The sequence below is a fragment of the Callithrix jacchus genome, chromosome 6 (assembly GCF_049354715.1).
Source record: "Callithrix jacchus isolate 240 chromosome 6, calJac240_pri, whole genome shotgun sequence".
Classification (NCBI taxonomy): domain Eukaryota; kingdom Metazoa; phylum Chordata; class Mammalia; order Primates; family Cebidae; genus Callithrix; species Callithrix jacchus.
In genome coordinates, this window is record NC_133507.1 from 94,496,329 (window position 1) to 94,636,704 (window position 140,376).

Consider the following 140,376-nt stretch of genomic DNA (forward strand, 5'->3'; position numbering starts at 1 on the left):
ACTTCTTCCCCCGGCTTTGGTGTATGTAGGATAGATGGGAAAAGAAGAGGGAGACATTTATTCACGGCTGCAGTGTTTCAGGTGCAGTTCGAGGCATGATGGGCCATGCCTGCAAATGACCACGCTGTAGAAACAGGGATTTAGCTGTTATGTGTAGGACAAACAGGAGGAAGAAAAGCTGTGATCAAGAGCACTAATTAGAAGTTTGGAAGAGTCTAGATCAAAAATTATAGGAAGGAAACTAAGGAAATAATAGTAAACTAGCTTCAGTTACCTAGCAAACTCAGACCAGCAAACACAGAATGCTGAGGGAAAAGAGAAAGAATGTCCGGGCCATAAGGGATCCCTGGGAGGAGGGGCCCCAAGCCTCAACCACAGACCAGAGTGGCAGTTGGGTAATAAGGCCTTCCTTCATGACAAGCAGATGAAAAAAGGAAAGAAGTGATGTAAGAGGCACTTGGGAAAGAATCTTAGCCACTGATTTGTGTGGGGGATGGGACAGAAGAGTAAAAAGTGGCGAAGGTTTCAAACATGCAGAAGTTTATTATAATTGATTGCTCATGTGGGTTACAAGAGTCAACTCAGCAGCCCAAAGTGCCTAACTCATCTCTGAGTAGCTTACCAACAGAAAAACTGAACTAATGAATAAATATTAGATTACTTTATGCAAAACAGTGCTAGGCATATAGTAATAGCTAATTGAGTATTTATTGATTGCTTAAATAAATTGAGGAACAAAGATATGTGTCAATCCTAAACCTTCTTTCAAATTAATGTGTTTTCAGCTTCTGCCCTGGGTCCAAGACACAAAGGTACAGTAGAAAGAAGCAGAAGACTTGGGTTTGTATCCTGGTTCTGGCTCTAACTTGGATGCAACACCTTAAGGTCATTTCATTCCTCTGTTCTTGGGTATTCTTGCCTGTAGAATGCTGAGGCTGGACTAAATAATCTTAACTATGAAAATTCAAATTTTGCAAACATATATCCACCCAAAGTACTTGAAGAAATGTGAAGCATTTTGCACTGAACAGAGCTTGGCAATTTCCTCCAAAGACAATAGAAATGCAGCTGATTAAATGGTGAAGGAGATGATCATAGGCTCTTTTCCTATATGAATAGTGGCAGTTTTCACACTTTTGGAGGGACTTTCCCATCAGTTTTGATTCCCATGATTTCACACTCATGGAAATTTCCTCAGAGAAGCAGTTTCTTTGGCAACTTCATGCTCATGATCATCATAGCATCAATAGGAGTGACGCAGACATGTCAGCAGGAGGATAGGCCTCTTCTGAGCAGTGGGAAAGGCACTGTCTCCTTTTGTTACCAAAAAATAAATACAGAAGACACAAAAGATGTTTACCACACTTGTCACATATGGTGGAATAAGTGGAAGATGAAACTAAAATCATCTCTGTAAAACAAAAGGCTTTGTGTTTCAGAGGCATTTTATGTTGCATAACATGGAATTAGCCTCAGCTCTTTGAGCATTATATATGTATCAATGTTCATATATGAGAATTATATATATACGTATATGTACATTATATACGTATCCATATGTATATAATTCTCATATATGAGCATTAATACATATATATGTAATGCTCAAACAGCTAGAGTTAATATATTCTGAAATGAAAGTTTATTGAATTCTTCCTTATACTTCACCTCCCAGAAAAAATAGGATGTCACTTGAAAAAAGACTGAAAGGAAACATTGTGTGGGGAGAACTTATCTATAAACAGTGAGGTGTCCTCAATAGTAAACAGTTCCACCAAGTGGTACCCGTGGTCACATTCACTATGCTTTGGCTTAGTATTTGTGGTATTAAAATCTAGACTTAGCTTTGATTTACTATTGTCTGTTTATTTAGTTCCATGTTCTTTTGAATGTGAACCATGGAGCAGCAGCAACAGCATCATCTAGGATTTTGGTAGAAACGCAGAATCTCTAGCCCCACCCAGACCTACTGCAGCAGAATCTGCCTCGTAAAAAGATCCCCAAGTGATTTTTACATTACTGCCAGAAAAGGACTGCTCTAGTCTACAACACCCCTCTATCAGAGATAATGTTCAAAAGTGGTTTGATTATTTTGAAATGGCAGTTTTCCTTTCTGGGGAAAAAATTATAGAAATCATTCGCTACATCTGTCAAAAGTGGCACTAGTACTCTCTAGTGACAGAGAACAATGAAATATAGCATGCTATCATCAGTATAAGAAAATGCCAACAGACACCTGTGATCAGTGAGGCCTGCATTTGTGGTAATGTTGGGACTCCTCCATCCATATTCTCTTGACCCAGTCTTCCTATGACCAAATGTTCACTTTTGCAAGATGGCTGAGGTTAAGAGTACAATCTGGCCACAGAAAGGAGAAAAGCTTGCTGACCCATGCTGACCTCCAACCTTGACCTCATTAGCTAACCAAATGAGCTAACCAGCCTTGGATATCAGAGAGCATTATGTGTTGATTAAGCCAAAGCATAAGAAGAACCAGCAAAAGATCAGTTATACAGACGTTTCCAACTTGATCACCCATACTTATTAAAACAATATGAGGAGCACATATGTGAATTCTTTTCTATCTTCTTGCATTTTTTCCCCATGGTACTGCAGGACTTGAAGACAACAAATGGTTATTTTTTTTTCCACAACTCTCTCCTCTTTCCCTTCAAAGTGGTTAAATTGTAATTACAAATTTATTCTTGTCTTTATTCTTTTATGATAGTTTCCACCACTGAGCTCCCTAAAGGCAGAGACCTTCTGGTTTGTCATCTATACCCAGCACTTAGCAAGATCCCCAGTGCCCAGTAGGAGTTGAAACATTTGCTGAATAATGGACTAAATGAATAAATGAGTGAATAGTGGGTCAGTGCTCTAAAAACAAATCTACCTTAAGTATCCTGTAACATTCAAGAAGCATTCAATATTCTATTATGCTAAGGGTTGGATATACAAATTTGCCCTTCCTTTTTCCACATTCTTGTGGAAAAGGTAGATTTATAATAATATTAACAGCTAATATTGTAGTCACTGTTCCAGGCACAATACACATATTAACCTTGATCCCAACAGCAGCTCTAGGAGACATTATCTCCATTCTGCAGTCTGAGCCACAGAAAAGTTAAGTAACTTGCCCAAGGCCACACATCTAGTACCTGTATGTGAACCCAGGCTGGCTGGCTCCAGAAGCCATACTCTTAATAAGGCACTTTGGGAACTTGCCTTCCAATAAGCCAGCAGGGACTGGATATCATGAGAAGCGACCAAAGAGGTAGACCCAGGATTTAAGGAAGCAGAGAATGGACAACTGGTTCCAAACCCAGCCTCTGCTCTTCAAACAAATAACGAAAAGCGAGCACTTGCTGCCAAGAAAGAATTCCCTGGCAAGGTCTGTGTGGTGGCTCCAGAGTGCGGCACAGTATTCCTTTGGGTTGGAGTCAGCCTGCCAGAGGGTCTATTTCATCTTTCCTCAGCTTGCTCTTTTAGGCCTTGGTAGCAAAAGAGATCCCAATCTAATAAAAACACATATTAACCTACACTGTGAGTTTGGGGCAGGAACCAAGCTCTGGCTTCAACAGTTCAGTGGATTCACGGGAAGTTGGAACAGGATATCAATGACATCCAGATTCAGAACTTAGGGCACAAGAGAATAATCACATACCCAGGCACAATGCATATAACTGTTTTCCCTCTTGGCCATCTCTCTACCTTTATTCTTCCTTTCTTCCCCCGCCAGGGAGGAACCCGTCTCCTTCAGTCTTAACATACATTAGGGTCTTTCAAGTGGAATCACTTCCTTTAATTCCTGATAGGTTATGAGCGTGACCTCTAGTTCCGCTTCATGTGTTTCAAGCTGAGATACCATCAGAACTCACATTTCCCTTCCATGGCTTCACAAATTACTCTGGTGTGCAGATGACATAAAAATATACTCTCAGTTCCTCGAAGTAGTTTAACAGAACTTGAAATTTGGGGGAAATTCTACACTGTGGCGCAATTTTTAAATAACTTGCTTAAACCAGTTAAGTTGAAAAAGGAAGATGTCATTTAATTCAAGTCTTCTCAAAGACAGCTATCTTTGAGTAGCTCTTTAGTCGTGGAATGCATAACGCTGGGACTTTTTTCTAAGGAATAAGTTATAAGAAGCAAAAAAAGAAAGAAAGAAATCTGCCACTAAATTAAAAGTTACTTGAAGCCAGGCACAATGGCTCATGTTTGTAATCTCAGCACTTTGGGAGGCCAAAGCAGGAGGATCACTTGAGCCCAGGAGTTTGAGACCAGCCTGGGCAATGTAGTGAGACCCCATCTCTACCAAAACAAAATTTTTTAAAAAAATTTTTTTAGTTACTTGAGATAGTCTTGGTCCATTTTATCTCTTTTTACCTTCTGCCTCCTTTTTTGTTTAACCTTATCTTTCAGTGTGTTTTCTTCTGTTTCTTTTCCTATTCCTTTTGTACTTAAAAGTTACCTGCATTTTTTTACTCAGAAGAAAATCTCTCTTACAGCGATTCCACTTACCCTTTGGGGTTTGGTTGTACTTCTTCCTTCCTCCTTCTTTTTCACTGGCCCCTCCCAAATTCTTTGCCTCTCAGCTTCTCTCTATTTGCTTGCTTTTCCCACTACCGAATTTATATTATTTCTCTCTCTCTTACATGCCTGCATGGCACAAAATGAACAGTACAAGGTGATGGCATTTTTCTATGTGCCATTAAATTTATTTTATTTTTTCCTGACTGTGGATATGTTATCACAGAACTTGGTCATTCCTTGTAAACATTACCAATGACTTGCAACTCAATACTAACAATTTCTATGCCCCCTATTGTTTTAGAAATATACCAACTGTAGCCATATCAAGTGCAACTTATGACCAGAGTGAAGGCTAGATAGTGGTGAGTGTTCTCTCCTTCCTAGTCAGTGCCCTTAGTGGCCTGGGTAAGGGGCACACTGAATGGGAATGGGGTAGGTGCAGTGGTAGTAAATATTTTTATTAGAAACCATTCTGTTGGGCCAGGCGCAGTGGCTCACGCCTGTAATCCCAGCACTTTGGGAGGCCAAGGTGGGTGGATCACTTAAGGCCAGGAGTTCGAGACCAGCCTGGCCAACATGGTGAAACCCCATCTCTGATTAGAAAAAAAAAAAATCAAAAATTAATCAGGCCTCATGGCTCATGCCTATAATCTGGCTGCTTAGGAGGCTGAGGCAGGAGAATCGCTTGAACCCAGGAGGCGGAGAAGGTTGCAGTGAGCTGAGATCATGACACTGTACTCCAGCCTGGGCAACCGAGCAAGACTCCATCTCAAAAAAAGTAAGAAACCATTCTGTTATTCTCATTTGCCCTGCGTGGCCTAACAGAATAACGTGACAGCTTTAAATTTGACATGAATAACCACTTACCTATGATTTTTCAGCCATGTCTACTTTCTGAGTAACTGAAATACTCTTCTGTTCCTGATTTCAGACATGCAGTACTTTCAATGTGCCATTGCCTAAGACAAGCACAAAAAAGAATTTGAAAACTCAATACAATATAATCAGGTAGAAATGTAAATGCAATCATGTAATGTTTTATTAATAGTACTTTATGCAGCACAGAATGGTTCAAATACTTTTAATATTTGGGTTACCACTTACTAAATTTAAATTTTAACTAATGCTTGCTGATAAGAATAATCTTAAGCTAACTGAAGTTTTTATTCCTTCCTATCTAACAGCATTTACCATGGTTTAACTCTTCAGCCCACCGGAGGAATAACAAGAATAGTGAGCAATTTTATTTTATTTTATTTCATTGTGTAATATCAATTTTATTTACATCCAAAGAAAATATGGATGAAAAATTACTGTTGAGTAGTTAGACTAAGGTGGTATGTAGCATTGCTTAACACATCAAGTTTTCTGCTAATAGCATTTCTAAATCTATTACTAGATTTAGAATTACTATTACTATTATTGAAGTATAATTAATAATTTGCTCTGCATGTATAACAATAGAAATCAAGTTGGAAGCTTATTTCTTCCATAGGTCTTCTGCACTGTCACTGTTGCAAACAAGGTCTCTTTCAACAAAATGCCCACATCCAACAAATGATGTTGAAATGTTAAGTGATTTGTAATTTCTAATAATAGCTTTTGTTTTGTTGAGTCTCTTTTTTCTGCCCATTAGCATCCTTCAAAGCTTTAATGATCCATGTAATTAAATTACAACCCAGAATGAGAACTTTCTGGAAACATATAATACTAGAAATATAGATTTTGATTAAAATCAAAGCAATGTAATTTAAAGACATATGTCTAAATGTCATTAAAATTGGGGGAGCCTGGGTCTAAAACAAGTACTTCCGATAAAGAAGTGAGTTGAAGATGTGTGAGAGGGCAGAGAACCACACCCCTGAGGCCAAGGTCAAGAGTAATTCACTTTCTAACTAAGACAGATGAGAATCATTGCACAGGAGCCCATGGAGATGAGGGCCATGCATCAAGCCCTGATGCCTATGGATCCCAAATGCTGCAAATGGCCACTGAAAACTCATCAATTCCATTTCAAAGGAGCAATCTTAATGAACAAAGCAGAGCTCATGCAATCACATAGTTCAGGCTTGGGGGAGTTTCTGCCCAAGTGGTGTCAGATTCCTCCCAGAAACACAGCTACAAGAAAAAAGAAAAAAATAAAATAAAGCTGAGTTTCATCATCATAGGAGAGTACTTTGCTATTTTGTCACCTTAAAAGAAGTAACAGCACAACCACACAGCTGATACCTTTGGATGAGGTCCCACTACCTTCAGAGTAAAGAGAACATTTGAGAGAAAAGTGTGGCAAGTTTCTCAATCCAGATCCTCTGCTTTCTCTTTTTTTAAAAGATGAAAAAAAATGTTAAGTAAGGTATGAAATGAATGTGAATGCATGTATGTGTGTACATGCATGCACTCAACCTTGCTGCTAAATATCTCGTGAGATTTCTTATTGCTAGACAAAGCAAATTAGCCATGCTTTTCTAGGTGGTCAGAGGACAAAGGAAAGAGCTCATACTCCCCCCATCCTAACCCTTGTACAATCGAGGAGAAAATGTCTTCTGTCTATTGTAGTGCACTTCAGAGGATGATTAGCTTGGTCAGGCCCATTCTAGCATAGCATTTTAGTATAGCACATCTGTTTGAATTTCTAGACTGATGCCTCAATGTCTACTCCCCAGACACTTAATTTAACACATCTACCAGACAGAGATCAAAATCTCTTGATGTTACATGTTAGCCACAGATCAAAACAGTTGGCCACATAACAACTCTAGCTCCATCTAGCAGTTCCCACAATAGCTCAGCTCTGACCCATTACCTGCAATGCTGAGAACTCATGTCATCCTAGAATTGTAAAGAAGAAGCCAAAATTTATATTAGACAGAAAGTGCCTTTTAGGGTTATCTTTCTACTCCTTAGAGACTCACTGTATCTTTCTTGCACCCTTTTAACTGCACTTTTGAAATTACAATAGTTCATAGCTCTATGACACTTTCAAAACAGTAGGGAGGAGATTTTCTTAAACACCTTAACTGAATGTGCAGAATCCAGACAGAGGGATAAGTAACAATTGACAAATACTGACTTGGATTTGTTTGGTTTATGTTACCTTTGATTATCTGCACTTAAGTCATGCAAGGTTATTTATCTATGACTCAAAGCCCAGTGATGCTTTTTTTTTTCCAGACAGAGTCTCATTTTGTTCCCCAGGCTGGCATGCAGTGGTTCACTCTCAGCTCACTACAACCTCCACCTCCTGGGCTCAATTGATTCTCATCACTCAGCCTCCCAAGTAGCTGGGATTACAGGTATGTGCCACCACACCCAGCTACTTTTTGTATTTTTAGTAGAGACAGGTTTTTTTTTTTTTAATCAAGGTCTTGCTCTGTCACCCAGGCTGGACTCCAGAGGCATGAACATGGCTCACTGCAGCCTCTACCTCTGGGCTGAAGCAATCCTCCTGCCTCCACCTCCTGAGTAGCTGGGACTGCAGGTATGTGCCACCATGCCAAGCTAATTTTTGTTTTTTGTAGAGATGAGTCTTGCCTTATCGCCTAGACTGGTCTCAAACTCCTGGGCTCTCGTAATCCTCTCACCTTGGCCTCCCAAAGTGCTGAGATTACAGGTGTGAGCCACCAGGCCCAACCTGGTAGTGTTTGTTTGCTTGCTTGCTTTTTAATGACAGTGCTGCTACCAGAAGATCTTCCAAGATGATTGATATTTTGGGCTAGCCAAGAATTCCTGAAAGCCAGGGCACTGAAATTTCAGAATTGTCTGTTACCTAACCCTTTATCATCCAAACCTTGTTAGTGCCTTTTCCGCACCTCCTGGCTGATCCTCCCTCTCCTCAACAGGGAGAGTCAAAAAGAAGAGCTAGGAAACAGCAGAGTGGGAGGTAGAGGGAAGCCCAGTGGAATGTGCCTGAAGGAGCCTGGAAAGAAAGAAAAATCTTTCTGTCAAACAGAATGCCAGTGAAGAGCTTGCTCTGTGTGTTTGGAATACCAACCAAACAGGGTCCTAAAGAGAAGGGTTCTTAAAATAACTTTATTGTCTTTATGTAGCCACCATGTGATACTACTTAGAGTAGGGAAAAGCCAAGTGAAAGGCAAATATTCCGTCTATTCCACATGCTCCAATTAAATATTCCCACTGTAACTTGTTTGTCCTAAATTTTATGCACAGGAATTTGGGACAATATAGTTCCTTCCTTGAAAAACAAGCATTTTCCCTTCTGGCCACCACACCATAACACAATTGTAACCCTGGTGTGCCTGATGGGCACTGTTGAGCCTGCAGCCTCTCCTTCCTTGCTGCTCTGAGAGCTTCCTCCCACACTGTGTGTGCTCCAAGAGTTTGCTTGGCCTGAGCCTGTTTATAGCACAAGAGGAGGAAGAAACAAAGCAATTGTGAAGCTTGTTAAGAGGCAGTTCATATGATATTAAAGGTGACCTTGTCATTTCCAGTTCTATTTATTCCACTTCCTTCCAAACCGGGGCAAATCCTTCCTTTCAGGGCAAGAGCACCGCTCTGTGGATACAGTCTGTGGGAACGGAGAAAAGTTCAAGCCCTCAGAAGTTATTCATTACCCATGTCTGGAAATATAGTACTTCCCATTCACTCACATGTTGGGTCTGTAAATCACTGCTACTTGGCAGGAGAGGAACCTTGGTGAAAAGTAGTTTTTGTTGTTGTTTACTGCAAAAAATATTCACATCAGTGAGGTTTAATTTTATCACTCTAGGGAACTTTCAAAAAAAAAAGTAATGATCTCCTCTTCCCTGCATATAAGAATTCCAGGAGGCTAAGGCAGGAGAATTGCCTGAACCCAGGAGGCGGAGGTTGCAGTGAGCCAAGATCGCGCCATTGCACTCCAGCCTGGGTAACAAGAGCGAAACTCCATCTCAAAAAAAAAAAGAATTTATACAGACATACATACACAGAAGAATCCATAGTATGTAGATTCTACATGTGTGTATGTATGTGTATGTGTGTATACATATATAAATTTCTTTTTTGAACTTAGCCATAGCACAATCTACAAATATTAATCACTCTAGTACCTAACCCTGTCAGAGAGGGGACCACAGTTCACAGTTCGGTGTCAGCTGGCTGGCCGTGATGGTGTTTTAGGTTGTTTGTTGCATTCTTCAGGAAGTAAAGACATTTCCTGAAGGGCCGAGAAAGCCAGCAGGTGTATTGCAAAGTGTAATAGGACATGTAGCCATGAGTTGTACTCAGTGGAAACAGAAAATGCCTTAGCAACACTTAGGCTTGACTATTCTGAACAGTAGTTCAGCTGTTCAGCTTAACTTCCTCATCGACAGTGTCAAGGCATTTGCACCATCAACATAAAGTTTTTGCTGTATATTAAATATGGGAGGGCAGAAATCAATGTACATCATTAAAACACTTTCAAATTCCTTTTTCTCTGCTGAGAACACTTTGTTTTTATTTTTGTTTTGCCCCTCAATTATATGGGGAGTCCTTTTCTCTTCATTTTGTGGACAAATGTGCCGTCATTGAGGCAGTGAAAGAAATGATAAATTACCATAAGCGCTTGCCTCATTGCGAAGTCTTCATCAGTTCTCCCTTGGTAAAAATTCCAATGTATCTGTCTTCCGCTAAGTATTGGGGTAACAGGGGTTGAGAGAGGGGAAAACTGCAGTTTGGTTTACCATCCTGGTGTCCCCTCTCAGTCTTGGTCTTCCCTAGTCTCCTCTCCATGGCTCATATGAGAGGTTTCCACCTGTGGCCTCATGCCATACAAAAACCAAAGAGCATCTTTAGCACTTGTCAAGTTCATTCCATGTCTGCAGAGAATATGAGCATTTGGCTCCAAGTGCACTTTTGCATTCACTCACTCACTTACTCTTCAGTCAATAATCATTTCTCAGCATGCTTTATAACTCTGGGGTATAAATCTGGACAAGATTGGCCTCTGCCCTCAAGTCATTCAAAATAGGAAATATATATATATATATACACATATATGTGTGTATATATATATACACACACACACACACATATACATATATTTCAATAATTCTAACACAGGACAGAGAATGAGAAGAATAGAACATGAACAAATTGCTATGAGCATACAGAGAGGGAAGTAAATCCTTCTGGCTGGGTGAGGAAGGGGAACATCATAATCATCATAACATGTAAGGTGGCTTACAAAACTGGGTCTTGAAAAGGTGAGACCTCAGAGATTAAGGAAAGCCATTGAGACAGTGGGAAAGCAGAGCAAAAGCAGAGAGGCAAGAAAGTGGACAGGGTCAGTTCAGGACACAAATACCAAGTGATCCTATTTGGCAGGAGCACAGAATTTCTGAACAGGAGGAAGTAGAGGGGAGGGGATTGACCTTGGGTAGAATTATTAATACTAACTTACCTAAAACACTTGAAGATTTTTTTTTTCTAAGCCGCTAGGCATGATTTCTAGGCATAGGGGACCACTACTATTCCCTTCCTAGCATAATATATTTTTTTTTTGAGATAGAGTTTTGCTCTTGTTGCCCAGACTGGGGTGCAATGGTGCAATCTCAGCTCACTGCAACTTCCGCCTCCCGGGTTCAAGTGATTCTCTGACCTCACCCTCCCAAGTAGCTGGGATTACAGGCATGTGCCACCACACCCAGCTAATATTGTATTTTTAGTAGAAACAGGGTTTCTACCTGTTGGCCAGGCTGGTCTCGTACTCCTGACCTCAAGTGATCTGCCCACCTCAGCCTCCCAAAGTGCTGGGATTACGGGCACGAGCTACCACACCCGACACATAATACCTTTCAAATTTATTCACCTATTTTTTGGCCTCCCTTCCTTCCTTCCTTCCTTCCTTCCTTCCTTCCTTCCTTCCTTCCTTCCTTCCTTCCTTCCTTCCTTTCTTTCTTTTTCTTTTTTTAGACGCAGTTTCACTCTTCTTGTCCAGGCTGCAGTGCAATGACACAGTTTCAGCTCACTGCAACCTCTGCCTCCCAGGTCCAAGCGATTCTCCTGCCTCAGCCTCTGAAGTAGCTGGGATTACAGGCACCTGCCACCAAGCCCAGCTAATTTTTGCATTTTTAGTAGAGACGGGGTTTCACCGTGTTGGCCGGGCTGGTCTTGAACTCCTGACTTCAGGTGATCCACCCGCCTTGGCCTCCCAAAGTGCTGGAATTACAGGCATGAGCCACTGTGTCTGACTGGGCATTTATTTCTTTACTCATTCTTCCCAATAATAAGCAAAGCTCTGAGGAATAATTTTGTACACAAGTTTTTGCATGGATCCGTACTGTTCCTCTGAAATACATTCTTAGAAGGAGGCTTGATGAGCTAAGGATGTGGATTGTTCCCCAGCCATGGTGAACCAGGGAATATTCCACAGATAGGAGAAAGCCTGTCACTCCTAACCTCCCCAACGCTTGGTGGCCATTTTAAGTCTTTACCAATTTGATAGACCAAAAACAATGATTGAATTTTTATTCTAATTTTCATTTCTTTGATTACTAACCAGGCTAAACACCTTAATCAAATATTCATGGCTATAGAGCCAACATATAAAATCCTTTAGGTTGGATTTTATTAGTATGAAATGAACTACAAAGAATGCTTCAGATTCACTTTAATTTTGCTTCCTGAAATGAGATTGTAAAACTATTGATCCTGAAACTGCATCTATGGGAAAATAGGAGAGGGTGGCCTTATTTTCCCATTGATTGCACCTGCCTTCAGCTTTGGTCTTCATTTGACTGGGAACAGCTGGCCTTTGAAAGCCGGCCATGCTGTAACACATTGTACCAGAACCCCAGTTCTGTGCCTTATCTTAGGCTCTTTGAACCTTGACCTGGTCTTCCAACTCTTTGACGCCTCATTAAAATTTATTCCTCTCTAAAGGCATGTATCATATCATATTTTGTTTGGAATAGGCACTTCTCTTTCCCTTCCACAAAGTGATAAGTTTTTTGAGAGCAACATTGACATATTGCTCTCAGTATGGGGATCATGTGATACCCATATTCATGTTAGCAATAGCTAACATGATGCCTCCAGCATTTTTTGAATGTAAATAAATATAACAGTATTTATCTCCTTCTCTTAAAAACAGTGATCTTTTGTTGTTATCAGGATTTCTTATTCTAGGAAAAACTCCCCTCAACATGAAAACAAAATCTCAAAAAAAAAAAAAGATACAACCAAATTAAATAACACAATGAATTAAATAATACCCTAATACCTAAGTAACATCCAAAGAGGGTATTTCCTCCTCTCTAGAAACTCTCCCCTTCATGGGCCAGCTGTCATTGAATCATTAAATTATATTGTATTCTAGTGGATGCAAATAACAACACCTTTTTAAGCTAAATATGGTTTGGTTTTTGGAACCAGTTGTTTTTTCCCTTTGATTCAAAAATAATTTCAGATTTTTATACTTATTTAAGGACTGTTTATTTAAAACCCCAGATTGAAGTATATTCTAAACATAATACATGTTGTGTTTCTCCACTGGAAAGGTTCACCTCTGTTGAGCACAGGGACTTCTGAAACAGAAACTTAATAGCATACTTAGCCAAGGAATAGTCACCAGCTGACTAGTTATTGATTTAATGTTCCGTCATTTCCATGGTTCAATCACACCTACCATGGTGAATCAGTTGGAACATCCTCAATGAACCAATAAATGAGCAATTTCCCCCATCAAAGGAATATGTTTCATGTGTGGCAGAGGCATACCTAACTTATCTCAAACAATGTGAGAATCAAGTGCAGCATTGATTTACCCTGAATCATCCAGACCTCTGTTTTCAGTAATGGTTTAGTCCTCTAATTGGCACAAAACCCACAACACCAGCTTTTTGTTTAAATATTTGGAGAGGTGATGTAACTCTGCTTGAGGTCAGGGACCATTTCTTAAATACTTTATCATTGACCAAGACATATATTAGGTGGTCAATATGTATTTGTCAAATGAGAATCACATGTAACATAGAATAGGGCCAGAATTTGCTATATGCCTGTGGTTCTCAGCCCTCGGTATCCACTAGAATCACCTGGGGATCTTTCTGAACCATACCCAGGCCTCATCTTCAAAGCTATAGACTTAATTGGGTCTAAGGCAGGGTCTGAGCATTCCACCCAAATCTTATGTTTTAAAAGCTTCACAGGTAATTCTAATGAATAGCTAGGCCTGAGAAGCATGGCTGTATGGTGACACAATAAGGCAGGCAGGCAGCATGGTAAATGACACAATAAGGCAGGCAGGCAGCATGGTAAATGGCCCAGTAAGTGCCACTCTTCTCAAAATGTGGTCCCTGGACCAGCAGCAGAAGCAGCAGCATCTTGCCACTTGTTAGAAGTGAAAATTATTAGTCCCCTTTCCAGACCTAGAGAATCAGGAATAGGCCAGGCATGGTGGCTCACACCTGTAATCCCAGCACTTTGGGAGGCCGAGACGGACAGACCACTTGAGGTCAGGTGCTCAAGACCAATCTGGCCAACATGGAGAAACCCCATCTCTACTAAAATACAAAAATTGGGGCCGGGCGTGGTGGCTCAAGCCTGTAATCCCAACACTTTGGGAGGCGAAGGTGGGCAGATAACAAGCTCAGGAATTAGAGACCAGCCTGGCCAACATAGTGAAACGTCATCTCTACTAAAAGTACAAAAATTAGCTGGACGTGTTGGCACATGCCTGTAATCCCAATTACTAGGGAGGCTGAGGAAGGGGAATAAATTGAACCAGGGAGTCAGAGGTTGCGGTGAGCTGAGATTGTGCCACTGCACTCCAGCCTGGTGACATAGTGAGACTTCATCTCAAAAAAAAAAAAATTAGCCAGATGTGGTGGCACACCTGTAATCCCAGCAAGTAGCTGGGAGGCTGACACAGAAGCATTTGAACCCAGGAAGCGGAGGATGCAGTAAGCTAAGATCGCACCACTGTACTGCAGCCTAGGCAACAGAGCAAGGCTCCATCTTAAAAATAAATAAATAAATAAAGAGAGAGAATTAGAAACTGTTGGTGACGTCCATAAATTTGTGTTTTAACAAGCCCTCCAGATGCCTCCGATGCCTCCTAAAGTTTGGAAACCACTGCAATAGACAAATCTATGTCGAACTGAAAATGGCAAGGCTGGCAACATCTTAGAGAAATTGATTTCAAGTTATATTTAATTCAAAACATAAAGTAGATTATGCTTCATGAAACAGCACTCTGAATCATAGTTTTTCTTTTTTCTTTTAAAGAGACAGGGTCTCGTTCTGTCACTCAGGCTGCAGTGCAGTGGTGCAATTATAGCTCACTGCAGCTTCAAACTTCTGGGCTCAAGCTATCCACCCACCTCAGTCTCCCAAGTAGCTGAGTAGCTGGAACTACAGGCATGTGCCACCATGCCCAGCTACTTAAAATATATATATTTTTAGACACAGGGTCTTGCTTTGTTTCCCAGGCTGGTCTTGAACTCCTGGCTTCAAGTGCTGGGATTACAGGCATGAGTCACTGCCTCTACCCATAGTTTTCCTTGATATTATCCTTTTAGCACCTGAAAACAAAAAACAAATTTCAGTATATATAAGATACTCCACTAAGACCAAACAGTGGAGATGGCCACGTCGGCCTTCCCTATACAGAGATACTTGTCTTAGACGGGGAACCAACTGCGTGTCATCAGCTCCTGCCTTCATTGCCGGTGGCCCTTAATACTTGGGCAAGAGACCTGTTACTCAACCTTACTTTCCACTCATTGTAAAATCAAAGACAGCAGGAACCTCAAACCACAGACCCAACTTTCTAGCCAGGTTTGCAGCTTCTTAAGAAGCCAAGGACAAAAGTAGGTGTGCTTTTGCTCCCAGCTGTGGGCTTGTGAATGTAGAATGGGAACATCCTCATCCCGTCTTCCACAGTGGCTTCTTCCTCAAGTGCCCGACGCTAGATCTGACTCAGCCATGGAGGGTGAGGAGCAGAGGGACAGTGGCCGTTGGTGGTGGCAAGGGGGAAGTGACAAAGGGAAACGCGGGGGTTGGTGGCAACAGCAGAAGTGGTGACTGGCAGCACATGATGTGGTGAAGGGGTGATGCCGTGACTGTCACACCCCACCATGACAGGAGGCTTTTTTGCCACACCTTTATCCGATCCATTCAAGGGACAGGCAGAGTAGGGTTGCTGGTTTAAAAGTGATTAAAGGGCCAGGTGCAGTGGCTCATGCCTGTAATCCCAGCACTTTGGGATGCTGAGGCAGGTGGATTGCTTGTACTCAGGAGTTCAAGACCAGCCTAGGCAACATGGAGAAACCCCGTCTCTACAAAAAATTAAAAAATTAGCCAGCCATAATGGAGCACATCTGTGGTCCCTGCTACTCAGGAGGCTGAGGCAGGGAGGATCACTTGAACCCAGGACATGGAAGTTGCAGTGAGTGGAGATTGTGCCACTGCACTCCAGCCTGGGTGACAGAGCAAGACCCTGTCTCAAAAAAAAAAAAAGGGGATAGAAGGCCTAACAGAAAGTAAGGTTGGTGATGCAGACCTGTGAACAAATCTCTCCAAGTCTGGCTGCTGTGCTACCTGTGTCAAAATCACCAGAGATAATTGTTAAGGCTGCATGCACCTTCTGGACCCCATTCCAAAACTTCTGAATGAGCATTTCTTTTATTATTACTATTTTTTTATTTTAGTTTAAGTTCTGGGATACATGTGCTGAATGTGCAAGTTTGTTACATAGTATTCATGTGCCATAGTGGTTTGCTGCACCCATCAACCCTAAGCCCCACATGCATTAGGTATTTATCCTAATGCTCTCCCTCCCTTGCCTCCCACCCCCTGAACAGGCCCGAGTGTGCGATGTTCCCCTCCCTGTATCCATGTGTTCTCATTGTTCAATTCCCACTTATGAGTGAGAACATGCAGTGTTTGGTTTTCTGTTTCTGTGTTAGTTTGCTGAGAATAATGGCTTCTAGCTTCATCCATGTCCCTGCAAAGGACATGAACTATGGAATGAGTATTTCTGAGGGTGGACAATCCAGAAATCTGTACACTAAACAAGCTCTTCATGGGATTCTGATACAGGTGGTTTCTTAAGATCTCACTTTCAGTAAACTACCTGAACATAATTTTGTTGCTTTGAAATTAGAAGGTGCTTGTCCTTCAATTTTGACTCTATGCAAAGAACTGCAGAAGATACATAGTAAGTCTTAAGATATAGTCCCTTACAAATTAACCGTAAGTATTATTAGGAGGAGGAGCAGTAGTAATAATAAATAAATAAATAGACATTAAACTGCAACAAGGTAGAATGAAGGAGGAAAAGTAGCAATGAAAGTTTATGGGCATTCAAATGAGAAAGATTAAAACTCAGTGTTTAGGGAAGGGATTGAGAAGGAGGTGACAGTTCAGGCTTTTTAAATAACCTCTTTCCTTAAAACAATACTTGTATAAGAGTGGGTAATCATCTGCAATGAATGAAGAGAGGATTTCAACAGGTGGAGCAGAAAGGGGAAAGTACAGGATTCCAGGAGGAGGGAACAACATTGGCATGGATGTGTATTGACTAGTATTTCTGTCATCTCTGGAATTTGCTCTTAGTAAGAACCCTCAAGTACCTTAAAGTTAGGACCTTAGGAAATTGGGTTCTCTTTCAGGCTAGCCAAGGCCAATTTACATTTTGGGGGTCCATTGATTTCTTTTTTTTTTTTTTTTTGAGATGGAGTATTGCTCTTACTGCCCAGGCTTGATGGAGTGCAATGGTGCAATCTCGGTTCACCGCAAACTCCGCCTCCTGGGTTCAAGCAATTCTCCTGCCTCAGCCCCTGAGTATCTGAGATTATAGGCATGCACCACCAGGCCCAGCTAAATTTTTTTTGTATTTTTAGTAGAGATGGGGTTTCTCCATGTTGGTCAGGCTGGTCCCGAATTCCCAACCTCAGGTGATCCACCCATCATCACAGCCTCCCAAAGTGCTGGGATTACATGTGTGAGCAGCCAGCACACCCAGCCAAATGATTTCTTGTAATTTTTTCTGGTTCCAAAATGTCTATAAAATTGAGGAATTAAATGATGATAAAACACTATGCTGCTTTAGGGGAAGGAGTACAGGTGTCTGCAATTCACTTCGAAAGGTGTCCAGGAAATAAGATGCTAGAAGGATGGATAGAGGGATAGTTAGAAAATAAATGAGTTTAATTAAATGTTAACAGTAGAATCCAGGAAATGGGTATACAGCTGTGCCTTGTAAAAATCCTTTCAACTTTGCTGTGTGTTTAGATTTTTTTCACAATAAAATGGGGGTGGGATGTTCTGCTTCTACAGGTCATGTGACTCTGAGCAAATCTCTGCTTAGCTCCTCTAGGCTTCACTTTGCCTTTACTTTTAAGGGCAAAAGCTGCAATTACTTTTGCACCAACCTAATGGTTAATCTGCAAGGTCCTGTCCAGTTCCCAAATTCTCTCTTATTCCCTCTTCTCAGATAGGGAACCACAGGGGTTACTACCACAGAGAAGCAGTCTTCTGACCTACCATGACTTAGCTCTGCTAATAAAGGTAATCTTCCTTATGGCATGGCAGGGATGACCTAACTTGGACTCAGACAGTGTCAGACTGCTGTCTGTGGTTCTAGAGCAGGTGCCAGACGAGTCAGACCTTGAAATTTGTTTTGAAACTGACCACCTGTTACTGTAATTGTGTGGCTGTTTTCCTGGCTTATGGGATTTTACTTCAGCTGTTGTTCTCAGGAGAGAGTTTATTTCCTCTAGGAATCACTCAGTTCACTTGCCCTAAACTTAGCATTTGAGTGTAGGGATCTTCCAGAGACTGAGTCAACTATGCCAATCTAAGTCTTCTACCAAAAATCCTGAAGTTACCTACAGACTTGAGTAACAAATTTTAAGGCAAAAAGTGAGAATCCTCTTTCAAGTCTTTTGTTACAGATAAATCATCTTCTGAATTTTGCAGGAAGAAGGAGCTAAAGGATTAAATTTATGGTTGCTCCTGACTCATTTTTGTTCCTGGCTGTCAGACAGCATTGTGCTGACTCAGCACTTTCCTGGCATTCACTACCCCACTGAAAACTCTCGTGCCCATAAAACTTTACTGTAAGTTAAAACTTAACCATGAAGAAGTCTATTTTTCCCTAATAGTTTGAAGGGAATGCCACAATTATGGAACTAGAATAGACCTTAGTGATTCACTAGTCCAATCCTTCATATTTGAATTGAAGCAAGTAAAGTTCTGTGACATTATTATAAAAAGACTTGATCAGGGTCATAAATCTAGTTCAGGGATGAGATAGAATCTCCTTATGCTGCAGAATGTGCTCGTATAAAGGGAGAAATAATAAAAGCAGCTTAGAAAGCTCTGTTTATGAATATCAAGTTATTTTCTTAAAAAAAGAAACCACAATGGTGTTCTAGTTGCCTATTGCTGCCTAACAAACCACCACAAAACGGAGTGGCTTCAAACAATTTATTATTCTCTGCTATGGTTCTGCAAGAGAGAATAATACTAGGGGCCTCCAGGCAATTCTCACTTGGGGCGAGCTGTGTGGTTGCCATCAGATGGTAGCAGGGGCTGAGCATCTAGGATAGCTTCTTCACCCATATGTCTGGTGCCTGAACTGGAATGGCTGGAATGGGACGGGGGGTTGCGGGCACTGGCCAGATGTCTCTCCATGTAGACATCTTGGGCTTCATACAGGAAAGAACACTTGAGCAGAATCATGAAAAACAAGTGGGAGTTTGCCATACACAGGAGATGAGAAAAGGAAAATCAATAAAACAGACACAGCATGTGCAAAGGCATGGAAGCAGAAAACATCATCAAGAAGGGAAAGAAGCTTTAGGCTGGGAGTGAAGGTGCTGCCTCCTCCCTCAAAAAGAGCCCAAAATGGAGGTGATCCTAATGGGAAATAGAAAGCCGTTGAGGCTGGGCATGGCAGCTCAACACCTGTAATCCCAGCACTTTGAGAGGCCTAGGCAGGCAGATACCTGAGGTCAGGAGTTTGAGACCAACCTGGCCAACATGGTGAAATGCTGTCTCTACTAAACTACAAAAATTCTCTAGGCATGGTGGTGCACACCTGTAGTCCCAACTACTAGGGAGGCTGAGACAGGAGGATCACTTGAACCCAGGAGGCAGAGGTTGCAGTGAGTCGAGATCATGCCACTGCACTCCAGCCAAGGCAACAAAGTAAGACCCTGTCTCGAAAAAAAAGGAAAGAAAGAAAGGAAAGAAAGGAAGGAAGAAAGTTGTTGAATATTTCAAGGGAAAGCTGAAGGAAAATAATGTTCCTGAGTGCCATCTTTGGGTGAAGTTCCCCTTCATTATTTGAAACCTCACAGTTTTGTTAGAAATTGAAGCTTCTGCTGGATAGCAAGTGCATTTCCTGAAGCTCTCTTCTTTTGATTTTTTTTCACTACTGGGAAAGAAGGGTCCTTTCTGCCTTGTGAAGATAATAGAAACTTTCATAGACTTAACATTGATGCAGATGTGTCATGTGTCACAGAAATTAAAAGGGTAAACTCTTTTTAAAGAAAGTGAAAGCAGTTTTATAGCACTGAAGCATAGAGCTGAAAGGAAGGAAGAGGAGAAACGAGGTCAACTAGAAGCACCAATGAAGGAACCACTTTGGAAGCCATCATGGCAGCCCAAGCAAGAATAGATGAGGGCTTGAGCTATAGTTGAGCAGAGATAAAGGAAGAGGAGGTGATTTGAGAGCAATCTAAGGAGTAAAATGAAAGGACTGGTTAGCTATACAGACAGAGGATGGAAGGAATCCAGAGACTGGCCTAGATTCCTGGCTAAGATGACACAGCAGTTGATATATATAGTCATTAGCTGATGATAGAGTGTAGCCAGGAGGAAGAATGGATGGGGTGGGAAAGAAAGTAATGAATTTGGACATACTGAGATAAAGATGCCTGCAGGATATCTAGAAGAGAACTGTTCCATATGCAGTCCAATGTATAGGCCTGGAGCTGGGGGAGCTGGGGCAGGAGAAGAGATTTGTGAGTTACTTGACCACTTGGAGAAGTATTTTTTTAAGTTATTGTTTTTAGGCCAGGCACAGTGGCTCACATCTGTAATCCCTTTGGTAAGTAGACCCCTTTGGCCAGAAGTTCGAGACCAGCCTGGGCAACATGGCAAGACTTGGTTTCTACAAAAAAAAAAATGTTTTTAAAAAATTAGCCAGGGCCAGGCATGGTGGCTCACACCTGTAATCCTAGCACTTTGGGAGGCTGAGTGGATCACCTGAGGTCAGGAGTTCCAGACCAGCCTGGGCAACATGGTAAAACCCCATCTCTACTACAAATACAAAAAGTAGCCTCAGCTACTCAGGAGGCTGAGGCAGGAGAATGGCTTGAACCCAAGAGGCGGAGATTGTAGTGAGCCAAGATCTCGCCATTGCACTCCAGCCTGGGCGACAAGAGTGAAACTCCATCTCTAAAAAAACAAAAGAAAAAAAAATAGCCTGGTGTGATGGTGCACTCCTGTAGTTCTAGCTACTAGGGAGCCTGAGGTGGGAAGATCGCCCCCCAAGGGTAAGGATGCAGTGAGCCAAGATAGTGCCACTGCACTCCAGCCTGGGCAACAGAGTGAGACCCTGTCTCAAAAAAATTTTTAATAATAAATAAAAATCCTGTATCACAAACTAACCAGGAAATCCTGCCACACCTTAGTTGATGTCCATTTAATCGATTCTATACATGACTAAATTATATACAAAGAAATGTCATGTCATGGAGTTTGATTCTCCCTGGTTTACAACATAGCAAGTAGGATTAGGGTCTAATAAAGGTGGAAGAATTACTGCGAATTTGGTTGGTTTAACTATTTTAGCTAAATGGTACTAAAGATCAGTATCATTCTTTATCAGTACTTACTCTTCTCAAGACTCTCTAAGAGCACACCTTAGGCATGAGGAGCTATCAGTTCTGACATCTATTTCACTGTTTCCTGTTGCAACTGGTGATCAAACTTTTAAAAGCTTTAGAATGTCCTAGGGAGCTTTTTTTTTTTAATCTAGATCCCAGAGCCCCAGCCCCAATGATTCTAATTCAGTAGATCTGGGGTATAGCCCAGGTATCTACAGATTTAACAAGCATTCCAAATGATTCTGATAAAACAAGTATGACCAAGACAAACAGAATCATTTCTTAGGGCTCAATTTCTTCATCCGTAAATGGGAAGTCATGCCACCTGCCATGCCTATTCTCAGGGCTGTGATGAAGTCCAGAACAACAGTGATATATGTAAATGGGTTTTGAACACTGTGGGTTCTCCACACTGGTAAGATGTCAGAATGTGTGGGGCAGTGCATCAGAATTACCTGGAAATCTCCTTAAAACATAGATTGCTGAACCCTATTGCCAAGATCTCTGATTCGGTAGATCTGTGATGAGGCTCAATAATTTGCCTCTCTATCAAGTTCCTAAGAGATATCAGTGCTACTGCTGAGGTAACCAGGCTTTGATATTCTCATCTGGGCACCCAAAAGCACTGGTCTTAAGATAGGGTTTCACCATGATGGCCAGGCTGGTCTTGAACTCCTGACCTCAGGTGATCCACCCACCTCGGCCTCCCAAACTGCTAGGATTACAGGTGTGAGCCACCACGCCTGGCTGCACTGGTCTTAAGTCAATCAACTGAAAGCTGTCAGGTTGGTTCAGAGGGTGCCAGATTTTACCTTAGAATTGTCTGGGCCTAGGTTCTCAATGTTCATGATTCCCAAAACTGTATTCATTTATCCAATAAACATTAATTCAGCACGTCTGATGTGCCAGGAACTGCTCTGAACACTGAACACACAATCCTGAATAAAACAGACTCAAAAATGAATGCATAAAATAACTTCAGATAACAGTAAGTGCCATAAAACTATAAAACAGGGTAATGGGATATAGAATAGCTGGGTTGAGGGGGTGGTTCTTCATATAGAGGGGTCAGGGAGGCATCCTCAAAAGAAGTAACTTTTTTTTTCGATACAATGTCTCACTCTGTCACCCACACTAGAGTACAGTGGTAAAACCTCAACTCACTGTAACCAGCCTCCTAGGCTCAAGCCTCCTCAATAGCTGGGACCACCGGTGTGCGCCACCACACCTGGCTAATTTTTGTATTTTTTGTAGAGATAGGATTTTGTCATGTTGCCCAGGCTGGTCTCAAACTCTTGGGCTGAAGTGATCTGCCCACCTCAGCCTCCCAGAGTGCTGGGATTATAAGCGTGAGCCACCATGCCTGGCCAGAAGTAACAGTTAAGCTGAAATAAAAGAGTCAGCCATACTAGATGGGGCAAGAGCCCTCCAGACAGAGGGAACAGCAAGTACAAAGGCTTGAAGGCCAGAACGAGAAAGACTAGTGGGGCTGGAACTAGTGAATGAGAGGCAGAGTGACATGGATGAGACTAGAGAAATAAACAGGGCCAGAAATGTGGGATCTTGCAAGCTTTGCGGAGTGTAGGTTATGAGTCAGGTCTATAGAGCAGATCTGTACAGATCAGCCCTTCACAAACTAATATGCATGCAAATCGCCAAGGTTCTTGTTAAAATGCTAATTCTGATTCAATAGTCATAGGATGGTGCCTGAGATTCTGCATTTCTCACAAGCAAGATGCTGCTGTTCCTGCTGCTGGAATCCACATCACACGTTCAGTATCAAGAGCCATGGAAAAAGATGCTAGGAAACAAATAGACTCTGTCTTCCTTCAATCAGGGAAAAGTTAAGGGGAATGGGAAGATAGAGACTGAGGAAAAAATTATCATGTTGGGGAACTGTGGACACTAAAAATTATTTTTCAGGAGGATCTATAATGTTCTTTTCAGCATGCAGCTTAAAGGATTAAAAGATTGTCACCAAAATGAGGAACCTAAATAAAATAATTCTCTTGGTAGTTTACTTAGAAGTGACTGCAGAGGTTTCCAAAGTGAGTCTGTCTGCTCACAGTTTAGCGCTAAACTGCACCAGAACTGCTTGCAAAATAAATGACTATTTCCACAACCTCTTTAAGCTTCCATGGCTCTCTATGGCTACAGCCTGCCACTGCCTTCCTCAAACATTCTCTATTCCTGTTAACCAATGTTGCTGTCCCTTCATCCTCCCTCTCCCAAGTAAGGGCCCAGGACTTGGATGGGGTAAGTGGGAAACATAGGCCTGAGGATAGCAGGGGGGAAAAGGCATTTCAGAGCCTGCCTGTTGCCTTTGCAGTGCTGCCTGGAGTGCAGCCATAAAAATATAGCCAGAGTCTGCTTTCCTTCCTCCATATTCTCCTGGGGATTGGGGTGGGAACTGAGAAGTCTTACCTTATAAGCCTTATGGCTTTTTCTTTTAAGGAATGATCTTCCTAGAATGCAGCCAGAAGCCCAGAACAGTAAAAAAAAAAAATCTTAAAATCGGATGCCTCTTTGTATAAACTTCTATACCACACGATAGATCCCTTGTTTGTTATCATAAGCATGTTTCCCCAAAATTTCCTGTTTTTTAGATGATTTGTGAATTGAAAATTCTGTCTGTGGAAGGAAAGCCACATTATTGAAGCCCCAAACAATAGAATGACTATGGCTTTAATCCTTTGAATAAGGCTTTGTTTGCCATTGACTGAAAACTTCCGAAAGGAAGAAAAGCTAGGAACATTCAGGAAGGATTTGTATTTTATTTTACAACGGTTTTGTGAAAGGGGAAAATCATCTGGAAGCCTTAGACTCCCTTTCCTGGTTGATGGGCATCCGAACACAGTCATGCTGGGAGCTGGCTGCAGATGGTGGTTCCTGCCCACAAAACACTTCCCCACCCCACTGCCAACTTTGTTTCGTTATTGTTGTACTGACACCAACAGACGTCATCCTGAGCCGGAGTTTCACATATTCCTGGGTCATGACTAGGAACAGGTGCGCTCAGTCTATCTCAGTTTATTTGCATGGATCAAAAATGTTCCCCTAATATATTCCACAAGGCTTATATTGCATACTCCTTAATTTATGAATTTCTTATTAATAAAGGGATGTTGTAATAATTGAAAAATAGTCATCAATCATTGAACTCTTAAATTAATTACTTTCAATTACACTCCCCCTTGATTGTGTTTTCATTTACTTTACATATCAATAATTATTTTCTTTTAAAATAAAGTGAAATCAATGAGCTGAATCCTCCTTACAATATGGGGAAGAGATATGTGGATAAAAGAAGCTGCTTTAGGCCGTGCACAATGGCTCACACCTGTAATCCCAGCACTTTGGGAGGCCAAGGCGGGCAGATTACCTGAAGTCAGGAGTTCAAGGCCAGCCTGACCAACATGGAAAAACCCCGTATCTACTAAAAATATAAAATTAGCCAGGTGTGGTGGTACATGCCTGTAATCCTACCTATTTGGGAGGCTGAGGCAGGAGAATCACTTGAACCCAGGAGGCAGAGGTGTGGTGAGCTGAGATGGCACCATTGCACTCCAGCCTGGGCAACAAGAGCGAATCTCCAACTCAAACAATAAAAAGAAGAAGCTGCTTTAAATCCCCAAATGTGCTGATATGGCCATTCCTGCTTTGCACAGATTCTGTGCTAGAGGCATAGATTATGGAGCTCAGTTCATGGGCTGTTAGGCCCCACTGCAGAAGTCAAAAGGGCCTCTTGGACACCTGCCCCTTCTGAGTGATATCATCCTCATTTATAAATCCCCACTGAATGAAGAATACCACATACACCCTCTTATGCTCAACAGCCCTTAGGGTTTTGTCTCAGGCATGTCTCTGGGGACATAATTAAGCGATTCATCATCCTGAGAATTATGTTTCAGGTAGCAAATCCTAATTGTAGGTCTACTCCTTAAGTGACTTACCAGAGACAGAAGGTGCAGCTGAGGTTAGGCCTGGGTCTTTGTTAGCTGTAATTAGAGAGGAGCAATACCTCTTCATCCACGTGGTCCTATCTTCACTGCATTACCTTTACTGGTGGGAAAAGCCAGCCTCACCACTCTGTTAGGGATACACTGGAGAAAAGAGGCCAGTCCTTGGCTGAGAAAGACAGAATCCATATTTCCAGGGTTTTCCAAAGCAGCATCCACTTTGCTTTAAGTCAGGGAAAGTCTTCAAATTACTTTCAGTAGAAGAAGATTTAAAAGAATGTTTCTGTTTAGGATTCTTCCATCTTTTGTCCAACCACAGAATCCTTTGAGAGTCTGTTGATAATTATGAATCATTTCCCCTCACAAATGCACATATGTGTAGACACAAACAATGTTGCATACAATTTCAAAAAGTTCATGGACCCCTGGAAACCCATGAGCCTCAGATTAAGAGCATTTGATCAAGATTTAGACATTTTTTAAATTTACAGAAGTTGTAAATGTATGGAAGTTGAAAGCAGAAGAGCTATTAAATGCTCCAAAGCATTTAAAGGACAAAAGTAAAATAAGAAAGTAAAAAGAGAAGCAATTAAAAGATAGCATTTTTCTAAAGTAGATCACAGTGGTTGTCGTTTTTCCTCAACAAACATTGTACAGCAGAGCATGAAACACCGGTTTTACCCTTTGCAGCTTATATGCTAAGACTCCATGGTATGTTAATGGTACCATAGACCCACAGTATATTCTACATTTGTAATTAATAGCTATCCTGATGGTTGCTTGGTATATATATGAGGCCAAGGGTTTTGAGTATAGGATTACTTATTGCCCACATCCAGCACACAAGGTAAATATTACTAACCCATTCTACAGCCAAAGACATTGAGGATCTGAGAAGAAAATAGGTTTCCCAAAGCCACACAGTAATGAAGCAGCAGAGATGGAACTCTGACCCAGGGCTATCTGTCTCCAAAGGTCTTGTTCTTAATATAACATAAGAATGCAGGCCTACCGAATTTTATAATTAGCTTTTAATTTTTCCTTTAGAGTTCTTGGGTCTGTTATCAAGCAAATAGGAAGCAGGAGAACTTCAAGGGCTGCCTGAAGCAAAATCACATGCTTTGCAGTGACAGCCCCAGGATGTCCGCCCAGGAGGGATCTGAAGGCAGTGGTACTGGGGAGCTTGCCTGAAGGCTGCGATTGCAATTGCATAGCAGGCATGCAGACTTTCCTCCCCTTCAAGTCAGATGGCACAGTTTTGGCAGCCATGGCCCTTGCTATTAGAAGAAGCTGCCTTCTCTGTCAGTGGGTGGTTGGTGAGAGAATTGGGGCTGAGCTCCCGCCTAGCTCTCAGGGCTCAGATGCGTAATAGCTCCGCCCACCTCTGCCCTGCCTGGGGCCCTCCATCGGTTCTGCTTCTCTGCCCCCTCTGCACCCTCAGCCTGTCACTCTGCTGCCCTCTGCGGTGGCCACACAGGGATGAGAAACCTGGGAAAACCGGGCAAACACTCTATCCTACCCTGAACTGTGGATGTAGGAATAGTCAATTTAGACTTTTCTAACATTAGACTTTTAAATGTAACTGCTAACATGGGACACAGCCTGGAACCTAGAATAAATGAGGGAGGCAATCAAAGCCTTAAAGGACTTTGTTAACTAAAGTAGGGTCAGGCATGGTGGCTCACCTGTATAATCCCAGCCCTTTGGGAGGCCAAGGCAGGAGGATCTTCTGAGTCCAGGAGTTTGAGGTTATAGAGAGCCATGATCATACCACTGCACTCCAGCTTGTGTGACAAAGCAAGATCTTGACTCAAAAAGGTTTTTTTAAAAAAATTAAAATAAGCTTGAGACATTATTTATGGGAGACAGGACATCACAGTAGCTAAGCATCTGGCTCCACAGTCTGATACTTGGGTTCTGATTCAACCCACTCACTATTTTACAAGTTACTTTACCTCTCTGTGCCTTAATTTTTTCATCTGTAAAATGGGACTAATAATAGTTCCTAGCTCAAAAAAGTTGTTCTAAAAATTGTTGAGACTGAAAAACCCTAAACAGAAACATTCTTTTAAATCTTCTTCTACTGAAAGTAATTTTAAGGCCTTCCCTGACTTAAGACAAAGAGAATGCTGCTTTGGAAAGCACTGGAAATGGATCCCTTCTTGGCCAAAAAGTTGTTCTAAAAATTAAATATATTAATAAATATATTACACTTAAAAGCATTCAAAAAGTGTTAATTAGTATTGTGATCATTATTTGCCCACTTTCATAGTCACTGATGAGTGAACTACTTTGTCCATAGAGCTAAAACGATTGTGAAAACCTAGAAAGTAAGTGGTATTTCCCTGCAGAGGCTTGAGGGTGATGAGGTGAGCAGGTGAACATGGTGCAAGGCCTCAAAACCAAGCTCAGCAAAGGAGCCTCAGTGTTTCAGTCAGGTATCGCTGCATTACAAACCACCTCCCAATGTACTGGCTTAAAACTACAGCGGTTTATTATTCCTCATGAGTCTGTGGGTCGGGCAGGCAGTTCTAGTTTATAGAGTGTTGCCTCGGGCTCTAATGGCTGGAACACCCAAAATGGCCTCATTCACATTCCAACTGGGAGCTCAGCTGGGGTTGTTGGCCAAAGTCATCAGTTTTCCTCCATCAGGTCTTATCATATGGCTCTGGAGCTTCTTCACAGCTTGGAAGATGGTTCCAAGAAAGAACACTCTAAGACACAAAGGCAGAAGCTGAAGACTTCTTAAGGTCCAGCCTTGGAGATTACATTCTGTTGGTCAAAATAGGTCACAAGCCAGTCTAGATTCAAAGGGAGTGAATCTAGACTACTTCTTGATGGAGGAGTGGCACAGTCACATTGCAAAAGAACATATAGAATGAGAGATATTGTTGCAACCATCTTTGAAAACACAATTCACCACAGCTACAGGAAGAGTGAGGAACCAGATTTTCCTAACAAGGTTTGGATGGAGTGACCCAAACAGAAAGACCAATCTGAGTTTGGATCACAAAGTTACCTACTAAAATGAAGAAGTAAATGGAAATAAATGTTTTTAATTTAGCACAACTTGTTTATATGTGACTTAAATAAGATTATTCTTCAGATAAAAATAGTTCCTTCAGGTCTAAAATCACATTGAGGCCCGGCGCAGTGGTTCACGCCTGTAATCCCAGCAGTTTGGGATGCTGAGGTGGGTGGATTACCTGAGGTCAGGAGTTCAGGACCAGCCTGGCCAACATGGTGAAAGCCCATCTCTACTAAAAACACAAAATCAGCCAGGTGTGGTGGCACACACCCGTAGTCCCAGCTGAGACAGGGACTACTCGGGAGGCTGAGACAGGAGAATCACTTGAACCCATGAGGCAGAGGCTGTAGTGAGCCGAGATCGTGCCACTGTACTCTCTCTCCCAACAACAAGTTTGGGACTGGGCAAGACAGAGTGAAACTCTTTTTCAAAATAAATAAATAAATAAAATCAGAACCATAAATGAAAAAGAAAAAAAATTAGGTTGGAGAAAATAAGTTGCCTATCAGTAAGGTGCCTTTCTAAAAGTAAAAACTTTTCCTTAAAAGGTAGATGATAAAACCACATACTCCCTGATAGTGATAATGCTGAGCTTATAGTGAAAACTGAAGGGTACTGTGTTAAAGTGAGCAAAGCAGAAAACCATAAAAAGGAGGCTGAGTGATGAATAGGGAGTCAGACAAGAGCCCCAGGAGAGTCTTGAAATTGCTATTACTGAGAGTTTGATTTTTCCCCACCTCCTTGCACATGTAGAATTCTTTTTACAGTGTGATATACTTTATATTTGTATTTTACATTATAATTTATTGTGGTTGGGGATTAACATCCTTTATAAAATTTCTGGATATGGCTGCAGTCATACATGGATTTACAAAATAAGACTGGAGATAATCTCACCAAATGAATTACGATTTACCTTGAATGTTCCAGTTCTCCACAATTACAAAAGCTCTGGTCTTTAAGATTCTTTAGAGATGGATATGTTAAAAAAGGAAAAAGCTGAAAGATTTTGCTAGATTTTTGAATGGTGGAGAGAAGAGAAAGCAATAAGAAATGGCACCAAGATTTCGGGCCTCAGTGATAAATGAATGGTTGTGTTTCCTAGAGTGATTGAGAAGGTGAGTAGAAGGAAAGAGAATTGCATATTGCAGGGCAGAATTACAAAAACAAGTTTGGGACTGAAAGACTATATTAAGGGAAAGTAGCAGCCATCCAGCATTTTCATAACATCCTGATGTCCCTGGCTTACTTCTATTTGGGAGAGGGGCCCCACTTGCTCTCATTTTATGAGACTATAACTTTTTATTATTCATTTTACTGTTTGTCATTTATTGAGTTGTTTCTACCCAGTGTGTTTACAACTCACATAAAATACTGAAGACAATCAAATATACAGAAACAAGGCTGGGCTCAGTGAAAAATGTCATTAGTATCTAGCGGCAGCTGCATACTGTAAAACCATTGGAATTGTCTCAGATAAAAGGCAAATGAAAAACAAGGGAAATGACTATCTAGATGCCTTGATGGAAAACTGTTTTTAATAGAAGGTGGTTTTAAATAGGCTGTCAGGGAAAGAGGATAAGTTGTCCAAGTGAGAAAACTAGACAATCCATCAAGAACAGAATGCAAAGAGGAGGAAAAGGTAAAGTTCTCATGGGAACAGGATATAAAGTTGATGACAAAAGGCCTTCACAGGGGATGAAGCGCAACATGACAATGTGTGCCATGTATTATTTGCATAAACTCCAAAGAACTTGGCACAATTTACATTTCCCACATCACAAACATAAACCAGGAAGTAAGAAAAAAGAGTGTCAAGCAGCCAAAATAGGTGGAGTATTCAACTTCACTCAAGGAAGTTAAGGGGTTTCTCAGGTCCTCACTTTACAATAATTCCAATAAGCTTGGCTATCCATTTCTCCAAACTCAACCATTTTAAGTGAGATGCAGATTCACCATATACATGTTATGTATCTCAACAGTAGCTCACACTTGTTGAGCATTAACTACGCATCAGGTGCTGTTCTAAATTCTATCTAGATGGACCTATTTATCACCATAGCAACCTAAGAGGTAGGGACTAAAATTATCCCCATTTTACAGATAAGGAAGCTGAAACACAGAAAAGTTTTTAAAACTACCCACAAATCACATAGCTAGTAAGTGGTAGAGTCAGGATGTGAGCCCAGGCTAGGCAGGTTCCTACATCCTTAACAACTAGGCCAGCCCTGCCCATAACAATCACCTATCGGGCTTTTAAAACATAGTTTGCTGAGAGTTGCCTGAGAGTTTCTGATTCAGTAGGTCTGGGATGGGGCCAGAGACTTTATAGTTCTAACAAGTTCCCAGGTGTATTCATTTGCTCGGTCTGCCGTAACAAAGTACCATATACTGGGTGGTTTAAATAACAGAATTTATTTTCTCACAGTTCCGGAGGCCAAAAGTCTGAGATTGAGATATTGGCAGGGTTAATTTTTTTCCGAGGCCTCTCTTCTTGGCTTTTAAATGGCCCTTTTCTCCCTGTGCCTTCACACAGCCTTCCCTCTTGTCTGTATGTGTCTGTGTCCTATTTCCCTCTTCTATGGACACCCATCATATTGGATTAGGGCTTACCCCGATTACCTTGTTCTAATTTAATTACCTCTTTTAAGACCGTATCTCCAAACACGTCACCTTTTGAGGTAATGGGGGGCTCCAACATATGAGCTGGGGAGGTACAGGTGGGACTATGGCTTTAGTCCATAACACCAGGTGATGCTGATGTTGACATGCTGGTCCAGGGACCACAATTTGAGAACCATTGAAATCAGCAGCAGTAGGTACCATGGACTGTTTTCTCTTTCAATTATAATGTCTTTTTTTTTTTTTTTTTTTTTTTTTGAGACAGAGTTTCGCTCTTGTGACCCAGGCTGGAGTGCAATGGCGCAATGTCGGCTCACCACAATCTCCGCCTCCTGGGTTCAGGCAATTCTCCTGCCTCAGCCTCCCGAGTAGCTGGGATTACAGGCACGCGCCACCATGCCCAGCTAATTTTTTGTATCTTTAGTAGAGACGGGGTCTCACCATGTTGACCAGGATGGTCTCGATCTCTTGACCTCATGATCCACCCGCCTCGGCCTCCCAAAGTGCTGGGATTACAGGCGTGAGCCACCGCGCCCGGCCAATTATAATGTCTTTTAAACCTCATATGAGAAAAACACCATTACTCTTATTTTCTTGAGACAACTGGGGATCCAAGATGTCAAATGACTCTCTTCAAATCACACAGCGAATGTAGTGGACATGGCTGGCTATCTACTCAGCATCCATTCTTATCCTTCCTGCTCCCAAACAGAATCTGGTCTTATTTAGGCGTCCACCCCTCTCCCAGGTATACATGTCATGTGCTCCAGTGGAGGCAACACTCCCAACCCACCACCAAAATGCTGGGGTAGGCCTGATTGCCTATTGATCCCATTTCCCTTACCAATAACCGGTTTGAACACAGGCATGAGATCCAATTCTGGCCAATCAGGTGTGAAGGAAAGCTAGCTGCAGAAATTTTGAGGAACGGTTTCTACGTTTAAGAGAGAGGCACCAAAAGGTACAAGGTCTGTCTCCCTCCCTGATATTGTCATAACCGGCTGGATGCCTGAACTTGCTGCAGCTGTCTTGCTACCAACCTGAGGATGAAGCCTTCAGAGCTGAGAGAAGGAAAGAACTGCTTGGTCCGTGAGGATAATGCTGATCAACCAAACCTGGACTCTCCCTTTTCCCCAACTTCCTACTTGTTGAGCACTGCATTACTGTTTGAAACAGTCTGAGTCAGGGTTTCTCTTATTCGCAGCCAAAGGCATTCCACCTGATTCACCTGGTAAATAGGGGTGTTAAGATTTTGATTACATGCAGGCATGAGAAAAGTAATAGCTAAATTCAACATGACAGCGAGGCTGGAGCCAGACTGAATTTGCAATACAAGAACTCAAAAAGCCTTGCAGTTTACAACAGGACAATACTATATGATTCCAGTTACCTGAGATATCTAAAGTAGTCAAAATCATGAAAATAGAAAGTGGAATGTTGGTTGCCTGGGACTTAGGGGAAGGGAAATGCCAAGCTGTTGCTCCATGGTGCAGGATTTCAGTTTTGCAAGATGAACAATTTCTAGAGATTTATTACACAACAATGTGAATATAGTTAACATTACTGAACTGTAGACTTTAAAAAGGTTAGAAGGATGATTTTTGGGTGTTTTTGGTCACAATTTTTAAAAAAGCTTGGCAAACTAGAGTCATTCAGGATAGAGAAAGAATCTTATACACTTCAGAGGCCTTAAAGATGTCACCGTAGGTAGAGAACACTGGCCTTCTTGCTCCTCCCATCTTAAAGCCTTTACACTAGTTGTCCTCTTGCCTGGAATGCTCTTCCCCCAAATATGTATACAGGCCTATCTCTCAGTGCCTTCAAATCTTCAAATGTCATTTTTTTCAATGAAGCCTACCCTGACCACCGTATTTAAAACTGCAACCTCACCTCCCAGAACTAATGAGCTTCCAGATGAAATGGCCCATGGACTGTCAGCATAATGATGAATTTAAACCCACAGACTGATAAATATTATGAAATTCCTGAACGTTAGAACAAAGAATAACCCATGTAGCCTACTTAGCAGATGTCCTGTGAGCTTCTTTCTTTTCCAAGGGGAAAAGAACCACATACAAAGGACAATGGTGGTGGGGCACAGTGACTCATACCTGTAATCCCAGCATTTTGGGAAGCCTAGGCAGGTGGATCACTTGAGGCCCGGAGCTCGAGATCAGCCTGGGCAACATGGGGAAAACCCATCTCTACTAAAAAACAAAAAAAAATTAGCTAGTCTCATAACCCAGTCTCAAAAAAAAAAATAAAAAAATTTAAAAATCACAATGGTACTTCAACCCTCTTAACAGAACACCTAGAATGAAATGGGTCCGTAGGTCTAGGGGCCTACCAAAAAGTCATTTTCCTGCTCCTAAATGTATAGTTTGGGATGGACATCATATTGAAAGTTGGCAGAGGGCCGGGCGCAGTGGCTCAAGCCTGTAATCCCAGCACTTTGGGAGGCCGAGGCGGGTGGATCACGAGGTCAAGAGATCGAGACCATCTTGGTCAACATGGTGAAACCCCGTCTCTACTAATAATACAAAACATTAGCTGGGCGTGGTGGCGCGTGCCTGTAATCCCAGCTACTCGGGAGGCTGAGGCAGGAGAATCGCCTGAACCCAGGAGGCGGAGGTTGCGGTGAGCCGAGATCGCGCCATTGCACTCCAGCCTGGGTAGCAAGAGCGAAACTCCGTCTCAAAAAAGAAAAAAAAAAAAGAAAGTTGGCAGAGTCCCACACTGATTGCTGTCAAGACAGGAACACACAGGACAAGCAAGGAAAGGTCAAGGCCTGACTGATTCCATCGATAAAGCTGTAATAAGCTGCTTTTAGATTTAGACAGTTTGTTACTTACATAGACAGTGAAAACAAGAATAAGCCCCCAGCCTGGGCAACATGGTGAAACTCCATCTCTACAAAAAATATAAAAATTAGCTGGCCATAGTGGTGCACACCTGTAGTCTCAGCTATGAAGTGGGAGGATCCCTTGAGCCCAGGAGGTCGGCGATGCAGTGAGCCTTGATTGTACTGCTGCACTCCAACCTGGGCAACAGAGTGGGATCCTGTCTCAAAAAAAAATAAAAATAAAAATAAAGGGCCAGGCGAGGTGGCTCACAACTGTAATCCCAGTGCTTTGAGCCTGGGCAACATGGTGAAACCATGTCTCTACTACAAATATGAAAATTATCCTGGCATGGTGGCGGGTGCCTGTGACCCCAGCCACTCAGGAGGCTGAGGCAGGAGAATCACTTGAACTCGGGAGGTAGAGGAGGTTGCCAAGGTCATGCCAATTTACTCCAGCCTGGGAGACAAAAAGAGACTCCATCTTAAAAAAAAAATTAAATTTAAAAAAAGAGAGAGAATACAGAGAAAAGAACAAGCCAAAGGTGCCAGCTCCCTGTGATTCTTGTCCCATATACCAATAAGGACATCACTGAAACAAAAGGCACCAAATGACTACAACATGAGTAGTGGGACACTCTGTTGCTGAAGAGCCACTTCTAGACTCCAGCTAAGCAGTAAGATGAGAAGACATTATATACATTTTTGTATTCTGCATTTCCCTTGAGAGAAGGTGGTAAGAAGTCACATACCTCATCAGAACCTGGGAGGTAGTAAGAAACCATCCCGTGATAGCCTCTTACGGAGACAGGGAAGTGAATGGGAGACAGCCTTCCATCCTCTCATGTTCCAGTAGGATCACAAGGTGTTTTTCCAAGATTCAAGTTAGCTACAGTTCAAGCCCTCCCCTACATGGCTTATGTAGATCCTGCAAAACAGACAGGGTGCCATGACAGAGCTGTTCCCCTGTTCCTTGGTCTGTGGAATAAGGCTACCATACTGAATAAAGCTAAAAGAAAATATCTAAAAATCACTTTCCCAGCTCCCAACTAGGATAGTAAATCATAAACAACATGTCCCCCAAGAGGAACAGTGATCAGAGCAACCCTTAAAGACCTGATGGTTGGTAGTCTCCATCACATTCCCATTGACACCAGTATGGATCCTGCAAAAAAACAGACATATTCAGGAAATTGACAGTAGACTACTGCAAGATCAACCAATTCATAGCCTCAGTTGCATCTGTAGCACCTTTACTACAGCAGATTCTTAAGACCTCAGGCACATGACATGTGGCCATTGATCTGTCAAATGCTTCTTTTCTATCACCATCAGGAAAGAGAGCCAGAAACAAGAATATATATTTACAGTCTTACTCCAGGACTAAATAAGAATATTCTTATCAAGGCCACAGGGCAAAAGTAAGAAAGAAGTACATGGACAGCCTCATGAACAGATGGAGAGGTAAGATCGCTACCCTAGCAAAGGGGTAACAGATGGATTTGTATTCAGATTTCTGATAATCAGTCCATACATTAGGACTACATCTGATTGAAGCAATGAAAGCTTTAAAACAAAATTCCAGGATGAAGCAACTTCACAGACCCCCTTCTGTGTTTGAATCCCATGAGTATAATGGAATGCCTTTTTTAATGGAATGTGATATTGATCAGGAATATTCCGTGTTGCTCCCCAAGGAATGAGTAAATTTTCCTGCCTCCATCAACTCAGGAATGGCCATGTGACTTGTTTTGGCCAATGAACTAGGGGCAGAATGTGCAATGTGTCACATCCAGGCAACCACTTTAAGAGCTCATTTCTCTTCCTTACTCTAATCATGGACGCATGTATCAAGATGGCACATCTATCAGCCTACGTCCCTGTTTAACATTAAGAATAGGAATTAGGACTTATCTTTTTATTGCCAGCACCCGATATAATGTCTGGCACAAAGTTGATGTTTGTAAAAAAAACTTTGATCAATTAAATAGGGAATAAAATTTCATGCCACCTGCAATTAGTAAGATACAGTAAGATCACGACTGTCTTCTCACTACTGCATGAGGGAGCCTCCAGAGACCTTTCACTTGCGCTGGGATCTACGTGTACTCCTTAACACTTTGTACCAGACTAAGACGCTACAAGTCAGCTGAAACGACGGAGTGCGAAGTCTGGCACTTCTGAAACATTATTTAACCAAATCTCCGAATTATTTTCAATTTCAATTCAAAACTGATGACAGTTAAAAAAAAAAAAAATTTTTTTTTAAAGCCTAACTTGGGGATATTCATCCAATGGCCAAACACTATGCACTGTCCCCTAACATTGCAAAGATCCAGGCAATCAGTGAATTGTGAGGGTTTGTTGTTGCCGTTGCAACTGTATTTAGGTCTCACTTATCCAGGGACTGGTACCCCATGCTGCCTCGGCAAGCCAACTGCACTCCTGGGTCCCATACACGCAGAGCAACAGATTGCGACGAGGCCTCCTCCGACCCCGCCCGGGGGAGAGAGAAGGCGGGAAAGTCCAAAAGAGGAGAAACCGAGGCCCGCGCTTGGGTGCGTGTTTTAGCGACGGGTCTGCGGTTACAGCAGAGCCGAGTTGAAAGGGCTGTTAGGAGAACGGAGCAGAAGTCGCAAGGACAAAGCGGAAGAAAGCTGGCATTCGCCCTGGCCTACAGCCAGCCAACTGGCAACCCCAGACCCCGCCCCCAGAGCCAATCCCGCGAAACTACCACGAATTCCCGGGAATTCCCTCCAACTCTGGGAAAACTCCCGGAGGGGCGGGGCAAGAGTGGGAGGAGACCCCGCGCGCAGCCGCCGGCGCCCCGGGATCTCGAGATAGCCTCGGCTCTCGCGAGCTTTCCGGAGCCGCCCCTACACGCGGAGTCCGAGCGCGTGTGCTGAGACCCGAGGGTCGGGAGGGCGGAGACTGGGAGGGCGGGAGAAGCCCCTTTGGCCTGCCCTACGGAAGCCTGCGAGGGAGGGTGGTGTCCACTGCCCAGTTCCGTGTCCCGATGCCCAGCGCCACCGCCAGCCGCAAGAGTCAGGAGAAGCCGCGGGAGATCATGGACGCGGCCGAAGTGGGTTTCCTCCTTTCCCGGGCCTAGGATGACAGACACCTGGGCCCGGCCGCGCTGAGGGAGGGAGGAGAGGGAGCGGGGCCCTCAGGGTCCCTGTTGGCACGTTCTCCTCAGGCCACGGGCCTGGGGTTCGGGCGCCTAGAGCCCTCGCCCCAGCAGCTGAGCCAAACCCCTCCGGACCGCGTTTCCCGCGGGGTCATCAGGGAGTTCGGCCTGCTAGAAGCGTGTCCCGGGGTGGAGAGGACGGGAAGCACCAGCCGCCCCGGAAGTAGGAACGCGACATCACACTTGAGCCTGAGTTAGGCACGTCCTGCACGTAATGCACAATCCCCGGGAAAATTTTAATAAGCTCTGGTAATCGATATGTACTCAGCCCTCCTGTTCTAATGCTTTGGCAAGTAATGATAGTACTTAGCAAAACCATCTGCCAATATGTTTATTGACCATTTCCCATGTGACAGTTTTAAGAAACACATGTCATTTTTATTTACTTTCTCCCTCTCAGTGACCTAGGAAGGTAGGTAACAGGAGTTGCCGAGAATGCGTTCGAGGTGAAGTGATCCCAGATCACATGGATAATTCATAACACCCAGTGATCTTTCGGTGCTTCTCAGAAATCAAAGTTTGAAACCATCCTACAAGTTATGTGTGCTGTAGTAGTGTTAAACCTTAATTTCTGCCTTGCTCCTAATTTTTCTAAGAGGAATTCTGAATTTGTGGTAAGCAACATGAGAAGTAGGTCATCTCAGAATACTTAATGAGAGTCACCGAAATATTAATAGTACTGATTAGAATGGATGGCAACTTTTTGTCTTCACACAATTTAATTTGCTGCTACCCTCAGGCTTCATTGTGTGACTGTATATCTCTACTCTGGTTTGGAGGAGGTGGTTGTCTTTTTCTTTAAATTGTTCAGTAAGCAACTTAAACATGTCTGGTTTATTTTGGTGTAAACACACAATCCAGCATCCTCCAGATCTAAGGATTCCAACAGGTAGCTGTCAAGTGACAGAAACTTAATTGTTTCATACAGATCTTAAGTTACCTTGTAAAAATCCAGGGCAGTTATTTTTGTGTATTCTTAATCTGATTAACTACATAAACTATCAGTGTACCCTTACAAATAGTATAGGTCTAGATATAAGGTAAACATTGTGGCAGAGTTAAGTCATTTTATAGGTGGAATAATCTTAAGAGACTATTTTAGAGGTAAAGATTGAAATAAACGCCACTTATCTATTTAATAAGTATGTTTTGTTACCAGACTGGATCCTAGGTCTCCTGTTTCCTGTTCCTAACTCTTATCAGTAACAAGAAATTTGATATTATTATACTGTCAATGTCAGACTCCTGTAACCTGGTATCCTGAAGCTAGTTTTTAGAAACAGGAAGCTGGTGAATTTTTTGATGATGTTTTACAGGAGGAAAGTTGTAGTTAGCTTATACCCAGCATCTCCAGTTTCTAAAAACTGTGGACATCTGGTGCTCAGAAAGCTTACCCAAAACTTTAGTTCTCTTTGAACATTTCTTCCTGTAATAGGAAGTTAATAAAACTGTGGTACTTCATCCTCCTCCCTTCACAGAGGGAATTTATGTCCCTGCTTTGAAGTAGTTTCATCTTTTTGAAGAAGGTAGTTAAGATGTGTTGTACATACGTGTAAATTTTATCTGAGAGTCCTATTAAGTATGGTAAATCCATCTAGCAGTGGTGATCTCCAAAACAAACCAGAAACTGAGTACTTTTCTGTTTTCTACTGAGTACATATGTAAATGAATGACAGATTTCCGCATTATAAAACTTCTGACTTTCTGAATTAATAAAATGATCCTGAAAGTTAAATTCATTTTTGTATTCTATTATTTGTATTTATGTGTTTACTGTGCTCTTAGTATTTACATAAAAAGTCACAATGCAAAAATTTTTTTTGTAGGATTATGCTAAAGAGAGATATGGAATATCTTCAATGATACAATCACAAGAAAAACCAGGTTAGTAGCTGTGTGACGATAAATAAACCTTTGTTGCTTTCTAATTCCAGGAAAGCTCTTCATGAAGTTTTAAGTAAGGTTAGCATAACTCTGAAGGCATAATTCTGAAATGCTTGAATGACATAAATAATCCAAGTAGATGTTATAAACCTATGTAAACATTGTCAGTTTAGGGTTCCAACTCTAGAAAAGAAAAAAAAAGTTAGAAGTATTTTAGGTTAAATGGTATGTTTTAAGCGGTAGATTATGTTTTTTAAATATTCCTAAATGATTAGGTAAGATTTAATTGCTGTCTAGGAGATAGAGAGTGGTTAATAATAATTGCCTTCATCACATGTAGCCTTTTTGCATGCTTTAATAAAGCTATCTCTTTTACTTCCCCCAACCCCCACAACTTTACTTCTTTGTTTTTAGCTATTATTTATTGCTATTCTACTTGACTCTTCCCAATCATTTATATTCTCACTTATTCTCTACAGTATCCTTAAAAACTGAGGAACAAAATTGAAAGATAAGAAACTTGACTTACACAGAATCTGCCAGACTGGGGTTTAGAACGGAAGGCCATCTGCTCCTAGAGTCTATGGGTCTTTCTATCTTCTCTGCTCTTTTGGCAGTACTATGATTTGAGTTTTAAAGCCTCCACCCCTGCTCCTTAGCCTGAGTGTCTGAGAATGAAAGTATTATTCTTAGACCCCAGTCTGTCTTTTCTCATAACCACTCTTTTTTGTTTGTGTGTTTTGGTATCTTTATATTTCTTTCTTTTCTTTTTTTTTTTTAAAGAGATGGAGGCTCACTCTGTCTCCCAGGCTGGAGTGCAGTGGTGCCATCTCGGCTCACTGCAACCTCTGCCTGCTGGGTTCAAGCAATTCTCCTGCCTCAGCCTCCTGAGCAGCTGGGACTACAGGCGCACACTGCCACACTTGGCTGATTTTTTGTGTTTTAGTAGAGATGGGGTTTTGCCGTGTTTCCCAGGCTGGTCTCTAACTCCTGAGCTCAGGCAATCCACCAACTTTGGTCTCCCAAAGTGCCAGGATTACAGGTGTGAGCCACCACTTCCAGCTTTATATTACTTTAAAATTGACCTGACTCATGTTGTTTCTCTGAGACCTGTAGATTTTTTATTTGTAAATGTTTGCTTTTCTTTTACTTCTATTTTATATATGTAATTTCAACAGATTTATCTTACTCAACTATTTGACAGTCTTTTTCCTGTTTGTAGACACTTCAAATTATGTCTCTCACTCTTTGCTGCAGTAATTGCAGACCTTTACATTCTCACCCATTGGAAGCACTGCTTCCAGTTTAGAGGGCTACCTATGAATACTATGCTTGGGAAATAAAACACGTCTAGGTTAATTTTATTGTTATGTTTGATTAACCACATGATTACAAAATCACTTTTCCCAACCTTGTTGGAAAAGTATACAATAAAAGACCAAAATTGAGAGGCTGAGGTGGGAGGATCAATTGAGCCCAGGAGTTCGAAACTAGTCTGGGAAACATAGCGAGACCCCGTCTCTACAGAAAATAAAAAAATTAGCTAGGCATGGTACCACACACCTTTTGTCCCAGCTACTCAGGCGGCTGATGTGGGAGGATCACTTGAGCCTGAGAGGTCAAGGCTGCAGTGAGCCACGATCACACCACTGGACTTCAGCCTGGGCAGCAGAGTAAGACCCTGTCTGCTACCAAGGCTGAAGAAAAGACCAGAAAAAAAAGACCAAAATTGTTTGCTAAAAATAAATTATTTCCAAAACATAAAGATAAAATAAAATGATTGAGTATAGGTTGAGTATCCCTTATCCAAAATGCTTGAGATCACAAAAGTGTTTTGAACTTTATTTATTAATTTTTGGGGGGAGATTTTGGAATATTTGCATTTTGTTTACCACTTGAGCATCCCTAATCTGAAAATCCAAAATCCTCCAATGAACATTTCCTTTGAACATCATATCAGCACTCAAAACGTTTTGGATTTGGGAGCATTTCGGGTTAGGAATGCTCAACCTGCATAAAATAGACTATGAATAGTAGAGTGTAGGGGATGATATTTCCCTGCCAGGGCAAGCAGGAGAAGACACTTGAGACTTTGTTTTCAGGTTAGGTGTCTTTCTCAACTGTGCTTCCTTGAGTTGTAACTGGAGTTTCAGTCTTTAACATAGGCCCAAAGCAGCAATTGACATAATTGCTGTTCCTCTTTGGCTGGCAAATCCACAAACTATTGTCTTCTTCACTTACAATTTTCCCCATTCAGAAAGAAAGATAACCTATGTATGTAATATGGTTATAGTAATTTAACAATAAAATTCTACCTTTGGTTTTACTTCTGCAAAAATCCCAATACTTTGCTCAAGGTGGTTTCCTTTCTCATCTGCTTCCATTTCTCCACATTAATCCTTCTAATGCCTGTGACTCTTAAAAGTGCAGTTTTCAAACTGAAATCCTACTACCACTGCTCATTGCCTCTTAGCCAATCATACTGGTGAGAGAATGGCATGGGCTTCAAGTATGTTCGGGTGTATTAAAGGTTGAGAACCCTATGCTAATTAATCGTGATGCCAGAAGAAAGAAGAGCCATTACCCTTTTTCTTTTCCAAAGTACTACTAAAATTATCCTAATTATCACGTCTGTTATTTTTATGTTTTTCTGTTTTGTTTGGTTTTGAGTTTTGATTGCTTGGTTAGCCATTGCTTTTCAGTCTTGGCATTTTTGAAATATGCGTTTTAAAATCTTCTTCTGATTTGTCTGTCTTTCCTGTTTCACACTTTCTTTTGCCTGAGTTTACACAGCAGACTTGGAAGTTGGCTTAACTCATAAAGTCCGTTGGTAGTGTTTTACAGAAATCCTCTTATGATGCCAGTGGCTTTAAAATTCCTCTTTCATTCTCTTTCCTTTTGGCTATGAGAACCATGGTATTTATTCTCCTATAAATCAGATTCTCTCTGTAGCTGCATCTTTTCTTCAATAGGTAAACTATAAATACATTCAGACAAATTAGGTAAGACATATAGTATTTATAATTTGACTTTATTATATGTCTCAAGGTATTCTTATATTGAAATGTCATGTCTATTACTATATTTAATTTAATACTTAAATTTTTTTCTCTAATCTAATGATTGAATTTAGAAGAGTAGCAAAAACGATTGTTGAATGTTGCATCATATATGCATCTTTACATAGTGGTTGTTTTGTAGCTGTTTTTCTGTTTAGGGAACTCTAGATGAATGTAATATTTTGTTTAGTATTAGGAGCATAATAGTTGGGGCTCGCTTACAGTCAAAAGGCTTCATAGGAAAATGTATGAGATGACATCAAGCATGATGGGATCTTGGGGCTCAAGAAGCATCTACAGGCCTTTCTCTCTCCACCTTTAGGCTCTGTGTCCTTTAAGATATTGGATGCCTTCTCGAATCCTGCAAAAATGTAGCAGGAAAGATGAAAGCTGCAGCCCTGGGCCTGTACCACCATCTCAGCGCAGCAATCCCAGGAAAGAGAGCTTCATTCCCAGCATCTGTGTATTTAGTCCCAGAGAGATTTTGATTAGCTCAGTTAGAGTCACTGTGTCCTGAGAAATAAGATATTGTGACTCTCCAGACTTGGCAGAGACTAGTTGACTTATCTACCACAGCAGGCAAGCAAAAGTTCCATTTCCTAGGCAGGATAGGCTGTGTTTGGCCTTATAAGTCATTGAAGTATTCAGATTTGCATTTTGAAACTGACTTCAAAGGAGATTGAATTAGAAGGGGACACAGGGATTGCAGTTAGGAACTATTGCTGTAGTTTAGGTAGGAGATAATTGCTTGGTTTGGTGTGGCGGTAGTAAAGATGGTAGAGAATTGAACAGATTTTAGAAATATGTTTAGAAAGCACAATTCACAAAACTTGAGGCAAATTGCATATGGAACGTGATGGAGAGGACAGTGTTGTCAAAGATCGAGAATTATTCAAGATGGTTCCAAGTACTTATGCTGGCTATCAGAAATAATTGTGATTTTTTTTGTAAATTCTGAATTTAAAAATTCTTTTACTATATAAAAATTGTTTACTGTTATTGCAGAGCAAGTTTTGGTTCGAATTAGAGACTTGACAGTACAAAAAGCTGATGAAGTTGTTTGGGTGCGTGCAAGAGTTCATACAAGCAGAGCTAAAGGTAGGATTGATTTAATTATTGAAGCTCTTGTGGTAGAGTCTCTGAATTTTTTGTCTTACATATTCCTCGCAGACCAAAGTAAATCTTTAAAAGCAGAACAAAAACATGTAACTGTTTTCATTTTTAAAAGTCACTGTAAAGTATTAACCCATGGTTAATCAATTTTAGGTTCCTTACAAATAATTTGACCCTAAAGACTCTGATGAAATCTAAGACTTCAAGCTGCTTTTCTAGCATTGCGCTAAAGTTTAATTATTTTAAGCTGAAAAAGGAGTAGCTAAAGAAAAAAAAAATGAAAAAACCAAGAGTAAAGTTTTAATTATTTAAGTGAAGAGTGTTTTTGAGAAACTTACCATTTGTTAATATTTTTATATTTGTAATTATCTAGATGAGGAGAGAAGTGGACAAAAAATAAGACTGGGCAATTCAGTAACCACTGACAACATGCAGCTATTTACTTTTAAATTCAGTAACTCCATCACACTAGCTGTATTTCGAGAGCTTAATGACCACATGTGGCTAGCAGCTCCTATTTTGGACACATAGCACAAATATAGAATATACTCACTGTAGGAAGTTCTTTTGGACAATGCTAAAAATTTAGCCTTAATAATAGAGAAGAAACATTAGGATCATTTAGACAGACCTCCATTTCTTATAGAAAATTGACCTATTATAGTGTTCAGAATTGTCTAAAAATATCAATTGACACATTAGTTTATAACTTTTTTACATTTGCTCATCCCTGCAAGTTTGTGAAGTAGGCAGAAGAAGCATTCTTTTTTTTTTTTTTTTCCAGACAGAGTTTTGCTTTTGTTGTCCAGGCTGGAGTACAGTGGCACAATTTCAGCTCACTACAACCTCCGCCTCCCAGGTTCAAGCAATTCTCCTGTCTCAGCCTCCTGAGTAGCTAGGATTACAGATACCTGCCACTCCATCTAATTTTGGGTACTTTTTTTTAGTAGAGAGAGGTTTTACTGTGTTGACCAGGCTGGTCTCATACTCCTGACCTCAAGTGATCCGCCCACCTCAGCCTCCCAAAGTACTGGGATTACAGGTGTAAGCCACGGCGCCCAGCTGAGAACAAGCATTCCTATTTCCCTTTGTAAATGAGGAAACAGGTCAGAATGAAGCTACTTACCCGAAGTCTCATAATAATTGGTGGATACAAACAGAAGCTAGAAGCTTTGAAAGATAACTCTGTCTCTTTAGCAGAGTTCTTTGCTTCTATAGTATTTAATATGCCCATGATACAGCATTTCTTAATTGTGTTTTATAATATTTTTTATTGTAGAATTAATACATGCCCATTATTTTTAAAGTTCCAGCACTTTAAACATATATTTCACTCTCAGGGCCACCATTGTTAAGAGTTGGTCTATTTTTTCAGTATGCTCCCCCTAAATAGATGAATACTGATGGACTTTGAGAAGAGTACTGGTGGAATTTTAAATTTTTGAATAATATGATTTGCCTTCTTGAAATGTTGGGCCATTTATTCTGCCAATAGTCAGTCACATTGTATTATAATCCTTCATTTACTCATCTTTCTCCCGTTATACTGGGAGCCTTTGTTCCATCCAAATTGGGTACTTTGTTTCCTAAACATAGTAATTTAGCAAATTAAAAGATAGAATGCATGCTACAAGTAAGCCTGAACCAAGAATATTTCCCTTGTTATTTTACTTTTATTTTATTACTACCATATCTCTTCTCATCATTTAAAACACATGAGTGACATTCCCAGTGGTTATGAATAAGGCCTTTGAGTAAGACAGATCTGTGTTTGAATCCTGGATTTCTGCTTACAATCTATTACTCTAGGCAAATTGCATAACCTTTCCAATCCTCGGTGTCTTCTCTTAAAATAAGTGTATATTGCCGGGCGCTGTTGCTCAAGCCTGTAATCCCAGCACTTTGGGAGGCCGAGGCGGGTGGATCACGAGGTCAAGAGATCAAGACCATCCTGATCAACATGGTGAAATCCCATCTCTACTAAAAATGCAAAAAATTAGCTGGGCATCATGGCGCATGCCTGTAATCCCAGCTACTCAGGAGGCTGAGGCAGGAGAATTGCCTGAACCCAGGAGGCAGAGGTTGCGGTGAGCCGAGATCACGCTATTGTACTCCAGCCTGGGTAACAAGAGGGAAACTCCATCTCAAATAATAATAATAATAATAATAAGTGTATATTAATACCTAGCTTATAAGATGTTATATAGTAATATTTATAAAGTATTTAGCTCTATGCTTGATTCAGTGTAAGCCTTTGATAATTGAGTCATGTTAATGAACATGACAGTTACTTGCCTTCCATTGTAGTGTTTTATGTGTCTTATTTTTCTGTTGTCAGCTCTGAAGATAATACTGCTTATTTTCTTACTTTGTTTGGTACACAACACATAATAACCCTACTGAATAACAGATGAATAAAATAGGTGTTTTATACATGTATAACAGAGCATTGTCTTCTGGGTCTTAATACTTGTTGTCCAGTAACTCACTCTAATTGGCAGCACGTAAGTATGAAGCGTCACATAAGTGAAAAAGTATGCAGGTTAAGTATCCCTTATCCAGAATGCTTGGGACTAGAAGTGTTTTGGATTTGGGATTATTATTATTGTTTTGGATTTTGGAATATTTGCATTACTGGCTGAGCATCCCAATTCTGAAATCCAAAATGCTCCAATGAGCATTTCTTTTTTTTATTTGAGGGTCATGTTGGCACTCAAAAAGTTGGGAATTTCGAAACATTGCAGATTTTTGGATTTGAGAATGTTCTTCCTATACCATCTGCTAGTGGTTTTTTTCCATTTGTGACAAATTTTTATAGTTTCTTAATTGATAGTGCCTCTTGCATCAAAACCTGAAACAAATTGCAAGGTGTAAGGACTTTATTGACGATACTTGTTAATGGTGGGTAGATAGGGAGAGTTTATGAGTGTCAGTGTTACGAACAGACTGAAAGGTTTAAAACCTTCTTAAGAGCTTTTAATTTAGGAATCTTATAGCACCTTTTATTTGTATATTAACTATCTGTTGTTCTGTCTCAAAAAAATAAATATGGGTAGTGGAAATTTTGGAGGGATTAAATGGAAATAACCTTTTTCCTTTTAATTGAAAACTAATGCACAGGCAATATTTTAAAACTCAAACAGCACACAAACTAAAGAATAAAGCAGAAAATGTAATTCACTTGTTGTTCCACTCCCAAGGAAATAAAAAGACACTGTAGAAGTTTAAAGTGATAGAATTGCTTTAAACAAAAATTGACACTTACTTTTACAAAAATGAGTTCATACTCTATGCCAGTGTTTTATGTAGTGCTACATGATAATTTACAATATTTTTTATTTCAAAATAGAAAAATTTGTTCTGGATTATAGAAATAATCATATTTCATGAAATGCTCAAGCATTATAGAATTAAATCATAGATAAAATGGAAAACTAACTGTAATCCTTCTTTACAAATTTGTGGGGTTTTTGGTTCGTTTGAAACAGAATCTCACTGTGTCACTGAGGCTGGAGTGCAGTCAGGCAATCTTAGCTTATTGCAACCTCCGCCTCCTGGGTTGAAGTGCTTTTCGTGCCTCGGCCTCCCAAGTAACTGGGATTACAGGCACCTGCGACCACATCCAGTTAATTTTTGTATTTTTAGTAGAGATGGAGACTTTTTTGAGTCAGAATCTTGCTCTGTCACCCAGGCTCGAGTACAGCCTCAGATTTGTTTTTACGGGAAAGTTGGGGGATACGTGTGAGTATATATGTGTGTTTGAACTAAAATTTTTATAATACTCTGTATTATTTTATAACCTACACTTTTTCTTTTGGAAATCTTTTCATGTCTGTGCGTATAGTCCTGCTGCATCATTTTTTAAAAATGGTTTCATAGTATTTCATAGTATGACTGTATTTATTTATTCATATATATATTTTCCATTTGTGTAAAGTTCAGGTGTATCCATTGTTGCTTTAATTTGTGTTTCACTCATTGGTTAGATTAAACTTCTTTTTCTGGTATGTTAAATATTTTGAACTTCTTTTGTGTATTGTTTGTTCTTGCTCTGTTTGTATTTTTATTGTACAAAACAAATATTTTTCTCCAAGTCTGTTTGCATTTCAGTTTTTTTAGGGGAAGAGAGGCATTACAAATAATGATTATTATGTCCTTTTCTTTCAAATGTTTGTATCTCATTTCTTCTTGTTTGTTTTTGCACTGCTAGTAGATTCTCTAGTACTTCAGGGAGTCACACAATGAAGAATTTTTGAAAGAGCAGAAATTCAAGTATAAATGAGTTATTTTGACTTAAGGGTACTACATAAAATGTCATTATAAAATAAATGGCAAAGTTTAAAAAGTAGATTAGAAGTAGTTCTTTTTCTCATCCAAGTTTTCTGTTTGTCAGGAGGATGTGTTGAATTTTATCAGACCTTTTCCTAGCATTTCTTCCCTTCGAAATATTATTGTGTTATGTAATATGTATGTAGAGCGGTTCATTACACTATTCACTCTGCTTTTGTGTTAGTTGGAAATTTTCTGTATAATAAAAAAAAATTTAATGTAGATATACTCATTATTTGTGGATTGCATATTTGCAAATTCACCTACTGGCTAAAATGTATTTATAACCCCAACATGAACGCTTACGGCCCTTTTGTGGTCATTCTCCGTCAAGCCAGACCTATACATTTGCAGAGTGGCAGAATATTTACATCATCCAGTACAGACATTCCCAATTAAAGTCAAACGCAGTAATGTTCTACCTTCTTGTTTCAGCTCTTACACTGTAAACAAGTGTCCTTTTCACATTCTATTTAATGCCACATTTCTGCCTTTTAAAAAGAGACTAAAACATTTTTTGTGGTTATGTAAGTTTATATATTTCTGGGGTACATGAGATATTTTGAAACAGGCATGCAGTGTGTAATAATCACATCATGAAAAATTGGGTATTCATCCCCTCAAGCATTTATTCTTTGTGTTATATACAATCCAGTTATATTCTTTTAGTCATTTTTATTTTTTAAGTTTCATTTATTTTTCGAGACAAGGTCTGGCTCTGTGACCCAGGCTGGAGTGCAGCTGTGCTATCTCAACTCACTGCAGCTCTGCCTCCTGGGCTCAAGCCATCCTCCCACAGCCTCCTGAGTAGCTGGTACTACAGGCATATCACCACACCCAGCTAATTTTTTTTTTTTTTTTTTTTTTTTGTAAAGACAGGGTTTGGCCATGTTGCCCAGGCAGGTCTCAAACTCATGAGCTCAAGTGATGCGGCCGCCTCAGCCTCCCAAAGTGTTAGGATTACAGGCGTGAGCCACGACACCCAGCCATTATTTTAATTATTTTTAAATGTACAATTATTATTAGCTCTAGTCCCCCTGTTCTGCTATTTTTGGTACCTATTAAGATCTCCAGGACCCCCGACCTTCAATCCCTGTTATACTTCCCAGCCTCTGGTAACTATCTTTCTGTTCTCTATCTCCATGAGTTCAATTGTTTTGATTTTTAGATCCCACAAATAAGTGAAGAAATGCAGTTTTTGTCTTTCTGTGCCTGGCTTATTTCACTTAATATGACCTCCAGTTCCATCCACGTTGCTGCAGATGACAGGATCTCATTCTTTTTTATGGCTGAACAGTACTCCATTGTGTACATTTTCTTTATCCATTCATCTGTTGATGGATAATTAGGTTGCTTCCAAATCTTGGCTGTTGTGAACAGGCTGCAGTAAACATGAGAGTGCAAGATACCTCTCAGTATATCAATTTGATATACTGGTTTCCTTTCTTTTGGTATATACCCATCAATGGGATTGCTGGATTATATGGTAGCTCTTTTTAGTTTTCTGAGGAACCTCCAAACTGTTCTACACAGTGATTGCACTAATTTACATTCCCACCAACAGTGTACAAGGGTTCTCTTTCCTCCACATCCTCACCAGCATTTATTTGTTTGACTTTTTGACATAAGCCTTACTGGAGTGAGATGATGTCTCATTGCAGTTTTGATCTGCGTTCCTCTGAAGATCAGTGATGATGAGCACTTTTTCTTATGCCTGTTTGCCATTTGTTTGTCTTCTTTTGAGAAATGTCTATTTAAATCTTTTGCCCATTTAAAAATTGTATTACTAGATTTTTTTTCCTGTAGAGTTGTTTGAACTCCTTGTATATTCCCGTTAGAAATACCTTGTCAGATGGATAGTTTGTAAATACTTTCTCCCATTATGTGGGTTGTCTCTTCACTTTGTTGTTTGTGCAGAAGCTTTTTAACTTGATGTGATCTCATTTGTCCATTTTTATTTTGATTGCCTGTGCTTGTGGAGCATTACTCAAGAAATTTTTGCCCACATCAGCATCGTAGAGAGTTTCCCCAATGTTTTCTTGTAGTAGTGTCATAGTTTGAAGCCTTAGATTTAAGTCTTCAATTTATTGTGATTTGATTTTTATATATGGTGAGAGATAAGAGATGGGATCAAGTTTCAGTCTTTTGTATATGGATATCCAGTTTTCCCAACACCATTTATTGAAGAGACTGTCTTTTCCCCAATGTGTATTCTTGGCACCTTTGTCAAAAACGGGTTTACTGTAGATGTATGGATCTGTTTCTGGATTCTCTATTCTATTCCATTGGTCTATGTGTCTATTTTTATTCCAGTACCATGTTGTTTTGGTTACTATAGCTCTGTAGTGTAATTTGAAGTTAAGTAGTGTGATTGCTCCAGTTTTGTTCTTTTTGCTATTCTCGGTCTTCTGTGATTCCATATAAATTTTAGGATTTTTTTTTCTATTTCTGTGGAGAATGTCATTGACATTTTGATAGGGATTGCATTAAATATGTAGATTACTTTGAGCAGTATGGACATTTTAACAATATTACTTTTTCCAATCCATGAACACGGAATATCTTTCCATTTTTTGTGTGTCTTCTTCTGTTTCTTTCAATAATGTTCTATAGTTTTCAGAGATCTTTCACTTCTTTGGTTAATTCCTAGGTATTTAATTTTATTTGTGTGATTATTGTAAATGGGATTACTTTTTCGATTTCTTTTTCACTCTGTTCACTGTTGGCATGTAGAAATGCTACTGATATTTATATGTTGATTTTGTATCTTGCAACTTTACTGGTTACTGAATTTATCAGTTTTGATAGATTTTGCTGGAGTTTTTCCAAATATGAGATCATATCATCCACAGAAAAGGATAATTTGACTTCTTCCTTTCCAATTTGGATGCCCTTTATTTCTTTCTCTTATCTGATTGCTCTAGCTAAAATTTCTAGGCCTATGTTGAATAACGGTGAAAGTGGGCATACTTGTCATGTTCCAGATCTGAGAGGAAAGGATTTCAGTTTTTCCCCATTCAGTACAATACTAGGTGTGTCTGTCATATATGGCTTTTATTATGTTAAGGTATGTTCCTTCTATATCCCGTTTTTGGGAGTTTGAACTTTATCAATTGCTTTTTCAGCATCAATTGGAAATGATCATATAGTTTTTGTCTTTCATTCTGTTGATATGATGTATTAGATTGATTGACTTGTATATATTGAACGTCCTTGCATTCCTAAGATGATCCCACTTGGTCATAATAAATTATATTTTTAATGTATTGTTGAATTTGGTTCGCTAGTATTTTGTTGAGGATTTTTGCATCAGTATTCATCAGAGATACGGGTCTGTAGTTTTCTTTTTCAATGTGTCTTTGGTTTGGTGCCAGGGTAATTACTGGCCTCTTAGAATGAGTTTGGAAGTATTTTTTTTTCCTCTGTTTTTTGGGACAGTTTGAGTAGAGTTGGTGTGAGTCCTTTGAATATTTAGTAGAATTCAACAGTAAAGCCATCAGGTCCTGGGCTTTTCTTTATTGGGAGACATTTTATTACAGCTTTAATCTTGTTACTTGTTACTGGTCAGCTCAGGTTTTGGATTTCTTTATGGTTCAATCTTGATAGGTTGTATGTGTCCAGAAATGTGTCCATTTCTTCTAGATTTTCCAACTTACTGGCATATAGTTGCTCATAGTAGCCACTAATCTTTTGAATTTCTGTGATACCGGTTGTAATGTCTCCTTTTTCATCTCTGATTTTATTTATTCAGGTCTTTTTTCCTTAGTCTGGCTAAAAGCTTGTCAATTTCATTTCTCTTTTTTAAAAACCAACTTTTTGTTTCATTGATCTTTTATGTTCTTTCCTTCATTTCAAAGTCATTTATTTCTGCCCTGATCTTTGTTATGCTACTAATTTTGGGTTTGGTTTATACTTGCTTTCCTAGTTCTTTAAAATACATCATTAGGTTTTTGATGTTTTGCTTTCTTTTTTTAGGTAGATACTTACCGCTATAAATTTTCCTCTTAGTACTGCTTTCACTATATCACATATGCTTTGGCATGTTGTTTCTATTATTCTGTTTCAAGAAACTTTTTTATTCCTTTAATTTTTTCATTGACCCCACTGATCATCTCAGAGCATATTCTTTAATTTCCATGTATTTATATAGTTTCTAGAATTTCTCATTATTGATTTGTAGTGTTATTCTGTTGTGGTCCAAGAAGACGCTTAATGAGCTCTTTTTTTTTTTTTTTTTTTTTTTTTAGGTATGGTCTCACTGTGTTGCCCAGGCTAGAGTACCGTGGTTATTCACAGGTACAATTGTAGTGCACTGCAGCCTCCAACTCTTGGCCTCATATAGTCCTCATGCCTCAGCCCCCCCAAGTAGCTGGAACTATAGTCATGCACCACTGAACCCAGCTTGCATTTTTGCCTTTTAGAATGGTCCCCAAGTATGGTTCTGAGTGTCCGTAAGCACAAGAAGACTGTGCTGTCTGTCCCTTAAGGAGAAACTACTTGTGTTTAGATATGCTTTGTTTAGGCATGAGTTACAGTGTCCTTGGCCATGAGTTAAGTGTTAAGGACTCAACAATATATATTAAGGTATCTTTAAACAGAAACGCACACAAAAGAAGGTTATCTACTAATCAGTTGGCAAAAATATTGTGACCATAAGCATGAAGGAACCTAACCCTAAATTTCCCTCAGGAGCAATGATTCAGTATGCTTTATTTCAGTATTGTGGCAACTTTGTAGAACGTAACTGCTATAAATAACAATCAATTTTTTGTAATTGTAGTGATTTACAATAATGTATTTTATAACATTGAAGCATTTTTAGATTCTTTGAATAAATTCAATTTGGCAAGGGTTTTTTTTTTTAGTATAGTGCTAGTTTAACTTATTTATTTTTGCGGAGTTTTGCATCTATAATCTGGTTTTCATCCTTTTTAACTGGAAAATTTTATTCTGTTTTTAAGTTACAATATTTATGTAAGTTAATCAAGTAATATGTTAATACTTTCACATGAATCGTTAAAAGAATATAGAAATGGTACTCCCTTTTTTCTTTTATACTACCTATCCTCTGCCCCAATCTTTTCATTCTTTTTCTTTATTATTCATTCTTAATTTGTTCGGTGTCTTTGCAGATCTTTGTAACACATGTATGCACATACACAGAGTTTGTTTTATTTGGGTGTGTGTATGTTTAGTATGTCTTGTTATACTTTACATATTATTTTTCAACTTTTTACAATAATTAATAGTGTTTCTTGAAAACCCTTCCATGATACTTGATTTATAGATCTACATGAGGTAGTATTTCTCCAAGATGGGTATCTAGAAATGAAATTGCTGGGTTAAGGACATGCATATGCATTTATGCATTTTTAAAATTTCTAATACCAGATTATCCTCCCAAGAGGTTGTACTCAGTTATATTCCCACAAGTATGTCACATTACCACTTTCTCCACATCCTTGCTGCCACGGTTTCATTATTTGTCCCCTGCAAAACTCATATTGAAACTTAATCCCAGTCAGGCATGGTGGCTCACACCTGTAATCCCAGCACCTTGAGAGGCTGAGATAGGCAGATCACTTGAACCCAGGAGTTCAAGACCAGCCTGGCCAATATGGTGAACTCCGTCTCTACTAAAAATACAAAAAATAGCTGGGCCTTGTGGTGCTCATCTGTAGTCCTAGCTGCCCGGGAGGCTGAGACATGGGTTACTTGAATCCGGGAGGCAAAGTTTGCTGTGAACCAAGATCACATCACTGCACTCTAGCTTGGGCGACAGAGTGAGGCTCTGTCTCCAAAAAAAAAAAAAAAAAAAAATGCTTAATCCCCAGAGTGACATTGTCGAAAGATGAGGCCTTTAAGAGGTGATTGGGTCTTGAGGGCTCCCCGTGAATGGGTTATCACAGAAGTGGCATGAGTGGTTTTGTAAGAGAAGGAGAGACTAAACTAGCACACTCAGCTTCTCAGGAAGAAGGCACTTAGAAGTTGTGTCCCCTCACCTTTGGTCTTCCCACCCTCCAGAACTTTAAAAATAAGTTTTGTTTCCTTATAAATTACCAATTTCAGTTATTCTGTTATAAGCAACAGAAAATGTACGGAGACACTTGTCAATAGTGATTGTCAGTGTTTTTTATTTCTGCCAATGTATATTCTCTTCATTTATTTTTTTGAGACAGAGTCTCGCTCTGTCGCCCAGGCTGAGTACAGTGGTGTAACTCACTTAGGATCATTTGTGTGCTTTAACCGCAGTAGTAGTAGCATATTAAAGCTGGGCTTGAAGGAACAATCCATAGCTGCAATTTCTAGTAGAGCAAAACTCTGAAACTATGAATAAGGAAATGGAAGTGTCAAAATCCTGCTGTCAAAAGTATGACAATTAGAATCCCGTAATGCAAAAATAAGAGTCTCTTTGTATTAAAAACAAAAACAAAAGCCTGTATATTTTTTCCTTAAGGGCAGTGTTTCAGACATTGTTTTAAATGAAAATCAGATTTTTTATAGTAGGTTTATATGTAGCATCCCTAAAGTGAAGTGTTTTAAATAGGAGCAGGGAGAAATTTCTTACCTTAATGATATGCTTAAATTAGTTTCTTTCAAGCTTGGAAGCATATGAGCTTAAGTCTGCATATTGAAAGAGTAATTGGAATGTCTGTCGTTCCTTTCAAATTTTACACATACCATGTGGAAGGCACTGGCACAAAATTCTTTCAACACTAGTCTTCCTAAAACTTACTGATACTTCCAAAATAACTTCAACTTATATCTGTGCAAGAATATTTCAGGGGAAATAATAAATGGAAAATGCTTTAGAATGTTTAGGTCTTTGTTGTTTTAATCACTAGTTGATTAATACAAATAATGAAGGAAAATGTTAATGTTGGGTATTAGAAAGTTAAGGTACATTGTCTAAATAATTAATCTAGGGGGCTTAGCAAGCTTCAAGTCAGCAGGAAGAGATGAAAATGTAGGGTTGCCTTACACCTTTGATAACCTGGTTCTCCCATGAAGGCCCACTTCACTCACCATAATGGAGCTGAGAATAAACTTTCTGTCCTAACTACCTACATGTTTGTTCTTCAGCTCAGAAGTAAAGATTACACAATAAAAAATTTCTAACTTTACATTTTTCTAAAACAGTACATCCATATAAATTTAAGAAATAAACTGCTGCTTCTAAAAACTTAATCAAAATGCAACACAAAGTTTTAAGTGTTAAGAGCTTAAATTGAAAATACCAAGAGGTAGACCAGGCCTGTAATCCCAACACTTTGGAGGCTGAGGTGGGTGAATCACTTGAAGTCAGGAGCTTGAAACCAACCTGGCCAACAAGGCAAAACCCCATCTCTACTAAAAATACAAAAATTAGTTAGGTATGGTGGTACGTGCTTGTAATCCCAGCTACTCAGGAGACTGAGGCAGGAGAATCACTTGAAGCCAGGAGTGAAAGTTGCAGTGAGCTGAGGTTTTGCCATTACTCTCCAGCCTGGGCAATAGAGCGAGACTCTGTCTCAAGAAAACAGAATAAAAACAAATAAAATATCAAAAGATAGTTCATTCAGCTGTTTTGAACACTGACTTTGTTTTCTATAAACTGTCTTTTGTGTTGGAAAGTTCCAAGAAGAAAGATGAATAATATTTAGTAGTTGATTAATCTACCCTCTGAAGTTCACATACTAACTTTTGAAGGAGAACTTTTTATTAAACCGAGGAATTATATATTTGCTTCTTAAAAAGTAACATATGGGTATGGTAAAAATAAAGATTGCAGTACTAGAAAAAGATATGATAACAGAGGTCTCACAATTCTGTCTCCTCCATCTCACCACAATCTCTTCCCTCCAAAATAGCCACTGTTGTTTCTTGTGTATCCTTGTGGGAAAAAAATACACATTTACAGACATGACCATATTTTTGTTTTTAAACTTTGTGCAAAAAGGATCATGTACACACGGCTCCTATTTATCTCTCAGCGGGTGGAAGGTAGTGCCTTGTAAAATGTTGGACTAAGCTAATCATGCAGCACATTGTGTCACCAACCAGAGCCAAAGAAAGAACAATTTTGTTTCCTAATACATGACAAGAACTTGGTCTCAAAAGTACTTTATTGAGAAGTAGTCTGAGTAGACAGTTCACTTTGCGTGGAAGCCAGTACTGATTTTTTGTTTGAGTCCTTTAAAAATTCATTTAAGTCGACCATCAAGGTTCTTGTATTTGAAAGTGCTTTGAACATAGAAAGCTTGGGGACCATAGCATTAGTCACAAGTAGTTCTGTTTCAATGTCCTTAACATATATTTCTTATTTCCTTAACAAATAAGAAATGTATTTATTGAGTTAAAGATACATTTTTAAGCTTTTTAATGCTTATTGCCAAATTGTTCTTCAGACACATTGTGCAAGTTTTTCCTGCCTTCAGCAAGTTAAAAAGGAACAGTTTTATGGTTTTAATTCTTTCAAGCATTGAGTACTATTATATTTTATATTTTGTATTTTTTTAATCTTTGCTCATTTGAGAGGTAAATAATCTGTCGTTGTTTGCTTCAATTTGCATTAATTTCATTACAGTAACATTTTTTTCCTTATGCTGTATTTACTTGCTATAGTTTTCTTTTTCCTTCAGATTATCTGTTTTGGACTATTGCCTATTACTGGGATCTCAATGTTCTTTTTTCATAAATCTTTAAGATCCTTATGTATTAAAAATCTTAACTTATATAGATTATATGCCATTCAGCACGTATTTTTTCTCAGTGTTATTGTTCCTTTGATTTATTTTTGTATATAGATGTTCTTTCATTCTTAAACTTAGAAAGTTCTTCCCTCCATGGTATAATTTAATATTCAGTTCCATTTTTTACTCGGTTTTTGTATTTGTTGGTTTTTTTTTTAATTTTATAATCTCCTGAATTGTTCAGAATTAGAATCTCCTTTATCTAATAGGGTCTGGTTTAGGTTTTTCTTATGTTCCATTGATCTGGTTATTTTTGTACTGGCACACTTTTACATACTGTATAGGTTTTTATAAAATAATATGCTCGTAGACTGGTCTCACTACTTTATTCCCTTCCTCCCCCATCTGTTGCCTTTTTTTAATAAGAAAAAGTTAATTTTTAGAATTATATCTAATAAGCACAGTAAACATCTAAAGGGTAGAGTGAACATTCTTCACTTTTTTTTTTTTTTTTTTTTTTTTTTTTGAGATGGTGTCTTCCTCTGTTACCCAGTCGAGTGCAGTGGCACAATCTCGTCTCACTGCAACCTCTGCCTTCTGGGTTCAAGTGATTCTCCTGCCTCAGCCTCCCAAGTAGTTAGGATTACAAGTGCCCACTAATACACCTGGCTAATTTTTGTATTTTTAGTAGAGATAGGGTTTCACCATGTTGGCCAGTCCAGTCTCGAACTCCTGACGTCAGATGATCTGCCCACCTCGATCTCCCAAAGTGCTGGGGATTACAGGTGTGAGCCACCATGCCTGGCCTTCACTTTACTTATAACCATTTATTTCATTTCTTTTCTCTAGCAGGCATGCAAATCTTAAGAGGTACATTTATACTCCTTTGTTTAGCCACCTAGAACTTCCCAGGTTCTCCTTATTGCTTGTGTTTATTTTTGAATTTGGCCAAAATTTCCTTTCAGCCCTTACCTTTCTTCTGTACCTATCTCTGAGTGTATAGTTCTCTTTAAAAATTTTATTCTGATTAGAAAAGTAGTGCTCATTGGCTGAGTTGGGGTGGCTCACACCTGTAATCTTAGCACTTTGGGAGGCCAGGGCAGGCAGATCATAAAGTCAGGAGATTGAGACCATCCTGCCCAACAGGTGAAACATGGTCTCTACTAAAAATACAAAAATTAGCTGGGTGTGGTGGCACATGTCTGTAATCCCAGCTACTCTGGAGGCTGAGGCAGGAGAATCACTTGAACCAGGTAGTCTGAGATTGCAGTTAGCCAAGATCACGCCACTGCACTCCAGTCTGGCAACAGAGTGAAACTCCATCTCAAAAAAAGAAAAATAGTGCATATTTATTGTAGAAAGTTCAGAAAATATCGAAAAATACAGGGACAGAATAATTTCCTGTAATTTCGCCATTCATTGATGGGTTTTTTTCCTCTATATGATCAATCTTAATATATTTAACTATACGAACAAAATTGGGATTACATGTTATATATGGTTTTATCACTTTTTTCTTATGTAAAGGCTATCATGATTTTCTAACAAATATTTACGTTTGTGTTCCCAGCACCCTGCATAGTTTTTGTATATAGTCATTCAACTGTGAAATAGGAATGATAATCAATCGTGCCAAAGAGTAGTCAGTGGTAGTGGTGTAACCAATAATAGTCATTAGCAGGCCAGGCGTAATGGCTCACACCTGTAATCCCAGCACTTCGGGAGGCTGTGGATCACCTGAGTTCAGGAGTTCAAGACCAACCAGGCCAACATGGTGAAACCCCCATCTGTACTAAAAATACAAAAATTAGCCAGGCCTGGTGGCACGCACCTATAATCCTAGCTATACAAGAAGCTGAGGCAGGAGAATAGCTTGAACCCGGGAGGCAGAGGTTGCAGTAAGTCGAGATCGCACCATTGCACCCCAGTATGGGCGACAAGAGTGAAACTCCGTCTCAAAAAAGTAAGTTGTTGATAGTTAACATGAGTTCGGCTGTGTCTCAACTTTAAACATACTATAAAATCCTCATGTTTATGGAAGAAAACCCCATGACTATTACTGTCTCCATTTTACAGATGAAGAACTGAGATATAAAGTGGTTTAGTAATTTTCCCACAGGCCCCTTCTTAGGAAGTGGTAGGATATGATACCAGGCCTTCTGATTTCAAAGCTTTTACTCTTTTCTCCCAGACACTTAACACTAATTGTTACTCCCTAGTGCTGACCCATAGACTTTTCCTGTGCTCACCCTTTGTATGTCCTTTTGAGTTCTCCATTCTTTCCCCAGGGTCTTGTGTAGCACTGAAATTCATCACTGGACAGCTTTGTAAGGCAGCTAGATTGGTGCCGCTTCTGTCTGCACTATTAGAGTAGCTAATATACTCTGACTACATTATGGCTTAGCCTAGCACTGTTGTGTGCACATTACCGTCCATTTCACAGTAATATTCTTTTCTAAGTGGGGTAATGTGTGGCTCTGGTTTCAATAGTAGTTCCTAGGGAAATGTTATTTTTTTTCATCTGCAAGTTTCTCTGTGGTAATAACCTTTGTCCATCCAGTATTTTTAAATTGCTTTGAATTTGTTTAGTTAATACAACTTTATTTTTTAGGATTTTACTTTATGACTGGATCATCCTCCAAAGGAAAAAGGAAAATTAGAGTGTTTTTTAGTGGTTAAAAACCTGCCACTCATATATGACTCCAAAGTCAATAGATTATGTCTGTGTTGACACTTTGTTTGCAGCCTTTTTAAAGTTGTGATTGCTATCTGATTTGCATTTCAAAATACTCTGTGTTGAAAGCAGTAAGTGTAAGTCTGCTTGCATTTTTGCTTTCCTTTTTCTTTTTTTAAATTAAGGCCCATTCTAAATGTAAAAGATAATGCTCAGTTTAAAAAACAAAATCCTCTTGTGATGTTTTACAAGACAATCTGATGTGAAAAGTGGTCTTGGAGAGATTAACCCCATTTTTATGAGGAAATAATTTTCCCAGAATTTGATCGGAGACTTAAAAAGGATCTACTTTGAAGGAAAGGGGATGTCACCAGGATACATAATAACTGAAATACACTGTGAATAATGTTTTTCACAAGGTTAAGAGTAAGGAATGACAGTTCTTGATAAAAGGAGGAGGAATCAAGAGGCCCAGGATACGTAAAAATAAAACTGGTTATAGGGCTTAAAGGGAATGATCTTTTATAGGCAATGTAAGTTATTTGGAGTAAGAATATATATATACGAGACTAATATAAAATATGAAGCAGTTGGAAGATGATAAAGGAGAAATGACAAACATAGAACATGGAAGGCACTAGCCCATCAATCTAAATGCTCTTTAAAATGCACTTTGGTAGGAAGAAACTCTGTAGATGGACCACCCCCATAGAATGTTTGCATCATTGTTTTTAAGCACTGTATTAGCACTTTTGTGGTTGCACTGTGGGAACTTCATGGTAGTGCAGTACCTTTGCGTGTAGAATATTCTATTGAATGAATGTTGAAAGTGATCTGAAGTACTTGAAATTTGTTTAATCAATGCAATGACAAAATAATTTTCTTAATTTAGAAGTTTTTTTGAAACTGGTGATTTGCATGGGTTCTTATAACAAACAAGTTAAAAGTGTTTCTTGTAACTCATCGTAGGAACTTGAGTTGCTTTAAGGGTTGTGTCAGTTGAGTATGAGTATTTTGGCTGTGGGAGCCAAATGGATAGGATACACATGTGTGTGTGCCTGATGAATATGATAAATTTTGGCCCAGTTTTACAGTAAAGAGCATTTTCATTCTTTGTAAAATCTGAAGTTGCGTGTCCTTAATACACTTGTGTTCTTTCTGCCATTTTTTCAGGGAAACAGTGCTTCTTAGTCCTACGTCAGCAGCAGTTTAATGTCCAGGCTCTTGTGGCAGTGGGAGACCATGCAAGCAAGCAGATGGTTAAATTTGCTGCCAAGTAAGTAAGCAATTATATCCTGTTGTCAGAATAAACAATGGTGGGAACCAAGACTCCCAGGGGTTTGGACCATTTTCATACATTAACATCAATGCTTCGTTTGTTTAAAAATGTAGTTATTTAAATTGTCAGTTCAGTGTTGCTGAATACATTAAACTTACAAAAGAGAAAATATGGAGCACAGGCTTGAAATTCATTTGGAACTGCTGAAGCAGCACTCTCTACAGACAAGTCACATTTACTTTCAAGTGGAGTAACAAAAAGCTTGGCAGCTTCAACATAGAAGAGCAACTTTATTTTGTTGTGTTCCTTGAGCTTCATTTCCTCCCTCCCTCCCTCCCCCAGTGGGAGATTTGCATATTGAGCAACAAGTTTTCTAACTGAAAAATAAAAGTATATAAAATAAAAGAATGTAGTTTGGCAAATGATTTCCTCCAGAAAGAAGTAAAACAAATGTGTTACAACTTTCAGCTTTGATACCAAAAGGGTTTAGGACTAAAAAGGTAAAACTTGCTTTTTCCTCCTGTACAAGTCTGGGCTGTCTGGCCCAGAGTTTCCCTGTAGAAGCAGCACATGGTTTTGTTCAGCTTGCAGGAGGCGGATATAGAGATAGAAGTGTGGTTGTGCATGCAGTGGCTCTAAAGTGATGAGAGTAGTCTTACTTGGTAGTTGGTGATGTCTCTAGTTTTGTTTCATGTTTTTCTCAATGTCATCAGATTTTTTTGTTTTTGTTTTTGTTTTTTTAGACAGAGTCTCGCTCTGTTGCTGGGCTTGAGTGCAGTGGCAAATTTTATTTCCATGATAATGATCTCAGAAAACATGGGAAAATGGATGGTCTTTATGTTTTAGGTAATAAAGTAATTTCATAGGTGTATTTTTTTTAAAGAAAGAATTCAATCAGAGTAAATGATATATTCATTTTTAAGAAGTTTTCTCTTTAGATACATGCTTTCATAGATGGGTTAATATAGGTGGAATTGTGAGTTTTAGAATTAGAAAGAAACTTACAAGTTTTCTAATTTAATATCCTAATCGCTTCTAGGCCTTTTGGCTAAGATCAAGCGCAATTTAATATCCTAATTTAGCTTTCAGCCCTCCCTGACCCTCTAGCACAATGTTTTACATATAATGGATGTTCAGCAGCTGGTTTTGGTTTAGATATTTATCAAATTCAGTTTTATTGCATCATGGTAATACCTGCACTCAGGTTTAAAAACTTCAGTGCTGTGAATTAATATCAATTCATTGATGAGATCAGTAGTATTTTAGTACTACTATACGGTAGCCCCACTTCTCCCTATCTCCCTGTCCTGCTGCCCAGAGACAGCCACTTATCTTCTACCTGTGTCTTCTGATAATTTGGTTTGCTTGTACAAGTTTCCTAGTTAGTGAGAGTGTGTGCATTTGTCATCCACCCTTTTAAGATCAGTGTGTCTCCTATGTAGTCAAACATAAATGATCTTGGTCCCTAGAAATTTTATCTGCACAGAGAGCCTTCTATAAAAAGAAAAAAGATGGCCCTGGAAGCCACAGACATAGATGCTAAATTCTATTAAATGTACTGCAAAATACTGGAAAAAAGCCAACCTCAAATTAACAAACAACTTTTATAGTTACTGTCTTTTGTAAATTTGGTTCTGAAAACTGTTAAATGAAGCTGACAGTTACATAGAGGAATATATAATTTTTTCCATAAAACTGCATTATAACCTCAGCGTTACATTCCTAAAGCTTCCAGTGGAAAAGTCTTTTGAAAATCCCACTTACCCATAATGTTCAGTGAGAAGCATTCTACTGACAAGTGGGCAGTTAATCCATATGATGTATTTAGAAGCAGACACATTAAAATACTCCACAAATAAGTTATTATTTCAGATCTTCTCAGAAACTCCTGGGACTTAACTAAGTAACAGTGATTGATTGAGTATATCAGATGTCAACCATAGCTTGATAGCCAAAAGAGCTACTTTCAAATGGCCTACCAAACAGAACTTAGTTCACTAATGCCCTCATAGAATTAAAGAACAACTTTTTATCATTATTTTAATAAATTAAAGGCTTTCATCCAAATGAGATGACATATGGATGATCTTTCTTTTAGACAAGGGAATAATATAGATAATTTAGCCTAGATTTTGTAATTCCTGAAGTGAAACTCCATAAAGATCTAGAGGCAGTTCAGGCTTAACAACTAAATTCTTACTTGATTTTGTAGCTATTTTTAGTCCCTTTAAAAAATGGACTTTATATGATAAAGTAGCAATATGTGGGAAAAGGTTGAGCTGTTGTAAATTATAAAACTTTTCACCGTTATATGTAAGTGAATGGAGTCAATTTTATACAATAGTCTCAACATGTGGTAAATAGATAACTATTATTACACTTTTGACACAAGTTGGTGAAGGAATCAAGCCTGAGTAATTACCAGTAGGTGGGTTAATGGCTTTTGCAGTCTTGTGAAAAAGGAAAATTCTTATGGCGAAGACTCTTGGCAAAATAATGGTGAGTTTTTAGTTTTTGTAGTTGATTAAGATAATTTTCTTAGGAACATGATTTTATGTTGCAAATGGGTCAATCAGTTTGTCCTTTCTGTGTGATGTCAAACTATACTTCTAAGGTAGTTCAGAGCTCCTGATCCTTGGTAGGAGAAGTCTACTTTTAGACTTCAGCAAGAACTTTTTAAAACTTTTTTAGGAAAAAGATGTATGGGGTTTTTCTTCGCCTTTTAAAATTCTTTTCCTAAAAATTGTTATTGTGTTTTATCTAAAATGGGTATGCACTATTCCTTTGTGAAAGCAAAAATTAAGATAGCTGTCATACATTTGTCTTTGAGATCACTTGTTTAGGTGAACAGATCCTGCTAAAAACAAAAATCTAAGGTGTAAGATTCACCATTTGGTGAACTAATACTTCTAAAAACAAAAATCTAAGGTGTAAGGTTATTATTGAATCATAAGTAGCGATACAAAGAAATTCCTCTTTGTTATTAACACACGAAAAGGAAGAAATGTTATAACCTGCTGTGGTTGTAAAATATATAAATATTCACTGTGGTTATTATTATTGTTATTCACTAACTATATTCATTATTGTTGTACCAAACTATTACAGAAACCTTAAGTTCGCTTGAACTTTCTGTGTGTTTTTTTGTTTGGGTTTTGGTTCTTTTTTTGATTTTGAGATGTTGTTTCACTCTTGTTGCCCAGGCTAAAGTACAATGGCATGGTCTTGGCTCACTACAACCTCTGCCACCCAGGTTCAAGCCATTCTCCCGCCTCAGCCTCCTGAGTAACTGGGATTACAGGCACCAACCACCACGCCCAACTAATTTTTTGTATTTTTAGTAGAGACTGGGGATTTCACCATATTGGTTAATCTCGAACTGGTCTCGAACTCATGACCTCAGGTGATCCACCTGCCTCGGCCACCCAAAGTACTGGGATTACAGGTGTGAGCCACTGTGCTCAGTCGACTTTCTGTGTTTTTAAGCATGGAAGATAGTTTAATTTTCTGATATGACACCAGAATTAAAGCAGTACTAAAATTTCTAAAACATTTGAGAGTAAAGTCTTCTGTTTGTTTCTCCACATGATTTTTTATAGACAGTTGGCTTCAATTTTTCTTGTCTCCTTTTAGTGTTCTTTATATTTTCTGCCATGTTACTTGGTTTAGAACCAAATAGTCCAGTCATTTATTAAACTAATATTTATTGAATGATACATGCCTTTTTTGCTCCCTCTTTAAGTTCACTCTTGCCAGAAGTTTTATTTTCAGGGCTAGTTTATCTAAAATATTTAATGGCTTCCTAATTCCAACCATCTCCAATATTCTGCCTGGTGGTTCCCTCACTACAGTGTTATTTCTCTCTCCTTCCCAGTACACATTGTTCAGATTGGGAGACATTCCGTGCCTGCAATGACCTCTCTTACTTCACTTCTCATTTTAAAGGCACTGGCTTTATTCGTTAATCCTCATTCTATGTCATTTAGCTTAACCCCACATCCTTCATTATTCTCATTGTTTGGTTTCTTTGTTCATTTATTAGGGATCCACATATATATTCTTAGGATGCTGAGAATTATATATATTTATATATATGTATTATATATATATTAAAAAGTTTTAGTATACATTTTGATGATAACCTTAAAGTTATATGAGTATTATTCCATATCATCTTAAAAACCAATTTATAACTGAAACTTGCCGTGTGAATCTAGTGTTCCATTAGCATTACTATCTTATTTACAGTTGCATTCATGCCAGCTGAAGCCAAATGATACTTATATTCTGTACAAATGAAGGTTTCACAGTAGCTTGAATAGAGACACATGCTGATTGAGTTGGGTTACCAGGTAATAGTTGGTAATTAAGGGGAATTCTGAACTCAGAAACGCTTGTACCATTCAAGCAGATATATTAAATTCTCTTTTTGTCTGTATAGGAGCAGCAGATCACTAACAGTATAACAGTTAATGCAAGGAAAAATGTTTCTATTTCAAGTGCCAGTTAAGTTTCAGATATTTGGTAATTCATTTGGTGCAAATTTTAATTAACAATGCTACATTATTAACTTTCACGTAAGCAAGATAGTTTTATAAAATGATTGACTGATACTTTATTTAAATAAATTGTCATTCTTAGATTACTGTTTGCAGAATTTTGGTTAATTGTGAAGCTGAAATGTCCTGACTCTACCTCAAAGTTAATGTTTTAGGTAACTGAACAGGTATTCTTCGTATTACTAGTATATTGAAGTCCGAATACAGAAACAAATTAATTATGGAACTGGCTCTGAGGCTACAAGCTTTATACAGTAAACCAAATGTCAGCAATTTAGTTTTAGTAAAACTACAAATTAATATTATTAATTTGAATTTTGTTTTTATTTAAAAATTTATTTCAATTTTAAAGTTAAGGGCTGTAAGCATAAGCATTTACACTAGTTTGGTATTTGTAGGTCTTTAAGTAACATGGCAGAACTAATTTAAGTCATCACTGGGGGTTGCTGACATTTTTTGTTCCACTGAAGAGAACCCATACAGTAGTTTCAGAACTGCTGGCCTGTGCCATATTAAGTAGTGCATACTTCTCACCAAGCTTATTTTGGACTCAAGATTCTTGGGGTTTTAGTGAAGAAAAATGAGTTCATAAAATAAGTTATCGGCTGAGCATATTTGATTTGAGCCAGTGTGGCTCATCCCTGTAATCCCAGCACTTTGGGAGTCCAAGGCAGGCAGTTTACTTGAGCCCAGAAGTTTGAGACCAGCCTGACCAACATGGCAAAACCCCATCTCTACAAAAAAAAATAGTTTAAAAATTAGTAGGGCATGGCAGCACATGCCTGTAGTCGCAGCTACTCAGGAGGCTGAGGTTGGAGAATCACCTGAGCCCAGGAGGTCCACGCTGCAGTGAGCTGTAGTTGTGCCACTGCAGTCCAGGTTGGACAACAGAGCAAAACTCTGGCGTAAAAACAAAGTTATCATAATTTAAAGAATGATTTAAATCTTTAATTTTTGCAAAGCACACGTGGGCAGATGGGTGTAATAGAGGTACAGAGAATGCAGGGACTTAGTTCCCTACTAACTGGTGACAAAGCGTCCCTCATTGACTAAACTTACTCAGACTCCTTTGAAAGAACCTTCTGCTCCAATAAGCCTTGACTTTTTTACTTCATGTTCATGCCTGCATTGTTCAGTTTTAGTAAGAGTCCTGCTGAGTTGCTTTAACGACAACCCCCTCATCCGCCCTTCAGTATCTGATCACCCTCCATAGCTAATCAGGTTCTTCTTCCTCCATCCCCCAGGTGATTTCTGATCACCCTCTCCTGTCTACAAGAATCCTGTTAGGTCACTTTAGCCAGAATCTCCCCTTACCCTTAATGGCACCTCTTAGTAATTTTCCATCCACTGACTCTGTGTTCCCATCCTTGGCTCTAAGTTCCCAGTGCCAATGGTGTATTCAAAGTTGAGCCCAGTTCTGTACTCATATCTCTTTTCCCCTATTGGAAAAGTCTTGAATAAAATTTGTTTTTACCACTTTAAATACTGTACAGCTCTGGTTTTCCCTGACACAGCCATGTGACTTTATATGTTGTTTACTGTTTGCTTATCTTACCTCATTCTTCAGAGTTAAGACTCTTATTCAAACACTGCTATTTCTACTTGCCTGAGAAATATACAAGTCTGAGATCTAGTGTGGTACCAATTCACTGTAATTGAAAGAAGTGTTTGAGCTTTAAACAAAGCTTGTGCTTACCTTAGAATTGAAACATATGGCTGAGCGAGGCGACTCTCACCTATAATCCCAGAACTTTGGGAGACCAAAGCATGCAGATAACTTGAGCCCAGAAGTTCAAGACCAGACTGTGCAATATGGTAAAACCGTATCTCTACAAAAAAAAGGCAAAATAATTAGCCAGGCATGGTAGTGTGAGCCTATGATCTCAGCTGCTTGGAAGACTGAAGTAGGAGGATCACTCGAGCCTGGGAGGTGAAAGTTGCAGTGAGCCAAGATTGTGCCATGTAACTCTAGCCTAGGTGATAGAGTGAGATCCTATCTAATTTAAAAAAAAAAAAAAGATTTTTATTTTCAAAAGGGGATTTTATTTTTTTTAAGTACTTATCTAATTTTTATTTTTGTTCTTTTGATGCTGTTTTAATTAGCAAATATATGATGCTTGTGTTTGGGCATTTTGCACTTATTTGCATCAGTGAATTGTATGTTTAATTTACAACATCAAAGCATTTTATGTTGTTGCATTATTTGAAAAACTGATATGTAGCAACTTTATGGCATACCTCTTTTCTAACTAATCTTTTATTACACCCTTGCAAAGATGTAAAAATTATTCACTTGAGGCCAGGTGCAGTGGTTCACGCCTGTAATCCCAGGACTTTAGGAGGCAGAGGTGGGCAGATCATGAGGTCAGGAGTTCAAGACCAGACTGACCAACATGGTGAAACCCCGTCTCTACTAAAAATACAAAAATTAGCTGGGCCTTGTGGCGCATGCCTGTAATCCCAGCTATTCTGGAGTCTGAGGCAGGAGAATCGCTTGAACCTGGGAGGCAGAGGTTGCAGTGAGCTGAGATTGTGCCACTGCACTCCAGCCTGAGTGACAGAGCAAGATTCTATCTCAACAAAAAAAAAGATTTAAAATATTTAAAAATTATTGACTTGAATGTGGGTGGTTATATAGATCTGTGAGTACATTACTCATTGAGTATTGTAAGAGTTAAGACATTATTTCCGATAACCAGAAAGCTAAAAAATTTATCAGTTTTACTGAAAACCTTGAATAATCAAGTTTCTGTGTTAAAAATGTTAATAGTTTTTGTTGACATAAGGGTATATAAATATGCAAATGGAAAAACTATTAATGTACATAGTGTCTCTTTCACCATTATTGATTTTTTTTTGGACGGTGGTGGTGGTAATAAATGGAAATCGTTTAGAAAAACATGAGCTGATGATTACCCAGAATTAAAATTTGGTCATCACTCAGCCTCTACCAACTCCCAAGTTTATTCCTACTATTAACAACACATCAGAATATATCAATATATAGGATTTCGGTTATATTTTAGGCCTTTATTATGACCATCTAGTATAATAAAGTACTTCAAGGTACTTAAATCTGTGTATCTAGAATGAATGATAATACAAGGTAAAAAAAACTATTTGTATAAAGGTTATGCTGCCCATCTTCTGTCATTATCTTGGGTTTATCAATGATAATGTAATAATAGAATACTCTTCGTCGACCTCCATAGCAGGTGTCATATATTTTTGAGGTAAAAGGTCATGGAAAACCCATCCTCCACCACATACAGGAGTCTTACTGCATGTGAAATATTATTTTATTTTTTAAGAAACCTAATTTGCCAATAAAACTCAATATAATAAATACACTTGCTTTATCTTGACAACCTTTCCAGTGTCTAGCATGGATTTTTATGCTTATTTGGATGCCTCTTCCCTGTTAGTCCCTGTACCAGACCCAAAAGGTACAGTACAGTGGTCACCAGCATCTTCCCCATTTGATGTACAGGGCAAATAAGAGGTTTGCCTATAATAATAGCAGTAATAGCTGACTAGTACTATATATTGAGCTGTAAAGTGTCAGACTTCTGTTTTCTCACCTGATTCGCACAGCAGCCCCATGAGGTGTAGATACTGTTTTTGTCTTTTTTTGTTTTAGGGGCAGGAAGGAGGTTGGTTCTGTTCTCTCTCTCTCTCTTTTTTTTTTTTTTTCAGATGAGGAAATCGAGGTGTGAAATATTAAGTGTTTTGACTAAGGTATCTTAGACTCTGGACTGACACTCTAGTCTCTGTGTCATCCTGCCTCTCTGAAATAGTGTGTAATAGTTAGTTCAAAGCCCTCCCACATTGTAGCTCCACTTAGAATACAGCCTATTAGATTGGCACTGCCCCGAAGGCATTACAAGTCAAAACTAAAGGGAAAAAAGTTTAGTTTAAAAAACAGAACTGGGCTAGGCGTGGTGACTCATGCCTGTAATCATAGCACTTTAGGAGGCTGAGATAGGAGGATCACTTGAGCCCAGGAGTTTAAGACCAGCCTGGGCAGCAGCGCAAAACCCTGTCTCTACAAAAAGATAATTAAATAAATAAAAATTAAAAGTAGACTAAAAGTAGAACTGATTATAAAGTAATAAAAAAAATTTTTTTTAGCCACATACAGTGGCTCACACCTGTAATCCCAGCACTTTGGGAAGCTGAGGTGGGTGGATCACCTGAGGTCAGGAGTTTGAGACCAACCTGACCAACATGGAGAAACTCTGTCTCTACTAAAAATACAAAATTAGCCAGGTGTGGTGGTGCATTCCTATAATCCCAGCTACATGCCTGTAATCCCAGAATCTCCTGAGTTAGGAGAATCACTTGAACCTAGGAGGTGGAGCGATATTTGCGGTGAGCCGAGATATCGCCATTGCACTCCAGCCTGGGCAGCAAGAGTGAAACTCTATCTCAAAACAAAAGCAAAAAAACAAACCACTGAAAACAGTCATTTTGGAAAACAAATGAGTTAAAGAACTTGGGGAGGAAAAGAAATTTTTTTTTTTAATTTATGTTTGAGTGATAAATTCATGCTAAAAATTCCAAAGGAGGACTTTAATTTTAACTATTAGTAACACAAATAAGTTTGTCTCTTCCCCTCTAAAGCAGTAGCTGCCTTCTAAGGAATCATCCTATTGTTAAAAAGCATGCTCTAAAAATAAGGAGGAGCAACAGGGAGTTGGAACCACAGGGTTTCATGTTGTCAATAACAGTTATTTTTCCTGAATAATCTCAATAATAGTAATTTTGATAGTTATAAACCTGAAACCTAACACTGCTAGAGGCAGATCTAACAGTTAATTGCATCTACTTTTGCTTAGACTGTGGGCTTTTTTTCTTATCAGCACTGCCATTAACACAAAACATTTTGCACCTTAGTATCACTCTCATGAAAAATAAGGCACAAAGTCACTTTAAAAAGCAGCTGTATGATATATACTGCTGATGTTGGAAATAAAACCACAGACTTAGAATTGAAAATATGAATTTATCTTTTACTAAGATTGTGGATGCAGGAAAGAATTGAAAGGATTTGGCTAGATAACTAGTACTGTTCCTTAACACATCAAATTGCAGGCTTTTTGTTAGTCATGTGTACCAACTAAAATCCTTTCCTAGAATTGATCCGTCAACAGCAAGGGAGAAGAGATCTTGGGATATTAAGGTATGGCTGTCATTTTAGATTAGCTTTTTGTAGAGTGGCACTAATGTGGTGTCAGTTCTTCTGTGTGACATATGCATTACTAAAAATAACTGTCCTATGCAAAATTGTGCAATAGAAATCATGGTGTTTATGGAGAAAATGAGGTTCATGGCATAACTTAACTGAAAAACTTGATGTGAAGAACGGGAACCTCATACACTATTGGTTGGAATGTAAATTAGTATAGCCTCTATGGAAAACAGTATGGCAGTTATTCAGAAATTAAAAATAGAACTATCTTATGATCCACTAATCCCTTTATGGATAATTATCCAAAGGAAATGAAGTCATTATGTCAAAGAGAGACATATATTTACACTCCAATATTTATTGCAGCACCATTCACCATAGCCAAGATATGGATTCAACCTAAGTTTCTTCAACAGATGAATGGATAAAGTGTGGGATATATACACACTGGAATACCATTCAGCCATAAAAATCTGAAATCTTGTCATTTGTGGCAACATAGATGAACCTGCAGAGCATTATGTTAAGTGGAATAAGCTGGTCACAGAAAGAGAAATATTGTATGATCTCATTCACGTGCTAAAGATGTTTATCTCATAGATGTAGAGAGAATAGTTGGTGGGGGCAGAGAGGGATGAGGGAGACATTGATCAATCTGTACAAAGTTGCAGATAGGAAGAATAGTAAGTTCTGGTGTTTTCTTGCACAGTAGGGTGACTATGGTTAACAATATTCTATATTTCAGAACAGCTAGAAGAAAGGATTTGAAATGTTCTCAGCACAAAGAAGTCATAAAAGTTTGAGGTGATATGCCAAATGCCCTGATTTGATTTTTACACAATGTATACATGTATGGAGATACCACACTGTACCTCATAAAAATGTACAATTTTGTGTCAATTTTAAAAAAACTTCATTAATGGCACACTTTTTGAAAAGATAAGAACCTAATTTTTTCTTTTTTCTTTTTTTTTTTTTGAGGCGGAGTTTTGCTCTTGTCGCTCAGGCTGAAGTGCAGTGGCGCAGTCTTGGCTCACTGCAACCTCCACTTCCCAAGTTCAAACAATTTTCCTGCCTCAGCCTCCCAAGTAGCTGAGATTACAGGCATCTGCTACCACACCAAGCTAATTGTATTTTTAGTAGAGACAGTGCAAAATACTCATTAAGAGTTTAAGAAATACATAAATGCTATAATAAATACAGCATTTTACCTTGAAAAAAATGTGCCATTTGCTTGTGGAAGTGGGTATCAAAAGAAAGGCAGTTTGTAAGTTATTGTGAAGTGGTGGAAGAAACAATGTCTGAAATCAGAGGGAAAGTTGTAACACCAGATGTGGATAGGTATGACTTGAAACATGAGTTATAGGTAGATGTTTAAGGTATGTGCATTTTGTATATTCCTGCATGACTGAGTACACCCAAGTACTGTTGTCTACATTGATCAAGTGTTCTCACTGATAAAATCTGGTATAGGCAAAAGCAAAATTCTCCTTATACTCAAATTGTTCCCTAATATGTCAGTGGTGTTGGAACAAATTCACATTTTCAATACAAGCTTTGTAGCAAAACTGACTGTACTCTTGAAAGTGGCAACAGGATTTGCTAATGAGTGGATAAAACATGAATCTTACCTGTTTGGTTACTGTTTGTGCGGGGATAAGGAAATAATGAATTCAAAATGACTAGTTTGAGAAACTAAGTGGAAATGATACCGGTAATGTGGAATAAATTGCCAATATAGACTGAGAGTAAACATGACCCACTGTTTGGACCTGGGATGAGCTCATCTTCCCATATAGCACTTGGCCAAATAGAGTGGACACTAAAGAGGAATGAAGCTATCTCCTTTTCCATTGGGTCGGCAGCCAATAGTATCTCCTAAGCTTATCTATATCAAGTTGATTGAAGAAAAGTTCCAGGTTTTCGAGTTTATAAAAAGCCCAATAGGTTGTTTTACCCAATAATCCTCTGATTATAATTTTCATCAATCTGCCTCCCCCATGCCTCCTCAGTTTCTGTTGGACCTCATCAAGACTTCTAGTCTTTTAATCAATCTCCACATTCTCTCCCAATCTTTTCAGGCTCCTCCTGACCTCATGCGGCCCTATGCTGCATTCCTGGAGCTACTCTCTGCACCTTTATGCCCTGTTCCCCGCCCCCTTGTTTCTCTTGCCCCACAAACACCATACAAACTCCCCTGTCCCATAGGCTCCTGATTCCATCATCTAATACAAGGTTAGAGTATCTTGTGTGTTCATAGCATAACATGTGGTTCCTGTTTCTTAACTGGGCCCACTAGTGTATATTCTACTTTATATTGAAAATAGAAGTTTATGGACTGTGCATGTATTTTTGTTGTTTCATTGACCTCTTCAGGATCTCATTCCTCTTTATCTCTTAGTTTCTAAATATAATTAGAAAGGAAACATTTGGAAAGCACTGTGAGTTCCATTGCTTAGTATTCTACCACCCTTCTTTATGATTAAAAACAGCACATCACCAACATATAAACCAATTCTAGTGCATTCTGTTGCTTAAATAAAACAATAATCCTTACTTAGACACTTGAGGATAAATGAAGCATAAGATAATTCCAAAGAATATTTAGTTAGTAACACATTATCTTTGGGAAGCTAGCAGCTCAGTTAGTGGACCAGCGAACCATTCTGCCAGAATTTGATTTAGAAAATAGCATGGATAAAAATGTGTCTGTGAGAAAAAAGGCCATTTCTAATCTCCATTTAATTTTCATTCTTAGATCAGTTGTCATATTCATGTATATATATAATGCTTGCAGTTATCTTTAGTGCTATAGATATATATAGTGAAAAATAGGTGTTTTACTAGTTGGTAGGTTAAATTTTTAATATATAAAATATGTTATATATATTTACACATATATACATACATATATATATAAAATGCTTGCAGTTATCTTTAGTGCTAGAGGAGTGCCTAAGGACTGTTTATTTTCAAAATGTTTCATTTCCATTTTGAATGTTACTGCTCAAAAAGACTAGACATGAAAGCATGTGAATTCGTACACAAAAAAAGTGGGAGAAATAATGGTATTTATATGTTAATTCCATGAAGCTCTATATTTAACTCTATTCCCTCTGGCCATATACCAGGTGGAAAAAAGCAGGGACTCCACTATTAAAAATATTAAATCAGATAGTTCCAGCTGGGGTTTGTTAATCATTTAAAAGGCAAAATATGAGGTCACTTTTAATATCTTAAGTAGATAACGATCTTAGCATTTACTTTAGATATTAAATCTGAAGTGCTTATCTTTTGCCTTACTGGCTAGACAATACTGCTAGCCGTTTCTAGCTTTGGAGTATTTTCCTTAAAAGAAACATTGGAATTTAATACGGAGCCAACTGTTTTGCCTTAAATTGTCTATCTTAGGAATATCCAATTCATCAGTAGAGTAATCCAAAAAGTTGACTCACTAATTGGATTTAAGTGCCACAGGACTCTTCACACATTATTTTAATCAATTTGTTGGAAAGATCAATTTTCTCATGGCTGAATGCATATAAAAATGAAACAACTGAATGAGTTACATAGGAAGGTTGGCACATCTAATTCCCTAGAGGTTTTAGGAACAGGTTCTTAATTATATATCTGAAATGGTTTGAGGCTTTTAAATGAAATTTGTCTGGAACCAGGAAGATGCAATACCTGTCTATCCAGGCCTGTGTTTCTAGATTCCCATCTTTTCTAATATTTAATAGTTGATCCTAGAGTTGAGATATTAATCCCTTTTCTTTAAAAAGAAATTTTTTTTGTATGTGTCCCATTTTCAAGTAATTAACAGAGTAGTTTGTGTTAGTTGTGGTTAAGTGTTGTAAATCCAATTTTTTTAAAGGAATTCCTGGAGGCCTTTTTGTATTGACTGTTATAGAGGGCAGTGAGTGTAAACACAAGTTTTTAAAGTTTAAAGTTACAGTGCCCACTATAAAGGACTACAATTAATGTGAAAAGTAGTTTTAAAGTTAAAATGTATATATCGCTATTTGTGCTTATATGACACTTCCCACTCTCCCCAAACATAGAAGTATTTTGATTCTGAAAATAAGCCTTTTTTAGTACCATTTTATGTATACATATATATTTTATTTTTCTTCGTATTAGTCATTGTGGTTAAGTGATTTTTTGGTAGCTGATGAGTCACAAATATGTTTCTCATTCTCTAATGAGTCACCTAGCTACATACAAGTTTGTTTATTTTCTTTCCTTTCTAGATCTTTCACCTAGAATAGGTGTTTTACCAGTTGGTAGGTTACAATTTCAGTTTGCTACATTAACTTTTTTTTTTTTTTTTTTTTTGAGATGGAGTCTTGCTCTGTTGCCCAGGCTAGAGTACAATGACATAATCTTGACTCACTGTAACCTCTCCCTCCCAGGTTCAAGCAATTCTCTGCCTCAGCCTCCCTAGTAACTGGGACTACAGACACATGCTACCATGCCCAGCTAATTTTTTGTGTGTGTATTTGTCTTGGAGACAGTGTTTCACCATGTTGGCCAGGCTGCTCTCAAACTCCTGACCTCAAGTGATCCTCCCACCCTGGCCTCCCAAAGTACTGGAATTACAGGCGTGAGCCACCGCACCCAGCCTACATTAACTATTAGATCTGGAAAATACCAAAATAATACTCAAAAAGTCTCATTGATTTTTACAAACTTGTATTTAGCATGTGCTCTGGTCTAGGTACTCTGCTGGGCTTGAGTATACAAAGATTTATGTGTGGCATTTCTATCTTAGGAGACGCTTAATTTTGGGAGAGGGAAAACAGAGATAAACAGCTGCATGCAGAGGCAAGGTACAGGTGCTGGGGTAGGAGTGTATATTGTCTGTAGTTGAGGCCCAAAGGGAGGCAGGCATGTGGATACCCCTTGAGCATCCATGTGGATAAGTTGGTGAATGTAGATGAGGCCGTTATACTGTTGTGTATTGCAACTCCTTGAACAGTTGCACTTGCATTTTATACCTCTTTGTTGGAACAGCGTATTTATCTGTTGGAGGAAAAACAGCTCTATATTCAGTCCTGTCCACTGTAACATCCGTTTTGAAAATTTGGATAAACGCTAAGGATGTGCTAAGAAAGAAACAGGTCTAAAATCTAGTGTCAGAAATTGTCAGTTTATGGGACTAATTCTCCTGAGCTAAATGTAACTTTGTATAAAACAATATGAAATTATTATTTAAAGATTTTGCTGAATTTGTACTAAGGTTGGCAACAACAGCAAAACATCAAGATAACCAGTGTTACCAGGGAAGGTAGTATGATTCCTGGACATTTGGGAAACTGTTACCAAAGGGCCTTTTATTTTCAGTTTTTTTCACAGAAACTGTCAAGCAATCTAGTAGCTCATGAACTTCTAAGAATGAAAATGTATTATTTCAGAGTGAGCTGATGATGTATTCTGAGATATTTAAATTTAGTTCTGATTTGTGAGTCTAATAGAACTGTCTAGTGCAATAATCAGTAAATGATCTTACTAGCTATGTGATGGTAGTCTAATTACTAAACCTCTTAGAATCTCAGTTTTCTCATCTGTAAAATGTTGATAATACCTACTATGTAGGCCTTTATGAAGCTCAAATGAGATAGTGTGTACATAAAGCACTTCGTACAGAAACTAGAACATAAAAGGGAATTGCTAAAGAGATAATACAAACAATCCTCTAGGGATTTAGATGTTAAAATAAAATCACTTTCTTTCTTTCTTCTTTTCTTTCTCTGAAATGGAGCCTCGCTCTGTCACCCCGGCTGGAGTGCAGTGGTGTGATCTTGGCCCGGCGCATTCTGTCTCCTGGATTCAAGCAATTCTCCTGCCTCAGCCTCTGAAGTAGCTGGGACTACAGGAACACACCACCACACCTGGCTAATTTTTTGTATATTTAGTAGAGACCGCTTTCACTATGTTGGCCAGGCTTATCTTAAACTCCTGACCTCAGGTGATCCACCCACCTTGACCTCCCTAAGTGCTGGGATTACAGGCGTGAGCTACCATACCTGGCCTAAAATCACTTTCCTTTGAGCTATAAAAATAAAAGTGTGTTTGCTTGTCTCTACATAAAATGCAAAAATTAGCTGGGCATGGTGGCGCATGCCTGTAGTGCCAGCTACTCAGGAGGCTTAGGTGAGAGGGTTACATGAGCCTAGGAGACAACGTTGCAGTAAGTCCATCCCAGTGATTCTTCTCTGTATTAACAAGAGGACTCATCAGAGTCAAAACCTGACACTGGGACTCAGCAGCAAGAGATAGATAAACTGCTTTTTCTCTACATTTATGTCTCCATCATTTATTTGCAAGATGGTGACCTCTTTGACTGGTGTGTGCTGTTAAATATTTTTTCACCTATCTCCTATACAGAAATGATACCTTCACCAGTGTTTTCAGATCATCTACAGTAACCATTTCTCAGAGTTCATGATTCTTGTCCTCAACCCCAGTGCTTTCCAAAGTGTGATTTGCTCATTGGGTAACATTGAGGGAAAGAAAATCATTAAACTAACTTACTTACTTACTTACTTACTTACTTGCTTACTTACTTCTTACTTACTTACTTACTTACTTACTTCTACCCTTTCTTCCCTGCTTTCTTCTTTTATCTAAAAAAGTAAGAATGAATTTGAGTTTTTCCAATAGTTAATTTATATGTAAACACTGAACCCATCACTTGGATTGCTTCTCAGAATGTCGTATGTTACCTGTAGCATGTGAGGTTTCTGAAGGAAGATTGTGGGATTCCAGTAATGAAAAGAAGCTAGCAGTGTTACCCTCACTCTCCTTTCTCCTCCCCTCTCCCTTCCTTTCCCCTGCTTTCCTCTCCTGTAGCATATACGCTATTAAATATTGTGACATCTTCATATACAATGTCAGTTAAAATCATATAATTAGACTTTCTACAATCAGTAGAATTTTATTCTTCTACTGGCAGTGATGTACTCCAGTATTCCTGTCTCTTGTTTTGACTCTAATTTTATATGTACATGCAAAATCCTCAGATAGTCTGACCCTTTTTCACAAATAGAACTTTTTTGACTTTAATGCTTTTTCTTCTGAATTTACTCATGTCTACAATAAGACAGAAATGGATGTAGCTATATAGAGATAATAGAGCTAAATTATCCAAGGTTTGAAAAATCATGGAATGATTTTACTAATGCCTAAATATGCTGCAATTTTTAACAGCTACATATAATAAGGGGAAATACTGAAATTGGAAGAGTAGAAAAATCGTTAACTGTTCTCTATGACTGATTAATCCTGCCTTCTTTCCTTTTGATTCAGTAGAACAATTTGTAATTGCAGAAATTTATAATAGCCTTGGCCCTAGCTTAAGAAATAGTTTGTTTTCGGAAGTTATTTTGTAAGTTATTTAGGACTGGAAACAATGTTTTAAATGGTAGTTGTTTTCTAGACTAGCTGATCTAATATTTTAGCACTTGGTACTACTGAATTAAAGTACTAAAGGTAGATATAGTTCCAGGTTTCAGGTCCTGGATTAAGAGTCATCAGGTACTTTAAATAAGAAAGAAGAGGAAATTTTGTTTTCTTTAATTGGACCTACAGCCAGCCCTGGGCAGAGTACCTTTTACTATATTCCACCTTCTCTCTAGAAGATTAATAGCATGACACTCAATCCTTAAAAGTAGATGTGTTTGACTTGAGTTGCCTTGAAGAAGACTATCTGATAATGGAAGATCCAGAGGGCCAGCAAATGCCTTCTAATAGTTGAGTCAAAGGAGATGAGGTAAGGGAACCAAGGAGTCAGGGACATAGAAGAAAAGTAGCAGAGTGGACCTCTACTTGGGCAGGTCAGGTTGCTTGATAAAGCAGTACGTTGATCAGTACAGAGGATAAAACCTTCCTTGTGAAGACCTGTGAGATAAGCAATAGAATTCTCACCAGGCATGAATCATACACTCAGTTATCACATTTATTGATAGATGGCAGTCACATTGAAGATAGATTCAGTGACTCTAGATTGCAAGTATTGGAAAGCCATTGTAACAGTCAACTGGAGCCTCTTGATCCCTTCAAGTCTCAGAAGAGCCTTGTCTTAGTTCACCAGCTACTTCTTTTGCCATAATAAATTATGAGTTTCTTCAGTACTCAAGATTCTAGCTAGGTATTAGGTAATAGCTCTAGTGCAGGAGATTTACAAGAGTGCAAGAGATATGCATGCTGTTGATTTTTTTTTAACTTAGTTGGTAACAGACATACTGATTTCTAGGCAGTGTAACCAAGTGAAATAAACAGTTTTCTTTCTTAACTACTCTTCACCTATTATCCTCATTTGATCCATTTTCAACCCTAAAAAAAGTGTTCATTGAAATGGATTCTGGTATTCTCTTGTGTAAAATAAGTACTGTTCAGTTTCTGGAATATCTAATTGCACCACAACTACTAAAGGCTCAAATACTCATCAAAATGAATAGAATTTTTCCATGAAAATTAAATCTTACCTTTTTCATCAACTATATTATGACATACTTTGTCAGTATAAGAATATACACAAAAGTAAAACTGGTACATTTTGTGTGGAAATCATCATTTTGGATTATACATTTTCTTCCTTGGTTGTGTACTAGTGATTAAAAACTAATTATTGTGTTTAATAAGCTACTTTATAAATTTTGTATTTTAGAATTTGAGTATCTGGTGTTCAGAATTCAAGTTGTTATAAAAATAAGCTGCCCAGGAGATGCATGTATTTTATATTCATCATATATTAAACTTCATATAGGCATTCTTTTAAGTGGGAGTATACAATCCAATATTTATAAATCCAGTGACAAGTATACTCAGAAACTAAAGGTAGTAAGGATTTAATTGCAAAACAGCACCTTAATGTTCTCTTATTACCCTAAAATCTTATCAGTTGACCTTCTTCTATTATTTAATTCCATCACATACCAGTAATTGCATTTATTGAAGCTAGTATTTCTCATTATAGGAAATGCTGATCTTAGTGAATCTCAAAAATAGGGAGGGAAATGTTCTTTAATAAATAATTAAAAGACTTTTTACTACTTTTCCCAATTCAGTACTGGTTTTATTACCTTTTATGTCAGGGGTATTTTATAAGTGGTAACTAAATTATGGAATCTAAAAAAATCATCTCTTCAAGGAATCTCACAAGGTATGCTACATAATAGCTTATTCTAAGTAGGTTAAATAGACTGGCTTTATCTCAAGTGGTTTACTGTATTAAAGAAGAGTTTAACATATTCAGCTTTACTGCTGAAACACCAAATGAGTTCTGACACCTCTGATGAGATGATTAAAGTTGGGAGTTTTTTCTCTTGACAGCATCAACAAAGAGAGCATTGTGGATGTAGAAGGTGTTGTGAGAAAAGTGAATCAGAAAATTGGAAGCTGTACACAGCAAGATGTTGAGTTACATGTTCAGAAGGTAACCTTTTTCAAAATATAAAATTGTATATAAAAATAGATTTGGGTTATAATAGTTTTTCATGTCAAATGTATATGTCCTTACTGATTAAAATTAATGTAAAATACTGAGATTTATAAATTAGTTACTGAATCAGTTGGCTTTTGTTATATAACATCACCTCGGTACTTAATGACTTAAAACAACAAACATTTATTTGCTTACAGTTCTGTGATGCACCCAACTGAGATAGCTCATCTGTTCCATGTGGCATTGGCTGGGCTCACTGATAAATCTGGGGCGTCCGTTCCTGTGGTCTCCCCTTATCCAGCAGGCTTGCCCAGATATGTTGATATTCAGGTCCCAGGAGGGTTCCCAAAGGCGAGAGAGAAGAGAGTGAAGCCCTAAGAACAGATACTTTTCAAGCGTCTACTTGTGTCTGTCACATCTGCTAAATATTCGACCGGACAAAGTCACACAACAAAACTTAGATTTAAGGCGTAGAGAAATAGATTCTAACCCTTGATGGGAGGAAAGGCAACATTATTGCAAGGGAATATATATGCAGGAGCAAGAGGAAGTATTGTAGCCATTTTTGCAAACAGTCTACCACAGCCACATAGGGAAGAATATAAAACACATCTGAAAAACTGCTCACCAATATAAGTGAGTAATGATGAACCTATCTTGCTGTAAGTTTTCTGATGTACTTTAAAGGATGATTAATTAATTCTTAATCTTATATCTCATAATCATTATTTTTCTGATACTTTTACAGCATAGAGAAGTCAAAAGAAATAATACCATATTGGTCTTATATTCCAACAGTCGCTGCTTTTTTTTTTTGAACAAGACTTATCCCTCATCTGTTTTTTTCTCAGGATTAAAAACTGAAAGAGCTGATTATCATTGACTTAAATATCATAAGTGCCACTTGAGGCCAGGTGTTAAGACCAACCTGGCCAACATGGTGAAAGCCAGTCTCTACTAAAAATACAAAAATTAGCTAGGCATGGTGGCAGGTGCATGTAATCCCAGCTGCTCAGGAGGCTGGGGCAAGAGACTTGCTTAAACCCAGGAGACAGAGATTACAGTGAGCTGAGATCATGCCACTGCACTGCAACCTGGGTGACTGAGTGACAGCCCATCTTAAAAAAAAAAACCATAAGTGAATTCACACATATTTAGTACTATTGAAATAACCCTGCCACTTTGAACCTGCAGTGCTCAGATTTAGGTCTAGATTGTATCTACAGTATGCATCCCTAAATTTCTCTTAAGGAGTTGTCTTTAAGACAGCATGGCTTCTTCTCACCTTGATCCATGTGCACATGCATGAGCATATATAAGTCAGGGAGACTGACAGGCAGACAGATTCAGAGATAGGCCCATACCTACTTATTAATTTAAGAGTAACATTGTATTTAACTGGAATTTTTATTATGATGGAACTCTTGAAGACTTAGAAAACCTTGCAATTTTTACTGACCTAATTTGACAAATGACTTTGTTATCTTTGTGTAAGTCTCATCTTGAACCAACCCCAACAGGAAGTTTGTAACCCAGTAAAGGCAAATTGACCAAAGAATAAGAATAGCGATAAATGAATAAACCCCATTTATGCTCACCAAGAAAGGTAACTCCCACATCTTCCAAGTAACACACTTTTTCAGTACTTGAATGAAAAAAATTTGGCCAGATGTGGTGACTTACACCTGTAATCCCAGTGCTTTGGAAGGCCAGGGTAGGAGGATCTCTGGAGGCCAGGGTGGGAGGATCACTTGATCTCAGGAGTTGGAGGTTACAGTGAGCTATGATCATGCCACTGCACTCTAGCCTGGGTGACAAAGCAAGACCCTGTGTCAAAAAAAAAAAAAAAAAAAAGTGTGTGTGTGTGTGTGTATTTCTGTTTTTTACTATTATCTAGATGTATGCAGTGCAACATCAATAAATATTAATAATAAATTTTAAGCCTAAAGAGCTTATAAATTTTGCCATAATAAAAATAATTATCAACTATTTCACAAAGCATGAAGTATTACATACAAAGTAGATTTTTTTAAAAAATTCTTTTTTAAAAACAGTACTTTAAGTTCTGGAGTACATGTGCAGAACATGCAGGTTTGTTACATAGGTATACATGTGCCATGGTGGTTGGTTGCATCCATCCCCCTGTCATCTACATTAGGTATTTCTCCTAATGCTATCCCTTCCCTAGCCCCCCACCCCTCAACAGGCCCCAGTGTGTGATGTTCCCCTCCCTGTGTCCATGTGTTCTCATTGTACAACTCCCACTTAGGATTGGGAACATGTGGTGTTTGGTTTTCTGTTCTTGTGTTGGTTTGCTGAGAATGATGGTTTCTGGTTTCATCCATGTCCCTGCAAAGGACATGAATTCATCCTTTTTTATGGCTGCACAATATTTCATGGTGTATATGTGCCACATTTTCTTTATCTAGTCTCTCATTGATGAGCATTTGGGTTGGTTCCAAGTCTTTGCTATTGTGAACAGAGTTGCAGTAAACACACTTGTGCATGTGTCTTTATAATAGAATGATTTATAATCCTTTGGGTGTATACCCAGTAATGGGATTGCTGGGTCAAATGGTATTTCTAGTTCTAGATCCTTGAGGAACTGCCAGTCTTCCACAATGGTTGAATTAATTTACACTCCCACCAACGGTGTAAAAGCATTCCTATTTCTCAACATCCTTTCCAGCATCCTTTGTCTCCTTTTTAACGATCGCCATTCTAACTTGCGTGAGATGGTATCTCAATGTGGTTTTGATTTGCATTTCTCTAATGACCAGTGATGATGAGCTTTTTTTCATGTTTTTTGGCTGCATAAATGTCTTCTTTTGAGAAATGTCTGTTCGTATCTTTTCCCACTTTTTAATGGGGTTGTTTGTTTTTTTCCTGTACATTTAAGTTCTTTGTAGATTCTGGATATTAGCCCTTTGTCAGATAGGTAGACTGTAAAAATTTTCTCCCATTCTGTAGGTTGCCTGTTGACTCTGATGATGGTTTCTTTTGCTGTGCAGAAGCTCTTTAATTAGACCCCATTTGTCTATTTTGGCTTTTGTTTCCGTTGCTTTTGGTGTTTTAGTCATGAGGTCTTTGCCTGTACCTATGTCCTAAATGGTATTGCCTAGGTTTTCTTCTAAGGTATTTATGGTTTTAGGTCTTACCTTTAAGTCTTTAATCCATCTTGAGTTAATTTTTGTATGAGGTGTAAGGAAGGGAGCCAGTCTTTCTGCATATGGCTAGCCAGTTTTCCAAATACCATTTATTAAATAAGGAATCCTTTCCCCATTGCTTGTTTTTTTCAGGTTTATCAAAGATCAGATGGTTATAGGTGTGTGGCATTATTCTGAGGCCTCTGTTCTGTTCCGTTAGTCTATATCTCTGTTTTGGTACCAGTACCATGCTGTTTTGATTACTGTAGCCCTGTAGTATAGTTTGAAGTCAGATAGTGTGACACCTCCAGCTTTTGTTGCAAAATAGAATCTTATATAAGTAATGACTTTCCTCTATCACTTACTTATTTATTCAACCAGGAGTTACTGTTGTAACTGTTGTGCCAGGCACCATACTGTTGTGCCAAGCACTATGTGAAGATTCTGTGGTCAGAGTACTTACGGTCTAGTAAAGAGGATGAGGAATTCCCACTCATTATAAAAGTAGAAGTAGCAGCTCTTCAGTTCTCCAATTTAGTTAGATTGGAGATCAAGTTTCTGTTAACTTGTCAAAGGGAATCCTAGAATTTGGGCTTAGGGAGTGGTGACAAATAATTCTATTTTATAATAAGGAATACTAGGGTATTGTATACTATTTCTTAAAGTATCTAAGCTGAATGCCAGTTTTGATCTGCCAACTAGAAGAGTATAATTCCCTTTCTTGAAGTAACTAAATAAGATATTTTTCCCTTTTGTGCTTTAGCAGGTTTTCCAGATATAGTTTGGGTTAACTAATATGGTAATATGCTTTTTAAAGGTGGCCAGAGAAACAAAAAAATCCTAGCTCAGTCTTTATGACTCAGTTGCTTTTTATCACTAAAATGTGAAATTAGTGTGAGTGAATATTGAAGGATTTTGACAACATAAAGGAACATCCTCTAGGACAGCTCCTAACCAGGAGAGCAGCAGGAAATTAGATGTGTGTAATATGTTTGATTAGAGAGAGCAATGAGGGGATACTTGGAGAAAGAATGAGAAAAGGAGAAATGTAGTAGAGCTGGACTGAATTTGTTCCTAGTGGTGGCAGTGGCAGTGGCACTGGCCAAATGCTGTTAACAATAATAACAAGACGGCCGGGCATGGTGGCTCATGCCTGTAATCCCAGCACTTTGGGAGGCCAAGTTGGGTGGATCACAAGGTCAGGAGTTCGAGACCAGCCTGGCCAACGTAGTAAAACCCCATCTCTACTAAAAATACAAAAATTAGCTGGTGTGGCAGCACACACCTGTAGTCCCAGCTACTCAGGATGTTGAGGCAGGAGAATCACTTGAACCCGGGAGGCAGAGGTTGCAGTGAGCTGAGACCATGCCATTACACTCCAGCCTGGGTGACAGAGTGGCACTCTGTCTCAAAATAAATAAATAAATAAATAAATAACAACAAGTCATATGTTAATTGCTCCTTCATATGAGTTTCCACGTTTATTATTCTGTTTGATTCTTTTTATTTGTTTTGTTTTTTTGGGTTTTTTTATTTTTTATTCATTTTTATATTGTTTGATTCTTATAGCAGACTTTGTTTTAATTGAAGCTCTGAGATTAAGTGATTTCCCTAACAATAGCTTTTTTTGTGTTTGTTTTTGTTCCTATTTTTGTTTTTTTTGAGAAAGGGTCTCACTCTCACCCAGGCCAGAGTGCAGTGGTGCAGTCTTGGCCCATTGTAACCTCTGCCTCCCAGGTTCAAGTGATCCTTCTGCCTAAGCCACCCAGGTAACTGGGATGTTAGGCATGTGCCCATGCCTGGCTGATTTTTGTATTTTTTGTAGAGACAGGGTTTCACCATGTTGCTCAGACTGGTTTTGAATTCCTGGGCTCAAGTGATCCCCCCACCTCAGCCTCCCAAAATGCTGGGATTACAGGTGTGAGCCATAGCACCAACCCTAACCATAGCTTTTTTGACATAGCTAGACTGTAAGCCAGTGCCTACACCCCAGTCATTACTCATTTCATTGGTAGGCACCTCAGAATTTACAAATATTTTTTATATATGTTATCTTATGTTACTGTTCTAATAACCATAAAGATAGGCAAAAAATATTACTATCCTTATTTTAAACAAATCATCAAGTTGAGAAAACCTGTGTCATCTTGTTTGATTTCAGCAGTAGTTTCAGTTAAAGATGTATGCAAACATTGCTTCATGCTTTAGTCAACTGTAGATTGTTTTTTAAGCAAAAGATACAGACTTTGTGTGCTTTCTACTATTTTTGGCATTCTCTCACTTTCAGGTTTATGTGATCAGTTTGGCTGAACCCCGCCTGCCCCTGCAGCTGGATGATGCTGTTCGGCCTGAGGCAGAAGGAGAAGAGGTAAAAATTACACTTATGAAATATTATGTTTCCTCTGTATATTTAGTTTGCAGAACATTGAAAACCTGATGCCCTACTTTTGTACTAAGGATGCCTGTGAATTGATTTGAGCTCCATTGTTATATAAATTTACTCTTAAAATTAGCAATTCTCAAACTTTTTGATATCAGAATGCCTTTTACATTCTTAAAAATAACTGAGAACCCCACAAGCTTTTGTTTTTATTGGTATATGTATCAATGTTTACAGTATTGTGGATTAAAACAATTTTTAAATATTTACTTATTAAAAATTATTATATACATTGCATGCATGTTTGCATATGCAGTATTATGTAAATAATGAAACTAATAAATTTTATGAAAAAATTACTGTTGTTTAAAGCAAAAAACAATTATTATTGAGTGACATTGTATTTAGCAGTCCATTGCCTTAACCACTCGACCACCTCGTCCTACAGGTGACATTCTGTTTATATAACCACAATTCTTTGTAATTTCTGACAGTACACAACAACTAGATTCTCATACTGCCTCTGCATTCATTCTACTGTGATAATACACATCATAGAATCTTTAGAAAACTGCTCAATACACTCATTAAGAGTGAGAAAGAAAAAATAAGTTTGACTTCAACTCCTCAAAATTCTCAGGGACCTTCACTGCTCCCCAGACCACATTTTGAGAATCACTACTCTACATCAGCTTTTATCAGTTTATTCAGCATTGGGCTAGCAGGTTAAATCCAGGAATCAATGAAGAAGTGGGTGGTGAATCTTTCTTATATCCCAATAATGAGGCAAGGCTTTGAGGGGTGGAGGAGGGAAAGAAAGCATTAATAACTGTTGATTCTTTCTCTTCTTTCCATCTCTTTTAATGCTAACTTCTCTCTGGCCCCACTTAGTGTTTCTACCATTATTCGAGATCCCCGATTTTTGGGCATAATATTAATGTACACATGTCTTACTCAATTAAAAATAATCTTTTGTGCTCCTCAAAATGTTAGTAAAATGTGTTTTCTCTTTTTCTTTTTTTTTTTTTCAGGAAGGAAGAGCTACTGTTAACCAGGATACAAGATTAGACAACAGAGTCATTGATCTTAGGGTATGCCTCATTTATTTATTAAGTAAAGCCATTATGCTGATATCAAGAGGGGCAGGGAATACCATATCTGTCTCAGGCTTATAAAGCTAATTGGTATTTGCCTAACTGTACGTATGATAATACAGAAAACAGTTTTCTTTTATGACTGACCGTTCCCTAAAAAGAACTGCAGGCGGCTGGGCGCGGTGGCTCACGCCTGTAATCCCAGCGCTTTGGGAGGCCGAGGCGGGTGGATCACAAGGTCAAGAGATCAAGACCATCCTGGTCAACATGGTGAAACCCCATCTCTACTAAAAATACAAAAAATTAGCTGGACATGGTGGCGCGTGCCTGTAATCCCAGCTACTTGGGAGGTTGCGGCAAGCCGAGATCACGCCATTGCACTCTGGGAAACAAGAGCGAAACTCCCTCTCAAAAAAAAAGAAAAGAACTGCAGGCAACAGGGAATGGTTAAACTAGTTAACAGGATATTGACTTGTTTTAAAATGACAAATGAATTTGAAGCCAGTAAATGATCTTGCTTCCAGGTGATATCCTTTTTTAGACAAGTTATTCAGCAAGTAGAAACATAACCTTTAATATCACTACAGAGTTATGAAAAAAATTAAATGCACATTTTAGATCGACCAAGTGGAGGTGAGTAATTAATGCTTTAATCCTTTGAATTTGATTGGAGCACAGAATTAAAAATATGGAAGCAGTTCGCTCTGGTGGTTTATGCAGTAATCTCATGGGTCTTCTATTTCCCTTTCTGGTTTGGTTGCAAGTGAAAGAGACTTCAGTGGTTTCATCACTATCGTAGTAAAACTATTGTCATCTTTCTTTCTTAATGTTTTGACCACATCTTCCTTTTTTACTTAAATATTCTACCTCAAGCTCAAATTTTTTGTCACCTTAAGAGTTCTTCCTGGCTCTTCTACTATCATGTGAGTCTACCCTTATTATATACTCATGTTATTCCTAATTATCTGCTTTTTGTCTGTTACCTTTTCCATTTTAATTTGTATAGAAAAAGCAAGCAGGGGCCGGGTGCGGTGGCTCAAGCCTGTAATCCCAGCACTTTGGGAGGCCGAGGCAGGTGGATCATGAGGTCAAGAGATCGAGACCATCCTGATCAACATGGTGAAACCCCGTCTCTACTCAAAATGCAAAAAAATTAGCTGGGCATGGTGGCTCATGCCTGTAATCCCAGCTACTTAGGAGGCTGAGGCAGGAGAATTGCCTGAACCCAGGAGGCGGAGGTTGCGGTGAGCCGAGATTGCGCCATTGCACTCCAGCCTCGGTAACAAGAGCAAAACTCTGTCTCAAAAAAAAAAAAAACAAGCAGTAACCAAGAGTCCTCTTGAAAGTACCTATAAACCTCAGGTTTTTCATGTATGTTGGCCACAGGAGTTAGACATCATTCTGTATTTTGCCCTTGCTAGTTGTTCACACAAGTTATTACTGGTTTGTGCCTCTAGAATTTGGCCTGAGGAGTTTTTGGTTGTGGGTTTTTTGTTTTGTTTTGTTTTGTTTTGTTTTGTTTTGTTCAGATTCATTGCCATCATTGAAAAAATTGATATTCACATTAAAATCTGGATGATTTTTCTTAAAAGAGGAGAATCTGGCACATAAGCTAGCATGCTGGATGGGGCATATACAGGTTTCTTACACTGTCTTTTGCTTTGCGCTGCCCCACCCTGCAAATATCATTAGTTTCATTCATTCATGTTATTTGTCTGGCCTTTGCAAGCATTCATGTGTTTAACTCCTACTTTGACTTTACATTTTGGGAGACGTGCTGTGTACATTAGTATTAAGTTTTTAAGCACCTTATTTTACTTCTAAACTACTGTCTTGGTTGGGTGCAGTGGCTCACACCTGTAATCCCAACACTTTGGGAGGCCAAGGTGGAAAGAATGCTTGAGCCCAGGAGTTTGAAACCAGCCTGGGCAACATGGCAAGACCCACATCTCCTCAAAAAATAAAAAATTAGTCAAGTATGGTGGCATGCATCTGTGGTCCCAGCTACTCAGGAGCCTGAAGCAGGAGGATCGTTTGAGTCCAGAAGGTTGAGGCAAGTGTTTGTGCCACTGCACTCCAGGCTGCACAACAGAATGAGATCCTGTCTCAACAAGTAAAAATAAAAAACAAACTACAATCTAATTTAGCCCCTTACTAGCTCTTTTATAGACTCTCAGCAAAGTCAAGGGTTAAAGAAGTTGGAAATAAAAGGCAAAATTGCCGTTTTCCTTCTATAATACAAATGTTCCAAGATACATCCTCCTTTTAGTACTAGTGTAGCCTAACTTTTTTCTCATATGAATTGTTTTCTCTCTGAACTTTCCAGGCATGTGCCTAGATTAAAAATACTTCACCTTCCAGCCCCCAAGAAGGTTAAAGCAATTTTCATTCCTAGAAAAGTGAATTAAAATGTCTTTGGCACCCTTTTCATACGTAGCACTCACATCGCTCCTATTCTGATTGGCATGGCAGATTAGCTTCATCCTCCTAGGTTAGCAGGTTGTTAGGAGGGTTTTCTGGGAACTTATTCAAGAGAGTTCCATTTAGATCAGAATTGTTCCCTTTATCTCGCCTCATTCTTAGGCATAGGTGAAGATTGTCCTGGGAGTAAATAATTAGTCTCCCCTCTTGGGAATCATTGTTTAAGTACTTTTCCCAAATACAAATGGATTACTTTAGTTGGTTCAAAATTACAGTCTATTTCTTTATTTAGACCCCCTGTACTATAGCTGTCTAGTCTACAAAATATTTATTATGTTCATATTACAGGTTTCTTATACTGTGGAATATATATTGGCCACCTTCAAAGAACGCATCATTTTGTTGGGGAGATAAGACTAGTAGTGTGAGGTCTCCTTAATAGGGATGTTCTCCCTTGGGTTGCCAGGTAAGCATAGAAACTGGGCCATCCTTAAAGGTGAATCATCAGCTCTTTTTTGCCACTTGGTTTCACATGGCCAAGGGGATAGGCAATTCAACTCATGGGCAACCTAACACTTGAGACCCTGTGGCTTCCCTAAAGTTCCCTTCATTTGCTAATATACCACATCTTCCTCAGTGCCACCTCTGAAATCACACTATCACATAGCTCCTACTATGTAATTCTGTAACATTTTTTTCTGAATGTTTAGGTATATTTCAGCATCAGGGATTAAGAAAATAGCTATCTGAGCATCTATTTTATTGGTCACTAATGAACCCTACTTTAACCCTGTGGGTTGAGGAATGAAAAGTATCTGCTATTATGGTGTGGATTCATCTTAGCATATACATATTTTTGTTTTGAAATTCATCACCTTTGTCTTCACCATTCTTTTCTTTTGGACAGACAGTTAACCCCTTAAGTCAAGAGCAATTACATGAGATTATTCTCCCCCTACATTCATGGCAAAAGCCTCCAATCAGTCACAACAGACCACATACGTATTATTCCTGATGAGCTTAAAGTCACCGCACAACACTCAGTGCAGCCTCCACTAACTGGAAATAAGCCTATTTGCCATATCTCCCTGAAACTGTCTATTAACAAAGCCATAAAACATCGAAACAAAGAAAAATTAGATACTTTTTAATCAAGAGCCCATTTTCTAACACATTGCCTAGCTTATTACTTTCAGTAGATATTTTCCAAACTAAAAATTAAAATCTCAGCTCTTTAAGAGAAGCTTTATACTTGTGTAGTATAAGAGATTATCTTGGCAATATCATTTTGATGCCAATATATTGAAACTTACATGACATTTTGGTGGTTTTGCAGTGTTTTCCCAAGTATGGTACCTTTACCAGTGGGAGGTGCACAGTGATTTCTGGGTGTTAAACAGATGAACATTTTTTATTTTAATAGCTATACAATTTAACCAGCAAATAAAATTCATGTTTTCATGGATATTATTGCTTAGAATTAGCTAAGTTTTAAAACATGATTTACAAGAAAATATTATGTACTAGTACAGGAGGTACCCAGTATGACAGAAATGATAGTAAAACACAGAAGTCAAGTTTAAGAAATACTGGTCTGTGTCAGCAGTGGACAGAAGATTGGGAACCTCAGGGCTGCCATGAGAATGATAGGTGTTTGATCACCACAGCTATAGTTCTTTGAAAGTAGATCTGGATAATCTGAAATAGTCAAGGGGAGGTATCCTCAGGGATGTCATAACGGTTGACCTCAGAATGAATGCATCAATTAGAAAAATATTTTAAGGATGCTCAGCACTGTTTTTGTATTGCAGGGTCCCTCCATAGGGACATACATACTTGATCTGCTAGCATTTTTGTCATACATTAGAATGGATGGGTATGTGTTGAAATGTGTTGACACAGGGTTAACCTGAACACACACAGCTGGAATCCCCTTCTTATAGTAATATGATAGCAATTTTAGACAGTTTGGATTCTTTCTCTCAGAGATTACTTTTGTTTGATTAGAAATTCTACATAAATCTGGCCTGGTGCAGTGGCTCATACCTGTATTCCCAGCACTTCGGGAGGCTGAAGTGAGTGGATCACTTGAGGTCAGGAGTTCAAAACCAGCCTGACCAATGTAGTAAGACCCAGTCTCTACTTAAAATACAAAAATTAGCCAGGCATAGTGGCAGGCTCCAGTAATCCCAGCTACTTGGGAGGCTAAGGCAGGAGAATCACTTGAACCCGGGAGGCAGAGGTTGTAGTGAGCCGAGATCATGGCATTGCACTCCCGCCTGGGCAACAAGAAAGAAGGAAATAGAAATTCTACATAAATCTGGCCAGGCATGGTGGCTCATGCTTGTAATCCCAGCACTTTGGGAGGCTGAGGCAGGTGGATTACTTGAGGTAAGGAGTTCAACATCAGCCTGGCCAACATAGTGAAACCCCAACTCTACTAAAAATACAAAATAATTAGCCAGGCATGGTGGCATGCGCCTGTAGTCCTAGCTACCCAGGAGGCTGAGTCAGGAGAATCGTTTGAACCTGGGAGGTTGAGGTTGCAGTGAGCTGAAATCATGCCACTGCACTCCAGCCTGGGCAACAGAGTGAGCCTCTGTCTAAAAAAATAAAAAAAGTTCTACATAATTCTGATCTTTAAAAATGATAGTTCCCTTTGGAATTAAATCAGATATCATTTTAGAAATGTCTTTCCCACTGCCTTTTCTATCTACTGTCTTTCCTGACCCCTAGTCCAGCTTCACAGTAGTGTCCCTGTAACATGATAAACCATAAATGTACAGGAATTCTCTGCAGCCATTAAAAGCAAAAGATGTAGTAGGTGATAGTTAAGATGATAACTTAAATAGGTAATTTTAAAAGCTACAAGTCTAATACAACATGGAAGTAATTTGTTGTGAGGATGGTAAGGAGCTAAATACTATTAAAGATTGTATTGTAAAGTTTGGGTTTGTTTGAATTTTTGTCTTCTATTGGAATTCTTTCTCTCAGCACTCTTACTTCTCTCCATGTACCTGCCTCTATTCTCCATAAAAGATATAATGTTTGCCTTCTAGTGCTATGGGGTCCACAGGGAAGGATACAAATGCAATATGTTGTTTTCCCCCTTATTTCAGATCTTTTGTGTAATACAGATTATCAGTGTTTTAAATTTAATAAACATACTTTTGGAAAATTTGCTATAGAATTTTAAAATATTATTTTAATATAAGGAATGTCAAGCTTCTTTAAAACTAAAGTTCAAGAACTGGGTTTTCCATTTTGTTTTTCTAAAAGTAACTTTTTAACTATAGAAAAATTAGTTTTCTACTTTCTGTTTAGTTTGTCTTCTACCTCACATGCCCTCTGTAATCACCATTATTATCTAACACCTAGCCCAGTGCCAGTAGGCATATAATAAATATTTGTTGAATGAGTGAGGAGTACTATTTTTTCACATATTATGGTATTATTAAAATATTTGACCCAAAACAATTTTTAGATTTAAACATTAAGGAAACTAATATCATTAGTATGGTTTATAACTTCAGTGATAAAGCCTTTTTCCTGATCATTTATGTATCTTAAGGTAAGGGTAAGTATAGAAATGATAAATACATAAGGTATTTGTACATTCCTTGTGAACTGAAAATAAGGTTGTTATATAATTACATTGAAATTAACATATTGCATTCACTTTATGTATTTTAGAAGCATTTAATTTGAAATAGGTTTAATATATAATTACCCTATTAAACATAATTTTGTTATATACATTCTGTAATCTTACTGACAAGTTGGATCATTGTTGATTTTTACCTTAACTATCAAATTCTTAAACACATGTAGAAGTCGATTGTAGTAATCAATATGTAATAGGGAAACAGTTTTAAAATTAGTCTATAAAAAATTGATTTTGGTTCTCTTTAGATCTGTTTCACCCTAAGTGTCTTGTTTTGACCAGGAGAGGAAAAAATGCCTTTTCCATTTCTTATTTTAACTATGTTGTATTGTTCTCTCATGTAACAATAATACTTTCTGAAGGAGGAATAAATGTAGAAAGACGACCCAGCATTAGGTGCAAAAGTTTCTCAAGACTCTGATGCAGTCTGCTTAGTACTCTTCCTCTGCTAAATTAACTGACCAACCTGGGCCTAAGAACAATATTTTCCTCTGGGCAAAGAGTTTACAAGATACTAATCTTAATATTAACTCTTTATCTTATTATAACCAGCAGAGATAGCTAGTCTGAATTCACTAGCACAATATGATTCTCTTTGCACTAATAAGTATTCTTGGTAGTAAGAAACATAATCAAAATAGTTGAGGATTTATTTTGAAATATTTGTTTTTCTTCCTTGTTATTTACTTTTAAAAAACATCTTACATTTAGTAATTTCTTTTTCTTTAATTATTTTCCCATTCACCTCTATGACTGGCAGTTCTCAAATTAAACCACTTAAAAGCTAGAATCTGCTAGAGAATTTTCTCCAGTATGTAAATGCTAGGTGGAAATTAGGATGTATTGGAATTGTCATGTGATTAACTGTTCAGTGTCTAATCAAGTAGGTCCCTGTCCTCCTAGCAATTAGCAAGTGTCTTGAAGAAACTAATGAGAAAAAAATGATTTTTCTTATGTATGACAGATCCATTTTCTCCATAAATGTTACACATTGTTTATACAATCAGGAAGTGAAGAATCTGGGCACCGTACAATTTTTTTAAAACATAATTGGTGAAGTTTTTATTCATATTATATAATTTTTGACAACCAGTTCATAGTGTAATTTCTGTTTAGTAAAATTTTGGTTAGTTGAAGTGAGTTTAGGCCAGGCTTTGTGGCTCACACCTGTAATCCCAGCACTTTTGGAGACCATGACAGACAGATTGCCTGGGGTCGGGGGTTCGAGACCAGCCTGGCTAAAATGGTGAAACCTGGTCTCTACTAAAAATACAAAAATTAGCTGGGCATGGTGGTGGGCACCTGTAATCCCAGCTACTCAGGAGGCTGAGACAGGAGAATCACTTGAACCCAGGAGGCGGAGGTTGCAGTTTAGTTGAGTTAGCTAAGAGGCAAGTGGCAATAAAATGTATTCAGTGACCCTCTTATAGAACATATTCTGAATTGAAATACATCTGTCTACATTTATCAGTAACAGTGAAACAGCTCTTTGTTAAATAGGTCACTAGGTTTTTGAAAGCAGAAGATTATTCAATTTGTTTTGATTGGATGAACCAAATGTTTCACTAAACCACATAATGTGAAAAAAGCCACAAGTCTTTTTCTTTAGTTTAAATATAGACATCTTAAAAATGAATAAGTAAATAATAAATTATAAAGATCTTTTAAGTGGTTTTCATTGTTTTATGAGAAACTATTGATGTAACTTTAAATGTGAACTATAAAATAATGTTACTTGAATATGAACAGTTTACCCGAATGTTTTTATCTGATCTGCAGAAATTGAAGGTTATTTAAATATCATTCTTTAAAGTGAAAGAAATGTAATTATTTCATCATTAACAGTATTTTCTCAGGATACTACTGTATAAATGCAGAAGGGGTGAGCCCTTTGAGATGGAAGAAGTAATTGAAATTCTTATAAGACTAAGAAGACAGTTTCTTCACCTAACTCAACTATTCACAGCTAACTTGGTGGTCTGAGTTGGCTTATTTTACTAAACACCTACCTAGCCATAGGATAGCTATTTTAAAAAATATAATAAGCAAGACCTAAAGATAAGAAATCACTTCTTTTGACCAGAGAAGTGGACAAAAGTTAGTCTAAAGTAGAGATAATTACCTCTAGAGCTTTCTGGTCACCATCACAACTAATTGAGGCTCAAAGTAAAACAGGAAGACCAGAGAAATGAGAAAGAAAGGAGGGAAAGAGAGAAAGTAGAAAGAATAGGTGACTGTGCTGGACAGTTAGAGTACTAAATACATGTTTTTTATTCATTTATTGTCAAATAACAACATCTTATTTAGAACATTAATATGCTGCACAAACATTGGTACGTCTCACTTTATGGGTTGCCTTTAAAAAAGCAGTAAGACCATTCACAAATAAGTTGTTTTACTAATTGTTAAGAAATATTTTTCTTTTATGGAATTCCTACAAATTAAAATGTCTGCTCAGTAAGCATTTCTGATGAAATAGCTTTATATGATCATATGTAGTCATTATATTCCAGCATGCTTTTTTTGCCTTGTATTGTATTTATTTATGTCCTTTTGTCTTCTCCCCAATTATTAGAATTTTTAAATGTTGAAAGCAAGAATTGTTAGGTTTTCACAGTGCCTAGCCCACAGAGTTAGTGTTTAGTAATTAATTATGTTGATTTGATTAGATTTTATTACTATCTTCTAGACATCAACTAGTCAGGCAGTCTTCCGTCTCCAGTCTGGCATCTGCCATCTCTTCCGAGAAACTTTAATTAACAAAGGTTTTGTGGAAATCCAAACTCCTAAAATTATTTCAGGTATGCTTCAAAATATTTCTCTTAATTTTTAAAAATAAATTTGCTTTCCAAGAATTGCTTTATATTAATAAAATTTTTAACTTGAGAATCCCAGAGGTCCCTTAAGGTTTATTGCCATGAGATTACTGTTTTGAAGACCATCTTACATAGCAACAATCATATATCACCAGCCTTAATAAGTACATTTTCTTATTCCAAGAGTCATTTTTTTATAATGATTATAAAGTGAGGCACTAACACACAAAGTGAGATTCTTGTTACAGAAGTTACACCAGGAACCACTTTCGTTGTATAGGTTTCTTTTGAAATTAGTATGCAGTTTTGTTTTGCACAAACTGCATTGTAAAATCAGTAAATATTAATGATGGAAAAATCTCCTTAATTCTTACTCTTGTATGAGAATCTTGTCTTAATCATTTTACCCTTTTTAGATTTGTTTAACACTAGAAAGTGTGTTACAAATGGCATTTTGGTTCAAATTCAAAATTGAACATTGCATTCTTAATAATTACAAAAATGATTATTCTAGCTCCCAGGGAAATTTTTTTTAAAAAGGAAAAATGATGAAAAATATCTTTTTTCATTTTTTTTTAATTTTACAACTCCAAAGTGGCTTTAATAGTTTTGAAATTGATGCAGAAAGGAAGCATATATATCCACAGAAGTGAAATAAAAGCACAGCCAAAGAAGTAAATTTGGTTTAAATATAAACGATTTAGAATCATGTGTAAGAAGACATATATAGAATATGATTTAGCCGCAGTTCTTTATTTTCCAGTTTTTCTTAAAGTGAACTACCTGAGCGTAAACTTTTTAATTAGAAGTTTATATTGATAAGCTTACAATTGATTATAATAATATAAATGTTTACATTTCAGCTGCCAGTGAAGGAGGAGCCAATGTTTTTACTGTGTCATATTTTAAAAATAATGCATACCTGGCTCAGTCCCCACAACTGTATAAGCAAATGTGCATTTGTGCTGATTTTGAGAAGGTTTTCTGTATTGGACCAGGTAAGATTTTGACAGTTATGTTTTATCCAAGTGGATAAATTGTACAGTAGTTACAATTTTAGAAACACATTTTACTTATATAATTTACAGACACTTTGAAACCCTAAATTATTTTATCTACTGACTACACAAATGCTACACTTTGAGGTAGAAAAGATGATATATTTGGGTAGACATTTTCCCAAAAAAAAAAAAAGTATGGTCAGTAGTACTTTAAAAAGTTGAGCATCATTCATATGAATACAATTACAAGCATTATGTGTTCTTATAGAGGAATGCTGAAGAAAATTTTTATCTTGAGAATATGTCATTTTTAAAATTTTTTATTTATTGTACTTTAGATTCTGGGGTACATGTGCAGATCATGCAAGATTGTTGCATAGTTACATTCATGGCTAGGTGGTTTGTTGCCACCATCCCCCCATCACCTATACCTGACATTTCTCTCCACATTATACCTCCCCTATCCTCCCTCCCATGATCCTTCCCATAGCACCCCCGCAAAGGACCCCAGTGTGTGATGCACCCCTCTTTGTGTCCAGGTGTTCTTGTTGTTCAACACCTGCCTATGAGAACATGCGGTGTTTGATTTTCTGTTCTTGTGTCAGTTTGCTGAGAATGATGGTTTCCAGGTTTATCCATGTCCCTACAAAGGACACAAACTCCTTGTTTTTTATGGCTACATAGTATTCCATGGTGTATATGTGCACATTTTCTTTGTCCAGTCTATCATTGATGGGCATTTGTGTTGGTTCCAGGTCTTTGCTATTCTAAACAGTGACACGATGAACATGAGTGTGCATGTGTCTTTAAAAGAGAACGATTTATAGTCCTTTGGGTATATACCTAGTAATGGAATTGCTGGGTCAAATGGAATTTCTATTTCCAGATCCTTGAGGAATCACCACACTGTCTTCCACAATGGTTGAACTAATTTACAGCCCCACCAACAGTGTAAACGTGATCCCACTTCTCCATATCCTTTCCAGCATCTGTTGTCTCCAGATTTTTTAACAATCGCCATTCTAACTGGCATGAGATGGTATCTCAATGTGGTTTTGATTTGCATTTCTCTAATGACCAATGATGATGAGCTTTTTTCATGTTTGTTGGCTTCTATATGTCTTCTTTTGAAAAGTGTCTGTTCATATCCTTTGCCCACTTTTGGATGGCTTTGTTTTTTTCTTGTAAGTCTGTTTCAGTTCTTTGTAGATTCTGGATATTAGCCCTTTGTCAGATGGATAGATTGCAAAAATATTTTCCCATTCTGTTGGTTGCCGGTTCGCTCTGATGATTGTTCCTTTTGCTGGACAGAAGCTCTGAAGTTTAATTAGATCCCATTTGTCTATTTTGGCTTTGTTTCCATTGCTTTTGGTGTTTTAGTCATGAAATCCTTGCGTATGCCTATGTCCTGAATGGTTTTGCCTAGGTTTTCTTCTAGGGTTTTTATGGCATTAGGTCTTATGTTTAAATCCTTAATCCATCTAGAGTTAATTTTAATCCTTGATCCATCTGGAGTTAATTTTAGTGTAAGGTGTCAGGAAGGGGTCCAGTTTCTGCTTTCTGCATATTGCTAGCCAATTTTCCCAACACCATTTATTAAACAGAGGATCCTTTCCCCATTGCTTGTTTTTGTCAGGTTTGTCAAAGATCAAATGATTGTAGATGTGTGGTGTTGCTCTAGAGGCCTCTGTTCTATTCCATTGGTCTATGTCTCTGTTTTGATACCAGTACCATGCTGTTTTGATTACTGTTGCCTTGTAGTACAGTTTGAAGTCCGGCAGCATGTTGCCACCAGCTTTGTTCTTTTTGCTTAGGATTGTCTTGGCTATGCGGGCTCTTTTTTGGTTCCATATGAAGTTTAAAGTGGTTTTTTCCAGTTCTGTGAAGAAGGTCATTGGTAGTTTGATGGGGATAGCATTAAACCTATAAATTGCTTTGGGTAGTATGGCCATTTTTACAGTATTGATTCTTCCTAACCATGAGCATGGAATGTTTTTCTATCTGTTTGTGTCTTCTCTTATTTTCTTGAGCAGTGGTTTGTAGTTCTCCTTGAAGAAGTCCTGAAAATGCATTTTTTGAAAATATACACCATCTGAAATATACCTAAGTATATATTTTAATAAACCTGAGTGCAGTTAGAAAATAATTAGCTCCCATTTGGACTCTTTTCAGCTCCCCATCAACACTAAAGAACAGGTAGTTGCAGTGGTCAAAGTAATATATGTTGTTGTCCTTTATAACTTCTTACTCTTGTACCTCTGTCTAATTTGCTACCAGTTTTATTCCAGAGCTATTCTCTTAAACTACTTTGTACTGTTCTTTCTATTGGTAATATGCTGATGTCCATTAGAAACTAACAAATATCTTATATTTAATAAATTATATTAATATGGTTTTTAAGAAATGTTGGCTAAAAGTCAAGCACAGGCACATAACCATGTAGCTTCTTTTTTGAAGCTAATTAGAAGTGAAAAGCCAGCTTTACTTTATTCTTTAAAACTTACCAAGTTATTTTATATATGTTTTTGATAGCTTAATAAAAATTAAATACTTGCTAATAGAGAAACTGGCAGGATATTAAGGGTCTTAATTTTTTGAATTTATTAACAAATTATTTGTTGAACACCTGCTACATATATAACCTTGTGCTAGGTATCACGTACATAAAAGAAGAATCAGCCAGCACTTCTCAAATGTTAATATGCATACAGATTACCTGGAGATCTTGTTAAAATGCAGATTCTGAAGCTGGGCACGGTGGCTCACGCGTGTAATCCCAGCACTTTGGGAGGCTGAGGCAGACAGATTGCCTGAGCTCAGGAGTTCGAGACCAGCCTGGGCAAATGGTGACCCCACCTCTAACTAAAATATAAAAAATTAGCCAGGCATGGTGCCTGTAGTTCCAGCTACTCAGGAGGCTGAGGCAGGAGAATTGCATGAACCCAGGAGGTGGAGGTTGCAATGAGCCAAGATTGCACCACTGCACTCCAGCCTGGGTGACAGAGTGAGATTCCATCTCAAAAAAAAAAAAAAAAAAAAAATGCAGATTCTGATCAGTAAATCTTGGGGGAGGCCTGAAATTCTCTAGTTCTCACAAGTTCCTGGGTATTGATGCTGTTCATTTGCAGCCCATGCTGTGAGTGACAAGGAAATCAACATTGTGCCTGCTCCCAAGATTGAGTAAGACATGCATACATATCACAGTCATAGGGAATAATCAAATAATTTTCACAATGAATAATCAGATTGTCTGTACACTCAGCAAATTGATGTAAATATATAATATAAGTAGTAAGTGTAAAAAGGAATAAAACAGTTTGTTAGAGTCACCATAAAAGAAAATTCAAACTGAAATGTGCTTCAAAGACTAGTATATATAGACAACAGAAATGACATTCTAGACAGGAAGCAGAGTAAGTAAAGAGCAGGGACTATACAAGAAAACAAAAATAAGAGAAGTTAGTTTTAAGAGAAATATAGGTTAGGATTAAATTATGAAAGCATAATGGTTTTAGGTTTTTTTTGTCATTTTATGTCTTACTACAGTAGTCATTTGGGAACCATTGTAAGTTTCTGAGCAAGGATGTGTTATAAGAGTATTATCAGTGATGTGAAAGATGGGTTGAGCTACAGTCAGGAAGACTGAACAGGAGGAAAAGACACCAAGGATATTAAGAGCTGGACTGAGCTTATGTTAATGTCTCTTAATATCCTCAGTGCCTTTTCATCCTGTCCAGCCTTCCTGACTCTAGCTTGGCTCATCTTTCACATCACTAATATTCCTATAAATGACTACTGTAGTCAAATGGAATATTGTTTGTTACTTTATTTGTAGAGTTTGACTTAATTTGAGTCAAGTTTTAATGGAATTGAGAAGAACTCACTATCTTGGTCATAATTGAATGTATTTTTAAATATTGAGAGGATATAGGATCTTGCATTCCCCCAGGGTTCTCATGAACCTCTCTTATTAATTTACATTTGGTACAGCTTTTATTGCATGAACTGTAGGAGTTTGTAATGAACTTGCTGTCCAAGAGAATGTGCAAACAGATGGTTTATCAGAGATCCTTCCAGCCCTGTAATATGAAAATAAAACCACTGGAATCCTAAATAAAATTTTGTATTTAAATCCCAATTTATCCAAAATTAAAAACAGTATTTGCTGTTTATTTCTTTTATTAACTTCACAGTATTCAGAGCAGAAGACTCTAATACCCATAGACATCTAACTGAGTTTGTTGGTTTGGACATTGAAATGGCTTTTAATTACCATTACCATGAAGTTATGGAAGAAATTGCTGACACCATGGTACAAATATTTAAAGGACTTCAAGAAAGGTAAAAAGTATTTTATATACCTAGATACACTTGATTTCAAATTGGTTTGGGCTCTTTTAAAAGAATTCTTCAATTTAAACATGTAAACTAAGTTTCTATACACATTTTAAAAAGATTTACCAGTTAGATGATCCATTTAATTGGTTGGAAAAATCCACACTCAAAATACTGCTTCTGGATCCAAATCATTTGGGGCCGCAACTAACTTCTATTTTGCGGGTAAATTTAGAACATTGTGAACAGTCCAACTGTATTTTGTTGTTGTTTTTTCCTTTATACTGATGTCCCAAATGTCTCAAGAAGTAGAGCAAGTGTTACTTTTGACAGTTTATTATTTGGGAAATAAGTGTGAGGGTAATGCTTAAGAGGTTGCATTCAGCAACATCCTGATAGCCTGAGTTCAAATCCCAGCTCTGCTGCTTTTCTGTGTGGACCTTGTACAGGTTATTTAACCCTGTGCCTTAGTTTCCTCAGCCATGAAGTGGTATTATTACCCACCATAGAGATAAAAAAGTTCCTTCAGTCAACTGAATCTGTCAATATGTAAATTAAGCCTGTGTCAAATATGGTTAATTCTTGAATCCGTTTATATTTACATTGAGTGCTCAGTAAAGATTAAAAACCAGTAGATTGAAAGGATGTTTAAACCTGTTTGGATCTGATGAATTAACACTTACAGAACTATTAGATGTGTTCTAGATGTTTAGAAAATTGAATTATATAGAATTCTAAACTGGGAAATAGCTCTTCCCTTTAAAGATCATTGAAAGTTGTTTACTTATGATGATGTTTAACATGGAGAAAATAGGAAAAGAAAATAGAAGCAAGTTACGTTGGTTAAGAAAGTCTATTTTTTCTCTTTCTGTATTTGTGACTATATTTCAAGTATTAGGTAAGCTATAATAGTCTAAGCTAGCATTTTAATAACTGACAAAGGATCATGTTTAAAATTTTATTTGAAGACCAGCAATTTTACTATTCTTTGTTGATATGTTTGATGTTTCATTGGTATTTTAAAAGAGTTCCAAAATATGAATTTTATTTACTGCATTGCACAGGTAATGAGTATGTTTAAGAATGCAGAAATTGGCTGGGTGTGGTGGATCATACTTATAATCCCAGCACTTTGGGAGGCCAAGGCAGGTGGATCACTTGAGGTCAGAAGTTCGAGACCAACCTGGCCAACGTAGCAAAACCCCGTCTCTACTAAAAAATACAAAAATTAGCCGGATGTGGTGGCAGCACCAGAAGGAGGCTGAGGCAGGGGAATCACTTGAACCCAAGAGGCAGAGGTTGCAGTGAGCAGAGGTCACACCACTGCACTCCAACCTGGGCAACACAGCAAGGCTCCATCTCAAAAAATAAAAAAAAAGAATGTAGAAATTAATCACTAATCTTATTTAATAATACTGTAGCATGAGTAGCAATATTTCCAGGCATTCTCTGCAGCTTTGTACCTTTGATGGCTAGTTAATTGCAGGAAGCCTTTTTTTTAATCTTTGTTATCTAAAACATTTTGATGTAGTTTATTTTAATCAATTTTCAATGGTTCATGGAAAAACTGATAATATTTTCCTTATAAGATGAAATATACTTTAGAACTACAATGAAGGAACACACAAAGCTTTTCTCATTTTCTGTTCACATTCATAATTCAAGAAAGTTGCAGAAACTCATTTTTTAAAAATACTGATAATAGAGTTTGACATTTCCACTTTGATTTTTATAATAACAGACTAATCATGAATTTGGGTCCTTGGGATCAGTCAAATCTCTACTTATAAATTAGACTCAGGACTCAGATGCCGTTACTGCTGAACTTTTTCAGTAGAGTTAAGGTGGCAATTTGAAAATAAAAGGCTTCTTTGTATGTTCCTCAAGTCATTTAAAAATTTTAAGTTTAGGTGTCACTTGTTTATTAGGTTATCTGGCTTGTGTCATGTTCCTGTCATGTTTATCATTAGTATTTACCTCTCATAGAAAAATACAGATACAAATGAATGTATATTATGTTGTACATATATGTATTATATATATCCAAGTATGTATATGTGTATAAAATACACGTATAAATGTATTTTAAAGTATTAATAGTCATATTTTTAGTTATGTCTACCATTGATAAACATATAATGAATGGGAGTTGATATATAAAGCAAAGAAAGGCTGTTTAAAAATCAATTATGGGGTCTTTCTAATCCTTCTTATATCAAGATTTGAATAAATCGGTGGCTAAGCTTTATTATTCCCCTGGAAGTCTGTAAGACCAGTCAAGAAATGATAGTGTTTTAATTTCAAGAATATAAATTCTAGGCTGGGTGTGATGCATATCTGTAATCCTCACACTTTGGGAGGTCAAGTTGGGCACATTGCTTGAGCCCAGAAGATTGAGACCTGCCTGGACAACATGGTGAAATCCCATCTCTACAAAAAGTAATAAAAAATTAGCCAGGCATTGTGGCACATGTCTTTAGTTCCAGCTACTTGGGAGGCTTGAGGTGGGAGGATTGCTTGGGCCCAGAAGGCCAAGGTTGTGGTGAGCCAAGATTGCACCACTGCACTCCAGCCTGAGCAACAGAGCAAGACCCTATCTTAGAAATTTAAAAAATAGAATGTAAATTCTAGTTAAAGAATTCTATATATAAAATACAAACATCCTTTTTTCTGTATATAGAATATAAACATACTTTTTTCAAGTCTGTTAATGATGGAAAAATTTCAAACACATAGAAAAGGATGTGCAATAGCCTAATGAGCCCCCATGAACTCATCGGCCAATCTCAATTGTTGTCAACTGTGGCCAATTTTGTTTTACTCATTTCCTATTATTTTGAAGCAAATCCCAGCCATCATTTAATCCATAAATACTCTAGCAAAAATACATTTTTTTTTGAGACAGAGCCTCGCTCTGTTGCCCAAGCTGAAGTGCAATGGTACGATCTCAGCTCACTGCAACCTCTGCCTCCCATTCAAGTGATTCTCCTGCCTCAGCCTCCCGACTATGCCCAGATGATTTTTGTAGTTTTAGTATAGACAGAGTTTCGCCATGTTGGCCAGGCTAGTCTCAAACTCCTGACCTCAGGTGATCCACCCCACTCCCCCTCCCAGAGTCCTGGGATTACAAGCATGACCCACTGCACCTGGCCAAAAATAGACTTTTTAAATCTCAATAAAATATCATCTTCCATAGCAGAAATTCAACTCAGTGCAGTAAACATTGTTTTGTACCTTCTCTCTCTCTATATATATATATAGGGTAGGCATGTACTATAGAGATTATCAAAATGGGAAAGAAATTGGCACTCCCTTGAACATGCAGTGTAATACATATAGGAAAAGATAAGACAAATATTCATTAATTTGGTCTTCTTCCATGATAACAAGAATTGTTAAAGGATTAAAAAGTCAGATTTTTGTAATGCTTCATAAAATGGGCATTTTACATTTCTAACCATATTAACTGATATGAGTTATAAAGAAAATTTTTAATCCTTTGATGTTACTATGGTTACAAAAACATGAGATTGAAAAATGGTGTTAAATATTTTAAGTATTTAAATTTCATTCTTTAATGATTTGTTAATGCTTTTCCTTGTATATATACAGATTCAAAAATTGATTTTATGTATTGCCACAGTGACCTCTTGTGGGGGAAACATTTATCTCATACATTTTATTAACTAAATAATTCTGCAAATAGGTTTCAGACTGAAATTCAGACGGTGAATAAACAGTTCCCGTGTGAGCCATTCAAATTTTTGGAGCCAACTCTAAGACTAGAATATTGTGAAGCATTGGCTATGCTTAGGGAAGCTGGAGTCGAAATGGGAGATGAAGACGATCTGAGGTTTGTCTTTGTGATTTTTTTTTTAACTTTAAGTTCCAGGATACATGTGCAGAACATACAAGTTTGTTACATAGGCATACATGTGCCATGGTGGTTTGCCGCGCCTATTGACTCGTCCTCTAAGTTGTCTTTGTGATTTTTAAAACCTTAGTAATTTGGTTTAAGGTAAGAGAGAATGAAAGTATTAATAAATGATTTTTTCCCTGATACGCTTAAATTTTATTAACTTAGGGCCGGGCGCGGTGGCTCACACCTGTAATCCCAGCGCTTTGGGAGGCCGAGGCGGGTGGATCATGAGGTCAAGAGATCAAGACCATCCTGGTCAACATGGTGAAACCTTGTCTCTACTAAAAATACAAAAAATTAGCTAGGCATGGTGGCACGTGCCTATAATCCCAGCTACTCAGGAGGCTGAGGCAGGAGAATTGCCTGAACCCAGGAGGCAGAGGTTGCAGTGAGCCGAGATTGCGCCATTGCACTCCAGCCTGGGTAACAAGAGCGAAACTCTGTCTCAAAAAAAAAAAAAAAAAAAAAGTTTTATTAACTTAGTATACGGTATGATGCTGTTTTATATAATGTGTGATCTGAAATAAAAATGTTTACTATAGTTTGCCTAAGTTTTCACAATTTTGTTTAAAACATCATTTTTCATTCTTTTCCCCTCATGTTTTTAACTCTTGAAAGAGTATAGGGAATTTTGCCTGTGATTTTATCTTCTAATATGTTACTTCTCTTTCCAGATTAGTTGTATTAGAGAGGGTAGACAGCAGTCTAAATCGATCCCCACTTGGGATCGGGGTATAAACTGTTAATTTCTCCAAAAGTTATAAATGTCAATATTGCTTATATAGTATCATATGTACTATATTATATATAGTATTATCTAAATTTAGATCATACAACTTAGAGTTTTGAAACAAATTATGTAGTTTAATAAAGATTGAGGCTGGGTGTGGTGGCTCACTTCTTCCTCTCACTTCCCAGTACTTTGAGAGGCTGAGCAGAAGGATCATTTGAGGCCAGGATTTCGGGACCAGCCTGGACAACACAGGGAGATTGTATCTCTACAAAAAAATTTAAAATTTAGCTGAACATGGTGGCACACACTTGTAGTTCCAACTAGTCTGGAGACTGAGGCAATTGGATCACTTGTGCCCAGGAGTATCAGGGCTATAGTAACCCATGATCTTGCCACTGTACTCCAGACCAGGTGACAGAGTGAAACCCTCTCTGTAAAAAAATCAATAAATAAAATATGTAAAGGTTGAAAATTTCTAGCTACTTATATTTTATTCAAGGCTTCCTTGAGTTATTCCTTTAAACCATTACAATATATGTGTATTTAGGAGGAAAAGGAAATGACTTGTCACTCTTTAGGGTTTTTCAAAAAATACCCAAAACCATTTATTTTTGTTTAACAAAAAAAAAAATTACTTTAAACATTGCCTACATTGCTAGATGACATTTTAAGGCAAAATAAAAATCCTATAAGCTTGAGTAGTATTTTTTCAAGTATTTTAGAAGTTGTTCTTACATAAGATAGAAGCTAAAGTAGCCACCTCTTTGCTATAAAAATTTAACATGTTTATATAAACACTATTTTAAAACCTTGGATAATACTAATTTTTATTTTATAAACCATTGATAAAGAGTACCAAAAAGGGAAGACCATTTCATGTCAAGACTAGCCCTTATTGCTATAGCGAACTTTTATTATGTGTAATTGTAGGAAATTATTTCATCTGTGATATTTCTGAATCAATGAATTGCTAAATTCTGTTTATGACTTTAATTAAATATTTGAGAAACATCTACTAAGCACTGAGTCACTGTACCAAGATATACTCATAAGTGATTTTCAGTAGTACTTGCCTTTTAAGAAAAGAGCAGAATAGACAACTGCATGTTTTGGGCACATTTTGTAATCACTTGAGAAACTCAAATAGAAGAAGTTCCTTATTAACGTTTATAAGTTGCCGTTTGATCTTCGAACACTGATTTCACTTTTCTTTTTCAGTACACCAAATGAAAAGCTGTTGGGTCATTTGGTAAAGGAAAAGGTAGGACTCTTGTTTATGCTGGATTTCTTTCTCTAATCCTGAAATGTCTCTTGGAACTAAAGAACAATTGCAGAGGGGATTGAGCTACCTAGAATAGTATGATTCTGGAATAAATAAAAACTAAGAGGGACAATGTTAAAAATTTTTTTTCTTAGAAAAAAGAAATAGACAGTCTGCCTTTCTCCCAGATGATTTGATTAACTCAGTATTTCATATTTCTACAAAGTTGTTCTGAAGTGTCTCTAAAAGTGATGCCTATGTCAAATTAGTTAGAAATGACCTCCAAATTATTTGAAATTATTTAGAAATGATCTTTCCTGTGTACCCTGTTGTCCCATGAGACTTAAAGATGAATGAGCTTCCTCTCTGCCTCATATGTAATAGCTACTTTCCAATCTCATTTTCTAAAACCAAGACTCCAAAGAGGACAAAAGCTAAACTTAGTATGATCTTTTTAAAAATTTTAAGATAATGTTATAATGAAAAGGAAAAAGTCCTTGAGCTCCTCCTGCTGGTTGCACTTGAAACTGTTAAACCGACCAGAGTAAACTGGTATTTCTGAAACCATACAATATTAAATTTATACCTTGAAAATGCTGTTTCAGCAGAGCTAATTCCAGTTTGTCAACTGTGAGCATCCTCATCTCAAGTTTTAGCAAAAATGTTGAAAGTCAAAAACTGTTGAAACAGTAATTTATGTCTTAATTAAATCTAGGTCACATAGTAAGCATTCTCTACAAACAAGTGTTGTAATTTCAAGTTAATGTCATTTATTTCTTTCAGTTGTAGCATTCATTTGAAGAAAACTACCAAAATCTAAATTGTTGGGAAAATAATCCAGGTTTTCCATGATTAATATTGTAAAATACATCAAATCTTCCCAAAATAATTCATAGACATAATATAGATTCTGGTAAAAACCAAAAGGATTTCAGACAATTATTTTAATTATAAAATGCATCATAATGAATATTTAAATCGTAGGCCTGGCACAGTCACTCATGCCTGTAATTCTAGCACTTTGGGAGGCCGAGGTAGGAGAGCACTTGAGGCCAGGAGTTCAAGACCAGCCTGGGCAAACATAGCAAGCTTCCATCTACAAAAAATTTCAAAAATTAGCCAGGCTCCTGCTTAAGCCATGATTGCACCACTGGCCTCCAGCCTTAGCAACAGAGCAAGACCCTCCCTGTCTCTTTAAAAAAATAATATGTATATATATTTATGTATACCATATATATATATATGATGGAGTAATAAGCAGTGCCTAAAAATTAGGTATCAGAAGAATTTATGATACCATGGCAAAATGCTATAGGATAAAAATGTTACTTGAAAAAAAGCAAGATATTCATTGTATATGCAATATAATTAGAGTAAATTTGAAGAATGCAAATTTTTGCATAAAAAAGTTCATTACCAAAATGTTAGCCATCTTACTTTTTTAAAATGTGTTTTAATTGCATTTATTCTTTTTATAGTATGATACAGATTTTTATATTCTTGATAAATATCCGTTGGCTGTAAGACCTTTCTATACCATGCCTGACCCGAGAAATCCTGTAAGTAATTTGGTTTTAAATAACCTATTTTGGAGAAGAAGGAAAATTTTATTGTCACTATGTCAAATTATATAATGGGAATAATGGGAAATATTCTAGCAAATTAGTTTTAAAAACCTATGTTAAAATCATTTTCCTTGGTCATTTGTCTGAAGATTTATGAAGAAAGACTATGTTGAAAACATGCTCAGTGCCACAAAGTGAAACTAGCACTCAGGCAAAAGTTTTCTTAGCGAGGCAATTTACTTCTGCCGAAGGGTACTACCTGAGTCAATCGTGATCACAAAAGCACCCTAAACAAAGGAGGGAGCGGGTTTTTATCTCTAACGCAGCTCCTACCTGTGTGTCACTCACCCATAAGGTGGGGTCAGACTGCACAATCTAAACTGACTTGATTGGCTATTTGTGACTATTTCCCTGGAAGGGGATGTGATTTACAGTGGTAAGACATGAGGTTTCAGAGGGAGGAATGGGTGCAGGTAACCAAAGGAACAAATGTGAGTTTTTTATTAGAACTGGCGGGAAGATTGTTTACAGTGCCTAGGGACAAGGGGGGATGGAGAACAAGGAAGCTGAGTTTGAGAACAAAGAACAAGGAAGTTAACAGGTTAAACCTCTGAAGAGGAATTTACTGTATCCTACAGCTATGTAAATGATAAATAGTACTGCTAGATTTGCATACTTTAGCAAAACATCCTATCATTGATCTTAAACTGGGAATTCACATTGTATCCTGGGAGTTAATAATCTAAATAATGTCTTATGGTCTTCTACTGTTTTTCCATTGCAGTGGTTTCTAAACTTTACAGTGCATCAGAATCACCTGGAGGACTTTTTAAAACACAGATTGCGGCTGGGCGGGGTGGCTCACGCCTGTAATCCCAGCACTTTGGGAGGCCAAGGCGGGCGGATCACGAGGTCAAGAGATCGAGACCATCCTGGCCATGGTGAAACCCCGTCTCTACTAAAAATACAAAAATTAGCTGGGCGTGGTGGCACGCGCCTGTGGTCCCAGCTACTCCGGAGGCTGGGGCGGAAGAATCACTTGAACCCAGGCGGAGGTTGCAGTGAGCCGAGATTGCGCCACTGCACTCCAGCCTGGTGACAGAGTAAGACTCCGTCTCAAAAAAAAACAAACAAAAAAAAACACAGATTGCTGGGGCCCACCCAGAATTTCTCATTAGTTGCTCTGGAGTGGGAGCCTGATAATTTACAGGCCTCACTCCAGACCAACTAACGAATTTCTGGTAATACTGAAGCTACTGGTTGAAGAATCACACTTTGAGAACCACTGGTTTATTGAAAGACGGGATTCAAGTAAAAATAATAATTTAAAGACTCACACCTGTTGATAACTTGGAAGTTCCAAAAGTCACCCCAAAATTGTATCATGCTTAAAAACATCTCAGATAATAAAGTGAAATGAGGATCAGTACTGCTTCTTAAAAATTAGATGTGGTGCTCTGATTTGTTATGAGTGGGTGTGGAAGGAGAGCACAAAGTCTGATATAAACAAAGAAAAAGTTATTCAGCCCTCAGTAGTTTAATTCTACTTTAGAAAACAAGGTTGCATTGTTAATTGTAGGAAAAAATGAACTTGTTCTTCATGCAACAGAGATTTCTTTCTGTATATGTGTAATAGAAATAGGATAGTAGTCACTTGAAGAGTGGTGTTTTTTTCTCTTGCAGAAACAGTCCAACTCTTACGATATGTTCATGAGAGGAGAAGAAATATTGTCAGGAGCTCAAAGAATACATGATCCTCAGCTGCTAACAGAGAGAGCTTTACATCATGGAATTGGTAAACACTTAAAATAATTTAGGAGAGTGTATAGTCTGAAAGTAACACATTGTAAACTTTTAAAAGACTTCTCAGTCTTTTAAAAATCTCCATTGAACAGTAATTTGTGATTTTTTTTTTAATAAGATAAATTCTATTTTGTTTTGTTTTGTGTCTTTTTGTAGATTTGGAGAAAATTAAGGCTTACATTGATTCCTTCCGCTTTGGAGCTCCTCCTCATGCTGGCGGAGGCATTGGTAATATTTTGTTATTGCTTATAAATAAGCTCATAAGTTCTAAGTATAATACAAATTTGAATTACAAGAATTTTTAAGTGAATTATGACTCAAGTGAAAATTTGATTTCCAAGAAGCAAAATGGACAGCTAACGTGTTTTAAAATATTATTGTCCTAAAGTTGTAGCCATTTTTTTTCTCTTAGAGTTTAGAAGCCAAATGTCCTATAAGTCGGGTATCCTATTTTCTCTCTTTTACTGTGAGTTCATTCACATTAACCCAAATTAAAGCTCTACCTTAAAATAGCTCAAAGAGCTACTAACTGTTTTTATTGAGATGTAGCAGTTCATTGGCATTAAGAACACTTCTACATATGAGGGACTGCTCTGCAATATTTTTTTTTTTGGAACGGAGTTTCGCTCTTGTTGCCCAGGCTGGAGTGCAGTGGTGCGATCTCGCAACCTCTGCCTCCCGGGTTCAAGTGACCCTCCTGCCTCAGCCTCCTGAGTAGCTGGGATTACAGGCATGTGCCATCATGCCCAGCTAATTTTGTATTTTTAGTAGAGATGATGTTTCTCCATGTTGGTCATGCTGGTCTCAAACTCCCAACCTCAGGTCATCCTGCCCACTTTGGCTTCCCAAAGTGCTGGGATTACAGGCATGAGCCACCAAGCCAGGCCTGCTCTGCAATTTAAAATGAGTAAATATTTAACTCATCTTTGGATGTCCATACCCAACACTCTTAAAAAGAATTTTGAATGTATAGTTTTATTCAAGTTTTTATTTGTTGTTTTATGGTTTTTTGGAAAATACAATATGTACTTACAAAATCTTCAAATTGAAATTGGTAGGAGGACAGTCTTTTCAACAGATGGTAAAGAGAAAACTGATGTCCATTGCAAAAGATTGAAATTAGACTCTTACCTAATATCAAATACAAAAATTAACTCAAAATGGATCAAAGGCCTAAATGTAAAACCTACGTACAAATGGCCAATAGGTATATGAAAAAATGCTCACCATCAATAAACATTAGGGAAATATAAATTAAAACCTCAATGAGATAACCACTTCACACCTGTGGCTATTAGCAAAATGATAATGGATAATTGTTGGTGAGGATGTGGAGAAAAGGGAATCCTTGTTTGTAAACAGTTGATGGGAATGTAAAATTGGTGCAACCATTATGAAAAACAGGATGAACATTCTTCTAAACATTGCAAATAGAATTGCCATATGATCCAGCAATCCCATTTCTGATTTTATATACCAAGGTAAATAAAAGGTAAAAATTGGTACAGCCATTATGAAAAACAGTATGGACCTTCTTCTAAACATTGCAAATAGAATTGCCATATGATCCAGCAATCCCATTTCTGATTTTATATACCAAGGTAAATGATATCAGTATATTGAAGAGGTTTGTATACTCTCATGTTCAATGCAACATTATTTACAATAGCCAAGATATAGAAATGACCTTAGTGTCCATCAGTGGATGAATAGATAAAGAAAATGTAGTATAGATTGAGTATCCCTTATCCAAAATGCTTGGGACCAGAAGTGTGTCCAATTTTGGATTGTTTCAGATTTTATAATATTTGCATTTTGCTTACTGGTTGAGCATCCCAAATCTAGAAATCTGAAATGCTTCAATGAGCATTTTTAGTCTTTTCATTTATGTTTTTGAGTATCATGTTGGCACTCAGAAAGTCTCAGATTTTGGAGCATTTTGGATGTTCATATTAGGAATACGGAAACTTTTATCTATACAATGAAATAATACTCTGTCTTAAAAAAGAAGGAAATCCTGTCATTTGTGACAGTGTGGGTGAACCTAGTGGACATCATGCTAAACAGATTAGCAAATAAGGCACAGAAAGACAAATACTGCATGATCTCACATATATATGGCACCTTTTAAAAGTTGAAACCATAGACAAAGAGTAGAATGGTTGTTGGAATGGGGAGAAGTTGGTCAAAGGATACAGATTCAGTTAGGATTAATAAGTTCTCCAGATCCAGTTGTACAACATGGTGACTACTGGTAATAATGTATGCTTGAAAATTGCTAAAAGTAGATTTTAAATGTTCTTTCCACAAAAACAAAAAAGGATATGCAAGATGATAGCTATGTTAATTAGCTTGATTTAATCATTTCACAGTGTATCAGAGTGTCACATCATACACTGTAAATACATACAATTTTTGTCAATTATAACTCAAAGCTGGGCACAACTTTAAAAAAAAATAGTACCAGTTAAGGTCATTATATATGGGTTTTGTTGTTGTTGTTTTTAATTTTATTTTAGGTTCCAGGATACATGTGCAGGATGTGCAGGTTTGTTACATAGATAAATGTGGGCCATGGTGGCTTGCTGGATCTGTCAACCCATCACCTGTGTATTAGGTCCTGCATGCATTGTTCTTTTCCCTAATGCTCTCCCCTACTCCACCCTCCCTGAGAGGCCCCAGTGTGTGTTCTTTCTCTCCATGTGTTCTCATTGTTCAGCTCCCACTTAGAAGTGAGAATATACAGTGTTTGGTTTTCTGTTGCTGTGTTAGTTTGCTGAGAATAATGGCTTCCAACTTCATCCATGTCCCTGCAAAGGACATGCTCTTGTTCCTTTTTATGACTGCATAATATTTCCTGGTATATAGGTACTACATTTTCTTTATCCAGTCTATCATTGATGGGCATTTGGGTTGATTCCATGTCTTTGCTATTGTGAATAGTGCTACAGTGAACATACACATGCATGTATCATTAATACTCAGAATCCACAAAGAACTTAAACAAATGTACAAGAAAAAAGCAAAACAAACAATTCCATTAAAAAGTGGGCAAAGAACATGAACAGACACTTCTCAAAAGAAGACATTTATTTATACAGCCAACAAACATAGGAAGAAAAGCTCAATGTCACTGATCATTAGAGAAATGCAAATCAATGAGATACTATCTCAAACCAGTCAGAATCGTGATTATTAAAAAGTGGAGAAACAACAGATGCTGACAGGGTTGCGGAGAAATAAGAATGTTTTTACACTGTTGGTAGTAATGTAAATTTCATCCATTGTGAAAGACAGTATGGCAATTCCTCAAAGATTTAGAACCAGAAATACCATTTGACCAAGCGATCCCATTACTGGGTATATATCCAAAGGAATATAAACATGATTTTTTTTTTAAGAGAGTTATAGAGATGAATAATAGTGATGGTTGCACAACACTGTGATTGTATTTGGTACTAGTAAACTGTATACTTAAAAATGGTTCAGATAGTAAATTGTATGTTATGTGTATTTTAATGCTATTTTTTTTAAATTGGAGGGGGAAAAGGAGAATAGTATATATTTGCCTCCCTACAGGAAACCAGTTTCTGGTTTTCAGTTACCTTTGCAAAGATATCTTTGTATATATGAAAAGGCACATACACACACAGTACAAATTATAGCATACTATTATATATAAATCATTTAGTACCTTGCATTTTTTTACTTAATGTATCTTTTTAAAAATATGAGCCCAGATAGAGAAGAAATACTTTAATGTATCTTGTAGCTTGTTTCTTATCAATACCTAAACAGCTTTTTTATTCTTTTTACATCTCCACATAGAATCCATTAAAAGGAGGAACCATAATCTTGTTAACCACCTTTCTATTGATGGACTTGTAGGTTGTTACCAGCCTTTTGTTACTACAAAGTGTACTACATTGAATATATAGTAGTGTTTGGGGTTTTTTTTCTTTTTCTTTTAAAAAGAAATAGAGGCCAAGGTGGTCAGATCACCTGAAGTCAGGAGTTTGAGACCAGCCTGGCCAACATGGCAAAACGCTGTCTCCTAAAAATACAAAAATTAGCCAGCTGTAATGGTGCATGCTTATAATCCCAGCTACTCAGGAGGCTGGGGCAGGAGAATTTCTTGAGCCCAGGAGGCAGAGGTTTCAGTGAGCTGAGATCACTCCACTGCACTCCAGCCTGGACAAGAGAGTGAGCACAAGCAGTCCTCCTGCCTCAGCCTCTGAAAGTCCTCAGACCACAGGTGTGAGTCACTGCACCCAGCCAGAATATATGGGTTTCGTTTTAATGGAAAATTTAGGACTGTTTCCTCTTAATCAGTAACGTGCATTTTGCATAAATATTTTACAGATTTCTGTGACTGATAATGTAAAATTTTAACTTTAATTATGAAGAGGGAAACTTGAATGGTTATCAAAATCACTTGTTTTTTGATAATTATATTTTGAGAGAAAGTTAGGATATGGTGGGGTTTTTTAGATTAGTCTTATATCACCATAATACAAGGCTCAAATTTCCATCTGCTATTGGTAAATAATAGCAATAAAAATACTATCAGCTGAGCTCAGTGGCTCAGTCCTGTAATCCCATGGGAGGCCAAGGCAGGCAGATCACTTAAGGTCAGGAGTTCAAGACCGGCCTGGCCAACATGGTGAAACTGCATCTCTACTAAAAATACAAAAATTAGCCAGGCATGGCAGCGGGCACCTGTAATCCTGTCTACATGGGAGATAGGAAAATCTGTTGACCCCAGGAGGCAGAGGTTGCATTGAGCAGAGATCACATCACTGTACTCCAACCTGGGCAAAAGAGGGAGACTTTGTCTCCAAATAAAAAGTTCTTTTATTTGTATTTACAATAGTCCTTTAAAAATTCAAAATTATAAGTAATTACTATATAAAAATATTTGGCCTTTCTTTGTGTGATATGTTAGTCTTATAAAACTTTAGTGAAATAGATAATATGCATACAAGTGTCATTTGCTAGTTCTGCTCTGCTTCTTAGGTGGTACTTGGTCTTAATTTTTGTCAGTAATATAGTATTTAAGCCACATGCCAAAATCAGTTTCTTTTTTACAGTCAAAACACTTAGTTTAATAATGTACTCCAGAGCTTTTTATGGTAGGGGCCACCATGTTAAATGTCTATAGAATTACAGTAAATTTTCTAGTACTTGCTTAAGCAAGTTTATGGCTCTCATCCTCATTGCCTAGACTGTATAATCAAGAGTCTGGTATCATTTGAAACGTTCAAGCTTATAAAGTCTTTTGTTTTTTCTTATTGTTTAAATCATAGATTTTGTTGATTTGTATAGAATTTTGTGGTTCACCTTTTAGACTCCATACCACTTAAGCATATATTACTTAGTTCTTTTCATTTATAGCAGTATCTTTATTTCTGAATCAGTACTCAAAACAATTTTAAATAAACCCAATATAATAGGAGTCATTCTCCTTCCTAACAGGGAAAAGTATTTACTTTAACAATTATATTTATGTTAGTAGTTCTAAGTAAGGCCCTGAGAGACTTTTAAGAAATTAATGATTATTTTTGTCTTCCCAGGGTTAGAACGAGTGACTATGCTGTTTCTGGGATTGCATAATGTTCGTCAGACCTCCATGTTCCCTCGTGATCCCAAACGACTCACTCCCTAAAGCCACACTTTGCCAGTGAACTCCAGTGTGGATGACAGAGCGCGGCCCTGCCTCAAAAGAAGAAAGAAAGAAAGCCACACTTACTCTTTCCAGTAACCTGCTATTGCACAGGCTGTACTTTAGGTACTTAAAATATGCACTAGAATAAATTTGCAAGACCCTAAAGTATCACTGTTATTTTTGGAGTAATTCAGTATAGATTCGTTTAAAAGAGAGAAGATTTTTATAACTTCAGACATGCATCAGTAGGAAATACTTGAGAAATTCATATGGTTATGTTAAAAATTCATATTCTGTTACTGCAGTAAATGTTAACAAGAGTTTTAAACAGTTAAGATTGTACAATTTTTTTCCTTTTATTACAAGGGCCCCGATGTTAATGTCTTAGATTTTCAGTATTTGAACTTATTTTTAAATTATGACATTGAGATAAGAATAATTCAGGTAGTATCTGAAATTTTAATGAATGTGTAATTGGCATATCATGGAAAATTAGCCAGAAAGTAACAGTTCTTAAAAGTTATGCCTAGAAATATGTAAAGCAGGCAAAAATGCTGGTTAGAAAGTATTCAGTGTAATATTGTATTAAATTGTTAAATTCTAAACTTGAATTTCAATAAAATTTTAAAGCTAATTATAGTTTGTTTTTGTGTAACTTTGTGGCCTCTGATTTTATAACTGGTGCTAGACATTTATAATTTGGGAAAAGAAAAAAATACACAACTGGTTTATGTAAATAAATGAAGACTAATATGTTCTCAACATGTATTCATCTCAAGACACTTTTCGATGGGCATAGGGATAGAGCTCTTAAAGCTGACAGCTTGGGCCAGTTAACAGTTCATTTCACATGGGTTAAAATATATTGCAGAATTTTGTTTTATTTTTAACTGGAACTGGTACTGATATTTAGTGAACATCACTAAAATACAGTCCCAATTTATCCATCAAAAAGAAATTTCTGTGTAAGAATTATGATTACAAATACTTTTTCTCTAAATTATTACAAATGTTGATGCTAATGTTAATTTTACATTAACCACAAAGGCAGGAACAAAATATAACACAGATATTTTTGTACAGGAAGAGAAAAAATACTATGCAGAAAAATAGGAGGGTCAGAAAGGTGGGAAGTTACCCTGGGACCACAAACATCTATTCATTATTTTTGAAAGTTAAAGGGAGTGTTTACCATCTAGATTATGCAGTCTTTGAAAGTAACAATTCAGTTCTTATATTTTTCTTTCATATTCTACCAAAATACCTTAATAGGCACCCCAAAAATATTTCATAATATTTTTGAAACAGTGGCTCATGCCTGTAATCCCAGCACTTTGAGAGGCCAAGGTGGGCAGATCACCAGGTCAAGAGATCAAGACCATCCTGGCCAACATGGTGAAACCCCATCTCTAATAAAATACAAAAAAAAATAGCTGGGTGTGGTGGCAAGCGCCTGTAGTCCCGGGTACTCGGAGGCTAAGGTAGGAGAATCGCTTGAACCCGGTGGTAGAGGTTGCAGTGAGCCAAGATCGCGCCACTGCATTCCACCCTGGTGACAGCAAGGGTCCTTCTCAAAAAAAAAAAAAACCACAACATGATAAAATACTCTTGTACTTATTATCCAGTCTTACCAAATCTTAACACTGTCGTATTTGCTTCAAATATTTTTTTAATATTTATTTTGAGATCTGCTTATGAGACTGGCTAATTTTTGTATTTTTGGTAGAAACAAGATTTCTCAGCCAGGTGCGGTGGCTTACGCCTGTAATCCCAGCACTTTGGGAGGCCAAGTCGGGTGGGTCATGAGGTCAGGAGTTCGAGACCATCCTGGCCAACATGGTGAAACCCCATCTCTACTAAAAAACACAAAATTTAGCTGGGTATGGTGATGTGCCCCTGTAATCCCAGCTACTAAGGAGTTTGAGACAAGAATTGCTTAAACCCAGGAGGCAGAGGTTGCAGTGAGCTGAGATCACACCATTGCACTCCAGCCTGGGCAACAGAGTAAGACTCCTCAAAAAGAAAAGATTTCTCCATGTTGTCCAGTCTGGTCTTGAACTTCCAGCCTCAAGCAATTCATCTGCCTTTGCATCCCAAAGTGTTGTGATTACAGGTGTGAGGTGCTGCGCCTGACCTTCTTGTATTTTTATTTTTTATTTTTTTGAGGCAAGTCTTGCTCTTTGGCCCAGGCTGGAGTGCAGTGGCACGATCTTGGCTCACTGCAGTCTCCACCCCCCCGGGTTCAAGCAGGTTCTCCTCAGCCTCCCGAGTAGCTGGGATTACAGGCACCCACCACCATACCCAGCTAATTTTTATATTTTTAGTAGAGATGGGGTTTCACCATGTTGCCCAGGCTGGTCTCAACTCCTGTCCTCAGGTGATCTGCCCGCCTGGGCATCCCAAAGTGCTAGGATTACAGGTGTGAGGCATTGTGCCCATCCCTTATTTTATTTCTTAAAGAGAAAAGAAATTTTACAAAAAAGAAAAGAAATTGTGGACATAGTTAAGGCTTCATAGGTATTCTCTTATAGGTAACTATTATGTGAATTCAATATCTTTTTTTAATGTTTTTATATTTTTGCTAAATATGTTTCTGTAAGTGTCTAATATTATTTTGCAGATTTATTTGATATGTAAATCCTGAGATTTTCATTGGAATTACCTTAAATTTATAGAATAATTTGAAAAGACTCGGAATTTCCCTCTTTAGTCTTTTGATGGATGAACGTGGTGTATCTCTACATTTATTGGTATTCTTTTTTTAATTGTAGTAAAATACATTGGTATTACTCTATATCTTTAAAATATTTTTTGTTTTCACGTGATATTATTGTTTACTCCCATCAGCATTTCATTCTCAAAATTATCAAAGAATTTAGTACTGTTAATGCTGGAGCCAAGTATCTTTCCATTTGGCTCTACATCCTTGTCCTTTGCAGATCTGAAGATATTTTAGCTGAGTCAGAACAGCCTTGCCAAGGATCTGCTCATCATGTGGTAAAAGGAGAGAAATTGGTGAGGTACCTTAGTGTTTTTTGTGGACAGGATTTAATGAGTACTCTTGAAAATGAAACATTCAGTATAACAAAATTTAAAACAACTCACACTGTTGCCCAGGCTGGAGTGCAGGGGCGGGATCTCAACTCACTGTATCTCCACCTCCTGGGCTCAAGCAGTCTACCTCAGCTTCCTAAGTAGCTGGGACTACAGGCATGCACCACCACACCCAGCTAACCTTTTGTATGTTTAGTAGAGACATGTAGTCGTCATGTTGCTCAGGCTGGTCTTGAACTCCTGGGCTCCAGTGATCCACCTGCCTCTACCCGCCCCCCCCACCCCACCACCCCAGAGTTCTGGGATTACAGGCATGAGCCACCACACCCAGCCTATAGTACTTCTTGTGTATTTTTTCAGTTTCAACCCAGAAATAAATGTTTCCCCATAAATTCAATCACAATATAGACATTTTGTTTAATTTTATTTAACATTGGCTTATCAAAACCGCTTTTAATTTTTTAGTATATGTTAGAACACTTTACAGTGTTTTTTTCTATTGGGAATGAAACTATGCCCCAAGGAGTTTAAAAAAAAATTGAGTACAAAAATTCTTGCATGTGGAGGATGACAGATAAGAAAAGTTGGAAATAGATGTTAGAAATAGATGCCCAGTGCTGGAAAGAAAAATTATCACTGAGACAAAGGATCTTTCAGCAACACAATTTTTTCTTCCTGGGCTGCAGGAAGGGTACTCCCGGTAAGCCATCATGCCACAAGCATACAAAGAACAAAGGGAATACCCACAAATTTATTCCTTACGCATTTGGGGTTGCTGCTGTGACTGATCTCCTTTGGCTGAGCCAGACCTTACAATCTAAACGAAAACCCAATTGGTTAACAACTTAAAACTTTTCTAAACAGGTAAAAGCAATGGAGAGCTGGAACATGCCTGTGAGCACGTCCAGCACGGATATCTTGGTTAAAGTACAAGGACATAGAATGTACTACATACCTGTAAGCATGGCATGTCTAACAGCTTCATAGGATAGGGCTTAACACAGTTATTATCATACCTATTCTTTAACAAGAAAGAAAACTTTAAAAAGGAACTTTTCTACTTCCCACAGATAACAAAACTGTCTATAATCAGTTAAAACCAATGTGGCTAATGAGTATACACAGCAAGCTTGTTGATGTCACACCCTAAAATTCCACCACATATTTTATACTATCTTCAGATTTGCACATGGGATGACCCATTAAGAGAAAACTACATGTGCGGAAGAACTTTCCAGACCTCTTACACCAATCACCTAGTAATCCCAGAATCCACCCCCTAAGGATAAAATTACTGCCTTAACAGCAGCAGAGAGAGAGAGAGCAATTTGAGCTGGACTCCTGTCTCCTTATAAGTCGCTTGTAATAAGCTTTTCTCAAAAACCCAGTGTCATAATATTGGCTTAGGGCATTGGGCAGTGAGCCCCTTTTGCTTGCTAGCAGGAATGGGATCTCCTTTTCTGTGACATTTTAAAATTGTTTTGAAGATAACACTATCAGTTACCAATTTTTATATATTGCCTGTTTTATGCAGCAGTATTCTTGATCTCTTACTAGTTTCTAATAGTTTGTATTGAGTCTCCGGTGTTTTCAAGGTAGGTGGAGAGGTGTGAGAAAGGATAGCTTAACAGTAAAAAGTATGGATTCTGTTAGCCACACTGCCCAGGTTCAGATTCTGGTTTTGCTGCTTACCTTATTTATTAATACCATAATCTTGGGTAACTTGCTTATCCTCCACTTTCCTCATTTGCATAATCCTACATTGTGACACTCTTGTGGGAATTAGAGTGTAGAACACATAGAATAGTGTGAGGCAAATAAGAGTTTAGTCTTTTTCTGTCTCATCTTGTGTTTGCCGATTGCATTAGTTAGGTTGTTTCTTCCGTAGAGTGTGGAGGCAGGCTTGTATTTTTATTTAATTACTAAAGTCTTGAGATTAAGTGTGATAATTTCTCTAGGTGGTTTTTGTTTTTGAGACAGGGCCTTGCTGTCTTACCCAGGCTGGAGTACAGTGGTGCAGTCTCAGCTCACTGCAGTCTTAACCACCCAGGTTCAAGCAATCCTCCCACCTCAGGCTCCCAAGCAACTGGGACTACAGGTGCATGCCACCACACCCAGCTAATTTTTTGTATATTTTTATAGAGACAAAAAAAATGTATGTTACCCAGTCTGGTCTCAAATTCCTGGGCTCAAGAAATCCTCCTACCTCAGCCTCCTAAAGTGCTGGGGTTACAGGCATGAGCCTCTTCACCTGGCCTGTAGGTTTTTAATAAATATCTTTTATCAGGTTAATGAAGATTTCATTTGTTCAGTTTCTGTTATGAATAAATTTTGAATTTGTCAAATACTCTTGAGTATTTGCTGCGATTTTTTTTCATTGTTGTTTGGATATAGTGGACTATAGAAATAGAAATCCCTGATACTGTTTTTTTGAAATAAATACTGTTTGATCACTAGTATTATTTTGTGTATGCAGCTGGGCATGGACAACATAGCAAGACCTCATCTGTACAATAAAAATAAAAATCAGCCAGTGTGGTGGCACATCCTTGTAGTCCTAACTACTTGGAAAGCTGAGACAGGAGGATGACTAGCGCCCAGGCATTCAAGGTACAGTGACTGATGATTGTATCACTGCACTCTAGCCTGGGTGACACAGTGAAACGCTGTCTCTAAAAATAAAAATTTTTTAAATTTGTGTTTGTACTACTGAATTTAATTTTATAATTTTATTTAAATTTTTTCATTTTGTTCAGGTATATACAACAAAATTTATTTACAGTTTTATGAATTTTGGTAATTTCATAGTCAGGTAACCTTCACCATACTCAAGCTATAGAACATTTCCACTGCCCCAGAAAGTTTAATAGTGTGTCTTTATAGTCAGTCCCCATTGCTAGCAACCCAAGGTCTGTTTTTGCCTTTTCTAAAATTTTATATAAACAGAGCAATACACTATGCAGTCTTCTGTATTTAACTTCTTTCATTAAGCGTAATTTTTTTGAGATTCACCCATGTTGCATACATTAATAGTGTGTTTCTTCTTGAGTAGTATTCCATAGAATAGATACTCCATAATTTGCTTATCCATTCACCAGTGAATGGATATCTAGGTAGCTTCCAGTTTTTAGTCTATAAGGAATAATACTGCTGTGAGCATTCACTTGCAAGTCTTTATATAGACATGTTTCTGTTTCTTTTGGATAGATACCTGAGAGTAGATTTTCAGGATTATGTAAGTGTACTGTCTTTGTCTGTATGACTCTAACAAAATACCATAGATTGGGCAATTTATAAAGAACAGAAATTTATTTCTTATAGTTCTGGAGGCTGAGAAGTCCAAGATCAAAATGCCGATTCAGTGTCTGGTGAGGGACCCCATCTCTCCTTCAAAGATGGTGCCTTGTTGCTGCATCCTCTGGAGGAGACAAATGCTGTATCCTCACATGGCAAAAGGAACAGAAGGTCAAAAGGGTCTAAACTACTCTCCAATCCTTTGATGAGGTTGATAATCCATTCATGAGGGCTGTGCCCTCATGATTTAATCACTTCCCCAAAGACCCCACCTCTTAATACCACCACAAGGGGGATTAAGTTTCAACATGCATTTTGGTTTTGGTTTTCTGTTTCCAACTTTTATTTTAGGTTCAGAGGTACACATACCAGTTTGTTACATGCGTAAAGTGCATTTTGAGGAGGTTTTGGAGTACAAAGTATTTCATCACCCAGGTAATATACATAGGCAGTTTTGGGTGTTTTGTTTTTCTCTCTCTCTCTCTTTTTCTGGAGTAGGTGTTTGTAACAAAATGATAGGTAGTTTTTTAATCCCCATCTTTGACCCTCAAGTAGGCCCTGGCATCTATCGCTCCTTCTTTGTGTCCATGTGTTCTAAATGTTTAGCACCCACTTGTTAGTAAGAACATGCTGGATTTGGTTTTTTGTTCCTGCATTAATTTGCTTAAGATAATGACCTCCAACTCCATCATGTTGAAAGGACATTATTTCATTCTTTTTACGGTTGCATAGTATTCCGTGGTACATGTACCACATTTTCTTTATCCGGTCCACTGTTGATGGCCATTTAGGTTGATACCATGTCTTTACTGTTGTGAATAGTGCTGTGATGAACATACATGCATATGTCTTTCTGGTAGAACCATTATATTCCTTTGTTATATATCCAATAATGGGATTGTTAGGTTGAATGGTAGTTCTGTTTTAGGTTTTTTTGAGAAATCTCCAAATTGCTTTCCATAGTAGCTGAACTAATTTACATTCCCACCAGCAGTGTATAAACATTTCCTTTCTCCACAACCTCACCAGCTCTGTTATTTTTTCATTTTTTTCTTTTTTTCTTTTTTTTTTTTTTTTGAGATGGAGTCTTTCTCTGTCACCCAAACTGGAGTACAATGGTGCAATCTCAGCTCACCGCCACCTCTACCTCCCAGGTTCAAGCAATTCTCCTGCCTCAGCCTCCTGAATAGCTGGGATTACAAGCACATGCCATCACACCTGGCTAATTGTTGTATTTTTAGTAGAGATGAAGATTTACCTTGTTAGCCAGGGTGTTCTTAATCTCCTGATCTTGTCATCTGCCCACCTCTGCCTCCCAAAGTACTAAGATTACAGGAATGAGCCACTGTGCCTGGCCATTTTTTGGCTTCTTAATAATAGCCTTCCTTACTGGTGTGAAATAGTACCTCATTGTGGGTTCTTTTTTTGCATTTCTCTAATGATAGTGATATGGAGCATTTCTTATATGCTTGTTGATCGTGTGTATGTCTTCTTTTGAGAAGTGTCTGTTCATATCCTTTGCCTGTTTTTGTTTTTTTGTATTTTTAGTAGAGATGGGGTTCTACCATGTTGGCCAGGCTAGTCTCAAACTCCTGACCTCAAGTGATCCACCCGCCTTGGCCTCCCAAAGTGCTGGGATTACAGGCATAAACCATCGTACCTAGCCCTAACTGATATTTTTAAGTGAATGTATATATAATACATTACTATACAGATGGGTTAGATAAGAATAGATTTTTTAACAGGCCCCTGTGATCTCTGGAAATATTTAATTTTTTTTCTTTTTTTCTCCATTCTGTATGTTAGGATCTGGAAGTATTAGGCTATTAAAATAGGCTGAGTTTTTTTTGTGGTGGTTTTCTGTTTCTGGGCTATGGTTATAGACTTAGACACCAAAGGCAGTGTCACATAGAAAATACAACATTCTCCTAATTTCTGTTTCAGTTCAGTTGGCTGGCACTTGAAGCTTTCTCTAAATTTTGAGTTATATTTGCTATCTGCTGCATCCATTTCTCAAAAGTCAGATAGACTCAGATTAATACAAACTTATTTTTTTTACTTTCTGCCAAATGTCAACATCTGCACAAATGATTGGCTAACTCACCAGTCAAAGGAGTCCTTTGTTTACCACATTGTAAACCAAAAAGTGACTGAGGCAGATCCCAGCTGATTAGAGGTTTATTTTGCCAAGGTGGAGGACGTGCCTGGGAAACAAAACACAAGTTACACTTGGACCTGCGACCCATGCTTTTTAAAAGAAAATTTGGGGAACTTCAATATTTAAAGGGGAAAAGGCAAGGAGGGTCGGGGAAGGAAAGAAAAGGAGGGAGGGTAGGCAGTGAGGCAAGTGGATACATTCTCGTGAGGCTTTGCTTAGGGCTCAGTGAATCTGCATTTTACATGTGAAAATAAAGGAGTAGGGGGAAAGTCAGTTGTGCATTTGTCTCAGCTCAGTAAATCTATATTTTGCATAAGATAAAGTAAGCATGTGAAGTTACAGCCATCTGGAAACAAAAAGAAGGTTTTTTGTTTATGTGACTCAGTTCCCAAGCTTAACTTTTCCTTTGGCTTAGTGAGTTTGCGTTCCCAAGATTGTATTTTTTTTTTCACAGTGTCTTACATGACCTCATCAGTACAGCAGAACCCTCGATGTTCTGTCTCCAGATGGGCTGCATCTGCCATTTCTTCCCCTTGCTCAGCCATAAAATGTTGTCCATTTAGCTCATCAGACCCAGGCAAACCTTCGACCTTCCCTTCCCCAGGCCTGCTTCTCTCTCCCACCACTTACAGGAATGAGTCTTCTGCTCCTAAAGCTGCACAGGATCTTCCAGATACTCACCTGTCCATTCACTATATTGCAAGTTATTCGACTAGTGAAAAACGTGACCAACTTACTATAAAAAACAACATGGTTTTGGGGCCATGGGAGGTGGGCGGGAGTGGCTACTCCTGGCACTGAGCCCAGGTCTGGAGCTTGTGCCCTTGGAGCGACGCCTGGAGGGGGCTCTAGACAGCCTGTGCATCCACTCATGATACTGGAGCCCTTGGCGCAAGGCCCATTACATTCACTGGGACCCCAAGATCTCGGCCATCTACCCCTGCAGCCACCATTCCCCCAGATGAGTTGGGCTCCAGCTTCTACACAGATACCCCTACAGTTCCTGGTACCCCAACATCCTGGTCCCTTCCTGGTATCCACCTGGCATGGCTGATGATCACAGGGTACCCTCAGATGAGCTGGTGCCCACCATTCTGGACACCACCCATCAGTGCGACATCCGGGTGGCTGGATCCTCATTCAACACCCACATCTACACCCACCCCCACAAGGCTGGGATGACATCACTGTATGTGACAATATCAAGTACATCATTGACATGTATGGCTTCCATGGTACATTTTATCTTTCTAAGAACAGCATGGGCAAAAGCGCCCCCACCAACTCTTTTATATCTATGACATATTTGACATCCCTTGAGGCCTGGCCCTGATTTGGGGTCTTCAGAGCGCTGCTGGTGGAGGAGGGCCACACCTACAACGTCCTGGTCGTGGGGTTTGATGATATGTATACCTACTTTGTCTCCAGTGGTTTATCCTTGGGTTCCTCCCATCAGAACTGGAAAGCTGTGGAGATTTTTTGTGATGCCAGCAACCTCATGTTCACTCCAGCGTGGGGCCTGGCTGCACGGACACCAGCATCCAGCCACCACAGAAGGTGGAATAAGGTCAATGGCAAGGACTATGACAGGGCCCTGCAGGCAGCACTGACGGTAAGGCCCAAGATCAGCTCCACCACCTCCTTCAATTAGCAGCCAGAGGGCATCCAGATCGAGAAGGCCACTCCCATGGAGACACCCCCGCCTGTATTTGGACTACCTGCCTCATCAGCACAGCCTGTACCTGGAGCTGACCCACTGCTGGGCGAGCACTTCATTAAAGTGAAGGTGCAGTGGCTCAGGTGAAGGGCCTGTAAACAGGGGCATGAGGTGCTGATGCCCTTGCCTCACTGGAAGATGTCACCAAGTGGAGCTCAGCTGAAGTTGTAGGCACACACTCCTTCCCAGGTTGGCAGCTGAGTACTTCTGGTGGGCCCTCAGCCTGGAGCTGTGTAGCACAGAGCCGATTCCTCAGGTGAGTGGTGCTGGGGTGCGCTGCGGGGATGGGAACTGCCAAGTCTGGCAGGTGACTGGACTTAGCCCAGGGCTGCAGTGAGCTATGAGTGCACCACTTCATTCCAGCCTCAGTGTCTCAGCAACAGAGCAAGACCCCATCTCTTAAAAAAAAAAGTATCCTAAGAATACAGGTGTACAAAAAGATGTGTTTAAGGATATCTATTGCAGCATTGTTTATACCAGAGAAAGTAATGCAAACAACCTAAATATCAACTAGTAGGGGATTAAATGATGCTATATCCATATTGTAGAAAGTTAATGAGCCATTGAAAAGCCCAGTATAGGAAGTCCTCACTTTGCACATTTATGTGGGACCCAAAAATGGCCATGCAAAGCAATGTTAATATTCAAAGGGTAAAATATGATTGTCCTAGATCTTTAAAAATCTTTGTCAAATGTTAAAAATTCCCTTACTGCTGGCTAAGAATATAGAGAAATGAAAAAATAGAGAAACTAATATTTATTTAGTGTACTATAATTTAAAACATTAGGAACATTGCAAATTAAAGTGGTTTATGCCTTTGTAAAAAAAATTGTGAAGAGTAGTTTGAACAATGCTTTGCTTCTTCCTGTGGTGTAACTTTCACTATAGAATGACTGCTTGTTTGTTTGTTTAAGAGACAGGGTCTCCCTATGTTGCTCAGTCTGGCCTTGAACTCCAGAGCTCAACCTGCAGTTCAAACCATGTGTTTAGTCACACCATGTTTGCTTGCCTTGTTGAATATTCTGCCTTAGTCGTCTGCCTCAGCCTCCCAAATAGCTGCAACTACAGACATGCACCACTGTACCCAGCTTGGGGTGACCATTTCTTCCAGGCTTTGGTGAATCGTCCTACTCCATCCTAAATTCAGATCAGCTTCCAACATTTTCTCTGTTGTGCTTTAAAAATCATGAAATCTCTTCAAAATATTTTAATGTGAAGTTTTTTTGCTATTGTCACTTCATCTAGGAAATCTTCATCCTTTCCGTCACAACCCCTTTCCTCATTTACGTCAATAAGTTTGTCTTCAGTAAGTTCTTAAGGCTATATACCTGGAGTTTCTCAAAAGGTGGCAGTGTCAACACTCCCATGCTCAGCTATTTCTTCTGCAACTTTATTTATGGTTGATGCAAATTTCACTTCCGGAGTTAACATATTTTGTTCCTTTGCTGCACTGTGCCCTCTTTTGAATATCTATTTTTGTAAAATAGCACATGGAATTCTCAGGGAGAGACATGGAGGTAACACAACTACACAATTTTCTGTCTGTGCATGAACTGAATAATATGTACACTGATCACCAATAGATTTTGAAAGAAGTGGCATAGCCGATCAGTGATTTTGACACACATCTGTTATTTATGGAGTAATTTGTGACCTGAAGAGGTGATAGTGAAGTGTATTTTATGCAATCACTCACAATTAATATACCATGGTAACTGAAATTTTGAACCACATTGGGGGACTGATGTAATTTAACTAAAGTGGTAACTGAAAATAAAATACATATCAGAACCACCCAAAGCAAAGACCATCTATATGTGTATTCATTGTAATTGAAAGCTCTTCCTATGAGCTGGGCATTCTCTGTTTGCCCCTTCCGTTCTCCACTTACTGCCCTTTTCCACTCTGCTGTGCGTCCTGTGAGGCCAACCTCTATGGACTGCATCAACCAAGCACCTTCCCCAATGGCTTCTAATTGTGTTTGGTCATTGGAAAACACCAACAGATCAGATGGAGGGAGAAGAGAAAGGTCAGGATGTTTATTTTCCTTCTTTGCTGGACCACATTCTGGCCAAAGCTGTTTTCCTCTCCCGAAAGTCTCAACCTCCTCTCTACAAGTCCGGCTGCTTCTTAAGCCCCACTAGCTGCTCCCTCTGCTCCTTCAGACCTAGTGGTGGTAGTAGTTTCCTATGTTTTCTGGCTCTAGGGGACTTCACTAGTCCTTTCTGGTTTCCTTTAAAGGCTCCCAAATCTTTATGGCTTCTTTACATAACTCTTCAAGCATGTTGTTTGAGTGTGCCATATGTTTCTGACCAGGACCCTGACCTAAATAACGTATTATACTGTTCAGAAAAGCTATATGTACATATTTGAACAGTATATGCATTCAGAGGTCTGAAAGAAGTAACATTCTAAACCAATTTCCTTTTTCCCATCTGCTTGTAAAACCAAGTAGATTACATAGTTTGATGGATCATTTGGGCTTCAAAATAGTTATTCATTTTTCTAATTTAGTCAAATCTATTATAGAAATTTCCAAATTAACTCTTCTACTTTTTAACTTATTTAGTCAGATATATCTTTGAATGTATGTTCTTATAAATCTGTTCTAACACAGAAGAGAGGAGTATGCAGCAATTAATATGTAAAAATTTCTGGCCAGGCACAGTGGCTCATGCCTTTGGGAGCACTTTGGGAGGTCGAGGTGGGCAGATCATGAGGTCAAGAGATCCAGATCATCCTGGCCAACATGGTGAAACCCCCTCTCTACTAAAAAAACAAAAATTAGCTGGCTGTGGTGGCAGGTGCCTGTAGTCACAACTACGTGGGAGTCTGAGGCAGGAGAATCGCTTGAACTCAGTAGGTGGAGGTTGCAGTGAATTGAGATCACACCACTGCACTCCAGCCTGGTGACAGGGCAAGACTCTGTCTCAAAAAAAATTGCTAGCCAGGCGCAGTGGCTCACGCCTATAATCCCAACACTTTGAGAAGCTGAAGCAGAAGGATCCCTTGAGGTCAGGAGCTCAAGGCCAGCCTGGGCAACATAGCAAGACCCTGTCTCTACCAAAAATAAAAAAATTCGCTGGGCATGGTGGCATGTGCCTATAGTCTTAGCTACTCAGGAGGCTGAGGCAGGAGGATTGCTTGAGCCCAGGAGTTCGAGGCTGCAATAAGCTGACTCCAGCTGGGGCAACAGAACAAGAGCTTGTCTCTAAAAAAAAAAAAAAAGAAAGAAAGAAAAAGAAATGCTGATCAGAGATAAGTTTCTGGAATTAAATAATATTAGCTGTTGTCTTCTTTCTTAGAGTAATTTAGAACCTGCTTTATTTCATAACAGACTCCTGCATCTGGACTGTCACTGGGTCCAATTTGGGAGAGCTAACATTTCCACTTTGCAAAGAAACAGCTGACATCCACACTCAGCTTTAGTGCTGCTGACTGGTTATCGGCCAGTCTCCATATGGCACATTTAACATTTCCTTCAGAATGAGACTCAATTGATTTTTTTTTTTTTTACTTATGAGAAGCATTAAAATGTTAATTCTGAAATTCCTTTGTGTTCTTATTATTGTCACCAGAATAATCAACAAGGCAAGCAAATATGGTAGGGCTAAACTTATATACAAAATGGATTTTGAAAATGCCCATATAGATTTATCATTTGAAATGCTAAAGGTTCTGGGATGGTTTTTTTGTTTGTTTGTTTTTTGTTTTTTAAGGTGATATGAAAGTAAGACATTTCTTGGATGTTTCTGAAGAAACCTACCATAAAAGAGCATCCTAAAGGAAGATTTGCTTACTGGAATTCCTTGCCTTTGTCTTTAAAAGTCTACCTTTTCTTCCCAGGAGCAGTAGCTCATGCCTGTAATCCCAGCACTTTGGGAGGCTGAGGCAGAACAATCACCTGAGGTTGGGAGTTCCGGACCAGCCTGACAACGTGGAGAAACTGTTTCTACTAAAATACAAAATTAGTCAGGTATGGTGGCACATGCCTGTAATCCCAGCTACTCAGGAGGCTGAGGCAGGAGAATTGCTTGAACCTGGGAGGCAAAGGTTGTGGTAAGCCAAGATCATGTCATTGCACTCCAGCCTGGGCAACAAGAGTGAAACTCCATCTCAGGAAAAAAAAAAAAGTCTACAATTTCTACAGCAGTAGCTATAGAATGCACTGTGCTGGTTTAATGTTGTGAATTGTATTAGGCCATTTTTGGGTTGCTATAAAGGAATACCTGAGACTGGGTAATTTATGAAGAAAAGAGAACTAATACAGGCTGTGAGGGAGAATGGTGCCAGCATTTGCTTCTGGTGAGAGCCTCAAGAAACTGACAATCATAGTGGAAGGCAAAGGGGAAGCAGGCATGTTACATGGGAGGAAGAGAGAGGGCAGAGATGCCGTACACTTAACCAGACTTCACATGAACTCAGAGCAAGAACCTGCTTATCACCAAGGCGATGGTGCTAAGTCATTCTTGAGGGACCTGCCCCCATGATCCACCTTACACTAATCCCCATCTCCTACACTAGGAATTACATCTCAACATGAGATTTGGAGGGGACAAATATCCAAGCTATATCATGATTGAAAAGAGATTTATTCAATAAATAACATTTTACGGTGCCTCACTTTTTGTAAGACATTCAAAAAGTGTTTCAATAATAATAATGTATTGGTTACTTTGCACTCCCAAGTCCAGATTACATGGAACTAATAACTATCGAACAGAACCTTCAAAGAACACTGCTCTGACCCATCTACATGGAGTGCTGTCAGTTTTGAGCTGTGCTTAGCACAGGAGGGTGCTCTAAAGCAGTCCAGGCTGTGGTTCAAGCAGCAGACCCTATGCTACTAAAGGTGTCTGTGGTAGGAAATGATGCCATGTGGAGTTTATAGGAGGCCCCAGTAGGAGTATCACAACAAAGACCTCCTAGGTTCTGGAGCAAGACTATGCCATCTGCACCAGAGAACTATACACCATTCAGAAAAGAGACCTGGCTGGCTACAGGGCCCTGGTGGAGATAGAGCACCTAATTACAGGACATCAAGTGACTGTGCAGCCAGATCTTCCCATTGTATGCTGAGTTCTTTCAGACTCACCCAGTTACAAGGGCTAAAAGCATCATAAGATAGTAGTTGGCGGCCAGGAGCAGTAGCTCATGCCTGTATTCCCAGCAATTTGGGAGGCCAAGGTGGATTGATCACTTGAAGTCAGGAGTTCAAGACCAGCCTAGCCAACATGGCCAAACCCTGTTTCTACTACAAATACAAAAAAATTAGCCAGGCATGGTGGCACACACCTGTAGTCCCATCTACTCCAGAAGCTGAGGCATGAGAATCACTTGAAGAATCACTTGAACCTGGGAGGAGGTGTTACAGTGAGCAGAGATCATACCACTGCACTCCAGCCTGGGTGACAGAGTGAGGCTCTGTCTCACACACAAGAAAGATAGTAGTTGGCACACTTGGGATTAGGCATGAGTAGAAAGGACCCAAGTAAGCTGGTAATAATCAGGACTCCCGGAATTCCCTGTCATCACCACTGTTGGGTCTGTTCTCTTACTCAGCTCAAACTTATGGCCATGTTTGGAGTTGGAGGAAGAGGGGATAAAGGAAGCTCCCTTGAGCCCAGCTGGCAGAGGGTGAAAAGGGCCATGTTTGTTTCATGGTTGGGCTGACTTGCTAAGTAGCCGCTACTATTATACTACAGCCATTTAAGGGTGGCCTAGAAAGACTTAAAATCCTTCCACTGGGCAGTGCCTCTGGTTAGGTATTTTTTATGGAAAGGGAAGTGGCCCAGAGAAAGAGGAACACATATACATTTGTGGACATTAGTGAATGGCTAGGCTAATTAGTCAGGGGCCTGGAAAGATAAAGATTGGAAATTTAGGGGCAAGGAAGCTTGCCGAAAAATCATATGGGTGGAACTACAGAAGTAGAAACAAAAAGTAAAGATCTTAGTATCATATGTGAACATTCACCAGAGAATAACCACCATGGAATTCTGGTGGACAGAATGACTTGACCATTCAATGTCAACCTGCCTCTGTCATCACTCACCACAAGTCTAGTGCAACAGTCTCATGAAAGTAGCAGGTGGCAGGGATGGAGGCTATGGGCCCAACGTGCGTTCCTATTCACTGAGACTGATCTAGTTTCTCTCACTGCCAAATGTGATATCTGCCAGCAACAGGACTCAATGGCAAGTCCTCAGTGCGGCACCATCCCTGGAGGAAAACAACCACTCACTTCTTAGCAAGTTGATAACACTGGACTGCAAAACTGCAGCAGCAATTCACCTTTACTGGACTCAGCACATGTTCTACGGATTTTCATTTTCTGCCTTCAAGGTCTCATCTAGTAGCGGTGTCCCAGTGTTTAGAAAGTTGGATGCACCAACATGGAAACCCTTACAACTCAGACTCAGAGTCCCACCTTACAGCAAAGTATTCCCCACAATGCCATGGGATCTATGGGTTGAGAATCTGGCCCTTGGTTAAACACCTATCTGTGATTTTTCAGGCCTGACCATAAGCAGTTACAAAGACTTTACCTGTCAGGCCTCACATGGAACGCTGCCCTCTCCACACCATTGGTGGTGTACAGTCAATGCATCCTGGTTTCTAAAGGAAGTTGTAGTCAAGAACTCAGGCTCCCCTGGCCAGCCACGCTCTTCATGCATTTCCATTCCTAGCCTGGTGCCTTTGTCTCTGGGTCACATCTGAGACCTTAAGGAGAGGTCCTCCTTGGCCTCCTCTGCTGAGGTCTCCTTACTGGGGGAGGAGGAAGAATTTGAAGACACTTTTCCCCCAATCTGAGCACCTAGGACTTTTCTACGCCAAACTCTCCCCACTCCAGGTTCCATAAAACTGCTGAAGGCTTTTCCCCAAGGGCTCCCCATGTCTGTGCTGATCACCCTGACCCTCATCCACTGCATCATTTCATGGGGTAAATGAAGCAGGAATCAGCACTTTCTCCAGCTTTAAACTCACTTTTACCATCACAGTAAGTGATTAAAGTCTTCACTCGTTCAATTTTGGCTTATTGCTTTAATCAGCTACTCTGACAGCTCACTCTCCCAGCTCAGCTGAGCTCCTGACAGTGATCCTATTACTCACTGAACTGCCCAGAAGCTTCATGACTTATAGGGTGATAGAAGGACCTTTTGAAGGCTCAACCAAGGTGCCAGCTTGGAGATATTGTGCAAGCCAGGGGCACCACCTCCAAACTTGGTCTATTCGTTAACTCAGTAACTGTTTTAAGATGCACAGTCCAGCCAGGCATGGTGGCTGACACCTGTAATCCTGGCACTTTGGGTGGCTGAAGCGGGCAGATCACCTGAGGTTAGGACTTTGATACCATCGGGGCCAACATGGTGAAACACTATCTCTACTAAAACACACACAAAGCTGGGCGCGGTAGCTCATGCCTGTAATCCCAGCACTTTGGGAAGCCAAGGCAAGGGGATCACCTGAGGTCGGGAGTTTGAGACCAGCCTGACCAACATGGAGAAACCCCATCTCTGCTAAAAATACAAAAATAGCTAGGCATGGTGGAGCATGACTGTAATCCCAGCTACTCGGGAGGCTGAGACAGGAGAATCGCTTGAACCTGGGAGGCAGAGGTTGCGATGAGCTGAGATCATGCCATTGCACTCCAGCCTGGGCAACAAGAGTGAAACTTCGTCTCAAACACACACACACACACACACACACACACACACACACACACACACACACAAAATTAGCCAAGCATGGTGGCACGTGCCTGTAGTCCCAGCTACTCGGGAGACTGAGGCAGGGGAATCACTTGAACCCCGGAGGTGGAGGTTGCAGTGAGCCATGATTGCATTTCAGCCTGATGACAGACCGAGACTTCATCTCAAAAAAAAAAAAAAGAAAAATTAGCCAGGCGTGGTGACGTGCACCTATAATCCCAGCACTCAGGAGGCTGTGACAGGAGAATCTCTTGAACCCAGGATGTGCAGGTTGCAGTGAGCCAAGATAGCACCATTGCACTCTAGCCTCGGTGATGAGAGTGAAACTCCATCTCAAAAAAAAAGATGCATAGTTCCCATTAGGTAGAATACAAAAGTTCTGAGTACAAGGAAGGAGTGGCCCTGCATACCATCTCTTCCAGTGATCCACTTGGGAAATTGGTGCTTCCTTCCCCACAGCTGGAGACTCTGTGGATCTAGACATCCTAGTTCCCACAGGTCTAACACTTGCACCAGGAGACACAGGAAAAGCTCCTTGAAACTTGAAACTGTTGTTGCTACTCTGCAATTTCAGGCTTCCACATGCCTGCTGGCAAGTGAAAGAGTCATAATATTAGCAGGTTTAACTGACCTGTCTGAGCAGCAGGAAGAGGTAAGATGTCTGTTATACAGAGGGAGCAGGGTAAAGGTTTGACACTCAGATAATCCAGCACTTCTCATACAACCACTAACCAGTTTTGACAGTAAATGGACAAGTATACCAGCCATGGCTTAAAAAAATATGGTGACCAAAGACTTAGGTCCCTCAGGAATGAAGGTTTATGTCACTCCACCAGGTAAGCCACCTAGACTAGAAAAGGTACTAGCTAAGAGGGGAATCTAGGAATGGATAGTAAAGAAGGGAATCATGATCAGTATCAGTTGTAGGCTCAAGTTCAGGTCCAGCTGTAAGGGATGTAGTTCATCCTATTAGCTAGCCTTCCTCTTCTAAGTTTCCTTAGGAAAAGAGGTCAACCAGGATCCTGTAGGTACTGTTCTGAAATGGAGTCATGTTACTATACAGAGCAGGTACAAGGGTGGGCTCTAGCGGATGCCATGATGAGCAGCCCAGATGCCTGCTTCAGGACCTCATTGGCTGTTGACAGTTCTCAGCTACCTCTCTCCCTAGGAATTGCCCTTGACTAAAAGCAGCTGGTTCACCCACATTTACACGACTTCCCCAAGGGCAGCCTGCATTCTATGACTGGTTGATGCTGGGTGAAAGGCACAGTCCCCTTGCCTGGTTTGGAGCCACTCTGAAGGGCCACCTGAACTGCGGAGCTCCCTGTGGGCTCCACCAAAAGGTCTTTGTTACAACTGAACAGCAGTTCAACTTTTCTTTCTGCCCATTCAATCTCTCCCTGTCCCCGCTAGCTATTAATCCCTGGAGCACTCCACAATAAACCTCTTGCACTCCATTTCTGAGGACTAAGACAATGAAGAAGATGTACTCTCAGAGTGAGCACCCTTTGTGTGAAAGGCAAGAGGAGAGAACACCCTTGTGCAAGACACAATGGAACAATACAAGAAATCCTGGTTGAGTGCAATCCACTGAACTGGACTGACTGAAAGCTGGTGAGGTGCCCTAGGAATTTCTTAAAATATGTGTAAGAAGTAAATGTGGTCTCATTTTTTCCCTAAATTGACAATGAGAAAAGTAACAGCACTATCTTATGCCGGTGAGGATGTGCAAGTTTTCTGGAGGATACTTTGGCAGATGTCTTCAGAGTATTAAGATGTGGACCTGATATGGTGGCTCATGCCTATAATCCCAGCACTTTGGGAGACCAAGGCAGACAGATCACCTGAGGTCGGGAGTTCGAGACCAACCTGGCCAACATGGTGAAACCCTGTCTCTACTAAAAATACAAAATCATCCAGGCATGGTGATGCATGCTTGTAATCCCAGCTACTCGGGAGGCTGAGGCAGGAGAATCCCTTGAACCCAGGAGGTGGAGGTTGCAGTGAGCCAAGATAACACCATTGCACTCCAGCCTGGGCAATAAGAGCGAAACCCTGTCTCAAAAAATATATAGATATATAGTATTAAGATGTGATTCCCCTTTGACTCATTAATTTCTCATCAAACTTATCTAAAGATTTAAATTTGTAAAAATATACTACATGGGTGGTCTTTATAGTAACAGACATAGCCATTAAAATAATGCAGAAATATATTATCAACTGAAAAGATATTCATGATATATTGTTGTCCTTCCTTTTCATCCTTCCTTCTCTCTCTCTCTCTCTCTCATTTTCTTTCTTTCTGACAAGATCTCTGTCACCCCGGCTAGAGTGCAGTGGCACAATCTCAGTCCACTACAGCTTCCGCCTCTCAGGTTCAAGGGATTCCTGCCTCAGCCTCCCGAGTAGCTGGGATTACAAGTGTGTACCACCAAGCCCGGCTGATTTTGGTATTTTTAGTAGAGACGGGATTTCACCCTGTTGGCCATGCTGGTTTCAAACTTCTGACCTCAAATGATCTGCCCGCCTTGGCCTCCCAAAGTGCTGGAATTACAGGCCTGAGACACTGCACCTAGCCTGAATTTCTTTTAAAAGCAGCTTATACAATAGTGTATTTTATATGGAAGGATAAAACTCATCAAAATGTTAAATAATATTTCTGTGTGGTACAATTTGGGGTGGTTTTATTATTTTTGCTTTTCTGTATTTCTGCTTTCCTTCAATTAATGTATATTATTTGCAATTTTTAAAATTATAATTTGCTATAAAATAAGAAATCAGTGATTTTTCTGCCTCTCAATAATCTCTTATTTACAGTAAATATCCCAATTATGATCCTTTATCTTTTATTTCTACTGTAACCTTGTACTTTGATGTCACTTTATGCTTTATGTATTTTGGTACCGTAGCGTATCACTCTGCAAATTGTAGTTGTGTTCATATCCTGCCTCCATCATTAGGTTGTAAGTTTCCAGGACCCCTATCCACAAACATGGCTGCCCACTGCAGAATATTCCAACAGAAGGATGGAAGGAAGGACTGAAGGACAGAATACATACACTGAGGCATATCATATCATAGGACACGTCAGCCCTTCATTCTTGTTAATTAGGAACATAACAAAATCCCCACATACCATGCCATTGGACATTTTAGTTGAAGTCATGCTAGGAATCAAACTAGCCATCCTTGATGGCTGCCACACACTGTGCAACTAAATGCTTTCAACAAAGCTGCCACCATTCATACAATCCTCTCTACAACTGCTGAGAGTGCCATGGGCTCTTATTGGTTATTTTGTTTCGTGTTTTAACAACTTCAGAATGACTTGCATTCAGATCAGAGAAAATATTTCATTTGATTCCACCTGAATTGCTTGTAAGTGCATCTTTTTCTGAGCTGTCTGTCTGCTATTTTTTTTCATGGACCATACATGAGACTTAATGGTCTGCTATTTCTAGGATGTCTCCTGGAGCTAATGAAAGTGACGGTCAACTCATGCTGCCTGTGCAGCCTGCTACAACTGCACATGAGGAGTATAGATCTCTCTCTCTCTCTTTTTTTTTTTTTTGTAGATGGAGTCTTGCTCTTTCACCAGGCTGGAGTGCAGTGGCGTGATCTCAGCTCACTGCAACTTCCACCTCCTGAATTCAAGCGATTTTCCTGCCTCAGCCTCCCGAGAAGCTGGGACTACAGGCACGTGCCACCATACCCAACTAATTTTTGTATTTTTAGTAGAGATGGGGTTTTCACCATGTTGGCCAGGATGGTCTCGATCTCTTGACCTCATGATCCACCCGCCTCCGCCTCCTAAAATGCTGGGATTACAGGCGTGAGCCACCGCACCCAACCCAGATCTCTTTTATGTCTTGAAGAGTAGGATGTGAAATTTTCTTTTTCAATCTCAAGTCATGGAGATGAGTTTTATATCTCTGTGAAATACTGGGTGATTTTTGGGCTCTACATTATAATAACAGAAGTGATTTTCTTGTTGAGGCTTGAAATCACAAAGGAATGAATTGTACAAAACTCTTTAGTATGTTTCATTGCACCTCAGCCCCTAGAATGTAAGCTCCATGAGAAGCAGGGACTTTTGTCTGTTTTGTTCACTACAATGTCACTAGTACTTATCACAGTATTTGATACAGAATATGACTGAATAAATGAATGAATGGAGCAGTGTGGGAATGGCTGAGATTTTAGAGACATCAGGAAGCTTCTAATCCCCAAATAATCTTTCCCACTGACAGACTGAAACCTTAATTCTAAGGTTGAAACTTAATCAATTTGCCTTAAGGCTCTTATTTTACTTAAAATGAAAATGCCATGTCCATTGATAAGAGAATAAATTGATATGACCTTATTGAAAAGCAATTGGGTATTTTATGAAAACATAAAATGTTCATACCCTTTGACCCAGGACTAGCTCCTCCAGAAATGCAACCTGCAAAGATGCTAATTGCACTATTATTTCTAACGAGGGAGCAGAGAGCAAATAACCTAACCTAAATATCCATCTGCAGAGGATTGGTTAAAGAGAAGAAATTTGGCCAGGTGTGGTGGCTCATGCCTGTAATCCCAGCACTTTGGGAGACCAAAGCAGGTGGATCAGGAGATAGAGACCATCCTGGGTAACACGGTGAAACCCTGTCTCTACTAAAAATACAAAAAAAATTAGCTGGTTGTAGTGGCACATGCCTGTAGTCCCAGCTACTTAGGAGGCTGAAGCAGCAGAATTGCTTGAACCCAGGAGGCAGAGGTTGCAGTGAGCCAAGATTGTGCCACTGCACTTCAGCCTGGGAGACAGAGCAAGACTCCAAAACAAAAATAACAACAAAAAGATAGAAAGAAAGAGAAAGAAAGAAAGAGAGAGAGAGAGAGAGAGAGAGAAGGAAAAGAAATTTAATCACTGACTTTTGTCTTTGACCAATGTCAAAGATTCTCCAGGGCCTTAACTTCCTCTCTCCTTCACAGTGCTTCTGAGAGGCATGAGCCAGTTCCTCAAGGGGGCAACAGAGAAGCCTGGGAGCCACAGAGGGCAAAAGTCATCATCGAGCACTCAGAGCCCACTCACATGGAGCTGGAATGAGAGACAAGTGAACCTGGGAGGATCTTAAGGGGAACATAAAAGCATTTTATGGTAGCTATAACAACGAGTAAATTTGTATGCAGCTTCATATTTCTTAATGTATAACATAATGTAAGGTATATTTAAAATGATAGGTTATTATGAATTGAGGAGTATATGAAAGTTAAAAGTAGGTGTATTAGCCATGTTCTTCAGAGAACAGAACTAATAGGAGAGAAAGAGAGAGGGAGATTTATTACGAGGAATTGGCTCATGCAGTTACAGAAGCTGGGAAATCCTATGAGCTGGCATAACCCGGGAAAGCTGGTGAGTGGTTCAATCTGAAGGGCTGAAAACCAGGGGAGCCGATGGTATAAATCTCATCTGAAGGCAGAAGATGAGATGAGATGTCCCAGTAAAGCAGGAAAAAGAGGGCAAACTCTGCTTTCCTCTGTCATTTGTTCTATTCAGGCCCTCTATGGTTTGGATGGTGCCCACTCACACTGGGCAGGCCAATCTATTGTACAGAGTCTGTCTACTTAAATGCTAATCTCCTCCAGAAACCCCTCACAGACATAAGCAGAAATAATATTTAATCTGGGAGCCCATGATCTTCTCAGGTTGGCCCACAAAAGTAATTGTAACTGTGTGTGTGTGTGTGTGTGTGTGTGTGTGTAATTCTGGTGTTCAGCTTTTGGAAAAAACTAAGAATTATATAAAAATAACTTAAAAATTGCCATTATTTCCACTTATTTTGTTAGACATCATAGTCAAACTTATTTTGGTAGATCAAGGTCAAACTGCCTATTTAAATAATTAAGAAGAAAGTCATCCTGCTGGCCGGGCGCAGTGGCTCACGCCTATAATCCCAGCACTTTGGGAGGCCGAGGAGGGTGGGTCATGAGATCGAGACCATCCTGGTCAACGAGGTGAAACCCCGTCTCTACTAAAAATACAAAAATTAGCTGGGCATGGTGGTGCATGCCTGTAATCCCAGCTACTCGGGAGGGTGAGGCAGGAGAATTGCTTGAACCCAGAAGGCGGAGGTTGTGGTGAGCCCAGATCGTGCCATTGCACTCCAGTCTGGGTAACAACAGCGAAACTCCATCTCAAAAAAAAAAGAAAAGAAAGTCATCCTGCTAAAAACTGGTTAGCAGCTAGCATATATTTTTTTGTTCTTGTTGTTAATAAGAAGTAGAACAGGCTGGGCACAATGGCTCAGGCCTGTAATCCCAGCACTTTGGGAGGCTCAGGCAAGAGTATTGCTTGAGCTCAGGAGTTTGAGACCAGTCTGGGGAACATGATGAAACCCCATCTCTACAAAAAAATACAAAAATTAGCTGAGTATGGTGGTGCACACCTGTAGCCCCAGCTACTTGGGAGGCTGAGGTGGGAGGATCACCTGAGCCCAGGAGGTCAAGGCTGTTGTGAGCTGTGATTGCACCACTGCACTACAGCCTGGGTGACAGAGTGAGATGCTGTCTCAAAAAACTAAAAATGTAAAATATATGAAATATTTTATAAGATGAGGGTTGACTGCATTAAAAGATTTCATAATATAATTTGAGAAATACCTTATTGAATTTTGCACACCACCCAAAATAAATCATGTAACTTTTTAATCTGCTGGTTTTATTCAGTGCAAGTTGATGTGTCAGTGATTCTGGAAAATATTACAGTTAGATTCTAAATAATGAGCATTACTAACCTGTACTGCTACAGCTGTTTGAAGGACATTTCCTTCCCAGCTAAAAATATGTCTCAGGAAAAAGAGCCCTTATATTTTAGAAAATCATTCTGAAATATCTGCAAATGAAATGATACAATGGCTGAGATTTGCTTCAAAATCATAAGGTGATGGTGAGAAGTGTACTTTACCTCTGTGATCATCCTTCCCAAACCCATAATCACTGTCTAATCATGAGAAAAATATTAGACAAATCCCAATTCAGGGACATTTTGCAAAATATCTGACTAGCACTCCTCAAAACTGTCAATGGCATTAAACCACAGAAAGTCTGAGACACTGTTACAAATCAGAAGAGTCGAAGGAGACATGACCACTAAGTGTAATGTGGCATCAGGACGAGATCTGGGAAGAGAAAAAGTGTATTAGAGAAAAATTAGTGAAATCTGAATAAATTGTGCAATATTAGTTAATACTAACATACCAAAGTTGGTTCCTGAGTTGTAATAAATGTATTAAAAGAGTGTAAGATTGTAAGAGTAAGGGAAAATAGACAAGGCATATTTGAAAATTCTATACTATCTTTTTTTTTTAACAGAACAACACATAAGTTTATTTCAGATGTAACAGCAATGTTAAAATTGACAAGTTTAATTCTTAACTGCACCAAGTAAACTTAGCCATTT

General features: G+C 38.6%; 1 protein-coding gene, 1 long non-coding RNA gene and 1 pseudogene across 3 annotated transcripts; 2 read left to right on the forward strand and 1 right to left on the reverse strand.

Annotated features, from left to right (window-relative positions):
- Positions 1 to 36,658: 36,658 nt before the first annotated feature.
- On the forward strand, positions 36,659 to 115,630 carry DARS1 (aspartyl-tRNA synthetase 1). 2 transcript variants are annotated; one of them, XM_035305020.3, is made up of 16 exons: positions 36,659 to 37,186; positions 38,815 to 38,872; positions 42,937 to 43,029; positions 59,893 to 59,995; positions 79,082 to 79,184; positions 84,627 to 84,707; positions 85,751 to 85,810; positions 94,588 to 94,699; positions 95,578 to 95,712; positions 99,909 to 100,056; positions 103,757 to 103,903; positions 105,921 to 105,963; positions 107,442 to 107,522; positions 109,212 to 109,323; positions 109,488 to 109,559; positions 114,905 to 115,630. In XM_035305020.3, the coding sequence occupies exons 2-16, from the start codon at positions 38,848 to 38,850 to the stop codon at positions 114,994 to 114,996; spliced, it is 1,407 nt and encodes a 468-aa protein (XP_035160911.1). In that variant the 5' UTR covers positions 36,659 to 37,186; positions 38,815 to 38,847; the 3' UTR covers positions 114,997 to 115,630. The 2 variants fall into 2 exon arrangements, with proteins under 2 accessions (XP_035160911.1, XP_002749521.1); XM_002749475.6 differs by having other exon boundaries at positions 36,659 to 36,883.
- On the reverse strand, positions 64,283 to 81,058 carry LOC128932388 (uncharacterized). Its single transcript, XR_008482175.2, has 3 exons — positions 80,792 to 81,058; positions 79,389 to 79,498; positions 64,283 to 66,386 (listed from the first exon to the last, which is right to left on the reverse strand). It is a non-coding gene; the product is annotated as an uncharacterized LOC128932388 (long non-coding RNA).
- An 8,925-nt stretch (positions 115,631 to 124,555) lies between the features above and the next one.
- LOC100391957 (glycoprotein endo-alpha-1,2-mannosidase-like protein pseudogene) lies at positions 124,556 to 125,306 on the forward strand (annotated as a pseudogene).
- The last annotated feature ends 15,070 nt before the right edge of the window (positions 125,307 to 140,376 follow it).

Coding starts and splice junctions, on each gene's coding strand:
- DARS1 (XM_002749475.6), top strand. CDS start 36,818: ATGCCCAGCGCCACCGCCAGCCGCAAGAGTCAGGAGAAGCCGCGGGAG. Junction 38,873..42,936: donor ACAATCACAAGAAAAACCAG/GTTAGTAGCTGT, acceptor CTGTTATTGCAG/AGCAAGTTTTGGTTCGAATT. Junction 85,811..94,587: donor ACAGAGTCATTGATCTTAGG/GTATGCCTCATT, acceptor ACTATCTTCTAG/ACATCAACTAGTCAGGCAGT.